This window comes from Protopterus annectens, chromosome 3.part1, assembly GCF_019279795.1.
Source record: "Protopterus annectens isolate FY-2018-M chromosome 3.part1, PAN1.0, whole genome shotgun sequence".
Taxonomy (NCBI): Eukaryota; Metazoa; Chordata; order Ceratodontiformes; family Protopteridae; genus Protopterus; species Protopterus annectens.
This window is the reverse complement of record NC_056732.1, coordinates 619,158,346-619,302,524: the sequence shown is the minus strand read 5'-3', so window position 1 is coordinate 619,302,524 and position 144,179 is coordinate 619,158,346.

Below are 144,179 nucleotides of genomic sequence, written 5' to 3'. Positions count from 1 at the left end.
TTTAAACTTTCAGTCTTCTAATATAAACTCAAGTAGCACCATTTAAACACTTGCAAATTAGCCCATAATAAGGTTGTTCCTCATTTCGGCTAATTTATCTCTGAATCACAAAATACTGCATTATGGAAGGAGAGTCTTTCTACTGTGGGCATTACAGCCTCTGCTAGGGATCTTAATGAATCTCTGGGAATATTTTCCAAGATTGTTGAGTAAGCTTCCCTTCACAAATAGAAATCAGTCATTAACTTCCTTCAATATAATTTTGATATGTATATCAGAAATGCAACATATCAGAATGGGATTATAGTGGTGATCCAACTTCTTGAAGACCTATAGCTGATAATCGTGACACCAGAACATATAGTCTCATGAATCTACCCTCTGCCTCATGCAGCCAATGCAATGTAGTTATTAGACTTTGTTTTCACAGCAACAAATAGTAAAGCCTTCAAATGCATAGATACAGTGTGGTATTATAATGCCTAACTTAGGATCTGCTTCACCACAAAGGTTAGGTTTTCTGACATGTCTTCAAGCTTAAGGAATAAAAAAATAAGGAAACAGATATTTTTGGATAAACATTTAAGGTGGAGTTGCCTTTTGGAGCTATAAGTACAAGCTAACAAAATGTTTTATTTCCGTATTCCAGAATGATAAACCAAAAATCAAATTGAAAATGTCAAATCATTTTGGAGATAAGCCCTTTGGAAACAAGGGATGGAAGTAGCCAAAAGCAGATAATCATAAGGACATATTTGTTTGAAAATGGTCATTAGTAAAAAGATTATTTCTATAATTATATTTAGAAGACATTTTTGCTGATTTTATTTATATATGGAAATGTCTGTCTGATTCATTACCTTATCTACTGTTGTCTCGGTTTCACCTACTAATTCCCAAGGTTTAACTTAGGTTCATAGGTTCATAGGTTCATACTAGGCTATCTGCCCTAGGGCATTTATAAGCCTAGCCAGAGTGTGTTTGGCTTTCACCACCCATTTTAAATTAATTTTGATATGCCTTTTTTTGAGGTTAGTATACTGTGCCTCTGTCTAACAGTGACACAGAAGTGATAGCCGGGGTAAACCTACGATCTCCCATCCACTCATCAAGATTCCTCTTGAAGAGAGTCAATGTGGTACTCTGCCTAACCTGGACTGGGATTTTATTCCAGAGTGATCTGGATTATGAATCTGTCCCTCCAGCATGTCCTATTTATTTCAGTGCTGAGGTTCAAGTCTCGGGATTTGGATTTTCTGAGGTGCAGCATGTCCATTAATTCCGGGTTGGACATGGCTTTATACGTCAGGCACAGATCACCTCTGAGCAGGCGGTATGCCACTGAGTAGAGCTGGAGTTTCTTTAACCGGGCAGCATATGGCATCTGTTTGAGCCCTTTGATCCTCTTGGTGAGGTACTTTTGGGGTCTTTCCAGTTGCTGCAGGTGTCTGGTAAGGTACATCCCAAAAGGGGCATTGTACTCAATTATGGACCTGATGAGGGATGAGTAAAGAGTCCCTGATCTAGATGTGAATCCCTTCATGATTAGGTGGGCTATATAAAATGTTTTTCTAACGACCAAATGATAGATTGCTATCAACTTGGGTCCCCAGGTCCCTAATGACTTCTTCTGTACTTAATGGATTACCACCTATGTGGTAATTTGTGGGCACTTTGTTTTTGCCAAAGGGGATGACTATACACTTTTAGCTTGAGGCCATGGCTCTGGCACCAGTTGTCTGTTTCTATGAGGCCCTTTTGGAGGATGCTTGTGTCGGCTGGAGAGTTGATTATGGCACCCAGTTTGCAGTCATCGGTCAGCCACAGTCCTTGGCCTGTACCGAGAAATATATACCGAACAAGAGAGGTCCCAGGACTGAGCCTTGTGGGACGCCACTTGTAACTGGTTTGGAGTCTGACATGGCTCCAGCAATTCTAACCATGTGGGTTCTGTCCTTGAGCCAGTTTGCAACCCATCTAATGACATAGGGCTTATATTTAAGCTGGTGAGCTTATCTATAATGCCCGAGTGCTTTGCGAGGTCCAGGTAGGCTGTGTGGACCACCTTCCCCAATGGCCTTGGTGACTGTTTCAAAGAAATCGACCAGGTTTAAGAGGCAGGATCTGCCCTTAACAAAGCCAAACTGGGTAGGATCCAGTGTCTGTAGGTCCCCAATATCTTTATTTATGAGGTCCATGATGATCCTTTCCATAGCTTTGCAGACCAAGCTAGTCAGACTTATGGGGCGATAGTTTCCAGGATCCATTGAGGCACCACCTTTTGGGTACATATCCTGTAGTAAGGCTAAGACTGAACAGTAGTTTTATGTTTGGGTTTAGCTCTTCTTGGAGTTCGGACACCATCTGGTCCCATTGATGCTGTTCTTACCTGAGCATCTGAGATGTAGAAGTTTGAGCTGAACCTGTCAGCTAGGATGTTGGCAATGTCTGTATTTTTTGTCATTTTGGACTAATTCTGAGCATATCTGGGAATTCCCACCCAGGTTCCTAACATAACTAAAGAAAGCCTTGTGATTATCCTTAGTGTCCTGTGCAATTTTTTGACCTTAGACGATTTTATGAGTGCCAGTTTTGCTAATACTGATCAGAGATGCCTTCCCTTTTGGGATTTTGCTCTATCATGTAGTAGCTTCCTCCTTCTATTGTATAGTTTGTTTATGTCCACCAGACAGGACGCCTGCTTTGGAGGATTGGGTCTTGGTTTTATTTGGGATTGCATGATCCATGCATTCCTGAAGGTGTTCATAGAATTTATAAAGGATTCTGCGGTCTGGGCCATATTTTCCACAGGCGGGCTTTTGAAGGATTTCGCCTCAGTTTTTTGAGGCTGTGAAATTTGCTTTAGAGAAGTTTTTCACTGTGGTTTTCTGGGCTGGGGTGGGGTCGGGATGTGAATATCCAGTGAGATTAGTTTATGGTCTGATCTTACCAGTGAGGGATACACTTCTGGTCTGGAGCATAGTGTCCCCATGTTGGTGATGATCAGGTCCAGTATGTTTTCCCCTCTTGTGGGAGTGGTAACAAGTTGTTCCATAGCATTTGAGTTTATAAATTCTAGGAACCTTTGGGCTAGGGTGTTGGAGCTAGAGTAATGCTCCCAGTCTATGTTTGGGTAGTTGAATATAATGGTGTTTGGAGAGACCTTCATATTTTCCAGTATTCTCAGGAAGGCCAAGTGGGGTTCCTGTGTTTGGGAGGGTGGTCTGTAGCAGGCTATAAACTGGAAGGCAGTTTTACCCACAGTTAGTTGCACATGGATAGTCTCTGATGCTTCCACCAACCTGGAGGTGTGGGTATCTTAATATTGATACTCCCCTCCTTTTGTGGTTCGGTCCAAGTTTTGGGCCGAAAAGCATGGTATGAGGTATAACCTGGTAGTGCTGGGGTGCTCGGGAGCCTTGAACCAGGTTTCTGTTACTGCACAGATATCGATGTTCTCCATGCTAAGGAGAGTTGCATCTTGAGGTTTAGACTTCTGGCATTGAGTAGCATTACTCTTAGTTTCTTATCCCTTGTGATACCTATGGAGGTGGGTTTGTCTTTGAACCTTGCCTAAAAGGCACTATGGGCTAGCAAGAGCCTTTGCCAATATCCAAAGCCCAGGGGTGACAGGTGCAAGATGTCCCTAGCGAAGCATCATGGCTTGTCGAGCATGTCATCCCAGGCTGACAGGCATTGGATCCTGTTTGAATGACACCAACACTTAAGCCAATTGTTGAAATTGATCATCTTGTCTTCATATTGTGGCATCATTCTTGGTGAGGGTAAGATGCTACTCAAGGTCAGGGTCATACCGGCCTGGGCTACATGCTCAGAGAGCTCCTCTATGTCTCTTTTCATGTAGTCCAGGGAGGCACGTCTCAGGTCATTCACACCAGCATGGACAATGACTGAGTCATATTTGTACTTGCCTTGGAGTGACCTGAGTGCTTGTGTTATGTGGCGGATCCTAGCGCCCGACAGGCAGCTCACTGTGACCTTCTCCTTGTTCAGCCTGAGTGTGCCTGACGATAGAGTCACCTATTACAAGTGTATCAGGTGTGTTGTTTAGCCTTAAGGGCTGTGACTGTTCGGCACACTGGCTTTGTGAGCTAGGTGTTGCACGTGTTTTGTTTTGGGGTAGTGGTTGCTTGGGTGTCTGCTTTGGAGGTCTCTGCTGCTTAGGCAGATTTTTATTTAGAGCCTCATAGTATGTTTTTGTGTGTTTATGTGTTTGGTTTGTTGTCGTGGTAGGTCTATGTGAGACTGGAATTGTAGTGAGTGTGGTTTCCTTCTCCTCCTGACTGGTTATGCCAGTACTGAGTTGAGAGAGCTTAGCCTCCAGTTTGGCTATATGGTTGCATCTCTCACATGTGTTGGAATTTGTTGGGAGGAGGAAAGGGTTGTCTGTGTACATGAGGCAGTTGTAACATTGCCTCAAGATTCCCAGATTCACCAGCTGGACCGGAGAGGAGATTGACAACTGACCTTTGGACATGCTAGAATAGTATTGGGAATTCCTTTATAATTGAAAAAAGGGCCAATGGGGAACAAGGTACTCAAGGGGAGTTTGTGAGGGTGTAGTGCTTTTAATTTTTAGAGCTGACTTATATAATTGCTTTAGTGAGCAAGTGCCAGGTAACTTAAATGCAATGTGTTACAGGTAACTTAAATGCAAAATGACAAACAGTAACTTTCTTTCAAGTGAAACAAGGAAATAAGTACAGTAAGCAATGCAGATATCACTAGGGATCCACAGAAGTGCTAAATGCAGTCAGCATTTTAGGTGGAATTAGCATTTCAGGAAATAAACAAACAACAAGCACACAAATAAAGCTAGATTCAGCAGGCCTGGATCTAGTCTATGCTACAGCAAACAAGGTGTACCAATTTCAGTAAGAAACAGTTAGAATATGCAGGCACTATAAGCCTCTAACCAGAAATTCCCTGCTCAGAAGGGCAGAGTCCAGCCTCTCCTCCCACAAGAGTGCAGACCGCAATCCTTCTTAACGTAAAATAACTGGCCTGAAGCCCAAGTGCTTAAACCAGAACTAATACACTTTTAGAATAACAGACACTGAGCTCTCAATCAGCAGTTCCCAACTTAGAAGGATGTAAGCTACCTGTCCTGCCACCACAGTGCAGGCCACAAACCTTCCTAATGTAAAACAACTGGTCTGAAGCCCAAGTGCTTAATCCAAAAGACTTAGAAATGATAGCTACACTTTAATCAAGTTACTACCAGCAGTAATAAATACAGCTGAATACTTTAAAGAATGCCTGGATTAGTGCTCAAGTTATACAAACAAAGCTAGATTCAGCAGGCCTGGATCTAGTCTATGCTACAGCAAATGAGGTGTACCAATTTCAGTAAGAAGCAGTTCAAATATGCAGGCACTATAAGCTTTAACCAGAAATTCCCAGCTCAGAAGGACAGAGTCCAGCCTCTCCTCCCACAAGAGTGCAGAACACGAACCCTCTTAATGTAAAATAACTGGCCTCAAGCCCAAGTGCTTAAACCAGAATTAATACACTTTTAGAATAACAGACACTGAGCCCTCAATCAGCAGTTCCCAACTTAGAAGGATGTAAGTTACCTGTTCTGCCACTACAGTGCAGACCACAAACCTTCCTAATGTAAAACTGGTCTGAAGCCCAGGTGCTTAAACTAAAAGGCTTACAATGAGTTACACCAAGCAGTAATAAATACAACTGAGTACTTTTAAGATGACGCAAAAGCAAAATAAAGTAGGAAAAAACACAAATACAGTAAAAGCAGATAATTTTTTTTTTTTTTTTTCATCAAGTTAAACTGCTTGGCATTCAATCCACTGAACAAACTGTTTTAGCATGAGCAGGCTCCCTGTATCCCATGTGGGGGCAATCACCCCACACCCTCAAAACTATGTATCCCAACTCCACAGCTGCACAAACATGACAAAACGAGAAATCTATCAAAATTAAGAGCTATAGAAACTGTATGTACACACACACACACACACACACACACACACACACACACACACACACACACACACATGCACACACACACAAACGCACACAGGCACACACACACACACACACACACACACACACACACACACACACACACACACACACACACACACACACTGTACTGGCAGTAATTTCCAAACAGTAATTACTGAAATCAGCATCAGAGTAATGGGGCTCAGATAATGAATCCTAAGGCAGATAAGGCTTGTGGAAGTATAGAGAAACCATTTTTTTTATGACCTCATTTTATTATAATACTCACTGAATGTATTATTTTGTACTGAGCATGTTCTTAATCATGGAGTTTATTATCTCAGGGCCTCTTTGTCAATAGGATTCTGCTTCCTAGTATCAGTTCTTTGTGAAAGGAAATGTGTTAAAATATAACAAGGGAATGCAAAATTAAGATAATTCAGATAAAATAGCATTTCATGATATGTTTTAGTTTTAAGCATTACAACACATTGACATTCTACCATCCTGTATTAGATAGCTGTATGATAAGAATTAAATGATGTTAATACTACAACATGCAACCACTATACATGTCATCTCTCATTAAGTGATGCTTTCAAATATCTTTGGGTTATGTCAGCTATTGTCTCTCACATTTTTAGAGAAATAAGCATGGTGTATTTCATAATGTATCACAGCTGTGAGGCATACGGGTGGGTAATATCTTTTCAGTATCAATCCATATTGCAAACACAGAGTGTTGACAAGTGTAGATGATATTCATTTGTTTGTGACTTTTTTGGTTTTGGCAACCACGTAGTCTCACTTAGATATATAAGCAGTCCTAGTTTCAGATGTTGCCTGGGGCCCCTAACAGAGCATGCAAAACAAATAAAAGAAATAATAGGAGGTACTACAAAGTATAAAGGTGTTGGTACCAGGTGAGCCACAGGTGTGCATCTGCTAATAGTTCTTTTTGTCTCTATGTAACACACATAACAATTAAAAAAAGCAAACTGTCAGAAGTTAAAAATTCATGTATCAAGCAAATAATTACAATACATTTTAGTGTTTCGTGTAACTTAAATGAAATGAAGCTGGGTAAGAGGAAGAAATGTAACAAATGTAATTTTGTATATAGTACCACAACAGTAGAGGAATAGAAAACACAGAAGGCAGGATTCCTTTTTTTATGTCTTTTTAATAATTATTGTTTGCCATATTTCTGATATACATTGCTTGTATATTTCAGTTTTTCAACTTTTAGTATTTTCCTGTAAGAGTTAATGCATTAGACATAAGGATTCTTGTTTGCTTTGTCTTTAGGGTGATATTTCCATGTGCATAATAAAACTGTATTTAAGAAGCTGTGTTTTCCTTTTGAAAATGTTGAATGTTGATGTTTCTGATTCATTTTTAGAAATATCGCTGTAACCCAGTGCAGTATATTAAGTAATAATGGAAGCTAGACTCATTCTGTCATAGATCTTAAGACTGTTATTTTGTTTCCTACATGTTGTGTTCTAGCAGTGTAGGCATACACATACATATGCATGTGCATAGCAGTGTAGGCATACACATACATATGCATGTGCACACACACACACACACACACACACACACACACACACACACACACACACACACACACACACACACAGATATACACATACACACTCACACAGATACACACATACATATTTTAGTACATACTTCTATTGCACAGATAACAGAAATTATGTTTTTGTATTTCTTCCAGTATCAGTAGAAGGTGAAAAAATAACATTTTGCAAGGAAAATCCTAAGCAATTACTATGTTGCTATGAGTGTCATTTGTATGTATACAGCATTTACATGTATTGTTTTTACACACACACACATTTGTATTATTTCATATTAGTTACTGTTCATACTTCATGCAACACATTTTTTGAGTTTATGAGGTTTTTGGTAATTTTTTCCATATATTAGATCATAAGTCATTTTTGGAGTTGTAAAAATCACTGCTTCAGACCTTTGCTAGTTTCATTGGAAACACTGGATTTCTATTAATCTGTTGTTCCTAATAATAAAGAATCTTGTACAGATATATTCTGGTCCAGTAATGTGGTGAGTATATATACTTTCTATAAATAAAGAAAAAAATTCCATTAATCCTCATTCTAAGCAATTCAGGGAATTATGCAGATTTTCCATATGCCTCAATAAACTTTTCAGTTTTACCAAGCCAAATCAGAAATAATAGCAGACCCAGACACATGATTTGCTTACCACAGCTCATCAGGACTAGGCAATTCTGACTCAAGTCCTGAAATGGTGTACATGAAGCAAATGTTTCCTACATACATCGTGGTGAATGCTTCAGAGCAATTCTTTCTTTATGAGATAAAAAATTCAAACTCCTCCAAAGTAACACTACATTTGTATTTTACCGGCAGTACTAAACCCAATCAACGTTTTGCTTCCCTAAGGAACATATCCTCTGAAAAAGCACTTACATGTTAGTGGCCTCCTCGTTTTCTGCTCCAACAATTTCATATTGCTCAGTTTCTTGCCTCTCTTCCATTAATGCATAAAATAAGAGCCTCTTTTTTTGCTTCCTAAATCTCTACAACCACTTTTTCATCTATCTATTCCCCTTTCCAAAGACACTACAAATGACCTGAGTTCATTCTGCTGGTACTCTCTACCATGACCTAGCTTCCTTTACTATTTATTTTTCATTCACTTGTTTTGCTGTTTGTCTCTACTGCTTTTTACTGACTGGCAGTTTCAAAAGAATATCCTTGCTTTTTCTACTCGCCTTCTTCTACAGACACGTGTATAATTCGGTGCTGGGATCTTGTAGTAAACAACTAGTTTTGCACTACAGCTTCAGATACAAAAACATTCTTGCTTTCTTGTCTCTATTTTCATAATGTTTTCATCCTATCCACAATGAGTTTTATCAGACTTGCCCCATTATGACTGAGCTTGCAGTGTTATCAATTCATGATATCTCTACATGCAAACATATATGTAATATAAACCTGACTGTGATTTCTAGTGGCACATAAATACAAGCAAAATTGAAACAGAAACTAAGTACAAAGCACTGAATAAACCAAAACAGTAGTCTTACAAGTGCTAAACATAAGCAGAAATATATGAATGTTTTTATTTTTTGTTTACTTTTTGCTGACCAAGTTATTCTCACTAGGCATTTATCTATTTTTAGAGAAGATACAAGGTGGTATTTAACATATGAGGGTGAAATTCCTTTGTTCTTTTTTATGAGTGTCACAGGGTCTTTAATATCCACCTGAGCTTCCATCAGCTCAGGCAGCTGGGACCTCAGTTCAATGTCTCACCCAAAGAACAGTGACTCAGGAGTTCACCCCCTCCCCATGCTGCACTGCAAAGTCAGTACTAGAATATGAATTCATGTACCTGGTTTGGCAGTCAAACCCACAGACTTCTGAACTTCTATGCATTAAGGCTAAATGTGTTGCTTGTTCAGCCACTGATACTGCAGCGTTCTGGTTGAAAATATCAAATTCCAGAAAATATCATGACTTCATGTCATATTTTTTCCAACACACAGAGTCAAAAGTCTGGAACTTTATGATTTGTGCCTGGAAAACGGAATCCTTGCTCGTTTGTGTAAGCAGCAAACAGAGCCAAAGAATCTCCTGTCAGAGAAGGAACAAAATTCCTTTTAGTCAGTTTTCCCTAAGTACTAAGATGTTTCCTTTTTTTTCTCCTATTCTTCAGAATGACTTATTTTTTCTTTTTGATTTTTTTTTTATTCATACTTTACAGTTTTGAAAGCCGTCATCAGTTTTACTGCCAGAAACCCCAAGGAAAGACTGTTTCATTCGTTTACTGAAGCTTCTGCAAATACACGCCTTTCAAACTGCTCCTTGTTAAGTACCATTCAATCTCAGATCATGACCCTTATACTGCAGCAACTTTTTTTTGTTAATGCTGGTTCTTGTACATTCTTTCAGCTATGTTGAAATGTGCATTGTGAATGCATCCTTGGTATTAGCATTGCTATAAAATAACCTGAATTCCAGTCATCTATGAATGCACACATTTTGATACAAACTAGGTCCTCTTTTTTTTCATTCTTTGAACTACTTTTGCACTGCATCTTTTCAAAGAAATAGGCTTCACGACCTTATAGGACTCTAAAATGATTTTATAGTAGTATCGCCTTTATTTTATTCTGCCATCGATAGCTGTTCCTATGTATCTCGGTGGCTCTCATTACTGCTTTTAATCAGTTTTATAGAAACACCATTGCAATCACCCTTGGATTTATTTTACTGTACACATCCTTGACAGAGGAATGAAACAATAAGCCTTTCGAGTCTTCTCTTTGAGAGCATTTACTAGTTTACTTCTTCTCTATCTCTACCTTGCCACGCCATCTTGAAGGTCTCTGTGGATTTCCACCTCTTTGAACCTGCAGTATAACTCTCAGGATTGATTTGCTGCTGCCACTGCCCTCTCACTCTACTCCTCCTGGTTTGATTCAGGTGATATCAGCACCCTCAGACCATTTTGCAGTGTCATATGGATCATATATGGATCATATGAAGTTACTAGGCTACTAGCCATGAGGCCTTTCCAAGCCTAGCCAAAGTTTTGGGATCATATTTGCCATCCATTCCCTATTACAACAGTATCAGCTTACCAATGTTTTAATGTAACATAGGCAATTTATTCTTCAAGAGCAGCAGGCACTGAATTTTTAGACGGAATAGTCAAATATAAAGTTTTCTAGCAACAACGTCATTAGTTATAGACCTCTTTAATGTGGAATTATTCAGATGACGTTGACTTCTGCAGAGATAATGCATATTGACTGATATTGGTGGAGTTTTTTTATTTAGGCTGCTGACATTGAGCAGTAACACCTTGAGGATCAGTTTAGCTGATTTTGCTATGATAGTAGTGTTGTCAATTTGGCACTGCCTTAAAAATACACTGATTGTGGATAAAGTTTTAGCCAGTAATCAAAAGCCTAGAGGGGAAAGGTGCAGACCATCCATGTCCTCCCAAGCTGACAAATATTGAATCCACTTAAGGGTTAATAACAGAAAGTCAGCCAGTTGTTGAAGCAATAATTTTTGGCTCATATTGTGGCGTCATCATCAGTGATGGTAATATGCTCTCAATGCTAGCCTCACACTAGCCTGAAAGCTCCAAAATGTCTCTCTTCATATAGTCCAGGGATGTATATCTCAGGTAAATAGACAATGATGGAATCATACTGGTACCTGTAGTGTAATGTCTTAAGTGTGTATGTGATCTGGCTTGCTGAGACATAGCTTTGACAGCAGGTGTTGTAGGTGATCTTTGTTATTTGGAAAAATTGCTTATAAGTGCTACAGCATATGTTAGTCTAAATGTGTGCTGTGTGAGTTGTGTGTTGTGTGTGTGGTTTTGAAAAACTGATGTGGGCTTGTATGCAAGAGTTTAGTCTCCATTGTCATTGGTAAGTAAGCCTATCACATACAGTGTCTGCTTCTTTTTAAGTGGTTGTTGAGTCAATTGCTATATTGTGTCAAGGTGCCCATATTTGCCAGACTGGCTACAGAGAAGTTATGAAATTGTATAACCGTACTGTCCAGTCCTTTGGTGAGCTGCAGGGGTTGGTGTATTGGGGTTACTGCTTTGTTGGTGCACAGTGATAAAGATGCTTTATTGGTGTAAATTATGCAAAACAGTACTAAATTGTTGTAACTGTAATGTTTACACAACACTGAATCCAACTTAATCTGTGCGTACTGCCACTCAACACCCAGCTTAGCTGCACAACGCTTGTCAGCATACAAGTTATTTGCTGTATTTTGCTGCTTTACAGGGTACAGTTTTATGGACCACTCTACAGGGAAAATTCACTTTCTAGGTGTTTGCTGCTATACATGGTATTGCTAACTCATGCAAACACGCAAATTTTAAAAAGCAGCATATAAAAAGAAAACTAACTAATTAGTTATCTGGCCAGTAAATACTACACTACAAGTCCTTTTGTGGATTTCTCAACTCATATAGACCAGGCAAACACCTCTTGCCACACGAACAATAAAACAAGTCCTCCTAATGTAAAAACAAAGTAAAAGAGACTCACAAATACTATGCTGTACAGCAATTAAACAACTAGCTGGAAATCCTGTGCTGAAGATGATTTCAAGACAGTCTTACAACAGTAACAGTAAGAGAAAGAGGAATTTATTTTTTTTTTTACAAAAAAATATGGTGAAATGCATGCATAAACATAGGAAACAATAGCAGTTACTCAGAATAACTTAAGCAATTGCGATTTAGCAATCAGCAGTACTTAACTAATGCCTGGATGGCACTGGAGGCAAGTAAAACACTTCTGGAACACAAGCTATGACTCCAAGCTTTGTCGACCTCTAGGTAAATGAGCCAGTGACAATATGCCTTAAAAGAGGTTTGCTCAAGAGCAATATTGGTTTGCAGGGTGGGCACTCAGTATCATATATCTGTGGAAAACCATGGGTGGGAAGAGTACATAAATAGCTTATATAACTGACAATAGCAGCGAAAGATGAGAGGGAATGACTTTGGAAATTAGATTACCATAAGGGCTGGAGGCCAGACACAGTCTTATAAAACTACCACACCAAAATTCTGGGAGGGTTGGGAAACATTTTCAAGCAAGCTAGCTATAGAGTCATCCAATCAAGTAAAGACAATACTGGAGTTCTTTTAGAAACTTTAGCGTAATATGTTAGTGAGGGGATGAGACTCCCTTCAGCTGATCCTTTACACACAAGTTATTGTAACCCAAGTTCAGCAGCTAGCATCTGTCTGTACTCAGCCCTGACTGACATATTTCTGCACTCAATCAGCCTTTCCACACTCTTTTTCTTCAGACTCTTCCTCCAGCCTTCATTTCTGCAACTAGGTTTCTGCCATCAGTGACGAGGTTTGTCTTGTTCTCCATTCTGTCTGATGTGCCTGAAGTAAACACACTGAAGTGTACTGAGCCAAGATCTGGCCTCAGCAGTTCTCCGGCAATCACACTCCTTATTCCTGATGTCATCCATCTCACCACAACACTCTTTGTTCTACCCTTTAGATGCCCCATACTGCATTTACTCAGTCTTCACCTGCTCCCAAAAATTCATTTTCCTCTCAACAACTTGTACAGGAATAAGTCAAAAGCCATGACAAAGTCTAGGTAAACCAAGTTTACCAGTACTCTCCTGACAGTTTTACCTGTAACTCAAACATAAAATTTTGCATCTGGCTTGAGAGACAGCTCCTTCTGACTATAAACTTATGTCATTTGCCCTCCTCAAATTTGCGCCCTCCAAAAAAGCAATGATCATTCCCTTAAGGATTCTTACCCTGACTTTCCCTGCCACTGCTGTTAAGCTAATAGAGCTGTATTTTCACAGATTCTCCTCATTTTCCTTTAGGCAAAGTTGTCCTGGTTGCTGTATTCCAGTACTGTGACTCTTACTCATTAGCCAGTGATCTACGGACTATCCTACTGGGGAAAAACCAGCACACTGACCTGATGCCTGAGGCAGTCCCTTTGGTCCTTATGCACTACATTTATAGGTTCATAGGTTGGTACTGGGCTATCTGCCTGAAGGCATATATTAGCCCAGCCACATTGTGCAGTATTCACCACCCCTTTAGTAGTTCCCTAGACCCTTGTACTAGCAGCTAGTACCCTTGGCCCCTATCTAGTAGTGCTGTTGGTGTGATCCCCGGTGTGAACTTTCTGTTACCCATCCACTCATCAAGGTTCCTCTTGAAGAGTGATAGTGAGGGGCTCTGTCTTATGTAGATCGGGACCCTGTTCCATAGTAAGGGAAGTCTCTGAAGGAATCTATCCCTCCAGCATGTTCTATTCATTGTTGTGTTGAGGTTTATATCCCTAGAGCATGTAGCTCGAGTAGATTTGGTTTTGTTAAGATGGAGCATGTTCAACAATTCTGGGTTGGACATGGCTCTGTACGTAACACGAGAGACTAGGTTAGATACGTACGTAGTATTATTACTGGTAAGTAATTGCTTATCCGTCTTCATTCATCTTGTAATTCTCAACGTACTACTATATAAACCGTACAGAATTTCACTTCCATGCATTATATTTTAGCTGTGATACTCCTGACCATTCTAAATGTCAGACTAATCAGTTTTCATTTATCATTCATTGTTTTCTTCAGCTTACAGCTCAACTTAATAACATTTGCATATGATTCATATCTTTCCTTACTAGCCTTCTATGATACCACTAATGAAGAGATTAAGAAATACTTTTTCCAATGACATATTTTTCCTACCTCCCTTTACTGATGTCTCTTCTGGGTCCTAATCCTAGGCTATGAATATATATAAAGGCATATGAATTAAAAGTAAACTTCATTATACAGAATGGCAGTGAAATACGTGATAAAATTAAGGAAGACTGCATTTATTTTTTACCCAAGACCCAGCTTGCTGTTTACAAAGTCAAATAAAATATTACTTAACCATTAATATGACTAGTTCTGTAATTAGTAATCAATAATATTATTACTGCTCTACCGAATGCATCTTAAAAGCAGATGTTTTATTTGCACTTTTTTATGTAACAGAATTGCAAAGGATTGTTGCATCCACTCTGGCTCTCTTTTGGATGGGTATACTATTATTATTGTTGTTTTTGTTGATATTTAATTCCTGTCACATTTCACCCAGTTCTCACAACAATTTCATGAGGCATATTATTTACTTAATGAAGTATTTTTTTCTGAAGTCCAGGATCCAAAGTTTTATCTGTTATATGTTTGTTTTGTTTTGTTAATTATTTTATTTCTTTGAGTACATTCTCACACTTGCACAGATATATGTATATGTGTATGCGTGTGCACGTGTGTGTGTGTGTGTGTGTGTGTGTGTGTGTGTGTGTGTGTGTGTGTGTGTGTGTGTGTGTGTGTGTGTGTGTGTGTGTGTGTGTGTGTGTGTGTGTATTATTATCAGAGCTGGCTTGACAACTGTAGAACTGGATCAGTACTCTTGGTCAGCACATTTAAATAAATAAATAAATAACTAAATAAATAAATGTGATTAATCTGAAATACAGGGTACATGACATTAAATTTGGAGAATTATGCAAGTCATTAATCATTAACAAAACTGTGTGTGACATAAATAATAACTATGTAAGAAGAAGGTCAAAATCAAAGCAAACATTTGCAAAAGCCATTGATGCCTGCTGTGTGCTAATGAACTACGGAGTATGTAGTAAAAATCGTTCACTGACAGCATAGAAGTGGATAAAACTGACACAAAACTGACAATAATAATGAATGACAATGGCTAAAGCACATAATGTCATGTAAACAGCACATATTATCATAAACAAGAAGCAACAACATGACACCAACAGGCTTTGATTATTTTAAGGTCTCAACCACAGCATGTTCTTTTTGCGCCTATGCTCATTCATTTTGAGGACAGGGCCTAAAACATAGGCACGGCGATTCAGAAATGTCACATCTGTTATCGTGGACAAAGCAACAGAGTTTACAATGCACGAATGATGAGCCCTAAGGCACATTAGCAATGCATGCAGCCAGGTCAGTGTGCCCAATGACCTGCTCACTGTGGCTGCAGTAGGGACCCATGGAAGGATCATGTTACACCAACCCATTTCCTTGGTAAAGTATGAGCAGCAGTTGTTAACACTGACAGTGCACGAGAGGCTAGGTTAGTCATTATGAAACTGCATGCACAGATGGTAATACTAAGTTGTTCATCTATTGTTGTAACTCAAGGTAAAAGGTATGTAGAGAAATGTCTTCTGGAAGAAAATAAGGTTTGAATACCCAAAAGTGGAGAGTAGAGGTAGTAGTAGGGTAATAGAAACAGCAGAAACAGACAGACGTCAGTGGAGAAGAGAGTATGAGACGTGCACACCAATGTGAAATACTTTAACATAGAACATAAGAAACTCAGAATAAGTAGAATCCAGAAAAGCAACAATTTACTGACTTATGCTAGTCCTGACATCATCAGAATTGTTTTTTGTGTACCTGTCATATAATGCAGATGTCATGAAAAAAATATTCAACACTGAGGAGATTTGAACTATCAACTATGTCCAGTTATATTATACCAGCACTTCCTTAACAAAGTCAGACATAGCAGTTATACCAAAGGTGTCAGGGAAACAAGGTGAGTTATAAAATCAGTGTCAACTCAAAGTTGTCAAGGAAACACATGTCAGGTGAATGTTACATATTTGCAGAAAAGAAGCAGAAAAGTCAATAAATCCATGCAAATATGAGGGGATGTGAATCCTCCAAATCACTGCATGAACAAACTGAGCCATGGCCGTAGTCAGACTAATGACACAATCCTTATTCTATCTATCTGCACACTGCCATGGAATGGCACTCATCTCATTTCAGTGAACAACTGCAGCCGAGGTCAGTTTATGTAGGACATAACATCAACTGGACTTTATTGTTGCTGTACAATGAGCAGTGCCATATTTTGTCAGTTCTGCATGGGCACCAGGTGTGATCTCCACAACCTGTTGTGCACAGTAGGGCCATAAAAAGATAATGATTTGAAGTCTTTGGGAGCATGTCTGTGATGTGTTTATCAATGTTTGACCATATAAAAGGTTGAAATGGGAGTGTAGGAGAGAGATGAAAAAGGAAAGAAAGTAAGGGGTAGAACACAAGGTGATGAGATAAGGAATGAGCAGAATGGAGGTTAGGTAGGAAGCGAATACTTATTCTGTGTGACAGGTACCCATTTTTGTATGAAGAGAAGGGAAAGTTAGAGAAGAAAGGGATGGTAAGAGAGCTAAATTAGATAGCAGGGAAAGACAGACTTGACTGACAGGGTGTGAGGTAATACAGTGGTGAAAGAGATGTCAGAAAAAACAGAGGGAAGACAATGGTGAGGACAGGACTGTAAAACCAACAGGGGTAGTTATGGGCATAAAAGGGGGATACCAGGTAGAAGGATAGGATTGGGTGTTTGTAGCTGAAGGATCAGCAAGCTGTGATCTACTTGAAAATTACTTGTTACTATGGGTACTGTCACCACTGGGTCCTGGGTTAGAAGATGAACCAGTGCTGGACAGGGACATGACTCAATGAGTTACAAGATAATGACCTCCATGTGGCTGAGCAAGTATCCAAGCTCCTGTTAAATATATCAACCGCAAGCTCTGCCAGCTGCCATTGGGCATCAAAGCTGTCACCTCCATGCACACTGCTACCACTGACTACAACTGTACCAGCCTTTGGTGCAGCGCTACTTGACACAGGTGATAGCATACATGCTTGACGTTTATTTAGCTTATAGATACAGATATCTAACTGTCAGGCACAAATACAGCATACTATATGGCCTAGTAGGATAGTAGTTGTGTAAGGATTTGTAATGCACATGCAGGAACAAGGCAGTTAATGCCACTGTTTCCCATACCAACAGACCTATGTCTAAAAACAGGGTACACAGAAAAAAATGCTGCTTATGGTGGCTCATCCACATCCACCTGCAAGCCAAAATTCACAAATGCTAGGCATGACGTGGTACTACATATTCTGTTCTCCATGTTCAATGGCTCTTTGTTGCCCGTGCAGCTAACCAGTCCTTCTGTGACAGTACCTGGACTGAAACTGCCAGCAATGGCAATGCAGTGAATGTTCAAGACCATGGCTATAAAACAGTCTGCCACAGGGCCACAGATAGGCATGGCATGGGAATGTAAGGCAACAGAGGTGGTCAACCAAACCACTTCTTATGGAGATGGAGAAGTTCCTGTCTTCTGTTAAAGGCAATATCACCTTCACAGAGTCCCAAAGTGTGGTACTGGATGTTATGGCTGAACTGGATAAGTCCCAGATAGTTTCAGCTGTAGATGCCCAAGGTATGTAGTCCTATTTCATTGTATCTGTTGCGTAGGTTGCTATGGTGCTGGATCATACTTACACTGGGTATTTTGGACTTTGCTTTGTTCACAGGTAATTCTTTATGCAGCACAACCACTGTACAACTGCCCTCATATGCTAATGAATGATCTGTAGCTACTGATAATGATGGTGGAGCTGAGCTGGCACAGTCAAGGTGATGCAGAGTGTGTGATGGACACAGGGAATGTAATTTCCACATCCCTACAGAGACCACAGATGTAGTCTCTATGTCTGTGGATACACAAGACACACTAATATCTGCGAGAGGACAGATCAATGGGGGCAATATAGATTGGGGAAAAGTGCAGGCCCCCAGTAGACAGATAGCTGAATCTGCCCCTAGCACTCATGGGCAAGAAGGTACACATAGGGGAGTTAGTAATGGTGCTCACCAGAGTTATGGTTATTGTCCTCCCCCCAAAGCTAGTGTGTCAGAACCTGCAACTCAGTGTATGTGCAGGGCCATCATGAGGTGACAGGCTAGTACCTCCACAGTCATGGCATAGATAGTGAGGGTGATGATCCAGGGGTGTGCATGCTGACCTACCAGAGTGCATCTCCCATATGTGCAATTCCTTGGATAGACTGAATCATTCACTATACCATGCAGTGTCTTCTCTAGGTCATCTGGCAGAGGTAAGGGACTGTCTCTGAATTCAGTCATTTGCTATATCCATAGATGTTGGCCAACATATCCACGGACATGTGAAATCCTAGTCCCATAATGTTAGCATTTCCACAGCAACATCTGTTGTGTAGCTATCTACTCCAGGGACAGGATGTCCCCGAGGTTATGACCATTGTCTTGCTGGCACATCTTCTAGCAGACATTGGGCGATGTCATGTAGCACATGAACATTCAACCAGGATCATGGTACAGCCAATGCAACTCCTGGCAGAGCCAGCTTTTGGGAAGCTAAACTCTCTGTTATGCATGATCTGGACCTGTCCAGTAGGCCGAGCTGGTGATTATTTACCTACTACCAAAGGACAGTATACAAGATGTAGGAGACCTGTCAAAACACATTGATTCAGTGCCTGAACATAATGTTAATAGTTGATGTAAAGTTCAGCAAATTGATTTCATTGTGCTATATATTTCCCATGATTGAATAGCATGGTGTAAAACTAACTATATTTCATATGTATAACAGTGTATGTTTATATAGTTACAGTCTTTCTTTTTTTATAACAAAAGGGGCTGCAGTATATACTTAAGTATAATTTTAAGGATTAATGATAAGTGAGAATGTGAGTCATGTGACTAAAATGTTACCTTTACTGGTGAGTAGAACACTGAGCTAGCAGCATGTCTGCCTCCTGACTTTTCAATGATAAGGCCTTACTGTGATAATTCTGGCCAGAGTTGTTGAAGAGCAATGCAATGCAGTAATGGACAAATCAAAGGAAGCATAAACACACAATTCATTGTATAAAACTTCAGTCACCAATGTAAGTGTGATATCTGCAAGACTGTTGTAAAAAATATTTATTTATTTATTTATTTATTTATTTATTTACATTTGTTGACCGGGAGTGTCCAACTGGACGTAGGCCCATTTTCAGCGGAGGCCCGGGGAGAAAAGCTCCACAGTTAAAATAAACAGACAGTAGTTACATTGGATTACATAGCGATTAACAATTTAACATAGCAATTACTTATAACATATTTACAGATGAAGAACATAGTACATCAGTAGACAACTTCAATCTTTATCTGTGAAGTACATAACAGACATTAACAAATGTTACAATAAGAAGTTCCTGCTGTATAATAAGTACTAGGCTTATGAGCATCTGAGCTTGCTATAATCAAGGTAGTTAGTGGAGTGGAAAGAAAGGTAGTGGTTGGATGGGGTGGGTGTTATTAGAGTGGGAGTTGCAAGGGCATAGCCAGCATGTTTTAGGTACGCTTTTAGTAAAGTTTTGAAGTGGTTGCACTGTTGGTACAAATAGTCACAAATCAGACACAGCACATGGGTAGACTTTACCATGTATAGGTAATCCAGTTTGAATATGGCTGGTAATATTAGTCAGAGCAGATGTTGCATATCTAACTGCACAATGCTATTCCCACACTGTGGTTTTAGAATACAATGACCATTGTATCACCAGTAACCACAACATACACTCCAAGTGATGTGCAACCAACTGGGAGAAGCCAGTACAAGTAGTATGTTTCGATGTGCAGCAGAGCAAACTGTAGATGCCTGTGCCTGATGAAGTATTATTTATTATATCCTGTTTTTATGAATGAACTACTGTGATGTAACCTTAGGTGAGACACAGGACATCCAAAATATAGCAATAGAGTGAAAAGCATCTAATTAACCCTGATGATAATCATTATCTGATGCTTATGAATGCATGCATCAGAAAGTATATGTGTCATAAATAAATATGCCTGTAGTGTTGCAAAAATAGAATAATCAACAAGCAATAATCAAAAAGAGAAGACAGGACTCACCACACCTGCATAGAAAAAAAAAACATTGGTATGCTTCATAATGTTGGCAGCTTTCTTCAAGAGAGTTCTCGTTTTTATTTTATTTGCTCACTGTTTTCATGGGTGACCAGTGACCATTGCTTGGTTATCTGACTTACTCAGTCACACAGTGAGTAAAATAAAGCTGAGGGAATCAAACACTGGACTACAGGAACCAGACCATTAATAACACATAGCCTTAATCATCTGTGTTAAGTGCCATATGATTCATCTGCACACAAAGCTCTTCTACAAGGAAAGCTGGAGCACAGTATATTGCCTATCTGTAAAATAAGTATATAATTTGTATGAAATAAATGCTAAGCATAAAAATACAGGGCAAAATTAAAAAAATAAATCAGCTTAAACTAGCAATTCTGTTCCATTCAATAGCTCACTGCATGCCAAACATAAGAATTAGTTATGTGTGGTTTCCACTGGTTTCTCCTCTTGTGCTAGAGTCACATGACCTCCAGATCTAGCCAGAAGTATAGCTGGCAGGAGCAGAAAGTGTTCCCTTGTTCCACAATCATGTGAAGATAAGTCATATGGTTTGCCAAGCAAGATGATCCTTCTTTTCAGGACAAGTTGGGCAGCATATATAACTGTAGGATAAGATAACTTGTCAGTTATTGTATCTCAGTACATGTGCACATGTAAGCACATGTACACAAACAGGTAGCTTGACATAGTTGGATTAATCTCCAAAGGATGAGTAAGCACAACCATCCTATATCACACTAAATAAATAGCACCACCAATGCTGCACAAAATCCTATGGCTGCATCTGTGTAGCACACAAAATGCAAATGCTCCTCTCTTTTAATGATCACCTTTGACAGATGCTACAAGTACAGTACACAGGGGCATGCTGAGTGCAACATAACAGAACTATTATGCATCTCAGTTTTGAGTGAAAAGGCATGTGTCCTGATAAGTAGAAGTAACAGCAATGTGTTGATCACAAGTAAGTACACAATGCTCAGATAAGTTATCTATCTTGTCATTCGTGTACATTTTGTTAGTGTGAGTGACATGTACTGGTATGACAGTATTGCACTTGGATGACAATCACGATTGTGAAACAGCAGATTGACAGCCATGTATTTGTGAGTGTTCACCTTGGGATGCTTTATGCAAAAATTAGTTATATGTGGTCATGCATTGACCATGTGCACTGTAAATATAAACAGACATGAAAAATATGACACTGCACTATACAACAGCACTCATAAATTATGTGCAAAGGGTTCCACTCTATTACCATTTCTCAGTTTAAGTGTTGGAGTGCAGAGATAACTTTACAAAATGATGTGTTCAGTCAACATCACACCAAATTACACATATATTGAGTACAGCAGTCCATAAACTCATACAGAAGTTATACAATCCAGTCACATTTTTTTAAATCTCATCCTGAAGTGCATTGCCAACAAGCTCATTCGTATGATGGATGGTAAAGTATTAGCACATGCATGTTTTAAATTAGAGCAGGAATTAGCAGTAGTCTATGGTGCTCCATGTGATGCCCCACCACTGGATCCATAATCAAGGAGCCTCAGTCCTCAACACTGGCACAGTTTCCCTTAAGAGCACACAGAGACCACAGTCAGTCCGAGGCTGTTTTTTCCTCCCTTTCTTCAGATCCCCAATAAGATTCCCCACAGGCACAGCTATAGAGTTGAGATCTCAGCTCAGTGGCCAAGCCAAGACCTCTTGCACCCTCTGTGTCCAACTACTGCTGCATGTCCTTGCCCAAGTAGCTGACACACACACATTATGAGGTTTGATTTGCACACACACACACACACACACACACACACACACACACACACACACACACACACACACACACACACACACACACACACACACACACATACACACATGGGAAAGGCTGGTACAGGTTTACTAGCTATGCCCCCTTTTGCCCAGACTATAAGGTAGTTATCACTGCCACAAGCCCAGCCACTCCTTATCAGCTGCTTTAAGGGCTTAACAAAGGGTGTCCAATCTTACTGTGTAATGTTACTATCAATACAAATAGTTTGACCAAGAGCAAGGCTATTAGAAGTGGCCCATAGTCTCACCATATAAATATGCAAGTACTCTTAGAAGTTAAATATCTTTAGACAGATCAGCCACAATGAAAATTTTAAATATATTTAATAATAAACAATAAAAGAACAAGACAATATTCAGTATCTATTTACAGTGACATCACAGTTCAAAATCACAGGAAATACTTAAAATAACATTGCAGGACAGTCTCAAATAATTAATGAAAAATATCTAAACTAAGTGTTGATATATTCCTGACTATATCTAAGAGAATTATATTGTTCTCTAGACTTACTTACTCAGAGCAAGGTAAATGTGTGGTGAATGGGTCCTCTAGCTGATGTTATCAGGACAAAGATAGACTACAGAATGCTATCTCTCACAAAGAGACTTCTTGAATTAATATTTCAAATATTACTGCTGGGATAGCTTGCAGAATAATATAATTTCTTATCGTCTGACTCCTAGTTCCCAGGCCACAAAACAACCATTGATGACAGCTGGTAGCATTTAGCATCTACCTGTGAAAATACACAGACAAGGGCTTTTCCTCAGATCTTTGGCAAATGGTGGAAATCATAAAACAATAAAACACTTCACAGATACAAACATTGTGTCTGCTACTCCACTGAAACTGAAAGATAACATCTTTTTATGGCCTGGCCATAATGTAATTTAATTTCAGTTATTTTTCTGAAGTTAACCTCCTGTATTCCAGTTTCCACTGTCAAAATATACATTTAAACTGTTACAACAGCGCATGCATATTTCTGTTCTTTCCAGTAGGGTACACTGTGGATACATTTTTAAGCTCAGTACTTTATAAAATATTTTTTCAACACACATCTGTACAAACCTAGTTTAATATATACATGACATACAGTTCTAATGCATTTGTAACACAAGCATCTTACACAAAGCATGTTGACATTCACAAATGACACGTAACCATTTATAAAATTCCAGACAGCTGTGCTGGCAGTATCTCCCTTTGTCACACTTCTATGTAAATCATGATGATATTCACAAATGACATATAATTATTTACAAAATTCCAGCTAGCTGGACTGGCAGTATCTCCTTTCATCACACTCCATGCTAACCTTTGCACAAATAAGGAGTACAGGCATATAAATAGGTTTTATTCTGATCAATTGCAGAACATAGATATGTAATCTTAGTTTGTAATGTGTCATGATTTATACATCTCATGACATGTGCATTATATTAATCATTATATGGATGATGCAGGTGTATAGTTACACAGACCTCATATCTGGTGATTGCCCATGTATTTGATGCATGTTGCAATTGTTCTTATGCAATTGTATGTGTTTGTACATCATGGTTGAGTAATAACATCAATGCATCTATCACAGACATGTACATGTCATAATTAATATTCTGCAGAACATGGATGGCAATGAAACAACATTGATCCTATTACCTTATGTGTGTCTACCAGTAATATTGTCCAAATGTGTCTACTGGTCTATGCTTGTTAAAACACAAAGGCTGGGTTGTACCTAGTCTCCTGCAGTAATTTTTTGGTAGACATCAGCAGGCTGTGAATGGGTATATAACACATGAGGAATCAAGCATGTAAGTGCTGGTGGAAAACCTGACTCTGAAAAAAACTATGAAGCAAGGAATTTTGTGGTCAGTATACTTCAAAACAGTATTTACAATTGGAACATACTGTATTGTGTACATTCAACTTTTTAGCCTGTTCAACATAAGATAATAACTGTCTCCCCATGGTGCTATCAGCCTGTCTTTCCATGTACATTCAACTCTGCAGTCTGTTCAACATGTGATAATAATGGTCTCCTCATTATGCCATCAGCCTGTCTTTACATAGAGTAGCAAGACTAAGCACAGCAGTGCAAAGGGCATGAGACTAATGCAGCTGAAGGCAAAAACTCTCTTTGCCATAAGCTGTGTTTTGCCATTTCCCATACATTATAGGTGCTGCTTGGTGGCAGGCATCATGCAAATGCTGAGGAGAAACACTAATGAAACAGAAAGGCTGGGAAGAAGGAGACATTTGGAGACAGGGATAGAGACATACTAAGAGATTTGTATATGGAACATTTCTTCACATCTTTGTGATATGTTACTCTAAAGGTTGTCATCAAGATTCTTCTGTCAGGCTCTGTATACACAATAGCAAAAGATAATAGGTGAGAAAAGCCAAATGTTAGGGACAATTTATAAATACTGCCCTTATAAACTTACAGTTGTGCTCTAACCTATATAAAATAAAGTGTGAACAGCCAATGTAAGGCATTACTTAATGACTTCAATACTCAATAATTTGCCAGAATTTTACATATGTTGTGATGAACACACCACAAATTAAGATGCAGAAAGGTGCACTTTCTTTAAATATTAATACACTTTAGAGTTTCTGCTCTGTACAATGACGTGTTTCCAATATGGATCAAGAAGAGGTAAGATAATGGAAACATGATAAAGACATAAAGAGGATGGTGTTGGATTCATAACATATGTAGCACACAGCCACACTCACAGTATTAATATGGAAGAACATGACGTAACTGTATGACATACTCCTTGATTCGAACTCATTACAGTCTTCTAAAGAAATGTACAGACTGGAGGATTATGCTCAGCTCACCACAAAGGAACTCATACTTTCTTATGTTAAAATCAGACATTTTAAGGGACATTGGCAACAGGTTTTAAAAACAGAAAATATAGGCATCAACCTTCATCACAATTATATCAGTTATAACAATCCTTAAAATATACATGACATCCAGCAGCCATATAGATATGTAAGAGTAAGAGCATTATACTTTTATACAATTAGTCTGTTTTGCTATAGTGCAGCAGGGTTATGCACATTTGTGTGAAACTAATGCAGTCTAAAGCAAACACTCACAAGATTATGTCATAAGAGTTGAACTGCCATTTACCATAAACTTGGTGCTAGGCATTGAAAAAATGCTGAGGACTCAGACTAACAACATGGAAGGAGGTAAAAGAAAGAGGGGGAGATGGAGATGGTCAGAAGACATTTCTGCTTATGGGACTTCTGGATTACAACCCTTGACAGTATGCAAAATGCAGTCTATAGCTCTGAGCATTATTTCAACACAGCTCATAGGAAGTCCTGCTTTTTTCTTCTTCTATCGGCTTTTCCCGGTTAGGGTTCGCCACAGTGGATCATCTGTCCACTCATGATTGGTAGTGGAGTTTTACAGTGTCAAGTTGCCAGCCCGACGCCCAACCTTCCATAGAAGGCATACACAAGCACACATACACCTAGGGCCAATTTAGAGTGTCCAATCTACCTACTGCATGTCTTAGGGATGTGGGAGGAAACAGGAGCACCCGGAGGAAACCCACGCGACCACAGGGAGGACATGCAGACTCCACACAGAAGGCACCACAGCCAAGAATCGAACCAGAGAATCTCTTGCTGTGAGGCAACAATGCTAACCGCTGCACCACCGTGGCCGCCCATAGGAAGTCCTGCTTTGAAAAGTTAAAATCACACAATTGAAGAGACAGTGACAACAGCTTGAAACAATGGATAATGAAGGCATTGAGGTTCATCACAGTAAAGACAACTGTAAAATCCCATGAGGTTAGCATTACATCCAGCAGCTTAGTAAGCATCCAAGAGTAAAAAGTGATGAGACTGAAGGGGGAAAGAGCAAGAGAGAGATGACTACAGAGAGAGAGACAGACAAAGAGTTTTGTTTATGGGAAATTTCTGAACATCTTTCTGGTGTGTTATTACTAGCTTTTGTTTCATAACTAATTTGTCATGCCCTGTACAATAAAGTGTTTACAATAGAGAACAAGCAGGAGTTGGAGAGTAGAAATATGATTAAGACATCAGCCAGATAATGGTGGGTAAATTAGTCGATAAAATGCTTTAGTGCTCCACTGTGAAAATTGTTTTCTCTTTTTTTATTTTCCATTTCTTGACTGGGTCATTAAATATTGTCATTTGTGAGAAATAAGGATGTCTATACTTACACACATACTAGTAAATAAAATAACATTAAATACTAGCTTGACATATGTCTGGAATCAAACCCCTGACATTATGCTAAAACATCAGTCTACAGATATGTGAATTATCAAAATACACCAGAAAGGTATGACATCCAGCAGCATAATAGGTGTTACAGTACCTGAAAATAGTGTCTTTACTCTGTATTCCTGTAGTGCTGCAGGTTTAAGCACATTTGCTTGAAGAAAATCAGACTTGTGCCATTTGCCACAGGACATGAAATGCCATTCACCACCACTCAGCATTGCTGCATGATGCCAAGCACCGTGTAAATGCTGAGGACAAACAGTGGAGGTTTTTTTTATGGGCCATTTCTGGCCATGTGTGTGTTGTGTGTGATTCACTTTTTTGACCAGATTAAATGTGTGAAACCGGGTTAATAGGATAGTGGTGAAAATGGGAGCCAAGCAGAGGGGAGGATACAAGGAAAAGAATACAGGAATGTGCAGGAACATGGTAGAAGAGCACCATCGCTATCCGCTTCTTTACAACATGCAGAATTGGACTCCAAATTTCATGAATAAGTACTCCCCCCCCCCTGGGCTGGGTGACAACAACAGAATAATTCTGTATACCCAATTGGTCTAATCAAGTGTGTTAATTAGACAAATAGGTGAAGTGGGGAGCTATGTATGGGGTTTAATATTTTGGAGCGACAAGAGGCAGGTTAGTTTAAGTAGCACGCATAGACACACATGACATACAAGATAGACAGGGATGATGATAATGAACACAAAAGGTTGGGGGACACTATGACTGGGTATAAGAAGGGGACATCAGAGGTGCATCCACATCCAGCTTTAGCACAGTGAAAATGTTGTCCTCACCCTCAGAAATGTCATCACTGTCTTCTGTGTCAATTTCCTGGGTTGATGCTGGAGATGGCATTGATTTTGCAATCTGACATGGAGCCTTTTCAACTCTACCAATTTGGACACCAAGCCCCCCATTATGTCCTCCACCAGCCCTGTCAACTCCTAACGGGTGACAAAATCCCCTCCTGGAGAGTAGCACTGTACTAGCAGACTGGGCAGAGCTACCTGACACTGGTGGACCAGGTAGGGCATGAGCCGTAGAGTCAATACTGACAGGTTGCAACCCAGATATGCTGGATGTCTGTGCTGCCTGTCATGGTGCCACAGCAGCCACCTGTGGAGGTATGGAGGGTGAACTGCACAGGTCAGTCTAGCATCCTGTGCTGATGGTCATTTTGGTTTCAGCAGCAATGTTTCTACCCCCCCCCAAAAAAAAAAAAAACACGCAAAATAAAAAAGTAAAAAAATAAATAAATAAATAATCATAGAGAGAGAGAGAGAGAGAGCATTAATATGTCATAAACTAAATAAATCTCAGTGGTGTTATATAAGAAATGGAAACCTTTATTTGATTATTTCATACTGGATCTATGCTTTCCAAGTTCATAATTCCATTTACCAATATTAATTATTAATGTCATTCAGTGTTGCAATTAAGATTTTAGAAATACTGTCTTATTATAAAAGCTACTTCATGCTTCTGGGAATTGAACATGCACAGAGCTAAAGGGTGTTCGTACTGCCTAATGCAATCACCAAGAGCTAGCGGAACAGGCATATATGCTTAATATAAAGTTTAGGTATGCCTACTCAAGCTGATATAGACTGATGGCCTGAGAAATATTATCTGGCCTGTATTACTACCTGTTGTATCCTTACCCTGTGCCTCTTTGAGATGAGCCAGTCTCTCCTGATGCACCTCATGGTTCATTGCTATATCTTCTGCAACTGTACAAAAGAGAAAATAAAAAATATGAAAGCATAATGAATAACTGAATTGGCTGGCTAATCCATGCCATGTCATTGACTGGTGAAAGGTCACTATACTTACACAAGTGAGGAGTGTTTGCTGTCTTAAATTCCTCCTCTGATTGGTTCAGGAGGTCCTGCTTGTGCCTCTTCATGTCACTGTAATGGTGATGACATTATTCCCCACTGCATGGAATTCCAGTTGCACTGGAGACAGCCATGGCCAAGTTATTCCAAGCCTCAGCCTTATACTAAATTCCAGTATAATCCCCCTGCAGCAGCCTACAGCTGTAGTGCTTGATAAGGAGTGCCACAAAAATCCTGGACTCATCAACACCTCACCTTTGTGCTCTAAATGGAGGACCATCCTCACCTTCACCAGCCATGTGTACAGAAGTACAGCTAGAACTATGTGTCTGAATTGGCACCCAATTCAGATCTCACAAGCACCAACTAGTGCACAAAGATGCACACCTTACGAGCTGCATTTGCAGAACTGAAAGCACAAATATAGCTTGGAAGAGTCATTGGCAATGAGTACATCCAAAATAATAAAGGTGTGAAATATGTCAGTGAAATTTGGCCATGTGTGATACTGACCCTATTTAGGCATATTCCAGTGTTAAATACTGAAATGTTTTAGGGTATTTGTTACATTCATTGGTGGATGGAGGTAAAATAGTATGAATTTTGACATTTTGGGCTGTTGGAGCTTACACTGTAGTAAACTTGAGTAGTACAACCTTGGAGTTGAGTACATTGAGTAAAAGAAGGATAAAATATTAACCTTTGCTGATTAACTGTCAGTGTCAAAGGATACCTTCATGTTTTAATTGTTAACCTGAGATATACTAATTTAAAAATAAATGGAGATGTATTTAAGAGATGCCTGTACATGTGTGACTTTAAGTAGTCATTATACTACATTTCTACATAAAAGGCTGTAACTGTGGTTGGAAATACATTTCAGATGCATGGATTTGCATAGCCTGCATAACACATGCTGTAATATGTTAAATAAATACTGTCCTAAACACATAGTTATGATATGTGATGACTCATAATTAAAGTAAAATTATTATGTTCATCATACCTATACAAGGACATTTCAAATTAGATATTATCATTGCCATGTTTAACATCATTTGCAAACATTACATTTGACTTATATAGCAATCATTAATGATATATTTGCTGCAAAAATTCATATTTATGATATTTGCTTGTGTTTAGTGTTACATTCCTAATCAAAAGATTGTGACAAATGTCATTCTGACTTTTCATTAAAAGAATCTGTAAACCGGATTCGAACTCTGCATTACCAGTTTTTCTCTGGGTGCATTGGGTCAATTGTATAACTGCTGCTCAATGTGTCTTAAACCTGAATGTAATGTTATGTATATATACCTTTGAAAATAATGTTATGTTTTGTAAAGTGTTTTATAAGTTAGTACTATATGTGCTAAATGCTGGTATTGCTTATGACTGTAATCTGCTTGAAACTAGCATTTACTAAATGTTCAATGTGTATTATTATCATGGAGCTTTTCTTCCTGGGCCACCGCTGAAAATGGACATATACCCAGTTGGACTATCCCGGTCAACAAATGTAAAATAAAATCAAAATAAATAAATAAAATAAAATACACCTTGTGCAAGAGAGATATGTAGCTGATAGGTGCATTTTCTTCAATCAGTACTCCCCAGAGTGTCAATGGCTGTACAACTGTGCAGGCTAATTTGAGCTACAGAAGGCAGCCCAAAATATATTTCTCATTTCTTGCCGTCCTTTGTCAACCACCATTGTGCATTGCCAAGTGGTGCTCAAATGCCAATGAAAATAATTGAAAGGAAAATTAAACAATCAAAAAGTATATCTAGCAATGAAAAGAGCACATACTGCATTAAAGTGACACGCTCATCCTTTTCACTTCTGCCTGCACATCAGAACTTGAATTTCTAGCATGCATTATCAAGCCTTTGCATAATAGAAAGTAATAAAAAAGGGACACACAGCAGCTGACAGTAGCTCTTTTTCAACACAGACGATCCAATTAATACTGACCTCAGTTTAAAGGAAATTTGTGACTGTCAGGTTTACTACTTGGAAGATATGTCTGTAATCAGTTATATATAACACAGTTTTCTACAAGTCATGTTACTGCTTTTGTGTTATCACAATTTAGAAAATGTCATATTTCACATCATGTACATCACATGCTGCTATTAATACTGAGAATAGTTGAGTTTCCAGTAAGAGCACATTTATGTACAAAATGTGAACCACTCATTAAAATTATATGTAAACTGGATTCAGACTCTGCATTACCTGTTATCCTTCTCTACACTCACTGCACTTGCTTTTTGGACTGTAGAGGTTGATAGCCGACAGGTGCATTTTCTTCACTCAGCTCTATCCACATTGCTGACAGGAGCAGTACACTAGCACCACACTCTTTTGTCCTACTGAAGGCAGGCCAAATCAAATTTTTCATTTTTTTGCCTCAGGAAGTGAACCATCTTTCATTGCTAGTGACCACTTGACACTCGCCATTGCACAATGCCAAGAAGCACACAAAGGATGAAGCCTAAAAACATTTTTGGGAGTATCTCTTTGTGATGTTCTCTCAACTTTTGTTGTTTTACAAAATAAAAATATGCGCATTACTAATGGCACACAGCACCAGATCTAGATATGAACCTTGATACCATGGCATAAACATGACACATTTGAGAATATTTGCCACAAACACCAGAAGTATTTATGAAAAAGAAAATATAGCTTACATATTCTCAAGAGGTGAGATTGTATCATTTTACATTAAAGGTCCTACATAAGACTTTTGTTGCAGTTGTCCTTTGTAAATTACAAGGAGATGTATAGATGAATGGTATATTTGCAACAGTTAAGCTCATAATTCTGTCGCAACACCAAAAAATGTTTTCAGTACTACGTTTTTTTTTTTTTACCTTTCTTTTGTGAGCATCATTCTTTTTTTATGGTAGTCTGACATAAATGAAATGTGATCTGGATATGTTTTATGTGTTTTTATTATATAAGTGTTATGTACTGCATATAAATTATAGACAACTTTTTACTCTGAGGCACAGTTGCCTCATAAGCATTTAGTAATACAAATGATATAAAGAGGTTCTCTCCTAAGTCAGTTAATGTATATCATGCTCATATAAGTACTAGACTCACTGCTCTTGTGGATCATTTTAAATATAGCTAATTTCTATTAGGGAGAATCAAACCATGTACCTCTTGTTTAGAAGATAAACACCTTAAGCATTATCCCAATCCCCATCCTCATGTAAGCTCCTAACTTTTTGTTAAGTCTGTTCTCCCTAGTACACTGTCAGCAAGTGTACATCAAAATAGCAGGAAAGAGAAATATTTACTTATTCCTGCCATAATACTAATCATTCACACTTGCAAGCCCTTAGCAAGGAACACTTCTCAGTACTCATTCTTGCACTGTTAGGGCATATGCATGGAATTGTGTAAGTGCTCACAGATCTGAATCTGCATTATATAATTGAATTCATAGGGTCATAGGTGGGTAATAGGCTATCGGCCCTAGGGCCTATACAAGCCTAGCCATAACAATTCCCTGGCTATTTCTTCCCACACTATTTACTTCCTGGACCCCTGTCTAGCAGGGCGACTGACATGATCCCTGGGGTGAATTTCCTTTCTCCCATCCAATCGTCAAGGTTCCTTTTGAAGAGGGCCAAAGAGGCTCTCTGCTTGACATGTATGGGCAGTCTATTCCAGAGCCAGGGGAGTCTCTGGGTCAGGAACCTATTCCTCCAGCATGTTTTGTTTATTGTGATGACAAGTTTTAGATCCCTGGAGCGTGTGGCTCTGAGGGATTGGGATTTCTTTAAGTGTAGCATGTCCAACAGCTCTGGGTTTGACATGGCCTTGTATGTTAAGCAGAGATCACCTCTGAGTATACGATATGCGACAGAGTATAGCTGGAGTTTTTTAAGGAGGTCAGCATAGGGCATCTGCTTTAGGCCTGTGATTCTTTTAGTGAGGTATTTCTGCGGCCTTTCCAGTTGTTGTAGGTGTCTTGAGAGGTACATACCTAATGGGGCATTGTATTCTATAATGGGTCTCATGAGGGATGAGTACAGTGGGACAATGACCTCCTTTTTTCTGGAAGAAAAGCCCTTAGTGATGAGGTGTGCCACATAGAAGGATTTCCTGACTGTTGCGGCGATGTGGTTATCGAAGGTGAGACCACTGTCTGCCTGTATCCCTAAGTCTCTTATCACACTTTCGGTGTTTAGTGTACTGCCACCTATGTGGTAATTCACGGGTACATGTTTTTTCCCAAAGGGGATAACTATACATTTCTTGGCATTGAGCTTGAGCCCATGGCTCTGGCACCAAGCATCTGTTTCTGTAAAGCCCTTTTGTAGAGTATCCACATCATTTCAAGATTCAATAATGGCTCCCAGTTTTCTGTCATCTGCAAACTTTGTTAGCCAGAATCCCTTAGTATTGGCCTGTACTTCAGAGAAGTAGATGCCAAACAAGAGTGGTCCCAGGACTGAATCCTGAGGTTCTCTACTTGTCACTTGTCTGGAGCTGGATTTGGAGTCAGCTACTTTTACAGTGTGGGTTCTGTTAGTAAGCCAGTTGGCAACCCATTGAGTGACGTAGGAATTAATGCCCAGCTTAGTAGGTTTATCTATGATTCCAGAGTGGGGGATGGTGTCAAAGGCCTTGGTGAGGTCCAGATAGGCTGTGTGGACTGCCTTACCCTCTTCCATGGCTCTGGAGACTGATTCAAAGAAGTCAATCAGGTTCAGGAGACAAGATTGGCCCTTCACAAACCCAAACTGGGTGGGGTCCAGTGTTTGAAGGTTGCCAATGTCTTTGTTTATAAGTTCCATGATAATACGTTCCATGGCCTTGCAGATCAGGCTCGTCAGACTGATGGGGTGGTAGTTCCTGGGATCCAAGGTGGATCCCCCCCTTGTGGAGTGGGATAACTGTAGCTGTGCGCCACTCAGTGGGCATGAAGCCTGATGTGAGGCTATGATTAAACATGACACTTAGGCGAGGTGCCAGTTCATTTTGTAGTTCATGTAGTACACAGCCGGGGATGTCATCTGGTCCCATGGATGCTGTGTTCTTAGCTTTGTAGAGTGCGTTTTTTATCTGTGTGGACGTTCTTACCAGAATTTGTCAATCTTCCGGTATTGAGATGGGCCATTTAGGGGGTGAGAGGGTGGTGAATTTGGCACTGAATCGATCTGCCAGGATATTGGCAATATCCTTGGGATCAGTATATTTAATGCCATTCTGTTGTACCTCAGAGCAGATCTGAGCATTGACATTTAGATTCTTAACATAGCTATAGAATGCCTTGTGGTTGTCTTTGGAATCTTTGACAATTTTATTTTTGTAACTAGCTTTGGAGGATTTTATGAGGGATCTCAGCTTCTTAGTGAGGCTTGAAAGGGAGTTTTTTGCATCCTGGGATTTTCTTCTTTTCTGCAACAGTTTCTTCCTTTTGTTGTAAAGTTTGTTTATGGCAGGGGACCACCAGATTGGCTTCATTTTTTGGAGGAGTGCATCTTGGCTCTATTTGGGATGGCACGATTCATGCATGAGTGGATGTTCTCGTACAGTGCCTTAGTGTAGGACTCAGCAGTTGAACTTTCAGTTCCCGTCTGCATGGGTGCCATGAAGTTTGTCACTTCTGACTTGAGTAGCATGAAGTTGTCTTTGGAGAAGTTTTTTATGGAGGTTTCCTTACTGGGGGGTGGGGGTGGGATGTGGATGTTAAGAGTGATTAGCTTATGGTCTGACCTGACCAACGAGGGGGTGACCATAAGTGTGGAACATCGATTTCCCATGTTGGTAATGACCAATTCTAGGATATTGGAGCCCCTGGTGGGACAATGGATTAGTTGATCCAGGGCATTTATGAATTCCAAGAACCATTGGGCAAGATCCAGGGCATTTATGAATTCCAAGAACCATTGGGCAAAGGTGTTGGTACACAAGTAGTTTTCCCAGTTAATGGCAGGGTAGTTGAAGCCACCCAGTATTAGGGTGTTTGGTTGTATCTTAATATTTTCCAGTATGTTTAGAAAGGTGTAGTGAGAACCTTGGGGCATGGTGGGGGATCTGTAGCAAGCTACACTTTGGATTGCAGTCTTACCTAGTGTTAGTTGCACCTGGAGAATTTCAGATGCATTGTGTTGGGCAACTAGCCTGGTGGTGTGAATATCCTTGATGAATATGGACACTCCTCCACCTTTAGTGTTTTGATCCTGGTTTGGTGGCCGAAACGTGTGGTAAGAGTTGTAGCCTGGTATTGCAGGGGTGCTCTCTGGAGCCTTGATCCAGGTCTCAGTTACTGCACAGATATCGATGTTCTCCATTTTTAGGCGTTCCTGGAGAGAGTGCATTTTGAGGTTTAGACTTCTAGCATTGAGTAGCATTACCTTCAGATTTTGCATGCTTGTACCTGTTACGGTGGTGGTTTTGTCCTTTGACCTTTGCCTAAAAAAGGCACTATAGGGGTGGCAAGAGACTTAGCCAGTAACCTGAATCCCAGGAGCGACAGGTGCAGACCATCTCTGGCAAAGCATTGTGGTCTGTCGATCATGTCGTCCCAGGCAGTCAGATACTGGATCCCCTTTGAATGACACCAAAAACTTAGCCAATTGTTGAAGTCTATCATTTTGTCCTTATATTGTGGTATCATTCTGGGCGAAGGCAGGATGCTACTCAGGGCAAGGGTCATACCTGCCTGGGCCACATGATCAGAGATCTCTTTCATGTCTCTTTTCATGTAGTCCAGGGAGGTATGTCTCAAGTCATTCACTCCAACATGGACAATGACGGAGTCATATTTGTACTTGTTGTGGAGTGACTTGAGTGCATGTGTTATGTGGTGGATCCTGGCACCCGACAGGCAGTTGACTGTAATTTTCTCCTTGTTCAGCCTGGTGAGTGGGACATCAGTGTGCCTGACTATAGAGTCAACTATGACTAAAGTGTTAGGTTCATATTGTGTCATAAAGTGTACATGTTAGGTACATATTGTACATAAAGTGTTAGTACATATTGTGTCCATAAGGCTCTTGTATCGTAGAAGGGGAGACTGGAGCCATATACTGTTTAATACTACTATCTTACTTGCAATACTTTTGTCTACTTTAAGAACTGATTTGCTGTGAAGGTATGTTGTTTTTTTACAAAGGAATTTATTTTTACATTACTGATGGATTAAATTTCACAGTAGCATTGATTGCAATCTGCATTGTTTGTCTGTTGCTGTTGGCATAGCCATGCATATCAGTTATTTCTTTTAATTAAAGTTTGTTGGAAGTAAATGTTACCTGCCATTATAGAATCTGAGCACTTGTCCCCAATGTGTGTTATATCACTATTAGCAATGTCAGGTGATTACAACTGTAGTCCAACAAAAGTATTAAGCCTGAGATATACATCTCTGCCTGCCATCAATACAAGTGGAGATTCTAATAACTTTATTCATTTTTAATTAAGTATATTTTTTGTTAATGCTGCTTAGTGGTATGGAGTTAGACAATTGTTGTTATCCTTGCAGTTTTATCATTGCTTTTCGTTTACTTTGTTTGTGGGAAGGAGGGTTAGATTTCTATATTACCTGTTTGTACTTATACCCTGGGACTCATTAAAAATTGTGCACTTTCTACTAAGCCTCCATGATTTATGCATGTTAGCAAGATTAGCAGCAGTGTTTGTTGAATATGCATGCTGCCAAGCATGTCTACACATTTATTAACACCCTTACGTGGCCAGCAGAAGTGTTAGTGGCCATGAAAAGGTCCATGGAAACTCGAATACACACAGCAAACAAAATTTGTTGCCTGTAGGCAAATCTAGTGAGCAAACACACACATACAGCTAATACAAAGCAAAGGCAATTTTACTGAAACAATTAACATGCAGGGGAGGTTAAAAGTGGAAACTGTACTCATATAATGGAACTAGTGTAGAAATAATAAGCAGGGGAGGCTAAACATGGAAAATATGTTCAGATGATTATAATATGATTACTTCACAAACAGCTTTTAACCTAAATAATTTTAAATTGATTTAATAAAATTAATCCTGTTCACTTTATTGACCAATGTACATAAATAAAAAATGGACATGCTGATAAAGGATGTGAGAGGGACTCACAGCAACAGTATAAAAAAGGGGAGTAAATGTGATATAAATGCTAATGAAATACTGAGTTGAGATAACAGCAAGGACAGTAGATACATTAGGTGATATCTGTATATATATATATATATATATATATATATATATATATAGGTTCATAGGTTCATAGGTTCATAGGTTTATACTAGGCTATCTGCCCTAAGGCATTTATAAGCCTAGCCCAAATTTATATGAAAAATACTGTGCCCATTAGTTTGTTGTGCCTCTGTCCAGCAGTGACCCAGAGATGATTCCGGGGTAAACCCTCGATCTCCCATCCACAGGTCTAGATTTCTCTTGAACAGAGTCAGCGAGGTGCTCTGCCTCACATGGACCGGGATTTTATTCCACAGCATAGGGAGTGTCTGAGTGATAAATCTATCCCTCCAGCACGTCCTATTTATATCCGTGCTAAGGTTTAAGTCGCTTGCTCTAGTGGTTTTGGTGGATTTGGATTTTTGAGGTGGAGCATGTCCAGTAATTCGGGTTGGACATGGCCTTGTATGTCAGGCACATGTCACCTCTGAGCAGACTGAATAGAGCTGGAGTTTCTTCAATCTGGCAGCATATGACAGATTTTTATCCTTTTGGTGAGGAACTTTTGGGGCCTCTCCAATTGCTGCAGATGTCGGGTGAGATACATCCTGAATGGGGCATTGTACTCGATCATTGGTCTGATAAGTGAAGAGTACAGGGGAACAATAACCTCACTTGATCTGGATGTGAATCCCTTCATGATCAGGTGGGCAATGTAGAAGGTCTTTCTAACCACTTTAGCAATGTGAGTGTCAAAGGCCACTGTCAACCTGGGTCCCCAGGTCCCTGATAACCTCTTCTGTGCTTAGTGGATTGCCACCTATATGGTAGCTTGGGGTTACCTTGTTTTTCCCGAAGGGTATGACTATACATGTTTATGCTGTTACTGCAATATATATATATATTGCAGTTATTGCATAACAGATGTGTATACAGGAACTTATTTGTGGAAACTGACAGTATAGCTGTATTTTCCATGTCATCATGTATAAACATGAATAAACAAACCCTACAGATGTTGTGTCATGTACATCAGAAAAGGACTTCTTTGCCATTTGCTGTCACTTGCAACAACAGAAAGGGGATCTTTTATCCTTTAACACAGGGCTGTCCACCCTTATGTAATCCAAGGGCCACATTAAAAAAAAAAGATTTATCTGAGGGCCACATCCATAATAATAAATACAGTACATATATTGAAATTACTTGGAGAGTTCCATGGCATTAGTTAGGTTTAGCAAGCACTTCAAAAATTTCATAAGAAAAACAGTCATGGTGCTTATATATAAAAGTTTTTTATTGAAACAGTAGACAAGATGCAGTAATTTTTAAAGAACAAATGTCTTTCCATTAATGGCTAGTTTTCTAGCTGTAGTAAAATATTAAACTTGCTGGCATTTAACCCTCATAACTCAGTCATTAGCAGTGTCAGTGTTTTCTTCTGCATGCTCACTCTTCTTGGCAGCCTCTGGCTCAGTGCTTAAGAAATTCTTCACAGGTCTGAACCACTGGAACTTGTTAGATTCAAATGCGCAATTAGTCCTTTTTAGAAATTAAATGTCTGTCCTGGAGTGCTTATCACAGCTCTTTTTAAAGTTATGACCAAATCCTGTCTGCATTTGTGACCAGCGTACCTTTCAACCTCTTCACTTTAATGAGAGCTCTGTGGTAGCTTGGCTTCGTTTACTAAAGCAGCTATATCAATGTCGATGCTTGTAGTTGTCAATCACAGTAAATTTGCAAGCCAATTATCTGTCAATAAGCATCTGTACTTTGATTTAATGAATTTCACCATTGAAAACATGTTTTCACAAAGTTATGTGCTCCATAGCATTGAGCACATCTTGAGTCCAAACTTCCTCAATTTCAGGTATCTCTCTATTGGTAGTAATTTAAAAAAAATCTTCTCCTTTTTCACTTCTGTTACTATAAAAAGGGTCTGATTGCAAATTGCTCAATTACAGCTGAAGGTCAGATCTTACATTTTCAATGGTGACAGTCAAGGGTTGAGTAAAAATTGAAATATCTTCTTCAGTTTCCTTAAAATCACCAAATCGATTCTCAAAATCCTCAATGATTATTTCAATATACTTCACATGAGCTGAAAATTATATTTCCTCAGAATTCTTCATTTCTTCAAAATGTTCTTTACAATTTGGAAAAAAAGTAAAAATATTATTAGCCAATGTCGATTTAAAAAGCTTCAATTTACTTTTAATGTCATTCAAATGACCATATAAGTTGACAATATTCTGTTGTTTGCCCTGCAGTTTTAAGTTCAGCTCATTCAAATCGTTTGTCATATCTGTTATAAATGCAAGATCTGATAAAAATATGGGATCTTGCATTAGATTTTCAAGTTCTATTGTATCAGACTTCACATTGTTTTTAAGAAATATGGGTATTTCTTTCCAAATGACAAAAAAGCATTCCAGACATTATCCAGGACTCAACCAGTGAATATCAGAATGAAGGAGCAAATCAATAATTCAGCATTCATTTCACTCAAGAACTCTCAAAACATATGATAACTCAGAGATCTATTACCTCCTCGTATAGTATTAGTTATTTTTTATAGCTACTTTCATGGCATTGACTTGACGTAGAAATTTTCCACAGAGTGCTTCTTGGTGAATTATGCAATGAATTATAGGGCAGTTAATATTATTTTATTTCAATAGCCCACAAAAGCCACTTCCAGTCCCCATCACAGTTTTGGCCCATCTGTTATGATACAGGAACATTTATCAAATCCTCCATAGTTCATAACAGACTTTTGAACCGCTTCAAAAATATCAGTACCTTTAGTAGTCCCATGTAAAGATATAAGACTGAGGATTTCTTCATTAATAGTAAAGTCCACTTGAATAGTTCAAACAACAATTAAAAGTTGACTTACGTCTGCTTGATCAGTACTTTCATCCAGACACAATGAAAAGTACTCACATTTTGCTATTAAATCACACAGCTTTTTTGAAACATATTGATATATGTGTTGTATGTGTGTTGCGATGGTCTGTTGAAATAATGCCACTGTTTTGAACTTCTCAGCTCATTTTGGCTCATTAAATTGTTTTGCCATTTCAATTGCACATTTCTTCACTATCACATTGTCACTAAAAGGCTTTTTTTGCTTTCACTAACTCCAATGCTACTTTGCACGAAGCGGCAAGGCTAGAACTTTGTTCAGTGATAGGTTTTCCAAAAAAACTGGTTTGGTACATCGATTTCTTCTTATATTCTGCAATAATGGTGCATCCTGATTCTCCACTATACATATCAAATGTTTTAGTGTGTAATGTGTTATAGTGTCATTTCACATTGTACTGTTCAGGCACTGACAAAACTTGCATGCAAACAATATATTGAATTTTATTCCTTTTGTTTGTAATCAAATAGTCTGATTCCCATCAGCTTTGTTACACTCTCTTTTCATCTTCAATTTTTCTTTTCCTGGTAGGCATTTTTGTTTGAGGATAAGTAGTAATAAAATACGGGTCTATATCAAAATCTCGAACGTTTACTTACCCAAACACCTAAACGCCGACACATATTCTGCGAACCGCAACTACAGCAAACGCCCTAAACCTCGAAATTCAAAAACTCAGCATGTCATAGTTGTCCCATCCCACCACCCACTACATACTACCTACACAAACAAACTAAATAAACCACATACATACACTAACCAAAACCCTACTTCTAACCCTAAACTAAACCCTACTTCTAACCCTAAATTTTTCATATACCACCAAGTATGCACTTAACTTAACTCGCACTCTAACCCTAAGGTCTGTAACTATCACACACTTACCTTAAAAAGCTATACCCAAACAAACTAAATAATCCACACACATACACTTAATAAAACCCGACTTCTAACCCTACACTAAATCTAACATACATTACCATCTATGCACTTACCTTAACCAGCACCCTAACCCTAAGGTCTGTAACTATCACACACTTACCCTATGGAGCTATACCACAGAAGAGCCAACCATGATGAATTGACATTTCGATTTAGCACTTCAGGACGATTGATGTTTTCGCGGTTCGATGAAGACGTGTCAGTGTTTAGCTGTTCACGTAAGTAAACATTCGACTTTTTAATATAGACCCATAAAACACAACCTTAATATGCTGAAGCTGAAGCAGCTGAACAAAACAACAACACTAATTGCGTGCTCAGAAATGTGACCATAAGATTCACCCTGGACCATGCACTTCGGAACAAAATAGTGAACAAAACTTAACACAAACTTTTCATGCACTGCACATCTCTCTTCAGTCTAATACAGTGAGTATGCAAAATAATGCTGTCTTAAATTCAACAATTTTCAGATACTAAAGATGACAATAACACAAGTAATAAGGCAAACTCTAAGTACACCTATAAATGCTTCAGCTTTATTTTTATTTATTTACCATGAAAGTCCAATTTGGAACGAAGCCAATTTTCAGCGAAGGCCTGGGGAAAAACACTCCAGACGTATATCTTTGTAACATGGGAGAAAATAGGAGTACCCATAGGAAACCCACACAAACTCAAGGAGGACATGCAGACTCCACACAGAAGGCACGCCAGCTGGGGATCGAACCAGAAAACCTCTTGCTGTGAGGTGACAATGCTACCGCTGCACCACTGCACTGTCAAGTATGCAAAATAATGTTGTCTTAAATTCAACAATTTTCAGATACTAAAGGTGACAATAACACAAGTAATAAGGCAAACTCTAAGTACACCTACAAATGGTTCATCTTTAAAAAACATAATTGAATATCCCCCCCAGAGCTAGGTCAGATAAGTTGCTGTTAGTGGAATAAAGCACATTCCCCCAAACACAACTGTCATGATCCAACTATTCATACTACAATTTCATCAGAAACCTTACCTTACTCTAGGAATCTAGGTCTCTATGAAGCAGGGAGTGTAAGGTCCAACAAATTAATTGCTATCCCGCTTGTCCTGTACTGTTTTACAGGCCCTGTCCCTCCCAGCCCTCCCTCTCAGTCTTGGTAGTTCCACAAATAGTGCATGACATCACTCTGCCCCAACAAAAGCTTCCATCCAGAAAAATGTAGTTGTAAGAATGCCTGTATGTTTACTTAAGTTGACAGTTTACTGCTGTATTTAAAATTAGGTAAAATTAAAAAAAAAAAAAGGTGAAGAGAGAGTGGGTGTGAGTGATCGGAGAGAGAGTTTTAGTGAATGCATGTATGAAAGCTGAAGAGTGTGTGTGTGTGTGTGTGTGTGTGTGTGTGTGTGTGTGTGTGTGTGTGTGTGTGTGTGTGTGTGTGTGTGTGTGTGTGTGTGTGTGTGTGTGTGTGTGTGTGTGTGTGTGTGTGTGTGTGTGAGCACAATTGCAGAGAGAGAGAGTGAGTGGATGTATGTATGAAAGCCAAAGAGTTTGTGTGTGAGCGATCGGAGAGAGAGAGAGTGAGTGAATGCAGGTATGAAAGTTGAAGAGTGTGTGTATGTGAGCAATCAGAGAGAGAGTGAGTGAATGCATGAATGAAAGCTGAAGATACTGTGTGTGTGTGTGTGTGTGTGTGTGTGTGTGTGTGTGTGTGTGTGTGTGTGTGTGTGTGTGTGTGTGTGTGTGTGTGTTTGCACGCGTGATTGGATAGAGAGAATGAGTGAATGCAGATATGAAAGCTGAATAGTGTGTGTGTGTGTGTGTGTGTGTGTGTGTGTGTGTGTGTGTGTGTGTGTGTGTGTGTGTGTGTGTGTATGTGTGTGTGTGTATGTACATGTGTGCGTGTGTGTGCGTGTGTGAGCAATAGGAGAGAGACAGTGAGTGAATGCAGGTATGAAAGCTGAAGAACATAAAGTAGCAAGCTTTTCAACAAACTCCTGGCTCGACCGTATATGTTTCATGGGGGAAATTTTAAGGAATAGTTAAACAGATTAGCATGCAGGATGATTATAAACTTTCGAACATTACAGCCTAGGGGTATGAATATGGATAGTAACTTGACATTATAATGTAAAGTTTTAGGACAAAAATGTTATTTATATAAATGAAAATATTAGTGTGAAATATGTGGTGTTAAAATAGTTTGTGTAAAAAACTGTTAAAATATTCTAATCTGTGCCCTTAAAAATACTGTGGAAATTGTGATTTTTGTTTGATTGGCATTAACTGGGTGTGTATAAAAGAGGGGTGGAGTGTGATGTTTAATATTTCTTGAAGGCAAAAAGTCGAGGTAACAGAAAGAAATTAAACAATTTGAGAATTTTTCACCCTGGTGTTGTGTTTGTTGAAAAGCTTGCTACTTTATGCTGTTTTATTAGATACAGTGGAGTTGTGAAGGGGAAATTTATTTTTATTATTTATTATTTATTTATTTATCATTTGTTGACCGGGAAAGTCTGACTAGGTTCCACAGAGCCTGTTTTCAGCAGCGGCCTGGGAAGAAATGCTCCAGATGCATGTCTTTGGAATGTTTGTGTTTTTGTTGTGTCTATGGAGCAAGCTGTGACAACCAGCATTCCATCCAGCAGCAATAGGGAAGAGACAGGAGGTGTTTTATTTTTGGATTTCCTCCGTGAAAAGGACCTGAAGTTGTCTAAAGATGATCTATGGGGTTCGAGTACTAAGGATGATTGGATGGATAAGTTTGTTCAGCTGGAACACTTGCTGTCTAAAGAGGTGACCGTTTTCTATGATATAAAGTTGTTAGAGAAGTATATCTCTCTGAATATAACTCCCAGGGCCTTGTGTATTAATCATCTGCCTGCCGGAGAGTTCACGGAGGAGGAGGGTGATTTGCTACTTGAATGAAGAGAGGCTTCTTTCAAATGTACGTTGATGTGGTTGCAGATTTTGGTTAAACGCAACTTGATAGTGTTAGATAGGGCAAATCACGGAGCTTCAGGACTTCCTGCTAGGTGCTCTCCTTGAATTGCGATTTGGAGGTCAAAAAATGAACTCAGGAAGTGGACAAAAATGTCCTTTTTCGCAAAAAGAAAAAATTAGAACAGGACATTGTGGACTTTCAAAATAATATGATTTATTCAGTGAAGTCAAGCAAGAGTTCAGGGAGGCAAATGAAATGAGGAGGGACTTCTCGGACAAGTGGGCCACAAGATTCCTCTTACTCGTCAACGGAAATGAGTTTTAGCAGTAAAAAGAGTGTTTTTTTTGAAGAACTGTCTGCTGGTGAGTCAAGTGGGGAAAAACACTTGGAGTCAGAGTCACAATCCCCCAGACAATGCCAAAAGAGAAGTTTCACTAGGAAAGGAAGGCGAAATGGGGGTATGACAACAACGATGGCGGAGGCAGCAGCAGCAGCAGAACAAAATAACCAAGGCAAGGAAGACTCTACCTTTAGAGACTGTAAAGATTTTGACAAATGTAGAGACTTTTTCACATGATGATGTTGAATTCAGTACAAACTATGTTTTTTTGGGACTATGGACAGTAATAATATGGAAAGACATGTTTGTGTGAAGGTAAATGTTGTACCTGATAACCATTTAGAAAATGATGTACCTGAAAACCGTTTATAAACAGTTGATATGAGAAATGTAAGTAAAACAAATGTTTCCAATACTGTTTCTTTTAAATGCGATTTTGGATATTGTGAATGGGAAGTGTATTTTTTTGTGGGATTATGGTTAGTAGTAAAGAGGAAAGACACATTTGTGTGGGGGAAATGCTGTATTTGAAAGCTGTTTTAAAAATTATATATCTAAGAATAGTTTAAAAAAAGCAGATATGAGAAATATAATTAAAACGGATGTTTCTACTGCTGTTTCCCCTAATGCTATTACAGAAACTGTGAATGGGAATCCTCTTTAAGCAATTATAAATGATAGAGCATGTGAAAATTTAAAGGTAGTGAATTTATCGGACATTGAGTTGACTATGGAATTTGAACAAGTGTTATAACGAGGTCCGAAATTTGTTCCCACAAGAATACCAAGTTTGGCAGATATCACCACTGATGTAAAACACTTTTGTAGAAAACTGTATTTGAAAGCTTTTTTCGATATGAAAAATAATGAGTATAAAGACAATGTGGGAATGGAAGGGTTAACTGAAATTGATGATGATGAACTGCTAAATGTTAGCATTTATGAAACAGAAATGTTTGGTAACATGGATGGTTGGTTGGAAAATTATGTTGTAAACGATGATGGTTATGAAAATCAAACTGGGTTGAGTAATGAGTTTAACACTGGCTATGGGCATTTACAAGTACCTCAATCTGTCTCCAATAAAAACAAATTTACACCACCAAAACTCCCAATGTGTATTAGGATGTATGAGGATGTTGTTTGTAGCCACATTGAATGCGAATCTGATGATTTTTTGAGGGAAGAAAAAAAGTATAATTTATCTAAAAAAGAATGGAATGAGTTACAGAAGGTTTCATCAAGCAGACAAAGGGGGTAACTGGGTGATAATGAATAGGCGTGAATATGAAAAGATGGTGATGGATTTAATAGGTAAAACTAATGAGTACACCAAATTAAATAAGAACCCGGGACCCAGTTTTAATGAAGAACTATTGGAAGTGTTAGAAAGAGGTGAAAGACTGGGCTTTTTTGACAGCAAAAATGTACAAAAGTTATTTAGGAAAGAGCCCAAAGATCCAAAGTTTTATGCGTTGCCAAAAAATCATAAAAATTTAACTTACCCCCAGGTAGGCCTATTGTTTCAATGATTGGCTCATACTTAGAGAATGTAGGGACATTTTTGGACTTTCATTTGAAGAAGTATTTCAAAAGGGTACCAGCTGATATTCAAAATACAGAGTAGCTGTGTGAAAAATTAAAGAAAATCAAGTGGCAAGATGAGTATTTCTTGGCCACAGTTGATCTGAGTTCTTTATATACAAGTATTGAGACCAAGAGAGGCCTAGAAACCATGGGGAAACAATGGGGGAGGGACCACATTCATCATTCCTTTTACTTTTGTTAGAGTTTTGCTTGACACATAATTATTTCAAGTGGGAAAGGAAATTCTTTCTTCGGAAAAAGGGTACAGCTATGGGGTGGCTTTTGCCCCCTCATATGCTATAGTTTATGTGGGGGAGTTTGAAAGACAGCTTGTGTATCAAAATCATTTTTTTGTTAACAACGTGGTGTTTTTTGATAGGTTTATAGATGATTTGATTTTTGTGTGTAGGGGGGAACAGCAGGATTTTGAAAAGTTTATGATAGAGTTAAATAGTACAAGACATGGTCTGAGATTTACATATGAGGTAAATTCCCAAAAGATTACATTTCTTTATGTAGAGCTGTATGTGGATATGGGAAATGATATACAATTTAGACCCTACAGAAAACTGACTGCAGTAAATAACTTCCTGTATGCTGAAAGTATGCATCCTCCTCACCTGATTAAGGCCTTGCCTTTAGGTGAGTTAAAACGGATATTTTGGAATACATCAATTTCTATGATATGATGATTTGTTTGCGAAACATTAGAGAAAAATATCATTATGGGTTTGTATGCATAGTAATTTATTATAGCATTAATATAAAGACTGTGACTATACTATTTTCAATGCAAAGAAGACATTTTACTGATAACATTTCTGTTTGCACCATTGTAATGGCTTTTATTGTTCTTAAAATATTTATATTATTTATATTATACTTTTTATGTCGATTTCCCAGAAAATGCTTTGGAATGCAAGGGTGTGAGTGTAGGCTGTTTGTGGTGTGACATTCCATATCACATAGGTGTTAATGAGTTATGCAACTTGCATGCTGTGAATCTTAGAAAGTTAGTGACTGTACATGCATATTGCATATGTAAGCAGCAAAATAAAGGCTCTAACACGTAACACAGATGTGTCATATTGACCAGGACATAAACAAAATAATGATCCTATATACATATTACCATTTCAATAACTATGGCAAATGTGACATACATATATGCAAAATGCATCATGCTAAGGTGGCAAATGTGAACATGTACATAAGCCAAGGTATAAGCCAAGGATAGCCAGTCCACTAACAAAAGAGTGTTTCTGAATGTCTTAATGTATATCAATTTACATAGGCTGTTGTTTTGCATATAACAAATGGATAGGTAGGCCATGCTGTAATCAATTATATGTTGTGTGGCTTACCTGGTGTAAGTACCACACCTGACATTCTGACTTGATTAAGTGTATTAAAGTACAAATGTGAATAAAGTATATTGCAATGTATATCTAGCCCTTAAGTAAGTCTTGTTAAAAGCAGCAGTAATAACTTTATGACATTACAATACCATATAACACACCTACGTGAAGCATCAACGGGTAATAGTAATTCATCTATAGCAAACATAAATGCACATACAGCAAATGTACACTGGCCTGTTACAAATATTGTTATCCACCTCCCATAGGTCACTATCTCCATTGCACAAATGATGGTAAAGCCAACATCTCAGAGGCTAATTCAATCATGTCTCGACAAAGAATGACAAATGACAACACATATCTCATGCCATTCATTACTTAAAGGTCTCTTTGCTAGATGGGACCCATCTACTACATCATTACACTGAGCATGTTCACAAGGAATTACAGCAAACACTACAATAACAGCAAGTAAACAATGCAATCACACAAGAAAGTCTCATTACACAGACCCAGTCACACTTTCTGATGCTGCTGCAGCATAGCATACATTAAGAGATGCAATATAAGCCCTCATGTTTCATAAAGCTCTACAGCTGGAACAAAAGAACTGCAGTAAAACATAAATGTTTGGATGAAGACCTGCAATAAACAGCATTATTATTTTGAAAATAAATAATGGCTGAGAGCAATCACTGACATACTCAACATTTACACCTTGCCACACTCAAACACATGCCAGGACAGATATCAGAGTGATGCATTTCAACAACTGAAGTCACGGAAATAAGTATAACCATTGTGTCATGAAGAACACACATTAAGGGCTTACATCACAATCCTATTGTAATGGATGCAGCTCCTCTAACATGGATTGTGGGACCTAAAAAATGTGGAGCTTTTACTGTGCTATATCTACATTCCTTGTCCAAGTCATTACTGTCTGTTGCAAGTGTCTGACAGAAAGATGTTAACAGATTCAAACCCCCTGCCAATCATGCTACACACTCTACAAAGCTGTGTTGTAACAGTGTCTGCCACAGGAGATAGTAATGAGGGTTGTCCCAAATAACACAAATCAAGATGTGAAATAAGAAGTAAGAGGCTAATTTATCCAATACAAATTTGGCTGAGTGATGAAAAGGAACTAGCTGTGTTGTTGTGCACACAGCTGTGAAAAGCCCAGTATCAATGTTGGTTGGCCAAGCACCTAATTTCTGTCCACATCATTTTGTACACATACAGTCCCAAATTCAAAGCACAGTTGAGAAGTTTAGATATGCTGTACAAGGCTGTATTAACTACATGTGCCACCGGAGCACTCTCATTACTGGAATCACAGAAAACCTATTTGACTGCCACAAAATCCCCAATGTGCCAAAAAATGTTTGTCCAACATGGAAATAGGTGGAAATAACTTGATGTAATTTTGTATATGTCCCATCAGTGTATTGGCATAATGATGTCCTTTGCTGGAATTGAACAGCTACTTATAGAAGTCCACATGCTAACAAAAATGTGCATTAATCACTTGGTCCACAGGTGAAGTTTTAACATAACTGTGACACACAGCCTGTGAGAAGTCATGACACCATATTATTGTGTTGCAAAAGAGTTGTTTGAGATAAAAGTGATGGGTAACACTTCTTCCACTGTAATTGTATACATGAACTGTGATGAAATTCATTCATGCATAGTACTATACTGACACATATTGATACCGTTCGGTCAATGCAGGGTTTGAACACCTACCTATGTGACCACATAAGCTGCCTGATATTCTGTAGACTGAAAAAGCCACAAGAGAAGTCTTACTACAATTGTGTGACAGTGTGTATTTGAAGGCATTACATCATTTTGTTGTTTGTAATTTGGTTAAAAGAGTGGTGCAGTCTGTCTCCTTGTCACAAAATATTGTATCATGCTATGTATACCCAAACACAAGTGTTGTATAATGCATTCATCATTGTGACGTAGAAGGAGAATCATGCACAATGCATAGATTACCACATATTCAAACTCATGTCTTACTGAGGCAATAAGCTACAAAACATTGAATCATTTCCTCATGCCAGAGGAGAAGGCTTACTCATAGGTTTTGATAAGGCACATTTCAACAAAGGAGTAGTCTGTTGTAAAATACACAGAAAGTATTGAAAAAGAAATCTCCAGCTATACATGTACATACATAACTCTTGACTGTCCAGATTTTTTGCTGAATGTCCAGATTTTTGCCTCATATTTTTGTCTGATTTTTGTCTGTTCCACATAAAATCTGAGGTTTTCTGCCAAATCACTGGTTTTTGAATTCACTAAATAATGACATACATTTAAGTTTCAGACTTCATATCCTTAAAAAAATACATGCTAACACAATTCCTGTTGTTCTAACAACTTTCTAAGTTTATAAGAGCAGTATTTAAACTCTGTCATTGGTTTTAGGCCTTTGTCCCCCCATTATTTTTGGCGTTGTCCAGATTTCTTACACTAAGAGATTGTGAGGTATGTGTATGCATCAGATATTTGGTTGTCAACGTTGTTACCTACATGTACATTCACACTCATAGTGATACTTTAAGAAGTAATGCCTGGTTTTGAACTATCTGTCTAACATCACAAGCTGGAGAATATTGCATTAATCAGAAGTGCAACATGAGATATTTTACAACTGGGACATTGTACATTTTAATGGATGATATCACCATGGTTTTAATAGAGTAATCTGTCTGCTAAAAGGGAATAAAAGTGTTGGAACAGCCTATTAACACTGTACAGCAAAATATCATAGCTGTGGTTGAAACCCATTGTATTCATCACCAGTGAGAAACACACACTTACAGTAGTCACTGCTGGATTTGAACAACCTACCTATTCAGTTACACAATCTGAAAAACACAATATGAACAGGAAGCACCACAGGGGAAGTCAGATGTCAATAATGAGAAAGTGCACATTTGAAAGGGTGACATCATTGTGTGGCATGGAATGTATTTTGGGTAAAAATGCAACAGATTGATTCAGGAGTAGTCTCCCAGTGTAAACATGTCTTGTAAGTAGAGGCCTACACAATGGATGCTCTGATAAAACAAGTTTGACATGATAGTACAGATGCATGTACACGCTCATAGCATTTATGCAATGCTGGATTTAAACCGCCTACCTATCTAGTTACACAATCTAAAGAACACAGTGTCAAATGAAAGCATCACAGAAGAAGCCTGACTTCTAAGGAGAGAAAGTACACTTTTGACAGGGTGATCACATCAATGTGTTGCAGAGAAGATGTTTGTGGTAAACGTGGCATTAGGTGAGGGGGTAGTCCTCTCCCATTGTAAGTGTTATACCTAAGTGGAAGTAGATACAGCACTTCTGTCAATGAAGTTCTATGTAAACTGACAACTGAGACCCACACACCCAAGTAAGTTCGGCATTGTCAGATTCAATCCTCCTACCTACCAAGTTAGACAATCTAAAGATCAGAGTATGAATTGAAAGTGCCACAGGAGAAGTCTGACTTCTAAGGGGAGACAGAGTACACTTTTGACAGGATGACCTCATCAGTGTGCTGCAAGCAAGTATTTGTGGTAAAAGTGGGATAAACTGATGAGAGTGTTGTCTCCAAAGTTAAATTTTTCTCCCATGTGGAAGTGGACCCAACACATCTGTTGTTAAAGCTTTACTTACTAGAACCACACACACACACACACACACACACACACACACACACACACACACACACACACACACACACACACACACACACACACACACACACACACACACACACACACACACACACACACACACATACACACAGACAGTCACCATTGTTGGATTCAAACAACCTACCTAACTAGATACACAATCTAGAGAACACACAATGAATTACAAACCCCACAGGAGAGGTCCGACTTTAAAGGTGTGAAAAGGCACATTTTTAAGTATTAGACAAGCTGACATAACACCAATGTGCTTGCCCCATGTAATTATGTACTGCTCTGCTTGCACCTCTGTATTGCTATTCATGTACATTGTGTTACTGTGCATGACATATACCTGTTTCACAGTGTGGGGCTTTGATGACAATCATACTTATAAAATAGTGGACTAACAAGTAAGCATTCATGACAGCTCATCCCAGTATGATTGTATGTAAATAGTAATATTTTTTGTGCCACTGTCAGTTGTATTGACTCATGCTTGGACAATGCGCATTGACAATACTAACAGAAATTTACAAAATATGACAGTAGTGCTTAATAAAACTAATGGATTATGTGTGAAAAGATTAAACACCATTGTAACAAAGTTGCAAGTGTAAGTGTTGGAGTGGAGACATACATTAACAGACTGAATTAATTGAGTCAACATCACTCTAAAATCCAGATACCTTAGTTACAACATTTATTTACCACATACAGAAGTTGCACAGTCCACTCACATAATTCTGTGTTGTCATTTGTTTTTAATTCTCTCCCTGAAATGTACCACTAGCAAGCTCATTTGCATGACTGATGACAAAGTATTAGAGCATACATAATCATATCTTGTGGTGTTGAATTTAGAAATTGAATTATCAGTAATTTATGGTGCTCCATGCCAACATTCATGCAAATAAGCAATATATGCATGCAATCATGCCTGAATCTGATGGAATACAGAACAGATAAGTGTTATTGTCATGTTTCATGGGTCATAATTTACACATTTGTCAAGACAGTTGCAGCTCTTCACTCCTTATATGCATAATACAGGTGTATAGTGATGCAGTCCTCAAATATGATGACTGCCTGTGCATTTGTGGCACATTGTAATTGTTTTTGCATAATTGTATGTGTTTATATGATGTGACTGAATTCTACAGTCAATGCATCTATAATAGGCAGGTATGTGTCATAATTATTTTACCTCCAAACATGGCTGCAAATACAACTTCATCAATCTCATCATCTTGTGTGTATGTCAGCAATATGGTCTACATGTGACTATTGTGGTATGGTTTTAAACACTACAAAAGCACTGAATTTAATTCAGGTGTTGCAGTTATTTTGGGGAAGATATGAGGATGTTATGAATGATTATAGTGGAAACAGTACTGAAGTAAGGAGGTTTATTTGATGAGGCAGAAGGGATGGGAAGAGGGAGAGATTTGATGTCAGGGATACAGATGCAGATATAGAAAGAGATTAGTTTATGGTTAATTTCTGCACATCTTTGTGGTGTGTCATCCTACGCTTTCTGACCTATATAAATTTACAAAATCAGATGTATGGCTTTTCATAATGTCTCCAATTGTTAATGATTCTCAAGAAATTCTCAAGGGTAGGGATGACAACAACAAACATTAAGATGCAGGAATGTGAATATCCTCTGAAATTCTATACATTTGAGATGTAGTGCTATTACATAAAGTGTTTCTAATATGGATGGAGACGCGGTAGGAGAGTGGACACATGAGGATATAAGGAGGATACTGTTGTTTGACAACATATGCAGCACACACTTAAACACATAATATTAATATGTGATATACATGCTATTTATATATGAAAACGTGAAATAAATGTATGACATACTTCTGGATTTGCACCCTGCCAGTATAACATAAAAGTGCACAGACAGGGGGACTATCTCAGCTCAGCACATAGGAACTCATACATTCTTAGGTTTAACTGGCCCATTTGAAGGAACACTGAGAACAGAATGAAGCAAGGGAAAATGTAGACATCAGTCTTCATCACAATAAGGACAGTTGTAACACCTCATAATGTGTATGACATCTACCAGCCTAATACATATGTTACATTAGTTACACACTAGTACTGCCAGCCTGTATTTGTATAGTACAGCATGGCTAAACATATATGTGTAATGTGAACCATGCTGCTGTGACTGAAATTAAAATCTTCAATGTTTGCTATAAAATGTGAAATAACACTTACTATCTCTTACCACTGGTGTGTGATGCCAAGCTCTACACAAAAGCTGAGGACACTAAATGGGGAAGATAGATTGATAGACAAGGATATAGGAAGATAGTTGTTTATGGTACATTTCTTCACATCTTTGTGTTGAGTCGCCCCACCCGGTTACAATATCCTCAGATTAGACTGTAAAAACAAAAAGGGAGGGGGGGGGTAGCAGTCCTTTATAAAACAGAGCTACAAGTTGCCACTGCAAACCTTAGTCCACCTGTATACAGTAATGCAGAAATCCTCATTACCAAACTTCAGGTCAACACATGTAAATCCATAAACACTGCTTGTATCTACCTTCCCCCTGGAAATAACATTAATACCCTTGAAAATATTCTCAACTGTCTGTCTATTAATCTTCCACAAGAAACTTTAGTCCTTGGAGACTTTAATATCAACTGGAAGTCTTGTAGTACTCTACATCCTACCACCCATATTAACCTATATGGCTGCTCACAAGCCATCACCTCCCCGACCAGGATCAATAAAACAAATAACAAAGAAAGCACCTTAGACTGGATTCTTACTAATTCTCCTCTTCAAACATACAAAGTAGGAACCCTCCCTGATGATCTAAGTGACCACTCACTAACATATATCATCAGACACAAAACCAACATAACTTACCCAAATACCTTTAGGACAATAAGGACCAAAAAACATTTTAACCCATAACTATTCCAATTACAACTTAAACACTGCAACTGGTTACTGCTAAAATCTCTCCCACTAGATGAAGCAGTGGAATACTTTAATTCCACATTCTGAGCCATCCTTGACCACCATGCCCCATCACGCTCCATTAGAAATAAGGCTAAACCTGCCCCATGGCTCACAATAGCTACTAGGCAAAAAATCCTCCTTAGAAACAAATCTTGGGCTAAATGGCGCACTACTAAGAATTCTACAGACCACCAATACTTTAAACAACTTAGAAATACAACAAAAAAGCTATCCTCTTAGATAAAAAAAACTTTTACTTCCAGCTACAACAAACTCACCAAAAGAATCCACAAAAGTTTTGGTCTAGCATTAACAAACTACTACACCCAGGCTAGTCTATTACACCTAACCCCCAAGGGTCCAACCGTGAGAATCCAACACAAATTGCCAACGCCTTCAATTCTTTTTTTACATATGCCATCCAAACTCTGGCTAGTCAATTATCTCCAAGTACCTCTAATCTACCAACCTCACCTACTTGCCCACTTCCATCATTTCAGTTGCAATCTGTTTCTACTTCCTTTATCTGCTCTCTTCTCCAAAAACTAAAACCTTTCACCCCCTCTGCTGACCAACTACCAGCAGAATACCTGCAAAAAGGAGCCAAAGCCATAGCCTTCCCCATTTCCATACTGATAAACAGAACCATAAGAGAAGGAACTATCCCATCTATCTGGAAAATCTCGCACATCATCCCCCTACATAAAGGTGGGAACTCCAATGACTTTTCAAACTATCGTCCTATAGCTTTACTCTCCCCAATGGCAAAAATAATGGAAAAATGTGTCCATAAGCAACTACTTAACCATCTTATCCAAAATAACTTACTCGCCAACTGTCAACATGGATTTAGACCATACCACAGTATCATCACTGCACTGCTATCCTTTACAGACTGCATAAACAAAAACCGTAACAACAAAATTCTCTCCTCTTCAGTCTCTATATATTTATCTAAAGCTTTTGACATGCTTAATCACCAGCTCCTTATAGATATACTTAAATCCCTTTCTCTTGAACCCTTAGCCTTAAATTGGTTCAAATCTTACTTAGACAACAGACAACAGGCTGTACTATGGGACAACAATCTATCTATACACCTCCCCATTTCCCTTGGTGTTCCCTAGGGTTCCATATTAGGCCCACTGCTATTTTCCATTTTTATTAATGACCTCCACTTAGCAATTCCTCATGCAATCTGTATTCAATTGGCAGACGACTCCACTATAATTTGTTCAGCTAATTCTCCTTCTGAGCTACAGTCCCTTACCCAAAAAGCATTTAATACAGTAGAACAATGTTTTTTAAACCGCTGCCCCCTACTGAACCCTGAAAAAGCTTAATTTCTACTTTTTACTCCAACCCGTAAGTCAACCCCTGCTTACTTCACACTCATATCTAAGAACGGCACTCTCAGAGCTCCTGACCCAACCACCAAACTTTTAGGAATAACTATAGATGGCAACCTTAACTCTGATACTCACATTAACAGTACAATAAAAACAGTCAACAGGAAATTGGGATCCCTGTATAGAATCAAACCCTTTCTTACTCCATTAGCCAGGACCGCTATAGCCAGAACTCATTTAATCTCCACTGTACTCTATGCTTCACCTATATACACTAATCTTCAAAAAAACAGCCTCAACAAACTGGCAATTTCCTATAATAATATTGCTAGATTTACCACCGGCTCTCCTTTTAGAACTCATCATTGTAGCAACCTAAAACAATTAGGATGGCTAGAGTTCCAAAATCAGCTTCTATTTCACCAGCTTGCTATTACCCATAAGAGCCTGCATCACCCCAACAATACACCTATACTCACTAATCTCATTACCCCCTACAACAATCTTAAGAATATACGCTCCTCTAATAAACTACTTATTAGTACTAGCAGATCAAACAACTTAGCAGGAGATTCTTTGTTCTCTAATTCTGTAAGAAAACACTGGAACCTACTTCCCACTGAACTTCTATCTCTCTCCTCAATAACACTTTTTAAACAGAAACTAAAACTATTTCTTAGTACTCACTGGTTATGTCCTTGTACTAACCCTGACTCATTTTCTTGCTTTATATCTATGTATACTTTTCACCTAATATTAAACTGCACTAAATACTGACTTCTCCTTACCGATTCATATAAATCATGTTTTCCAATTTAATTCTATGTATATATGGATAAACTAAACAACTTTTTGTATATTACCGTTACTATTTGTATTATGCTCACCATTAGTTTTGTACTTTTTTAAGAACAGCTGCATCAAGCTTGTACTGCTACAACAGTATTGGACTTTTTTAATAACAGTTGTGTCAAGCTTGAACTGTCACAACTTTTATACTATATTGTGTATTTGTGTTGGAGCTTTTCTCCCAGGACCTCTACTGAAAATGGACATGTATCCAGTTAGACTAGCTCAGTCAACAAATGTAAAATAAAATAAATAAAATAAAAATTGATTTACTCTCTGGTTTGTCATCATAATTATTTGAAAAAAGTATGTGCTTATTGGTTTTTCAAGTGTTCTTCCACATTTACTTGATCATAATTATTTGGTTATATTCTGTACAAGACAGTGTGCCCAACAGAGAGTATAGTTGAAGTAGAGAGCTATGTATGTTTTTTTGTGGGACAGGCGCCCATTTTTGACTGCTATTTATGTATTTATTTTTGGAAAGAAAGAGGACTGTTGGGGAATGTGGTTGGTAAGAAGAGGGTCAGGTAGGTAGGGTAGGTTAGGTAGCAGAAACACACATACAGGACATACAAAACAGAGAGAGATGGTGATGGACACAAAAGGTTGGGGGACACCATGATTGGAGATAGGTAGGGGACAACTGAGGTGCATCCATGTCCAGTTTGAAAACAGTAGGAATATTGTTGTTACACTCAAAACTGTCATCATTATCTCCTGTGTCAATTTCCTGGGTAAGTGCTGGATGTGGCATCGGTTTGGCAATAAAACACAGGACCCCTGCAACATTGCTGATTTGGGCACCAAGGCCCCTCTACATAATGCCCTCCACCAGCCCTGTCAGCTCCTACCAGGTGACAAAATCACCACCTCCACTACTACTGCTCCCAAGGGTACCACTGCACCAGCTGCCATGGCAGAGCTACCTGGCAGAGGTGAAGCAGGTAGGACAGGAGGTGTGGAGGCAACACTGACAGGTTGTGACCTAGATGTTCTGGGTGTTTGTGCTTCCTGTGGTGGTGCCACTGTAGCTACCTGTGGATGCATGCAAGATTGAACCACAGTGGTTAGTCTTTCTTCCTGTGCTGATGGTCATTTTTGTTTCATCAGTAATGTATCCTCCCCCTCCAAAAAAAGGAATAAAGAGAGAGAGAGAGGGTTGGGAGAGACAAAACAGAGTTATTAAAATCAATGGCATGTCACATTATTTTATTATTTTAAAGTAAACAAATATGACACATAATTATGCTCACCTTTGACACAACAATATATGATGTGAAGATATTACTGTGTCATAAAATCAATCAATCACAGTGATATGATAAAAGACATGGAAACATTTATTTCACTATGCCATGTCAGGTATATTATTTCCATGTTAATAACTGCAGTTACCAGCACTAAATTGTTAATGTCATTCAGTACTGCAGTTAATATTTTAAAAATACAATTCTGCAATAGTAGCTAATTTTTGCTTGTGAGAAATGAACCCACACAAAACTAAACTGGTTTACTCATTGCCTAATGCAATCAACCAGAGCTATTGTGGAAGGCATGAATGCTTGATTAAAACATTTAGGTATGCCTGCACAAGTTAATATGAACTTATGGCCTGAAAAGTGTTATCTGGGTTGCATTCATACCCGATGCATACTTACCCTGTGCCTCTCTGGGGTGAACAAGTCTTGCCTGATGCACCTCACAGTTCTGTACTAACTCTTCTTCAGCTATACCACTGACTGGTGATGTTTTACTATACTTACGCAACTGAGAGGTATTTGCAGTCTTAACTTTCTCCTCTCACTGGCTCATGTGGTCCTTCTTGCACCTCTTTATGTCACTGTAATGGTGATGACATTGTTCCCCAGTGCATGAAATGTCAGTTGCATTTCAGATAGCTTTGCAAATCTATTCCAAGCCTCAGCCTTATAGTGAGAAACAGTATAACTCCCCTGTAGCAGCCTATGACTATGGCACTTGATGTGGAGTGCCATAAAAATCCTGGACACCTCAAAATCCCACCTTTGTGCTCTAAATGAAAGAACCATTCTCAATTTCACCAGCCTTGCCTACAGAAGGCAAGCTAGAACTGTATGCCTGAAATGGTGCCCAATTCAGACTTCATGTGTAATAGCCTGTGCAGAAAATGTACACAGTCCTGCCATCTGCATTTGTGCAACAGAAAGCACAAACATGGCTTAGCATTCACATTGGCGATGATTACATCCATAAGCAATGAAGGTGTGAAATACAGCAGTGAGATTTGGCCACGTGTGATGATTAATCTATTTACACATGTTCCAATATTAAACACTGAAATGCTTTATAGTGTTTGTTATAATCATTGCTGGTTGAATGGAAAAGGGTATGAATTGCGACATTATTGGGTTGTTAGGAATTTACACAATAGTAAAATTGATAATTACTCCCTTGAACTCAAACCTGTGAGAAAAAGAAGAATGAAATGTTATCCATTGCTTATTAACTGTGAGTGCCACAGGAGAACATCCTTCTTGAAGTGTTAATTTGAAATATACTAATTTACAAATGAATGTTGATGTACTTAAGAGATGTCTGTATGTGTGCCATTTTAAGTAGTCATGGTCTTTTGAATCTGTGTACATTTCTATGTAAAATGCAGAATCTGTGGTTATATATACATTTCAGATGCATGGAGTTGCATGACCTGAGTAATACATGTTGCAGTATGCTACATACATGCCTCACAAAACAAACTGTCCTGAACCCATAGTTATGATGTGTGATGAGTCATAGCAATTATAATAAAATAATAAAACTGCTGTACACATCATACCTATGCAAGTGCATTTTAAATTAACTATCATTGTCACGTTCTCTCTCTCTGTCTAACAGGTATTAATTATACATTTGTTGCAAAGATCATATGTTTATTTAGTAGTGCATTCTTAATCAGACATTTTTGTTACATGTCATTCTAATCCCCTCATTAAAATTATCTGTGAATTTGATTCAAACCATGCATCCCCTGTTCTCTTTCTCTAAACTAAGGTGACTTATACCTTGTGACACATGCACGGTTCCCCTTTAGAAAGTCAAATGGCTGAAATCTTGAAATGCATATGGCCAAAGCCATATGCCCGAAATTCAGAAGCTCAACCTTCTGAAAGGGAACTACAAAAAAAAAAACAATGAAACACAAAACAATGTTTCTGCAGGGGGGCAAGTCCCCCTGCACCTCCCCATACCCCTGCTACTTATTTATTCTAGCTCTGAGATTGCACTACAGCGCAGAAAAGGAAATCTCCCAGTCTGCGCTGTATGCCGATCCCCATTCAGAAGGTCGAGCTTCTGAAATTTCGAGCATATTGTCTCGGCCATATGAATTTCAAGATTTCAGCCGATCAACCTTCTAAAGGGGAACCATACACACACACACACACACACACACACACACACACACACATATATATATATATATATATATATATATATATATATATATTTAGATATATAAAATTGTAATTCCAAAAACAGCAATCTGTCATTGAACATAGCTCTTATACCATTACCCTGACACAGTCATCCTTTGCACATTGGCCTGCCACATCAGGACTTGCATTTCTGTTACACATCATCAAGGATTCAGGTAATGTCCATTATTCAGAAAGGGGACACACAGAAAATTACATCATCTCATTTCTGACACACCACATAGAAGCCATAATGACATACTTTGAAAGTGAAATGCATGAAATGTATTACTGTCATGTTTAATAATTACGCTCTAGGGATAAGTAATGTATAATGTATCCTGTATTCATTGTGTTAGTACATTTCATAAACTGTCATATTTGATATCATGCATAGCAAATGTTGTTATTCACAAGAACTGTTTATTTTCCCACAACAAAACATTGGTAACAGCAATTCACAACTACTATAGGTTACATCTTTAGCATTTATTAAATAGATTTAGGATGTTCAGTTCATATCCCAAAATGTGTGCCAATACTTCATCTGACATCATAAGCAAAATTAACAATACTATAGATCTGAACGCACTAGTGCCTCTACTTTTGCTCATACTTAGTTTATTTACAGAGTGTGCCACAGGGATAGTTGGCTGACAGGTGCATTTCTTCTCCCAGTACTATATACAGTGCTGGCAGCTGCTCAATGGTGCCATGCTTATTTGCACTATAGAAGGAAGCCCAAATAAAAATTTTCATTTTTGTCTTCAGCAGTGAACCTTGTTTCACACTCCTTCCTCACTCAGTATAATTGGGTACCCTTGCAAGAGCCTTAAGTGGAAAAGGGAAAACGTAAATAAATACACAAATACGTTATTTTTTAAAGTAACACAATTAAATGATATTTCTAGCAGGAAACAAAGTACCTATAGCATTAACATGAAACATTCATCCTTTTTACATCTGGTATCCACACCTCAACTAGCATTTGTATTACAGATCATCAGGATTTCATGCAATGGAAGTTCATCAGTAAGGGAGCACAAAGAAAATGACAAGAACTCATTCTTGACATAGTATATACAATTAATAGTGACATAAATGTTTAAAATAAAATGTATTACTATCAGGATGACTAATTGTGACATATGAATAATTAATCTAGCATGTACGACACATATGTCCATGCTATTACACTTTACAAACTGTCATATGTTACATCATCTATAGCACACATTACTACTAATAATGAGAAAATCTGAGGTTTTATAAGCAGTACATTTGTAACAACAATTCATATGAACTACAGATAAGAGTTTTAGAACTTATCAAACTGAATTTAGCCTATTCATTCCATATACATTGGGTGTCAATATTTATTATGAACCAAGTTAGAAAAAATACCTGAAAACTGGATTACAACCCTGCTTTATGCATCTTCATTCTCTAAGCTCAATTCACTTACACCCTGTACCACACAAAAATGTAGATGTTAGGTGGAATTTCTTCACTTAGTACTGTCCAGAATGCTCGTGGATATGCACCGGTACCAGTTTCAATTGCATTAATGATGGCATTCCAAATTAAATTTGTGAGTTTTTAACTTTGGAAGTGAACTGTGGTTCACTGCTTTTGCCCTCTAGCAGTCAACAGTGATCAATGCCAAGGTGCCTGAAAAGGATGAAGAGAATGAAAAAAAAGGCACCATTTGGAAACAAGTATTTAAAGGTACTTTTCTGATGTTTTTTCAACTTTATTTTCTAGTAACATGAACATATATTCCTTAAACATCACTGCATTCACATAAACAGCACCCTCTCTGGATTTGAACCATCAAACCACGGTATTAACAATACAAAGGTGTGATTACTTTCACTATTTGACACATATACAGACATATATTATGATGAATAAAAAGTAGATTGCATATACTCAAGATGTGACATTGTACCAGTTGACATTAAAGGTGCGATATAACCAAGTTCTGAAAGTTGCCCTTTGTAATTTGCCAGGAGACATGATGATGAATTCTAATTGGCAATGGTTAAACTAATATTTCTACTCACAACAATAAAAAATATTTGCAACACTGCTATTGTTTTATTCTCTTTTATTTGTGAGCATCAATCTCTTATCTGTGCTTTTCCAACATGAATGCAATCTCATTCCATTGCTTCTCATATCTATTTCAATAAGTAGTGTACTTCATTAGAATTGCAGACAAATGTTTACTTAGAGTCACCAGAGTGGGGTCATAAACATTTCATAAAATTCTTTATGAATGTTTATCTCCTAAGTCAGTTAATTTAGTCCCTGATTCTTTTAAGTCTATTCTCCCTGACACATCCTTGGTAAGTGTACATCAAAGAGGAAGGGATGTGAAACACTGATTATCCATAAAGTTAGACTAATCATTCACACTTGCAAGCCTTTAGCAAATACTTGTAAATACTTGTCCTTGCAATGCTAGGGCATGTACATGCAGTCATGTAGGTTCTCACACCATGTTTATCTGCCCTGCACTTAGTGCAGAGTGTGGTATTCATAAATACTTAGTAATTTAGACCCTGTTTGTATATTCACAATGCTCAATCAGCTGATTTAGTCCTATAAAATGCTAATGTTGGTTGTGAAGATGTGAGGTATTACCAGCTATGCCAGGAGAAGAAGGGCAGTGTATGTGTAACATATGCCAGCACAGCTAGCTGGAATTTTGTAAAGAATTATATGTCATTTGTATATCATACTGATTTGTACAGATGCTTGTGGTGAAAAATGTATTTGTAAAGTTACTTGTGGTAAAAAGGTATTAATAGTGGACCCTGTTGGACAAACAAGCAATATACATGTATTATTGTAACTGTTTAAATGTATGTGTTTTAACAGAGGATGCTGGAAGAAATGAGGTTAATCTCAATCCACCTGACTATGGAAAAAATAGTAAGAAATTAAATTACTGGGCCTAGGCCATAAAGATGTTTTCTCACAGTTTTGAATGAAGCCAGAGACTCAATGTCTGCAAGGAGCATGGTTTGCTAGTCTCTGTAGGAGGAGTAGAAGTTTGTAATTGGTTTATGAATTCCAGAAGCTCCACCAAATATGAGCAAAGCTCTTGTGTGCGTATTATTGACATGTAGGTGCTAAATCCTGGCAGTTTCTAGCAATGGGGGGTTGCATGAGAATCATAGGTCAGATGACCAGATGTATGTGATGTCATTCTGTACAGAAATAATGTTTTAATATTAGCTGAGGCTGACATCTCAGGGCAGTCTATTCCTTGGAAGCTGACATAGAAGGATCACTCACCCACTTTATCTTGCCTTGCTCTAGTGAATAACCAGGGAATAATAATTCTTTAGATCAGTCAGGAAAATATAGTGAGATATGGGAGGGTGGCCTAATGGTTAAGGTGTTTGCCTTACAAACACAAGGTGCAGGGTTTGAGTCTCACAAGGGATAATTGGCTAGGCTTAAAATGGCCTGCAAGGGCAGTTAGCCTAGTACTAACTATGAACCTAAGTATTGTTTTTCTGTAACTCTGTGAACCTGTCCACCTGTGTTCTTTTTATTATTTCCTGTGATTGAAACTCTGGTGTTAATTGTAAATAGTTATTTAGTATTTACATGTTCTTTTATTATTTATTATTAAATATATTTAAACTTTTCAATGTGGCTGGTTCTTTAGAAAATATTTTAACCTTTGAGAGCACTTATATCTATTGGTGACACTGTGGCCACTCCTAAAAGCCTGGCTGTTTGGCCTTAGAGTGGCTGGCTTTGTTGTGTCTGGTGGCAGGGTAACTACCTTACAGTCTGGTCAAAAGGGGACATAGCTAGTAAATTTGTGCCAGCCTTCCCCAGGTGTGTGTGTGTGTGTGTGTGTGTGTGTGTGTGTGTGTGTGTGTGTGTGTGTGTGTGTGTGTGTGTGTGTGTGTGTGTGTCAGTGGGAGAGTCTTATTGGGGACCTGGAGGGAGACAGATAGAGAAACCCAGACCCTGGACTGACAGCATTCCCTATGTGTTCTTAATAGAAATTGTGCTTGATGCAGACAGGTCTGCCTCTGGAAATACTGAGTGTATACATTTGTATTCCAGGCGAACATCCCTCTTCAGTGTCAGTGGTGAGGATTCAAGCTCCTTCATTGCTGGTCCAGAGTGGAGATGTCACATTAGTAAAGAACTTGTCTATAGTAGAGGAGACTGTTCAGATTCAGAGAGCTTGAAAGTGCTATTTGACTTTCAAAACTTTTTTCTACTTTAACAACTGAATTGCTGTAAAGGTATTTTGCCTTTTTTATAAAGATATTTTACCTTACCTGTTGGGTTACATTTCCTAATATCAGTTTACTTACTGCCTGCATTGTTTGTCCATTGTTGTTGGCATAGCCATGTATATCATTCATTTCTTGCTTGAAAGTAAATGTTATCTGTCATTATATAAAACCTTTTCTCAGGAATATGAACAGTTGTTACAGAAAAGTGCCCATCACTTTTCAGCAATGTCAGAGTTTTTACATTTGTAGCCCAACAAATGTGTTAAGTCTGTAATATATATCTGCCTGTGCTTAACACAAATGGATCTCCAATTAAATTTTTATCCATTTTTAGTTCAAAATTTTATATTTTGGTCAATGCTGCTATGTACTGCAGAGTTATGCAACTGCTGTCATCCTTACAGATTTTTAGCACTGGATCTCATTTGATTTTTTTTTTTTGGGGGGGGGGCTGTATTATTTGTGTGTACTCATATGGAGCTTTCATTTTTAAATTCTTTTGTGCATGATGGCTGAATACATTCATAAATATTTATTTAATTAACAATCACTTGTTGCTTAATTTCCTTTTTTCATTATTGTATGCTTCATCTCATAAAGGGCTATGGGATCCAAGATATCTGGACTCTGTAAACTGCCATACACTAATGCAGAGAATGGATTTATCATACAAGCACTACAGCAAAACAGGTCATTCATCTTGGACAGAGACAGAGGCAGAGATGACAAGTCCTGTCATGACTGTATCTGGGAGCAGGTGGTCAGCAATGTTATGTGGTCGGAGGACATGGTTGTACTTATCAGAAAATCAGATATCAGGATACTGATATGGTAATGAATGCCAAACATAGGGTGACTGCAATTGCTGGGAAAGCATGACTACTGGGTGTGGTCCTGCTACCGAATCAAGACTGACTAAGACAAAGGCATTCCTGTCCACTATCAGAGATCCAGATAGCTCAGCAGGAGGGTCTCTAAGAATTGTTGATATTGGTGCTGATGTGGAGGACAACCCAAGGGTAATTTATGTATATATATATATATATATATATATATATATATATATATATATATATATATATATACAGAGAGAGAGAGAGTGAGCAAGAAATGTGGGGAGAAGAGATACAGAGACAGAGTGAGAGAGAGAAGGACGGGGGAATGAAACTGGACAGTAGACTTTTGTATGAGATGTTTCTTATTCTGCAGATGTAAAGGTAATTGTTTTCTGTTCCTTGTGTCATTTGCATTGTGATGCCTATCATTTGCGTTTCATCTCCCCTTCTTATCTGTAGGCACATCTGGTTCTGATTTTGCATGACCACCTGTACATGATAAGCATATCGTTTTTTATTGTTATTACTGTACATAACGTAGCTTTATGTATACATGAAAGTCCCTTTTGCATTGCATTGGCATCTATTATTGTTTCAAATATGTTTTACATAAGTTCCATCAGTTTTTATTCTGTTTCTCTCTTTCTTGTGTTGATTACTTGTTAGCATAGCTGATCCTGCCAGTGGCATGATGAAACTGTTACTGCCTGATGTCAGAGTATTGGTAGCCTCTGATGAGAACGGTGATAATGAACAGGCACAGTCTGGGGGTGCACAGGGTCAGGCTAATAATGAGGTTGTGAATCCCACATCCCCTGCCCATGTTTCAGACAAAATCAGTATGCCTACAGATACACATGCCAAAGAGACCTCAAACACAGTACATTTTGAGGGTAACACAGTTGATCAGGGTAGTGTGGTTACTCCAGTTGTAGCGCTGGTTGAGTCTGCCTATAGCCATTGTGAGGTCAAAGTGCTACACAGTGGGTTTCATAGAGGTGCTCGAAGGAGGCTTACTGTTCACCATCCTCCTGATGGTGTGTCAGAAGGTGCCACACAATGTATATATAGGGCCATCAAGGAGGCAGAGGCACATTTCCCCAGGGTCTCGGAAAAGATAGTGTGAATACTAAATATTGTGTAGTCTGACATACAGGACTCCCTGAACCATGTGGATAAAACTTTGAACAGGATGAATGACACACTGGAACAGACAGTGTCTGTAATGGACCATCTTCTGGAAAAAGTCAGCAGTGACATGGCTAGAAAGCCATTACATAATCAGGTGTTAACCGATGTGGCCATGCCAGATCCCACTCCCATAGTGGCAACTTCCACTGATACATCAGTGATCGAGGTATCCACACACAGACATGGTAGGACAGTTAGTCAAGGTTCTAGATATCTGCTCATCCAGAAGGCATTATTCACATTCAAGTAGAGCCCCAACTTCTAGCCATGGCCATGGAACTAGCAGTGCAACTCCTCGCAGCGGTAGTGCTTGTGGTCAGGGGCAACAACCCTGAACTGTCTACTCTGCCATGCAGGGTTAACACTTGTCCAAGATGCAAAGATGCAGTGCTAGCACAGGTGCAATGACAGTGGTCATACAGACCACACACATTAAAGATCAACTTGCCTATACCACCACACACATACACACACACTCAAACACACACACACACACACACACACACATGCACACACACACACACACACACACACACACACACACATTTTATATAAACAATTACTACTGAATGATAGCAATCTGTTGCTGCTAGCCCTGAAAATTTTACACTTACTGAAAAACTGGTTTCTTCCTAACACACACTCATTTCTTTGGTGTCAGGCTTGCCCTCCTGTAACCCATCCCACCCTGTGCAAGTGATGATGACAGTGCCTTGCCCTTTGTAAATTTCTTTGTGGCATTGGGTTGCCTACAGTATGTCTGATGCACAAAGAGGATACTTAGTCAGATACTTGTTTTCATCAACTGTATTACAAAAAATGTTTAATTGATTTTATTTTTCCTGTTCATTTGTAATTGATTGGTATGCACTTTTTGACTTTCATAGTATTTGTTGTATTATTCTTAGTGATGCAGTCATAATAGATAGTTAATAATTGTTTACTGCTATACTTGTGTAAATGATACTAACACTGACCTGCTCACTGTTGGTTTATGTACATTGGTCAACTGAAATGTGTGATGCACAGTGTTGGGCAGACATTGCTATACAGCTGAGCCAAGTTTCATCTTAATGATATTAATATTTGCACATGGGAAGTCCTTTCCTTTGCATTACTTAACAGGTATGAGATGTGTCATTGGGAGTTGACTCTGATGCTGACAGAACACAAGCATTAAATGGTTAAGTAAAAGTTGAGGACTTTGGCAGACATCTGTTTCAATATTTTGATGTGCTTAGGATCTTAGTTTTTTAGTTAGCTAGTAATTGTTGTGCTATCCTTTACCTCTTAGCCACAGCCATGGTATATTGTGCACATCTGTGTCTTCCAGCACCATCTGCAGCTGATGGCTCTTCCTCAGACTCATCACTTGTATCTATTGGAACTGCCAGACCTGCCTGTATCCCTGGGAACTGTGGTCCTGAGTCTTGTTGTCCTTAGTGTACAACATGGCACAAACTGAATATTTTGGCCGAGCAGGGAACCTCCTGATGTGTTGAGACACCAGAATCTTAATTTCAGCAAGCTGAATACACGTTGTATAATAATCCTAGTTTGAGCATGGGCATAGTTGTATCCTTGCTCACTGGGGTTCTATGGGTTTCTTATGGGTGTCATGAGCCAAGTTTCCAGTGCATAACCTGCATCCCTCACTAGATGGGATACTCTGTTGGAAACTCCTAGGTTCTGGCTGGTGTGATTCTCAAACAATCTGGAAATATATCACTGATTGATAAGTATATTTCTTGGCATTTTAACCTTTCAGAGTTCTGCATTGTCTTAATTTTGCCTGACTGAATTATTGTTTGCCTGACTGAATTATTTTATATATTTTCTGGCATTGCTTTATATTTCTCATCTGTCCTGAAACTGCTGACCCCCTATTTCTGAGGTGGAGTTTATAAAACTGGTCTAACTGCTTTTGATTTATCTGATTGCTTCAAGGCTTGCTGATTTAAAAATAGTTTCTGTTTGTAAATTATTGCATACACTATTGGAAACTCTTGGGTTCTGGCTGGTGTGATTCTCAAACAATCTGGAAGTATATCGCTGATTGATAAGTATATTTCTTGGCATTTTAACAGTTCAGAGTTCTGCATTGTCTTAATTTTGCCTGACTGAATTATTGTTTGCCTGACTGAATTATTTTATATATTTTCTGGCATTGTTTTATGTTTCTCATCTGTCCTAAAACTGTTCCCCCCTCCCTCCCACCATATTCTTGTAGAGTTGTTATAGTTGGTGGCTTTGCAGTTGCCCACCCCTACTGTAAATTTGATCTGGGACACTCCTCCCAGTCTGGTGTTCACTCTACTTAATACAGAGAGAACATATGAGAAGGCCAACCCACTTAGGTTCTTAACCTTGAATTTTTCTTCTGCTCCTCCTTCACTTTATTTTGCTTTTGCCTCTTCTTAAAAGTACTCAATTGTATTTATTCTGCTGCATTTATTACTGCTTGGTAGTAGCCTGATTAAATTGTAACTGTTATTCTAAGCCTTTCGGTTTAAGTACTTGGGCTTCAGACCAGTTGTTTTACATTAAGAAGGTTTGTGGTCTGCACTATTGTGGCAGGACAGGTAGTTTGCATCCTGCTAAATTGGGAATTGCTGATTGAAGGCTCAGTGTCTGTTATTCTAAAAGTGTATTAGTTCTGGTTTAAGCACTTGGGCTTCAGGCCAGTTATTTTACATTAAGAAGGTTTGTGGTCTGCACTCTTGTGGGAGGAGAGGTTAGATTCTACCCTTCTGAGCTGGGAATTTCTGGTTAAAGGATTATTGTGCCTGCTTATCTGAACTGTTTTTGAAATTGGTGCACCATGTTTGCTGTAGCATAGATTAGATTCAGGCATGCTGAATCTAGCATTGTTTGTATAACTTGAGCACTAATCCAGACCATCTTTTTTTTGAAAAGGTTACCCTGCACCCTAGTGGAAGGAGTGTGAAGTTAGAACTTGTCTGATTGAAGACTGCTGGAACAGGTCTCAGTTTTAGCTTTTTATTGGTTAATTTGTTTAAATCAGTTTGCTCATTTGCTACTGTTATATTAAAAAAAATACACTTTATGCATCACCACTTAGCTAGGGTTAAACTATTCCTGGTGCCATAAAGTCTGCTCTTCAAATTTTCCCTTAGAACTAGCCAGTTTTTTAGTTTTAGCACTCAAATCTGTTTCTTTGAGCTCAGCACTTGTTAAGAACTCATTGTAAGCACTAAATAAATTACAAATTACTACAGCATTCAACTTTCCTCACTTGTCTAGAGGAAAACAGTTTTTAGTACTTAATAAATAAGCACCTATCCAGGCATGTCTAAGGGTCAGTTCCCGGTGTTTTCTTCTGTCTACCTGATGAATCTGGGCATCTTGGGGCAATTCAGCAATTGCCTCAATTACATAGACAACCATCTCCTCCTACCACCCAACACTACAACCTGTGAGAGATGCACTTATATAGCCAAACTGAAAGCAAAGTTCTCTTCACCCAAGACTGGACTAGACAGTCAAGAGGAGAAGGTAAACACTTGCATCACATCACACTCATCACATAGTCCCTCAAAACCTACACACCAAAACACACACATAGCAACACAAAACACACACCTACATTCGCAGAGGCTCTCAATAAAAATCTGCTCAAGCAACAGATACCTCCAAAGCAGAAACACATGCAACCTCCACCCCCCAACACAACCCAAATGACACATAGCCCACAAACTCAGTATGCCACTCAACCACAGCCCATAAGGCATAACAACGTACCCAACACTCTAGTTATAGGTGACTCTATAGTCAGGCACACTGATGTTCCACTCACCAGGCTAAACAAGGAGAAAGTTACTGTCAGCTGCCTGTCAGGTGCCAGGATCCACCACATAATGCACGCACTCAGGTCTCTCCACAACAAGTACAAATATGACCCTGTCATTGTCCATGTTGGTGTGAATGACCTCAGCCGTACCTCCCTGGACTACATGAAAAGAGACATGGAGGAGTTCTCCGATCTTGTAGCCCAGGCAGGTATGACCCTAGCCCTGAGTAGCATCCTGCCATCACCCAGAATGACACCACAGTACAAGGACAAAATGATTGACCTCAACAATTGGCTAAGCTTCTGGTGCCATTCTAAGGGGATCCAGTATCTGTCTGCCTGGGAAGACATGATCGACAGACCACAATGCTTTGCCAGAGATGGCCTGCACCTGTCGCCCTTGCCATCCCTATAGTGACTTTTTAGGCAAGGTTCATATGACAAATTCACCACCGTAACAGGTACAAGCAAGCAAAACCTGAGGGTAATGCTACACAGTGCTAGATGTCTAAGCCTCAAAATGCATTCACTCTAGGCACTCCTGAAAATGAAGAACATCGACATCTGTGCAGTGACAGAGACCTGGTTCAAGGCTCCAGAGAGCACCCCTACATTACCAGGCTATAATTCATACCACACTTTTCGGCCACCTATCCACACCTCCAGGCTAGTTGCTCAGTATAATGCATCCGAGATTATCCAAGTGCAGCTAACTCTGGGCAAGACCACAATCCAAATTGTAACTTGTGACAGATCTCCCACTATGCCCCAGGATTCCCACTCCTCATTTCTTGATACACTGGAAAATATTAGGGTATAACTCAACACCCTAATAATGGGTGATTTCAACTATCCCACCATTAACTGGGAAAACTACTCATGTACCAACTCTTTTGCTCAACATTTTCTGGAATTCATAAATTCCAATGCCTTGGATCAACTTATCCACACCCCCACCAGGGGCAGCAATATCCTAGACCTGGTCATTACCAACATGGGCGACCGGTGTTCCACACCAGAGGTTAATTCCGCTTTGGTCAGATCCGACCACAAGCTAATCACCCTAGACATCCACATCCCACCCCCACCCCCCATTAGGGAAACCACCATAAAAAATTTCTCCAAAGCCAACTTCACGCTTCTTAAGACAGAAGTGTCAAACTTCACGACACCCATGCAGACGGACAATAGAGGTACGACTGCTGAATCCTACACAAATGCACTTTATAAGCACTTATACAAGTGCATGGATCGTGCTCTCCCTAACAGAACCAAGATGCTATCCTCCAAAAAGAGGAAGCCAATCCGGTGGTCCCATGCCATAAACAAATTCTACAACAGAAGAAAGAAACTGTTGCAAAAAAGAGTAAAATCCCATGACTGGAAGAACTCCCTAGTCAGCCTCAGTAAGAAGCTGAGATCCCTCATAAAATCCTCCAAAGCTAGTTATTTAAACAAATTTGCTACTGATTCTAAAGACAACCACAAAGCATTCTATAGCTATGTCAAGAATCTCAATGGCAACACTCAGATCTGCTCTGAGTTACAGCACAATAGCACTAAATATACAGAACCAACTGATATTGCCAACATCCTGTCAGATAGGTTCAGTGCTAACTTTACTCCCCCTCTCACCCCCTAAAGGGCCCATCTCTATACCAGAAGAATGCAAAGTTCCTGTAATCATGGCTGCACAGGTAAAAACTACACTCTCCAGTGCCAAGAGCACAGCATCCATGGGACCTGACAACTTCCCAGGCTGCGTTCTACATGAATTACAGAATGAACTGGCACCCCACCTAAGCACCATGTTTAATCATAGCCTCACCTCAGGCTTTGTGCCCACTGAATGGCACACAGTGATGGTTATCCCACTCCACAAAGGGGAAGCCACCACGGACCCCGGGAACTACCACCCCATTAGCCTAACGAGCCTGGTCTGCAAGGCCATGGAACATATCATCATGGAACTTATAAACAAAGACAGTGGTAATCTCCAAACTCTGGACCCCACCCAGTTCAGGTTTGTAAAAGGCAGATCATGTCTCCTAAACCTGATTGGCTTCTTTGAAGCAGTCACCAAAGCTGTAGATGAGGGTAAGGTGGTTCACACAACCTATCTAGATCTCGCCAAGCCTTTGACACCATCCCCCACTTTGGAATTATAGATAAACTAACAAAACTAGGTATAAATCCCTATGTTACAGGATGGGTTGCCAACTTGCTCACTGAGAGAACCCACAGTGTGAAAGTAGCAGACTCCAAATCCGACTTCAGACCAGTGACAAGTGGAGTACCACAGGGTTCAGTCCTAGGTCCTCTCCTGGTATCTACTTTTCTGAAGTACAGGCTAACTCAGAAGATCTTTGGCTAATGAAGTTCACAGCTGACTGCAAACTAGGATCCATAATTGAAACTCTTAATGATGTGGATATCCTACAAAAGGGCCTCACTGAGACAGATGCCTGGTGTCAAAGCCATGGCCTCTAGCTCAATGCCAAAAAAGTGCACTGTTATCCCCTTTGGTAAAAAATCTGTACCCATGAGCTACCACATAAGTGGTAGTCTACTTAACACTAAAAGTGTGATAAGAGACCTTGGGACACAGGTGGACAGTACTCTCTCCTTTGACAATCACATTGGCACAGTAGTCAGGAAATCCTTCTACGTGGCACACCTCATCACAAAAGGTTTCTTATTCAGGAAAAAAAGGTCATTGTTCCCCTCTACTCTTCACTCGTTAGACTACAATGCCCCTTTTGTTATGTACCTCACAAAACATCTACAACAACTGGAAAGGCCGCAGAAATACCTCACAAAGAGGATTACCCGCCTCAAACAGATGCCCTAAGCAGACCGTCTCAAAAAACTCCAGCTTTACTCCATCACATATCGCCTACTCAGAGGTGATCTCTGCCTAACATACAAAGCTATGTCAAACCCAGAGCTGTTGGACATGCTCCACTTAAAGAAATCCCAATCCCTCTGAGCTACATGCTCTAGGGACCTAAACCTTGTCACCACAATAAACAGAACATGCTGGAGGGATAGATTCCTGTCCCAGAGACTTCCCATACTCTGGAACAAACTACCCATCTATATCAAACAAAGCTCCTCATTAGCACTCTTCAAGAAAAATCTTGATGATTGGATGGGAAATAGGAAATTCACCCCGAGGATCACCTCTGTGGCTCTGCTCGACAGGGGCACAGGAAAATTATTTTCTTGGGTGGTGAAAGCCAGGGTAACTTTTTGGCTAGGCTTGTATAGGCCCTAGGGCTGATAGTCTAGTACCTACCTATGAACCTACGAACATATGATCTTGTGGAAAGTCAACCCTAGTAAACCTTTCTGTATAGCTCACAGGTATGCCATATGTGTGAGTCATGGAAACTGCCAGGGTTACCTGTATGCACATTGTAGATTATTCATTGGACATTACAGACAACCTGATATTTGATAGAGACGTATCCTTTCCTTTATAAGTACCTTCTTCCCTGTTTACCAGGTGGGGCTTTTATTTCTATGTATGTGCAATTTATGCCCCAGAACCTCAGGGAAGCGTGCTACACCATAGAATTATTGCATGGTCATTGCTAGCTCCTTTAGAGAACATGGGAAACACATATGATTTCTTGCATGTTGTAGCACTGCATTTAGAAACTGATGATAGATTCCAGAAAATGAGGCTTGTGACACTCCTAATATATTCCCTGTGGGTCTCTGAAAAGTGCCTACAACTAGTATACATAGTGCTATGCTTACCTTAGTTTCCACTCAGATGGGTTCGCCATGAGTTCCCTGGGGCCTCAGGTGAGGACGGGAGAGGTTGGATATTGCCACTTGTGTGTCCCTGTCCATCCTGTATTACTCAACAATTTCTGTATCATGCAGTCCATGATAAGTCAAATGGGGTCTGAACACTCTCCTCCTTATTGGCTGAGGTCTGGGAGGAGCAACAACCACTAACATTTTATCTTTAACATTTTTTTAGTCTTTGTCACTGTATTACAAAGAGTTTTGGATTTCAGGCCAAAAGGGAGCACTGAGCATACACGTGCACTTTAAACATTCCTGAATAGCCCCTCCATGTTAGACTGCTTAATTAGCATGTTATTTGGCTATGTATGCCTTCATAAGCATATTGTGCTGTTTACCTTTGTTTTGAGGGTGGGTGTGAAGTGCAGGGCTGCTGAATAAATGCCAAATAGCACACTATGTGTCTACATCGAGCACACAATAGCAGCACTAAAAGCAGGTGTTCATGAATATGGCCCTGTGTTTAATGCGTAATGTTCAAAGCTAACAAAATTCTAGTTTTTCAGTAAACACACACACACACACACATATGCACTTTCACCCTTTAAAATTATAGCAGGATCCTTCATGAATCATAATAAGAGTCCACAATTATAACACCTAAATGCCATGCATAAACACTACCACCAAGCTAACACTACACAAAAATCTTGCAAATCAGTTTACTTCCCAAAACAATGTTTTAAAGCACACATGTACCTTTGGTGCACTAATGTGAAAAAAATAATAACTGTATGTAATAAATGACATAAACAGAAATTTTGTTTCATAACTCATTACTCATATTTTAGACTGATGACTGTAAAGCATGCCATTTGAAAAAACTCTGCAAAAATCCTTGCCTTTTGCCTTTCTACATTTTGTAAGCAGCACACATAGTGCTAATAATAATAATAATAATAAAAAATACATAGTTACTTAAAAACTTGCTCCAACACTTGTACTACCACCATACATTCCCCTTTCTCCTTTTCTTTCACTTTCAGTCTGTCTGCCAATGGAAGCAGTTCCTTACTGCTTACACAGCAGCCTGATAGAGTTATGTTTCAAGTGTGTTTTTTGATTTCTGGTGAAGCCAGAAGGAACAATGCAATGCTGGGCCGTTTTAATAAACAGCATTACAAGTGGAGTAAAATGAGTGTTTTTGTTTGTTTTTTTTTCTTTACTCGGACATTCTTTAAACTCCACAGATGCACAACAGTGTGCACTGAGTTTCATGCTCAACTAAGAAAAGTGAAATAGTGAAAAGAATTATTTTTGCTATTTTACTTTTAAGAATTAATTCTTTGGGATTTTTCTTCTTTTCAATGGGAAGGGGGCTGCAGCTCACTGACTAGGGCCAGAAGCCATCCCTGTTTGATCTCCTACCAAAATGTCAAAGGGTTATCAAGAAGTCAGGTTTGCTTTTGCCTTAAGAAAGCAACCTTAGTTTTACTGGCTAGCCTTTTACATTTTTTCTCAAGGTGCAATAATCTTGCATTTAAAAGTAACTATGCACCCCAAGCATTTTCTGGATTATTTTTTTAACTCATTGGTAACCCCATGGGATAAGTTGACCTCTCATTCCTCTAACTTTACAGAAAAATTTATCTTGCAAGGAAAAAAGATATACAAGAGGTTTTTAAGAGCAGTATTGCAATCAAACTGAGAAAAATAGCTGCAAATCAATGATTGTAAAGGTGGCATTGGCCCTATGGGTTTTGCTTATTTTTGATAGAGAAGTTAGTGTTATGTAACAGTAACCAAATACTGATAAAATAACTGTTAGTTATAAGAATCTGTTAGCTTTGTTTGCTATAGTTAAGTCCAGTAATGTATATCACTATTAGGAGGTAAAGACCAGTGGGGCAGGAGAGCATTTGTGAGAGGGAAAATTTAGTGAACAGACTGTTTAAGTAGTCAGAGTATTTCATGGCACATTGTGACTTCAGGTCATCTATGTTAACTTGACAATGGCTGCTTGAAAAGGAACTATACAGCCTATAAGGTTATAAGGTTAGATGAACTAATGTTGAGAGGGCAGTAAACAGAAGTTAAAATGTTTAATGTCCTTTGGTTGTGCATTTACAACCAGCGCTCAGGAGTCATAGTCGGAAAGGCAAGAGAGGTGGCAGCTGTTAAAGGAACTGCTACAGTTTTTGAAATATAACTTCTAAACAGGAAACTGTCAAACCTATCAAAATGACTTCTTCATGTGTCACCAAGGTTCATGTCCTTATGAATCACTTATTTTCTCATGTTAGAGCAAAACAAGTAATTGCCCAGAACTGCCATATGCTGTGTTGGGGAGTTTCTCTTCTCCCAAGTGTTGGACGATCATGTTGGAGTTGGCATCTATAAGTTTGGGAGATTATTTTGATTTGCACTATTGCAATGTATAATGCAATGAATAGTGTTCAAGACATTATAATCAGGGGAATGAAATACAAGGGATTGCATTACAATCTCTCATAGCAGATACCATCAAAATATATATACATTGAAACCATGTCTGTTATATTTTTTTAAAGGAGGGGTGCTTTGCCTCCCCTATATCCCCTTATTTTTCTACACTACCTTCATGGTTGAACAACTACAGGGATATGCAAAACTTTCAATGAGTGAAAAATTACTCCTAGAACTGTCATCTCACAGTAGATGGAGGTACATAAGACCATTACAGGATCTGTGGTTTTGGGGAGCTGGGATCAGGGTGATAGCATTCTGGGAGATACCATTCACCCAATGGTACATCTGCTGCTATCCAGCAGCTATATTCTTCACAAAAAATATGTGCAAAACATCACCTTCTGCACTCTTATTTGGCCTTTAACATTGAAAGGATTGAAACTGTTAATCTATGGCCTCAGAAATGAAATATCTCAATTCATCTAAGATTTGATGACTCTCCCCAAAATTAAGTTTACGTCCGCTACATCAAATTTCTGGAAAGTTACATTTATTTTAAATCATATTAGCATAGCAATAATGTTAGCTTGTTTTTGTTTATTAAAGGATGAACTGGAAGGAGACAGTCTGACTGTAAAACATGCCAAAAAACAAACAAAAATATGCTGAATGTTCTTGATAGCAAATTGTCCAGGTTTTGATGTAGCTAAAGCACTGTTCACCTTGTCTGGCCAAGGTTTGGCTAGCTCAGCCCGGTTGGTGGTAATATACCAGCACTACATTGTGGGTTGTGTGGAACTACTAGTATTAAATAAGAAGTCTTATCTCTCTGCTAAATATACTAATCCTTTGATTAATGGAAGGTGTGTAATTTCAGCACAGGAACAGGGATATATTACAGCATAACATAAGGTTAAGTAAATTCCTGGTGTACTCATGGTAGTAATGGGAAAATGAACAGAACAAGGTCCAAGAACAGCTGTCAGAAGTATTGTTTTTAAGGTAGGTGTAATGCAGGGATCAGTCAATTGGTGAGTCATCCTTTCCCAGCTGTTACTACAGGCAATCAGCCACCAAAAAGTTGAGCTAAAGACAAGTACAAGCAGATAGTCTACTCTTCTATAACATAAGTCTATGCAGATGTTCTGCTTCTTGAATAGCAGAAGTCTACATAGATGTTCTACTTCTTATGTAGCAGAAGTCTGTGTAGATGTTTTATTTCTTGTATAGCAGAAGTCTACACAGGTGTTCTCCTTCTTGTATAGAGAAGTCTAAGCAAATGTTCTATTTCTTGTAGAGATGTCTATGTAGATATCGGGTCTATATTAGAACACCAAACATTCAAAATGTCAAGTGTAGTAATATCGAACCCTAGCAATCGAAAAAAAAAACATTGAACATTCGGAACAGCGAAATTTTTCCTAGGGAAAAAATTTGCTTTGCTATTCCAAAACACATACACACAACACAAGCACACCAAACAAACAGCAATCCACACACATACACCTAAACTTGTACACCTAACCCCACACTAAACTATACATACACCACTGACTATCCACTTACCTTAACCCAAACCCTAACCCTAAGGTCCGTCACTATTGCACAGTCACCTCAACCACACCCTAACCCTAACTTACCTAACCCGCCCTAACCCACACATCCACACAATCGCACACTTATCTGACCCCCGCCCTAACCCTAACTCACCTAACTCGCCCTAACCCACACATCCACACAATCGCACACTTACCTGAACCTGACCCGTAACTTTCCACCAGAGTGCTGAAAATACTGAAACAACAGAAACGGACAACCAAACTCTTTCCCTAGGAAAGAATTTGGTTTCCTGTTACTTCAATATTTTCGATATTAAAACACCCGACATTTCAAATGTTCGGTGTTTTAATATAGATCCTAAATATCCCACTTCTTTTATAGCAGAAGTCTACGCAGATATTCTATTTCTTGTATAGCAGAAGTATACACCATATATCAAACTGAGAAGCCATTTTCCTACACTAAGTTGCACATGTGGGAAACTGGATTATTGTTGATGCTGGGGGAAAAGGGGGTTATTAAATACCCCGTAGAAAAGAATAGTTGAAAGCCTATTCAGAGCACTGCCAGGAGGCTCTGATTTCCAGCATGGTCACTACTACCTCAGCATAGCAACTATGAGTAGTCACCCTTTCCTCTGTCTTTAACAAGTATTTCTATAAGAAACAGCTGTCATGAAAAAACGCTACACTAGTGTACCACTTAGAGTACCTTGAGTTCACCAGAGATGACCAGAGGGGCAGCATCTGAGAATGCACAAACCTATGTAATTTTATTACAGCAACAGACTGGGCTGTGAAAAATTATGGTTAACTGAGAAACATTTGAAAATAAGTTTGAATAAAACTAAATACATGGACTTTGTTACTCCCGTATCTGAAATATATGCTAGATAGTCTGAAGGCACAAGATTACAATATGTAAAGAAATTTGTTTATCAAAAGTTGTGATTCATTTGTTATCATGAGTATGAATTCAGCAAAAATGTAGATACTTAGGAAGACTAAATAAAACTAGGCATTTAATACCACTAACCTCTAGGAAATATTAGGTACAGTTTTGTTGTTGTCTAGGCTATTGTATAAATTATTTATACTGTATGGAATTGTACTGTTTTGTCTGAGTATCAAGAGTTGTATAATGCAATGCTTTGGTTATCTTAAATGGTGATTGCTTTACACATCATTGTAATTTGTAAAGAAAGGCTAACATTCTTTCTTTGTCCAGAATGATATCTTGTAAATATGTAGCATTTCTTCCAAAATTAATTCATCATGATTTTCCCAACTCAGGCAGCACAGTGGTACAGTGAATAACATTGTCACTTCAGAACAAGAAGTTCTCAAGTTTGATTCTCAGTCGGGATGTCCTCTATGTGAAGTTTACATGATTCTCGTGCATGTGCATTGATTTTCTTTAAGTGTTCTACTTTCCTCCCACCTCCCAAAGATATGCCACCTCCCAAAGATATGCATTAGGTGAATGGGTGCTCCTCAAATTGCTTATAGGTATGTGTGCAGTTTATGAATGCAACTGTGCATTCAGTAATATACTGGCACCCGGTTATGAAGAGTTCAATGCCTTATGGCCAGTGGCTCCCAGGATAGGCTCTGGTGTCCCCATGATGCTATAAAGGAGAAACTTGGGTTATCATAAAATAGCCAAAGGAGTGATATTCCTAATTCTGTATTTCTAGTGCTACTTATTGCGTCACCAGAACTTCACTGATGAATTTGTGGCACTCATAACACTCTTTAGAAAATCCATTACACAAAGAAATGTTCTTTTTACAATTTGTGTGTAGCTGTTTTTTTTTTTTTTTTTTTTTTTTTTTTTTTACTTTTTTGTAAGAAGTTTATTATGCATGTAATCATGCATTTACTCATGAATCTTTAATGTCTTATAGGTAAAATGTTTTTACATAGCTTCTAAACAATTCTAAAAATGTGTTTCATGTAAAATTATTTTGTAGTGTTTGAAAATGTTTTGTTATTGTGATTTGTCAACATTGAACAGGTGATATTGCCTATGTTATAAAGAATAAATAAATGAAATTACAAAAAAAAATATAAAAAAAGAATGCCATGGCTTATAAAACCCTCAACGTTTCTACTTATGGAATAATGTTTGATCAGCAGTAACAATACAACTAATCACTAATCAACTGAGCGGTAAGAAGCCATAGCACTTCAAATTTATCAGATTTTGCTGAGGAAAGAAAAAAAACTGTTTTCTCTAAAAGGACTGGACTAAAACCATACTGGACATCCTTAATATAAGAAAAGCCATAAATAGAAACCTATTTTATGCAACATCACTTGAGTCCGCAGTTTCATATGAAAAAATATCAAAAGCAATGAAATGACTTTCCATACACCCTAATGAAATTCTGCTTTTAAATTTCCACATACTGCAGTGCATAAAAATCCAATTCAAATTTCAGCAGTATGGTAGTTCAAATCCCAGGATACCAAACTATACGTTTTCAACAGCCAAGTGGTTACACAAGTTACTTTGAACTTGAACAGAATGTAAACGGATGTCGATATAGACAATACATGCATGTTTCCATGCATTTTCTGCAGTTTCAGTTATGTCAAATGACAAAACAAAAAAAGTGCTTACATTTTAAACCTTCTGTATTCCTACTTATTACAAACTCAGTCCCCTTCCCCAGCAGCTAAAATGCTTACCGAGTCACCCTTATATAAAGTCTCTGCCATTTTATTACTTCCTCATGCATTCCTTTCTTCTAAATATTTCCAAAGTATTTTAATAAATTTCACCATCAAATGGCTGTTTCTGATCTAATAATAATAATTATGCTTCCATTGATCTTTCTCTTGCCCATCTCAAAGTCTGTTCTAATCCCTTTTCTAACCCTATGTCTCCAAATCCTTAACCAACCTCTCAATGATAACCTAAGTTATATTTATTCACTGAAGTGGATTCTTGTACTTCATCTCCTTTTATCAGCATCTTGTTGTTAAATTACATATACAAACAAAGTAAACATGCCCATACATGTCAAGCAGAGTGCCTCTTTGGCCCTCTTCAAAAGGAACCTTGACGACTGGATGGGAAAAAGGAAATTCACCCCAGGGATCACGTCAGTCGCCCTGCTAGACAGTGGTCCAGGGAAGTAAATAGTGTGGGAAGAAATAGCCAGGGAATTGTTATGGCTAGGCTTGTATAGGCCCTAGGGCTGATAGCCTAGTACCAACCTATGAACTTATGAAGAAAATTTTAGATTCAGTTTTAGTTTCATGCATCTCACTCAACCCCATGTTTCCTCCCTTGAATCAGTAAGCTGCCCTTTCCCCAAAATCATTATGGACCACATATTAGAAGCCCTATACATACCCAAGAGAATTCCTCCACGGGCCCACACAATATACCAGGCTGTCTCCTATTCATTACAAAGTACAGCACTGTCAAACCTCTCTTAAGCCTTTTCAGCCTTAGTCTCTCAACAGGGTATGTACCTAACCTCTGAATGATGGGCATCATGGTGTCACTCCACAAGAGTGACTCCATTGCAGACTCTGGCATCTGTCATCCTATTAGCCTCACCAGTGTGATCAGTAAAATCATAAATGTATCATAAACAATGAAACTGGTGACAACTGGGAAAGGGTCATAGTACATGAAAGCTTATATTTTACTGTGTTGTTCTAATAAAATTCTTACTGTGGTTATAGATTGCTTTTCGGACATTATTTTAAACTTTTGTTTGATTAACTAAATAATTGCCCAACTGCTTTTTCATTGTATACACACAACTCAATATATTAAAGAGACTGAATAACTAAAACACTCAGATGATCTGATGCTGATAATCTATGACAATTAATTGTGCCATTTTCTTACTAGGCTACAGCGAGACTTGACGTACCATTTGTAGCTCAACTTGATGGTGTACTGGGGTCTCTTTTACTGGCTTGCAGCAGATGGGGTGTCCTGTAGCTACTACAATTATAATTTATCTGTCTATTTAGCTGACTTGCATTTGTCTGAATATCACAATAACTGTCTAAATCGTAAAGAATTGCAGCTTTTTTTGCATCTGCCAGCATATATTTTATTAGGCTCTCATACCATTTTGATTGTTTAGTATTGGGACATTAGTTATAGGTTTATGGTTACTATTCTCTGATCACCTGGAGATTATCACGTCCATCTCAAGTATTGAATTGCTGGATGAAGAATATGTAATATTTTGGGGGGGGGTGCTTGTGACAAATAACTGTGGCTGTTTGCAGCAGAAGTATTTTGGGATTTAACAGTGTGTATTACTCTACCTGCCAGAAATCTGGAGTCTCTATTCTCTGTCTGCTGATGCCAGCATCTTGCAGTGAGCACTGTCATGGTTGTTGCAGACACTTGGAAAATCTTGGTTTTTCATATTCATTTGCCCTTATACTAGATAGATTTTATACTGTTGAGGATTCAATATATGTCAGGCAGTGCAGCGGTTTAAGACTATTAGCTGCTAATGAGCTACTTCATGTGGGCCAGGATTTTATTCACTTAGTTTTTATCTGCCTACATATGAATTTGTGCAAGTCACTTAACCAGACAGTGCTTTTGAGAAATCTTGCTAGGCTCCTAATCTGCAAGCCTACTAGCTACCTATGAACCTAACTAGTATTAGTAAGGTACTGTCATGATTTGGTCTACCTTATTCAGGGCCGGTGTTTGTGTTTTGGGGGCCTCCAGCAAAAGTCAAGCTGGGGGCTCCGTGGTCAATTCTTGTCTACATATCACCCTATCACCCCTCCTTGCTCATGCTCCAGAGCTTTAGGAGTAGTACACACAGACTGAGCTGTAGCTACAATGCTCTTCCATTATGAGAGGCCTGTGTACCACACTATGTTGGCCCATCTCACAGAGGGACATTTACAGTGACTGCACTTAGTTGCAACAATGATACATTACAACAACTCTTTGTATAGGGCCGAACTTATGTGAAATGGTGCCCTAGGCACTGTTTACTATTTCCCCACATGCAGAAATCCTTTAGTGCTCTCCAAACCATGCGCATTACTTTTTTCTTCCTTTTCTCACATTTTGCCTTGCTCATTTTTTAAAGGAGAAATGACTTTAAATACATTTCAAAGCATATAGAAAGTATTTTTTTTCATTGTTGTTTTACGAAACCTTTTCATCCATTGATGACTAGAACAGAAATTATGACTAAGGAAAGAAATTCAGTGTTCAGCTTCAGTTTTTCTTGTATCCTTTCAACACAACTTTTTTGACCAAGACACCACGGTAATCGTTTATGAAATAAGTCAGTTAATCCAGGACCCCTAGATAGTGTGCATAAATGTTGAAACATAAATCACTGACCTCAAATGGTTGAGGACTAAAAACAAAAACACACAGATATGGAGGGCATGCAGACTCCACACAGAAAAAAATAGCCAAGAAACAACCAGAGCAAAGCACTTTGAAACTGCCAAATCACCAGAGCTAGCCACCTATCATGTGTGAGGTATATGCTTGTGATGGTAAGTGAAAGAAACTATGGCCAGCTTGTTACTCTTAAATACAGTGATCCCCACCACACACACACACACACACACACACACACACACACACACACACACACACACACACACACACACACACACACACACACACACACACAAACATACACACAAGAGTAATGGCAATACTGATAACGTTTGTGCTAGAAAGTGAAACAAATTATAGCTAGCTTGTTACTCTTACACTGCAACACACACACACACACACACACACACACACACACACACACACACACACACACACACACACACACACACACACACACACACACACACACACACACACACACACACAGAAGCATAAGCCATAGCAATGCTAGTTTTGCAGTGATTTCAGCAAATAGCAATACTATGTGGAACACTGGTACTTCCACACCAGATCAGAGAAAGCTGTTTAGCACTTGTCAAAAAGCAGCAGGGGTAAGTCACTTTTATTTAGCTTATTGAGGAGTAATGCATAACTGTCACTATCCATGATTTAACAGAATGTTCCAGATTTTGCCTCATAAATATGCTCTGATCCTCATATGATGTGTGATTTGTTGGTAAGTCGTTCAGAATAAAAGACAGTCAATAAATCTAGGCATCAGAGTTTCATACTTATTGTCAAAACAAATATATGTTTATGTCAAATATGTTAATCTATTATTTTTTTAAATAAATTACAGTAATATTTAAAAAGTGTTCCTGACTTTAGGCCTTTATTCTGCTATTATTTTTGTCTTTGTGCAAAATTCAAGAGCAAAGGGTTCGAAAGTTATAGTATCTGATGTCCTGCTAGTGTTGACAAAACTCTAGAAAGAGAAAAGCGCCCTGATTTTCAGAAGCATCAGCTCTTCTTAAAACCAAGATAAGAACTGAGATCTGTCACTCTGGGCTGCTGATATCCAGAGCTTACCTTGCTCATGTTTACTCACTGATTACTGGCTTTATCCTGCCAGGGTGATATCACAACCTTTTTTCAGATGAAGCTAGTAATTGGAAAATGAATGATTTATTTTTTTCTCCTCATTTCTCCCCTCCTAGCAGGCAACTTTTGTGAGGCCCCACACTGTAATGCATGATTAGGTGGCCCCCTGCAGCCACAGGTATTGCAGGTTCCTAAAGCTGGAAAATTTCCACCTGCCTTCTTTGTGGAGTCTGCAAGTCCTCCTTGTGCTCGTGTGGGTTTTCTCTGTGTGCTCTGGTTTCCTTCCGCATTCCAAACAAATGCAGTAAGTGGATTGGACACTCTAAACTGGCCATAGTTGTGAGTGTGGTATAGAAGAACAACTGCAGCAGGGCTAACCACTCAGTAGTATAAACCTTGGCTCTAGATTATTGCCACTGTTGAAATGATGCCCTTAACTCATATTCAAAAATGGGAAAAAAGGTTGTGGATGGATGGATGGATGGATGGATGGATGGATGGATGGATGGATGGATGAAATTCCCACCAGCAGGATTTAAGTATGTTAAGGGCACTATGTCAGTGGAAAAATATTTAATGAAATTGTGAAGTCTGTTACTTTACAAAACACTCTTACTATAACCAAAGATATTTTTAAATTTTAAAGGAGATATAAATAAGAGTTATCATTATCCATCTGGTTTACTAAGTACACAAAATTGCTGTATTAGCTTTTCTTGGTTTGACAAACATGTTACAAAATATCAAAATAAGAACTTGCTATGGCTGAGGGCCCCCCAAGACCAGTGGGCCCTCAGTGACTACACAGTTCACTGGTGTGTAAAGCTGGCTATGACCTTATTCATCTAAAGGGGATGAACAGAAATGTTTGACATGGACACCTACTCTACAAATCCACCATAACCCAAGCTTGGAATAAACTCCCTGTATACATAAGATCTATTCCCCACCATCAACACTTCAAAAAGGAACTTAAGCTTCACCTACTTAACACTAAGACTTGCCCCTGTCAGGCCCCTACCTAATCTACTACTTTACTTTATGTTTTGCACTTCTACTACATTGACTTCCTTCTACAACACCTATATTTTTTTTCCCTTCAACCATAGTCCTACTCAGAGAATACACCCTTAGGCTTTATATCTCCACCACTTGTACATATAAAACTGTTTTCACTATCTTGGAAAATCCAATTGCTGAATACATTGTCAATGTAAAAAAAAAATGTATTATTTGTTTTAGCGTGTTAATGTACTATACTTCTGTATTTCTGGAACTGATGTATTATAAATCTCTATATTGGTGCTTGTAACTTATCTACTGCAAATTGTCTGTACTGGAGCTTTTCTCCTAGGGTCTCCAATGAAAATGGGTTTCTAGGCCAGTTGGACTAACTAGGTCAACAAATTTCAAATAAATAAATAAATATAATTATAACATTTTTTAATTCACTGAGAACTATGTCCTATATTACAACAGTTTACAATAATTACAATTACAGTTACAAAATATTACAACAATTTAGCTCATTTTTTTCAATCTGAAATTTTATGAATGCATATTAGCGCAATGTTATTCTGAGCAGGAGTTTGTGCTCTGTTCTGAAAGCATGTGCTGCACTAAATGTGCATACTGCATTCATCTACAATATTCTGCTACTTTGAAGATAGCGAGAGATTTACTGTTCATAGGTTCATAGGTAGGTACTAGGCTATCAACCCAAGGGCCTAAGTAAGCCTAGCCAACAAGATTCCCTGGCTTACGCCACCCAAGAAAGTTAATTTCCTGTGCCCCTGTCGAGCAGAGCCACAGAAGTGATCCCTGGGGTGTATTTCCTATTTCCCATCCACTCATCAAGATTTTTCTTGAAGAGTGCTAATGAGGAACTTTGCTTTACATAGATGGGTAGCTTGTTCCAGAGTATAGGAAGTCTCTGGGACAGGAATCTATCCCTCCAGCATGTCCTGTTTATTGTGGTGACAAGGTTTAGGTCCCTAGAGCATGTAGCTCGGAGGGATTGGGATTTCTTTAGATATAGCATGTCCAATAGCTCTGGGTTTAACATAGCTTTATATGTTAGGCAGAGATCTCCTCGGAGTAGGCGATACGCTACAGAGTAAAGCTGGAGTTTTTTGAGATGGTCAGTATAGGGCATCTGTTTGAGGTCAGTAATCCTCTTTGTAAGGTACTTCTGTGGCTTTCCAACTGCTGCAGATGTCTTGTGAGGTACATTCAAAAAGGGGCGTTGTACTCTACAATGGGTCTAATGAGTGCCAAGTAGAGGGGAACAATGACCTTTTTTTTCCTGGATGAGAACCCTTTTGTGATGAGGTGTACCACATAGAAGGATTTCCTGGCTACTGTGGCGATGTGATTATCAAAGTAGATACTACTGTCTACCTGGGTCCCAAGATCTCTTATCACACATTCGGCATTAAGTAGACTGCCATTTATGTGGTAGTTCATGGGTACAGAGTTTTTACCAAAGGGGATGACAATGCACTTTTTGGCATTGAGCTTGAGGCTATGCCTCTGACACCTGGCATCTGTCTCAGAGAGGCCCTTCTGTAGGATGTCCACATCATTTGGGGACTCGACTATGGCTCCTAGTTTGCAATCATCTGCGAACTTCATTAGCCAGAGGCCTTCTGTGTTAACCCGTTGCCTTTAGATTGTTTTGTTTTGTGGTTTTGTTATACATGTAGAATGTAGGAGTAGTGTGCATTTTATCTTTACAGAATCATCAATTTGGAAGTGTGTACTATAGTTAATTTCCACAAAAATATCTAAAGCTACAAAAAAAAGAAGTTATGTCCTTACCATAACGTTCCATGTGGAGTGTTCATCTCGCCTTGGTTATTACACATGGGTTCGGAGCCGATCCTCGGCTCCGTGCCGGCCGACTGCAAGCTCTGCATCGAGAAGAAGCTCGAGGACATCCAATACCCACAATCCCCCTCTGCCTTTACCTCAGATCTAGTTTGCAAGCAAACCAGACATACAGCACGCACACCTGCCAACTATATACATAAAAGTACATATATACAAACATACCAAGAGTATGATAGTAACAGCAATACTGCAACAGCAGAAGGAGAATACTCAGACCAGGCACCAAATTGAACGTTCTTCCTAGGGGTGGGAAGGGTGGGAGTGTAATAACGAGGAGGGGATGAACACTCCACATGGAACGCTATGGTAAGGACGTAACTTCTTTATGTGAGAGTGTTCAATCTCGCCTTTGTTCTTACACATGGGTAGCCCCTAGCTCCATGATCCTGAGGAACTCAAGGGAGAACGTTCTTGAGCACAGTGGAACCAAAGGTTGCCCTATCCCTAGAAACCCTGTCCACTTTGTAATGAGAAATAAATGTATGTGGTTTAGCCCAAGTAGCAGCCGACAAATGATGTCTAAAGGTAAACGAGGCTGCATGAGCCAAAGATGTAGAAATTGATCTGGTAGAATGTCCTCTGGGTTTTGCTGATAATGTTTGATCAGAATTTCATAAACAAAAATGATACAATCAGTTAGCCACTTGAAAGAGTTAGTTGCAACTGCAAGACCCTTTCTGCTGTCAGCAAAAGCTATAAATAGCTGATCAGATTTCCTGTGATCTTTTGTTCTATCCAAATAAAATCTGAGTTGTCTATGGACTAGAGAATCATCAATTTGGAAGTGTGTACTATAGTTAATTTCCACAAAAATATCTAAAGCTACAAAAACATGCATTGTAACTAGCTACACTCAGCACTTCACACACTGCTAGTAAATAATTGCCCCTTGTATGTGAAGGCAAACGCCTGCACTGCCACTTGATCTCAACTGAAGTATACATCAACCCCAAGATAGGCCTTCTCCTGTTCATTCTCCAAGTCCTGCAAAACACAAAATTAAATGACATCTGTTGGCAGTTGAAAGCCCATTCCAAAATATTGAAATACTGACTACAAAGAACATGCAACCTTTCTTCAACAGCATTTACAAACAAGAAATACCCAAAGACCTCTTGTAATGTTCCTAGTTTAGAGGTATAATCTAATTCAAAGACTTCTGGAGAGCTACATGTATCAATAATAAGAACCTTGCTATGCTTTACATTTGTTTCTTTGCAAACTCTGGGTAATGTTTGAGCTAAGTATGAACCTCATTTGGAGTTTGTTTAATAATCAGCTATTTTTAAACTGAATTGAAAATGACAATTTTTCAAGGTAAGATTAAAACTAGAAAAATATGGGTTACTTTTTACCCAGTTGTGAAATTTGTCTGCCAAAATCTACAAAATATAGGTTGATGTTTATCCTATTTTGAGATTGTTAGTCTTTTAAATAATATTAGTTTTTTAATGCTGTTTTTGACTAGTACTAGTATTAATCTTAATAAATATTTTGTTTTTGTTATGGACTTGATGTGCTGTTGTCCAACGTTTTGTGCATCCATGATTGAACATCGCAGGAACAGCAGGTATTGCCTTGCTTCACAAACCTCAAAAAATCAACATCACTGTACCAAAAACAACAATGTCCATAGAACATTCTCCCCTCACAATAGTGAGAGAAGAAACAATTGTTCCTACTTCTTGACTGCAGCGTTCTTCTGTTCAAATAAAATGTCAAACTGTACCTGCACTTCAAAAAACAGATGCAAACTTTTATCAGTCCAGGCTTAATCCCTCAAACTTAACAGAATAAAACACACCACAGACTTTAAAGAGACATAACATAAAAATAAAATCTAAGACAGAGATACTCACCAAAACAGTACATTGATATTTGTAACACACAAACGAAAATCCAGAAAACAGGATGAAGAAGTAAACTGGAACAATTCGATCACAGCCTCAAAAACCAGCAACCACGTCAGGCCTTGGATAATCCAATTTATTCACCGACTAAGCGCTTTCACCAAATTAATGGCTTCCTCAGAGTCAGTAAATACAAATCAAAAACACACAACTTATATACCTTTCATTGTTAAACAAATTACATCACCTAATCATCAATCAATCCAATTACCCTGAATTAAATACAATAAAAACTTAATGGAACAAATATAACATTCTCTCACAATTTCTCCATAAATCTAACATTTTTGTGTCCCAACTTTTTTAAATAACATTTGTTAAACCTAAAATAAATGTAAAAAACGTACATTTATATATATGTATATTTACCTTATACTACATTATTGTTTAAAACAAGTAATCTACAGCAATTAAAATTTTTTATCAATATATGCATCAAATGCAATACAAATTGGTGAATAAAGATTTTCATCTTTTATCATTCTATTTTCTTGTTCATTGTTTCTCGTTTCACTTCGAAACCTATGCACAATGTTTTTATATAATACTAGCCCTAGATTTCAAAACAGGCTTTAAGGAAATATGATCATTAATGCCAGGGTACCTATAGTGGCATTAAGTTTCCTTGCCAACTGCCACTTCGTCTCCAATAGGGCAACTTTGTTACTAATGTCCCCTCCATGCTCAAACATAACCCTGTCTATAATGAAAAATAAAAACTTCTTAAAATCCTTACAGCGAATTCCACTGTGTGAGATATAAAGTGCATTTATGCTTAGATCCTTATTCTTAATTGCTCTCACGTGCTCCACAATTCTTTCACGCAGTCTCACGAGGTTGTCATGCCAATATAAAAAGCATCACAGGTTGAGCATGAGGCCACATAAACCAACTTCTTGGTATTACAATTACATTTACCAGGACATGATGTAATGTGTTGCCCCCCACCCCTTGATACACACATGATATGGACCTTCCGCTTATGTACCTACAATATCTACAATAGCCACATTTGGACATCCCAGGCCATCCTTGCTCTTGGTCTCACACTCCATGATGCTTTTTCAAGATTATACAGCCTTTACTGTAAACTATCTTGGGGCTAGCTCCCAGTATCCCCTTGGTGGTATCACTTAAGCAATACTCCCCAACATTCTGTGCCAAAGCTTACCTTTATTAATGTCATCACTTCTTTTCATATTACAAATTTCAAAAGGAAACAAAACAAGCTCCAATTACTTTGAAGTCTTTTCAACTTCCTCTTGGCCTTTATATAATTCATTTTGAAATTCCCTAACAAAATAGGGTGAATACTGCAAACTTCTTTGTCTAAGTACATCCCTCTTTTAACTTTAATAACAAATCTGAAGCGGGTAGCCCCTGTCCATCAACATCCCTATCAACTTGACATCATCTCCCTGCTTAGCAATAGCTCACTCTTCACTCCACCAATCTTGCAGTAAACGCACCATCTGCCCTTTTGGCTGTTGTTCCTTCCTCTGGTGGTAAGGGTGATTGTAACTTTTGAAATGCAAAGTGAGTTGGAATAGCTTTCTTTTCTGTAAAATAGAACTGGATAATCCTACCCCTTTCTTGGTAATAAGGCTATATCTAGAAAATTGATGCTATCCTTGTTCCCAATGAAAGGTGTGAAATTTCGAAAAAACTAGTGAATTATTTGAAACAGATATTCAAGGAACTCTCTCCCTAGCCTGGAGCTCATCACCTTTCCAAATAATAAGCAGGTCATCCTGAAACCTATTATACAAAAATGATGTTTGTCATAAAAGAACTAGTTGGGAAAAACATAAGTTCTTTCCCCATCGCCAAAGAACCATGTTAAGCAGAAAATGGGAGCACACCACAAGCCCCCATTGCTACTCCTGAACATTGCTGAAATAATTCACCCTCAAAACCAATAAAGGGTGTTCCAATAGAACCAATTCCATTAAATCAGATCAAATTGATCCCTATCGCTTTATCCATCACTTTACTACTCATCAACAGTCCCTCTCGAACATGTCCAAACCTTCCTTGTGTGTGGGATGGAGGAAAATAAGTTCACCACATCAATTGACACAAAAACTATATGGGTTACACTACTATCTTCTTTGACTTCCCCTCAACCTCTCCAGATACAATGCCATGAGTCCCCAAAACATGAGGGACCTCATCGAATACCATCTTATACATAGAATCCACAAAGGAGGCTAGGGGCTCAAGTTTTTGAACCCCTTGCTGCTACAATAGGCCTAAACTTGAGATTGACTATACTTTGTGGACCTTGGAATACCAAAATTTTTGGTAAGACAGGGTTCTTAACCATCAAATAATCATATTCTGTTTCAAGAGATGGTGCAGCCAGAAACAAGGCGTCCCACAAAAATGCATCAAATCCTTTTGTAGCAGGCCACATTGATTTCATTCCTCGAGACCCCGAGTATGTTTCCAAAGTCATCCAAAAATAGTTAACATAGCTGCTATGTTAGTCTAGCTTATTGGCCCATTAACACCATCCCAATTTCTTATCGGGTTTCATACACCTCAATATAATTAGAGATTCTTCAATCTCTTTTAGAGCATCTCTTTCTTGTGATGAGTAACGTCAATCCAGATAGTAACTGTCACTACATATTTTCCTAAGTTCAAATTCCTAATAGATTTACTTTTCTAAAGGCAACTACCTCGCCCTGTAAAGGTGGTGGAATAAAAGTACTTTTCCTTGTGAGGTGTCCTATGACCCAGTTGTTTCAAAGCATTCTTAAAATTGCTAGGGTCAAGCTTTGGCTGAAAAAGTTTCATTTTCTAGAAATTTAGTCTCCCTATAAAAAGCCTTCAAATTTATCAACAATGGTGTAGCTACATCAAATCTGAAACAGGGTACAAAAATTAAGTGTACCCTTTAGTGAATAACTGAAAATAAACATCTATTTAATTTCTTTTTTATTGAAATTTCTTTTCCTTTTATCAATATTTCGTGAGTTAGTGGAAGTTGTTGGAATGACCATTGTGCAAATAGAAGCCATTGTAGCACTCTCATGTGCAGTCTTCCCAATGGTATTGCTATGAGAGAAGCTGCCATGAGACCCAGAACTTTCAGAACAATTTTGCTGGGGATTTCTGGACGACAGCAGAAGGGAAATGTTGGATTGAAGTGCAACTATTCTTTCTGTTGGAAGTTTTAGAACTAACTGACGAGTATCTAACTCCGCTCCTATGAATAAGATATGCTGTGATGGCTGTAGCAAGGATTTCTAAATTTACTGAAATGCCAAGATGTGTGCAGAGTTGTAGGGAGTAATCCCTGGCATGTATCAGTTGGCCTGGTGGTGGCAGACAGGAGCCAGTCGTCCAGATACGGAAACACCTGGAATCCTAGGCGCCTCAGATGAGACGCTACCACTGCCATGCATTTGGTGAAGACCCTGGGGGCTGTGGTCAGACCAAAGGGCAGGGCTCGAAACTGATAGTGACTGGCTCCCAGCCGAAAGCGCAAGTGATCTCTGGACGCCCTGGCCATTTTGATGTGGTAGTATGCGTCCTTCAGATCTATTGAGCACATCCAGTCGTCCTTCTGTAAGAATGGAAGGATCGATTGAAGCGTGACCATTCGGAACTTTTCCTTCTTGACAAAGGTGTTGAGATGACTTAGGTCCAGAATTGGCCTCCAGTCCCCGTTTTCTTTGGAACTAAAAGAACCTTGAGTAAGTTCGAATCCTATTTGGTCCGCTGGGACTGGTTGGATGACTCTTTTTCTTAGCAGCTTTGAAATTTCTGTGGCTGCTGGGTCACGCAGATGGGGTGGTACATCTGGGAGTTTCTTCTTTGGAATGGGGCTGGATAGAAATGGGATTTTGTAACCTCTGGTAACAACGCTTTTACCCAATTGTCTGAAGAAAGGTTTTGCCAGGCCTGAGGGTATAAAGCTAGCGACCCGACTGCCTCCAGAGCAGGACAGTCGGGCCTCCTCTCAGGAGTGCTGAAAGGTTTGCCAGGGAGGTTATCCCTGTCACCTTGGTTTTGCGGACCCCTCTGCCGCCAGGCGGCGTCTTCCACCTCTGCCCCCCTCTGCCTCTAGAGGGGGCATCACCCTGTGTGTCTGGAAAAGATCTTTGGGGTTTTGAAACCACATTTTCCCACCACGTTGCCCTTTGGGGTGCGGTCTGGAAGGGGTGGAAAACGGACTCCGACAGCAGACAGAGTCTTTCCCTCCTGTTCACACCGGGTAAGGGTCTCCTTTACTTTAGGGCCAAAGTGTGGCTCCATCAAATGGGGCGTTAGTAAAGGAAGACTTGAAGGCTTCCGAAAGCGAACATAAGCGCATCCAGGATTGCCTACGAAGAGCAATCGCTGAAGCCGCTGCCCTACTCGATCCTTCGGCTGCATAGGATATCAGCCTCATGGACGAGTTCACAATGGACGTAAGGGTGTTGAGATGCGCTGTAACTTTCTCTGAGACAGCGGCATCTGTAGCACCCTGGAGGGTATCTCCCAACTCTTTGACTAGATCCTCTGTAAACGTGTAAAATGGGTCAAATAGTTCAGGGAACGCATAGAAAGCCGCTGAACTGAAAATGCGCTTCCATTATCTGTCCATGGTCCTAGAATCTTTGTTAGGCGGATGGACAGATGAGGAAGACTCCGACATCTCCTTTCGTGGCGCTGCCACCACCATGGCGTCTACGGAACTCCTTTGGTAAGGTAAGCTTTGTCCTGTGGTGCCGTGATGTACTTATTTGGCTTCCTAGGGACAGGTTCCACTGTGTCAGGAGTCTCCCGCCCTTCGAGCAATCAATTCCATTAACTCATCAAAGGCGGAGTGACCCAGGAGGAGGAAGGGCGGGCACCAAATGCCTTCAGCAAAACTGACTCATCCTCAGAAGGGAGGGCTTGCCAGTCACCTCTCTGTTTAAGGATCTCCAAGATGTCAGCATAAGAGACATCCTCTGAAGGTGACTTAGGGGACCCTTCTGACTCATCTAAGTCAGTATCAGATGTCAAGGATTCTTGTGGAGAATCCAAGTGTCTCCTCTTACACAGTCTTTTCCTAGGAACTTCTTCGTGGGAACATCCGAAGAAGCCTCCGAGGAAGAGGGGGCACCCTCCAGGGGTGGCTGAGACACTGGTGCCCGACGCTTGGACGTGGCCGTGGGTGCAGAGGAGGATAACGGTCCTTTGCGGGAGGAGAAGCTGTACCTGCTGATGTGGTTGTCTGAGTAGACAACACCTTCCTCATGAGGTCGAAGGCCCCTGGGTCCCAGTCGAGGTATCTCCCGGTTCAAGAAATGGGAAGAATCCCGAAACAGGAGCCGAAGGCACCGACCCGAGGACGGAACCGAATCGATCCGTGCGAGGCCCGAGAGGAGAGTCGGAATCGAAACATCGGTCCGACTCGGTCCCGGAACCCAGGACAGATCTTCGGGCCCGAGACTCCGGTACCGGATCGGATGGAGTCGAGGTAAACAGTGCCGACCGAGAAAAAGATGGTTCTGGCACCGAGGGCTCCACAATCATCAGGTCAGCCTCTTCCGGCTCCAAAGACTGAACAGGTCTCGAAGGAGGAACAGATGGAGATAGTGGCAGGCCTTCAAGTCTCGACATCAACTGAGAGGAGACCGAAATAAGCTTGGACAGGGCCGTATGCTCCATAAGTTTCTGCACCACACGGTCCACGTCGGTGTCGGAAAGGGCTCAAGAACGAGTCGAAGGATCGAAGACGGAGCCGAACTCAATAGAGTCGGTGGAGGGAGCTCCACACCGGGTTCCAAGACCGAGGCTCGAAACTGCCAACAGTTGAATACTCGGCCTCAAGTCTGTGGAACCGGTGATCCAACTAAACTCAAGAGCTCGGAGCCGATGTCTTTGGCTCCGACGCCTTCGACCCCGAAGACTTGGATGCCTGGTCTGAAGCATCCAAGGCCTCCTGGAAAGAGGGTTTCAGCAATCCTCTATCCATCAGTTTCCTGCGCCTATCTGTCATGACCTCCCACTAAAGAGTGACAAATAGAGCAGTCCTCTTGTAAGTGGAGAGGGCCAAGACAGTAGACACAGGAACTGTGGTTGTCTGTGACCGACATTTTTTGGCCACACTGACAACGCTTGAAGCCAGATTTTAATTTTTCTGACATGACAACAAGAAAAAATGACAGTCCAGTAATTAAAAGTCACTTCCAATGAGAAAAACACAGTCAAATCCGGTATATGTGTCAAATCCTGTAATAAGCACTACACAATATTTAGTCCAAGTTATTTAAGTAGGGGAGGTAGGCCCGAAATAAAACTCTGTACCCTTTAGTTAAACTAAGTAACTAATCTAAGGAACCGAGATATCAAAGTCCACTCACACACCTACTCTAACTATTCATAGACTATATTGAAGAAAAAAATTTTTTGAAAAATTTAAACAGAAAGATCAATTCTTATCTGTAAAAGCCTCGAGCTAGTCCCCAGCGATGCGTATGCAGCAGCGGCAAACTAGATCTGAGGTAAAGGCAGAGGGGGATTGTGGGTATTGGATGTCCTCGAGCTTCTTCTCGATGCAGAGCTTGCAGTCGGCCGGCACGGAGCCGAGGATCGGCTCCGAACCCATGTGTAAGAACAAAGGCGAGATTGAACACTCTCACATCATGCATTGTAACTAGCTACACTCAGCACTTCATACACTGCTAGTAAATAATTGCCCCTTGTATGTGAAGGCAAACGCCTGCACCATGATCTGTATATACATCAGCCCCAAGATAGGCCTTCTCCCTGTTCTCCAAGTCCTGCAAAACACAAATTAAAATGCAGCCTCTGTGGCACAGTCCATTCCAAAATATTGAAATACTGACTACAAGAACATGCAACCTTTCTTCAACAGCATTTACAAACAAGAAATACCCAAAGACCTCTTGTAATGTTCCTAGTTTAGAGGTATAATCTAATTCAAAGACTTCTGGAGAGCTACATGTATCAATAATAAGAACCTTGCTAAGCTTTACATTTGTTTCTTTGCAAACTCTGGGTAATGTTTGAGCTAAGTGAACCTGGCTTGAGTTTGTTTAATAATCAGCTATTTTTTAAACTGAATTGATAATGACAATTTTTTTCAAGGTAAGATTAAAACTAGAAAATATGGGTTACTTTTTACCCAGTTGTGAAATTTGTCTGCCAAAATCTACAAAATATAGGTTGATGTTTATCCTATTTTGAGATTGTTAGTCTTTTAAATAATATTATTTTTTTAATTCTGTTTTTGACTAGTACTAGTATTAATCTTAATAAATATTTTGTTCTTGTTATGGACTTGATGTGCTGTTGTCCAACATTTTGTGCATCCATGATTGAACATTGCAGGAACAGCAGGTATTTCCTTGCTTCACAAACCTCAAAAAATCAACATCACTGTACCAAAAACAACAATGTCCATAGAACATTCTCCCCTCACAATAGCGAGAGAAGAAACAATTGTTCCTACTTCTTGACTGCAGCGTTCTTCTGTTCAAATAAAATATCAAACTGTACCTGCACTTCAAAAAACAGATGCAAACTTTTATCAGCCCAGGCTTAATCCCTCAAACTTAACAGAATAAAACACACCACAGACTTTAAAGAGACATAACATAAAAATAAAATCTAAGACAGAGATACTCACCATAACAGTACATTGATATTTGTGCTGCAATATTCAGTATAAAAAAACAATACATCAGAACAAACGTCTTACGCCCCCTTTTGTCACTACTGTAACTGATTTGTTACCTGTAATTAATGTGTTATGATTTTAGACACCATTTATGATTTTTTACCATCTATTGTATTTATGAAGTCATTTGTAATACAGCTATGTGTTGGGTTTACCTTCCAGAGTTGTTTACGATACTTCAGTTTTCAGCTATGTATTGTTATATTATGGCTGACTGCTAATAAACTTTTTGTATGTCTCTACATAAAGACATTGTTTATACTATTTAAGTTTAGCATAATAGGTTATGTATGGTATGGACTTTTTATCACCATCCACCCTTTTGCTGACCACAACATTTCATCTTCAGTGGTAAAACTCTGTGAGTAAAATGGTATACTTGAGGGTAACTGGACAGAGAGTGGTAGATATCTCATGGATTTCAGTGAAACCCCTTGGAAAGTGAAGTACTGCTGTTTGTACACCAATTATAGTTTTTCCCTGCCCCTACTGTAAAATCTAAAGTTTTTGAAATTATAACCTACCTGGGGCCATTGATCTCTTGCTCAGATTCATGGGGCTAAGAGAACTGCGACTTGCTACTGGTTCTGAAGTCACAGAGCTCTACTACTGACTTTATTTGATTGGATCCCTCTGTTGCTAGTCTGCTATAACCAGCACAGAGCTGCAATCAACCAGGGTATTTTATTCATGACTCTGAGAAGGGTGAAATCCATGAACTGTGAGAAACAAATTTTTTTCATCAAAAATTGAAGAAAAAAAACTGTGCTGAGCATGCTGCTGGACTTCCTCTGTAATGGTTTATCTGTGCAAGAATGCTTTGCCTTACAATACACCTGCAACATCTATACAACCTTAGAAATACAGTATCATAAACAAACCAAGCTTCAAGCAGTTATAGTCAGCCATGCCCCCTGCATCAATCCTGACAGAACCATGGACTAGCACTTCCCCACAATATCCATAGCCAGCCTGATTGAAATGGGTAACTTCAGACAGTGTAAGAATTGCGTCATGCTGTCTGATGGTCATCTATTTCTTAAACAGCTAATGCAGTGTGAGAGATGTACATATATAATGTCCTTAGAGACAAAAATCCCATACACAGTAAACTCAGATACCAAAACTGTCAGCAGTACACCACACAGCACACCTCACCAAGACCATCATAATAGAAATAATCCATCATATACTGGGGTTCTAAAGATCAACTTGCCCAAACCTCAAAGATGTCCAAAATGCAACACAGGCACAAAGCACACTCAGCACCACTCACCTAGTACAAGGAGTCACAAAGTCAGGGATGCTGAGCCGATAAGACAGGCATCTACCCTGCCAAACATTCTAGTTATAGGTGACTCCATTGTAAGACATACAGATGTACCTCTTATCAGGCAGAGCAAGGAAATTGTGATGGTTAGTTGCTTGTCTGGTGCCAGGATCAGTCAGATCACATCCTCACTCAGGTCCTTGAACAACAAGTACTGGTATGACTGTATCATAGTACAAGTGGGTATCAATGACTTAAAATGTACCTAACAAGGACTATATAAACCGAGACATGATGGATTCTTAAACTGTTTGTTCCAGGCAGGTATGAGCCAGACTAGTAGTGAGCAGCATTCTACCTTCTCCAACGATGATGCCACAATATGAGCAAAAGGTAATTGACTTCAATAACTGGCTAAGTTTTTGGTGTCATTCGAGGGAGGGTCCAACATTTGTCAGCCTGGCAGAACATGATCAACAGACCATACTCTGTGCCAGGAATGGCCTGCATCTGTCTCTTCTAGGGTTTAGATAATTGGCAAAGACAATGTCCACCCCGTAATGCCGTTTATAGACAATGCCTACCTAATAAACCTAACAATATAATGTAGCAGGCAAAAGAAAATATGAAGGTATTACTTATCAATGTTAGGAGCCTAAACAAGAAACTCCACTTCACGCAAGAACTCTTCACTTTGAAGGATGCAGATGTCTATGTGATGAATGAGATGGGTTCAGGTTCCTAGGCTGCAAGACATTTTCCTGTCGTACATTGGTTGGTGGCACATGACTGAAGTGGCATTCAACTGCTGAGACATAAGGCTGTTGCAAATTCTCTGTGGGCAAACAGAAATGTCTCACCACCTAAAAACCTGAACCTGGCTGAAATATGCCTTAAAATGGCAAAAAGCACTCTGGCTGTGGAGGGATATAACACCTTCCACACATTCAGATCAAATACTCCACAATAGAGAAAAAAGATGGAACTGTCACACTCTTCATCCAGAACAGACTCACATCAAGTTTGGTAAAGCATAATGCTGCACTAGAGCTTCTTTATGTCCAAATACCTATCAGAAAGGTCCAGCACCATATATATTAGCTAACTATAAAACTCCCTCTATAGCTCATGAAAACTGAAATGCTTATATACAAGAATAGGAATCACTCAGCATTAAACCCAATAACATCTTCCTAGGTGATCTAAACCATCCAACTATAGACTGGATAAATCTACAGAACTATTAGTGTGCAAGCACAGAGATTTCTGGATTTTGTCAATATACATGCCCTGGAACAATTAGTCAGAGTACCCACTAGGAAAAACAACATCTTGGATCTTGTCCTTATTAGCCCAATCACTCGTATATCTTCATCACTTGTTAGGTCTGACCATAAAGCCATCTCCTTTGAAATAATTTTGAAATCAGAGACCCTGTGTACCATAACTGCAATCCTTGGAACAGCAAGTATGAAACTGTGAATAATACAAGTCTAAGATTACAGTACCTCACACTATTTTCTTTTTATCCTGAGGTACTGAGATCTCTGACTTAATATATACAAGTACCAAGGTTTGGAGGGGGTGCAACCTCCATCTCAGGGGAGTGTGGGGACCCCTACAAAATGTGTGAATGGAATTACAGTTAATTTCAAGATTCATAGCATTTGAGTTGCAATCATAACTTATCTAATGAAGCTACATGACTCGCAATTACAGTTCTTGCTAAGCTTTTCTGGACTATACATGAGCTTTGCAGTCCAATCTGTACTGCAAACCTAAAACTCATTTCTACTGCAGAATGTGAGGGATTAGCAGGTTTAGTTGGTGGTATGACTGACAGTATTAGGCATGATGTTCTCCTACATGTTTCCATAGTGACTAGTGATGGATCTATCATGATTTCTTCTAATTGCTGCTGCTCAGACTTTAATTGTACATCTTTAAAAAGGTTATAAAACATAGGTACAACACTAGACAAGTGATCACAGGGACTGTAAGAGGCCTAACTATATACACTTTAAAGTAGGCACACTTAGAAGTTCTTGCAACTTTATGAGCCCTTTATAGTGCCTACCACCTCCCCAATCAAGCAGGACCACACATGATAACCTGGTGTAAATTTATGTCTACTGATCCAGTCATCAAGATTAGCCTTAAAGGTGGTCACAGTGGTACTTTGCTTGACCTGTAGTGGTAACTTATTCCATAGGCTTGGAACACATCAAGTTAGGAATCTATCACTCCAGCATTTCTTGTTTATTTTTGGTGTAATTCTAAGTCTCTAGTACAGGTGTTTAGAGAGCTGCTGGTTTTATGAAGAAATAAAATGTTAAACAGGATTGAGTCTTTTGTGAATTGAAAAGGTACAAGTCACATCATTGCATCTGATAGGCTACTGAATATAAGAGCAGTGGTGATAATCTATTAGGGTTGAAGACTGTAAGGCCTTTGTTTTTATTTATTTATTTAAAATTTTTGGAGCCTTTATAGCTGAATGATATTTTTGGATTTGTACATACCAAATGGGACACTGTATTCAATGATGGGTCTGATAAGGGAAGAGTACAGCAGTAAAATTATTTCTTTGGATGTTGATGTTCCCCTGGAAATTAACTGGACTGAGTACAATGGAAATATGATAATTGAAAGCGAGAGCATTGCCCAGATAAGTACCTAGGGTCCTTATGACCATATCTGTTTGAAGAGGAGTACCACTTACAGCATATGAGTGGAAACTGCTTTTTGCCATGTTCTACTGCACTGCATTTTTTCATTTAGCTTGAGATAATTTTCAGTACACCAGGTGTGTGCATATTCTGGGTCTATATTATAACATCGAAATATACAAAGATCAAATGTTATAATATCGAACCCAAAACACTGAAATCCGCAAACATCGAACAGTCAGAATAGCGATTTTTTTTTTCCCAGGGGAAAAAATCGCTATTCCGAGAAACATACACACAACACAAACACACACAAAAACAGCAATCCACACACATACACTTAAAATCCTACACCTAAACCTAAACTAAACTTTACATACACTACTAGTTATCCACTTACCTTAACCCGACCCTAACTCTAACGTCCGTCACTATCGCACACACACCTCATCCGCGCCCTAACCCTAACTCACCTAACCCGCCCTTAACCCTAACCTACACACAACCACACACTTACCTGACCCGCGCCCTAACCCTAACTCACCTAACCTGCCCCCTAACCCTAACCTACACACAATCGCACACTTACCTAACCCGCACCCTAACACTAACGTCCACACAACCGCACACTTACCTGACCCGCTCCCTAACCCTAACTCACCTAACCCGCCCCCTAACCCTAACCTACACACAATCGCACACTTACCTGAACCCGACCCGTAACGCTCCAACATATTGAATGCTGAAAACAGCAAAGCCACAGCAATGGCCCACCAAATTCTTTTCCTAGGAAAGAATTTGGTGTCCTGCACCTTCGCTGTTTTCAGCATTCAACATTACGGGTTCGATGCCATACCATTATCAATCAGAATCATTCAGAGTCATGCTTCATTCAAAACTTCTTTCAGAGAATACCTCTCTACTAAATGGATCTGTACTTGTACTGAGCCTCCCCCTTCCATAACCTGACAGTCATTTCTTCTTTTATATATTCTCATTTCTTATGGCACTAACAGAATCTTTTACAAAATGTACCTGCTTTACTTTTATTATCTCTACTATTATTTTAAGATTGCATTTATTGTACTCTCTACAAAATTTCATTCTCTGTTTTAATTAGTTGCTAATATCTACCTATGAATATTTTTTCTGTAAATTGTATAACTTTTTTCATATTGTTAGATGTGTTATGTGTTTGGAGCTTTTCCCCCCAGGCCTCCACTGAAAATGGGCACTCAATGGCCCAGTGGACTATTCCGGTAAACAAATACCAATAAATAAATAAATATTGGCTTGGATGTCTGCAAAATAAGTGGCAAACATGAGAAGGTCAGGCACTGATCTCAGTGGGACTCCACTAGTGACAATTTTATATTCAGAGATGTTACCATCAACTTTCACAGCCTTAGATCTATAGTATAGCCAGTTTGCAATCCAATGTACAACATGGGGGGGTTGTATTAAGTTTGTCTGACTTTTTCAATAATACCAGCATGGGGGATAGTGCTAAAAGTCATGGCCGGATAATGATAAATACTGTGCATAGAGTGGCCACTGTCCACAGCCTCTGTCATCTTCTCAAAGTTTTCTCGGTTCAGGAAACAGGACCTGCCCTTCACAAAGCTGAGTGCTGTGAAGATCAAGTAAGTTACCTATCTCTGCATAAATGAGTTCTGCTATGATAAATTCCATGAACTTGCATATAAGGCTGTTAAGGCTGATGGGTTTATACTTACCTGTGTCTGTAATGGGGCCTCCTTTGTGTACAGGAGTCACAGAGGCTCTTCACCAAGCATTAGGGAGAAATCCTGTGGATAGGTTGAGGTTAAGCAGTTGAAGTAGAGGCTGGACAGTGCATATCTGGCACTGAAGAGAATGCAGCTTGGTTTGTTATCTGGTCCCACAGTAACATTACGTTTAGCCTTTGACAGGGTTAATAAGACCTGCTCCAAAATGATTACAGAGGAAAGAATTTTTTTAGAGGCAGTTGGTGCAACAATATAAGTAGGTAGGGTAAAGTTAGTACTATGTTTGTCTGCTAATACATTGGCTTTATCCTTGGGATTCGAATCTATGATATTATTATGGATGAGATCAGTGCATTGCTAAACATTATTCCTTAGTTTTCTGACAAAACTTAAGAAAGATGTGTAGTTTCCTTTGGCATTTGTAGCAACCTTATGCATTACATTTTCTAATAGTGCTCTTAAGTTCTCTGCTGGCATGTTTCAGTGTGGTCTTGAGGAAGAGCAATAGGGATTTCTTACAACTTTTCATTATTTTTCTCTTTTCTTCTTTTCTTATAGTGTTTATTAATCCTGGAGTTCTACCAGGGAGATGCATTCCTTAAGTTACCATTACATTTAGAGAAGACGGATACAAACTTTCCTGTGCCACTGTGTAGATGTTGGTAAAAACTGGAGGTAAATGTACAGTCTAGATTCCCCCCTGCAAAAAAGAAGTTTAAAGGAGAAGAGCAATGCTCAAGATTCACTTGTCTCCTGCAGTTTTGGTCTTTTTTTCAGCTTGTTGCGACTCGGCATTTTGAGTGCAGACATTTCAGTAGGGAACCCAATGCAATCTGCGTTTACTTTTCTTAAACATTCTTTTGCTTTTTCTTTGGAAATTACCTTGCCCATCATTACAATTCTTCCTCTCCATTACCACTGACCCCCTTATTATACAATTCTACCTCCCACACATTTGCATTTAAAAATTTCACCTTTTCATCATCAACCAAATGAATTTGTTATTTTCCACCATGCCACCTATTTAGTTCAGAGGAATCCACACCTGTAATTTTAATGTCATTCATCCAAATTATTAAGAGAAACATTACACACATTCTCCTTAACATTCTCCCCAACATAATATCCACCATTTTCTAAACTGATTGTCCAAGTGATGGTCTCAATAAAGCAAATTGAACAGGACAGGGTACACTAAAGTTTCCTACCCTAACAACAGACCCATCTTACCCCTACAGGGTCCAAAGCATTCTCAGATAAGCTGAGCGATATGATCTCTTCAGTATGTCCTGGGTCTGTGTCAGAACCCCCACCTAATGGAATGTACCAGATGGACCTCACATGTAGTCGTATCATTAGGTGTCCAAACACCTGAATGGATTTCTCTCAAATGTAAGAGCAGTCACTCCATTCTAAGGTCCTCTTGCATTGCTTAGGTCCTCACTGCATCATGGAGACTGAGCTCAGCAAACTGTGAAAGAACCATATGTCTGCCACAAGTATCTGGAACACTCATATCCCCAAACTGAATAATCTGTAAACATCAGCAGCAAACTGACATCTTGTTCAGCAGAATTACAAGCAGAAGGTGGACAAGATGCATCATTTGGTGGACTCCTACAGACTCATTATCTGACTTAATGCTGAGAATGCAGACATAATTCTCATTACGCAGGTACAAGGATGGAGTGACAAAAAGCATTTGGCCTGGAGCCCTGTGCTTTTGTATTAGTTCATAAAAGGCCTTCTGTGGTACACAATCATCTACCTCATATGGGTCCACAAAACACATGTATATCATAATGGAAATCTTCCGTGATCATGCCAATATCTGTTCAAAGACAAAGAGATGGTCTAATGTTTCACTGCCAGGATGGAATCTATACTGATCTGCCTGAATCAGAGGCTCATCTATTGGATGGTGTCTCCTTTCCAACACAGTGGAGCATGATTTCCCTGAGATGATGGCTGTTTTGCCCAGCTATAACAAAAACATACCTCATGCCCCCACTTTTTGAAACTGGACACTACCATCCCAGTTTATGTATCTAAAGGTACCGCATCATTGAGAATTATTAACTACAATGCTTCAGCAAATTCTAGCATCTTCAGTAATCCTGGTTGGATCTCAATCATTCCCACAGTCATACTAATTCAGAATTGCTTAACTGTGGTAGTGACCTCATCTTCACAGAAAGACCCAATCGCACCACTTGCTTATGCATTTCTTCTTAAAGAAAGGTACACCAAACAGGTTCAGGAGTACATTAAAGCCTTCAGTCCACCTTCCAACAATATCCCCAGTCAAGGTCAGTGTTTTCATACTGCTGCTGAGAACATCCCAGACAGTATCACCTCTCACACACCAAAGTCACCAAATGCTTTGTCAAACCTATTTAAGGCCACTCAAAAGTCAGTTTTCATAGTGTTATCAAATTCCTGCCACAAATTGACCTTCACTTTACTGACTGCTGAAACTGCTACCTTCCTGGCTTGTCAATACCTATTGATCAAATCCAGGCACACCTGCCCCGAATTGCATTCCACAGAAGTGCCTTTTTCTTTAGCTTGAGACCTTCCTCCTTGCTAGTGCCATCTGGCAGGTGTTTGAGATACCACCAACACAAACACTGCCTATTTTTCAGCCACAGCTCTTTGCCACCACTTCATATACCAGTCCCATATCTCAGACGAATACCAGAATATTCTTTCAGGTGCCCAACATAAAAGAAAATATTTTGTGCTTGCCCAAGAGAGCAGCATTTGGTGATACATTACTTTTTTCCTTTTCACTTCATATTTTTAGTACCTTTTCCGCAATGCAGGTTCATCAAATATTGGTTCTAATCAGTGGCGGCTGGTGACTTCAAATTAAAGGGGGGCTGCAGGAGACAGCTGAATGGGTGGGGCCAATGGGAAGGGATGTGACCAACTAGAAAGGGGTGGTGCTATGCTCAAAACCACAACAACTGGAACTTTAATTAAATACGCTGCCCTGGGTACCAAACCATCATTATGAGAGTCCACTCAAGACAAAATGAAGTGTAGAAGAAAAAAATATTTTAATGCATTGGCTACATGACAGCTTACTTAATATCTAGATGGAAACAAAAAGGTTGTGAGGCATGAAAAAATAAATTGCTTTTTAAATGCATTGCTGGAATGCCAGTCAAAATCGAGTAAAAAAAAAACAAGCAGCACTCAACTCATACCACTTCTCCTTGCACTGCAGTTCTAATTATAATTTATATTCAGCTTTATAAAATTACCAAGTAACATGCTGAAAGTAGCAATCTCTGTGATACCCCCACTTTTAAAAATGTTTCTTATCCAAAAAAGACCTGCTGCCTGACAACACCTATCTACTTGTTTCATGGAGAACACATGATCAAAGTAAAAAATGAACAGCAAACAAGAAACAAGCTCAAGATAAATTGCTTTAAGGATTACTGTACAAGTTATGGACCACATATGATAGCTTGGCATTCTGTTTAGTTTATGGGTAAAACCTGCAAAGATAACTGCAAGTCTCCAACAAATGTAATGAGCTTCTGAAAATACTGTAATCCTGTCCTTTATTACAAATACTGTCATATGCATTTCAATACCTAAGACTTATACGTTATCTAGTTATGTAAATATTCTCTGCATGAGAACAACAAAAAGGCTTTCAATGCTGGCAATTCTTTAACAGTATGCTTATTAAAGCTTACTTGCATCTTACAATCTCAGATAAGCTTACCTGATGGTCATTAAAGCATTGCTGCTAAAATTCAGAGCAACAGGCACTAAACAACATGCATTTCCTGAATAATAAGCATAAAATCAACAGTCTAAAAATATGACAGAAAACCAGAACATTCTGCAAAATCAAGGACAGATGAAAAGCCACAACTGTACTTGTGTCTACCTTGGATGGGGGATACTCTGTCTGCACACTTACACTGCATAATTGCTCCTTGCCTTGTTGAAGACATCCAAAGTCACTACATGAGGGAGTGGGGTATAACAAGTATGTCACGATTTGAAATGTCTGTGGCTGACAATGATGGCCCTGACACATTTGTCATATTCTCAACCTCAGAGCAAGACAACTGGACAAAGCCAAAAATAAGGACATTTTTAAAATATTGCTCTTACAGACTTAGAAAGTTAATAAAATAGTAGGTCTTGCATTAGTGTGAATTTTCTGAAGGGTATGGAATCTGAAACTGAAATGTCTATCATTATTTTCTAACTTCAATTTTTAATGATTTGTCAATAATTTGTCAGAAAACCACAATTTTATGAATACTGGACCAAAAATATGATGTGGTATCAGATTTCCAGAAATAAATTCTAGAACAGATGATGGAACTAATCAGCATGTACTCTTTTAAACATTTATTAGTCTAATGTAGGCAAGGATCCACTCCACTCCACAGATAATACTATTGTGTTTATCACCACAGAACAGATAACGTATCATACATTTATATACAAAAATAAAAAGGCTATTCAAAATTCATATATTAGGATGGGCACAAATAAAAGAACTGATCAAGATTGTTATTTTATAAAATAAACACTGTGCACAAAATCAAATACAGATTCATGACACAATATCCAAAAAATAATATTTATATATTTAGTTATATTTGGTAGGTCATTAACAACTCATAGCCTTAATCTCTTGCATGAACTATCAGAACATTACAAGGGCGAACCAGGAACATTTTACATTTAGCATGGCCAATTTAAAAGACAACAATGGTGATTCTTTATAGATTGTATAGAATCTCTGAGCTTGACCTGTCCCTGAATCAGAAAGGGCACCTGTCAGTGGTTGGCTGCTCATGCCAGGTCTTACTACTACTACTACTACTACTGGTGGTGACCCTTTCTGAATCCCGAGGAGAGTCTATGTAGCCACGTTTCTCACAACCGCGTACACAGACAAGTGTTCAGCTGTGAACAAAGGCTGCGTGAGCAGCTGAACCTTAAGTAAAACACAACCTCCATGTTCAGTCCTTTGATTTAGGTTATGCTGATACAGACCTACTTTGAATTAAAATCAGTATATTTAAAAATGTAACTTCAATATAAAAAAATAAGAGATCATTTTCTTACAGAAAATAGAAAAAGGGAAGCTCAGGATGAATACATTTCATTGAAAACACTAGTGTTTTTACTAATAAGATTAATAGAAAACTGGATTTTGAGCAAATGTTTTCAGCAGTTTGCTGTAACCTTTCTTGCACTTCATTTCTGCGCAATTTGTTTCAAGTACACACGGTTTACATAAGTGAGTTAGGCATTTTATTAATAGCATGCCAAAATATGTAGGTGTATAACAGATTAGTAGCCTGTCAAAATCTCAGAAATATTACCCTTGTTACTTTTTCATAAATTGCAAACTGCTAGATGTTTTACTGCTTCTCAGCATTACATTCCTGCTTTAGTTGTTTAAGTAAAATGTCCATTAACCATTTACAACTATTTTATTAAAACTGTATGATAAGGAATACTGCATGATTTGGAGAAATGTTAGATATTCAGAAGTGGAACAGTCTCAGCAATGCACACATAGACACACAAAGAGACATACACACAAATGCATATGTGCACACACAGACACACACACACGTAATTCTGTATCCCACATCTTCTATACCTAGATGGTGGTCTGACTGCAATTTTCCTGAGCACAGTATTCCGTTAACATCAGTTTGGCACATAACTAGCATGACACCTGTCCACTGCTGAACAAGATAACACCCATGCTATGTAATCACACAAGCAGTATTCAGTCCAACTAATACTGATAATGCAATACAGAATCCAGCAAGAATCACTTTCTGAAAAACACAAAAACACAATCCCACATATAATCAACACTAGAAAACCAAAAACATGTTAAGCAGGGACATCAACACAAAATAAACCCCAAAAAAAACAGCAAACCTTCAAGAAACCACACAAAATGACCACCATAAAGTATATTAACAAGTGCAAGTGCCACAGGCAGACAAACAAACCACTGGAACTGACACAATGCCTTCTAATCACAATTAGTGTCACTACTGCAAGCCATGGCCAGTACTATTCAACCTGCATATCCATCCTTAACAGATAAAATAATATATATCTAAGGTTCACTTGACTTGACAAACACTAAGTGTGAGAATTTTGCTTCTGCACCCCAAATTATACAGATATCATCCAAGGCTGCAATAACGCCATAAAAGGGGAAAGACAACACAGCATTCCATTCTGTAAAGTTATAAAGCTTAATCAAGCTCTAATCTGGCCATCTGCATGACTGAGTTTAAAATGGCTTATATATGCATACTACTTTCATTAATTATTAATAAAGCACCTGCATTGTGAGCCTTTGAGACAACTTCTTAAAACAAATACTTTTAGTAACAGTTGCTGCACTGGCTGGTAAAACTGCCTGGTAACAAGTTCTAAAGAGGACAGAAGTAAAGTTATTTTTGTCCGATCCGACGGTCCCCGAACTCCACGACCGTCTAAACGCACTGTCTGCTACTAACTGTTTCATGCTCTCTTTTTCCTAGCATGCAAAGCCTGGGAAGAGAGCCGAGAACCAATCAGCAGCATCGAGCCCATCCGTGTCACTTACGTGACTGTGGACGTGGCAGTCCGATCCCCTTCTACATTAGCGGTTACAAAACCACAAAGACTTCTGGCCATGACACTTCTCGACTTCTCTCCTTAATCAAGACTGCTTTTACAGCAGTCTGGATCTACAGAAACTAAATATTTTTTTTAAAAACCCGGAACCCACTGAGCATGCATGGTTTGAGTTCTGGGACTCAGAGCTAAGCAGCAGCCAGCCAGTACAACAGTCTTAGTACGTACTACAAAAGTAAATATTTTATTTTTTAAAATGTTCTTTTTTCTTCTTCTTTACACAGCAGGAGGGCTGCAGTCCGATAGCACTAGCCGCCCCTGGTTCTAATTATTCAAAGTAACATATACCTTTTCCAGCCAAAAGGAAATAATTGTTTACATTTGCTGCCCCAGTTTAAAAGTGCAATATCAGGACTTTATATTATTTGTCCATCTGATGGTTTCAGACTGCAGACATTTTCACATAGCTTTCATCTCATATTTCATCCAAAATACATTCAGACAACTCTGTTTACTGCAAAACTTTACTCAGTTTTCTACATGCAACAAATAATGGGCAGCTCTGTTAGATGAAATGCCATAAACTCAGTAAACAATTCCCCCACAAAATGACTAGTAAGTGTGCTTTAAACTACTTTTATTCACTATTCTTTACACATTTCATAAATGTAACTTAGAAAAAATGTACTTCCCCTGACTTTTGTCATACATTTGCAGCGTCATACTTACTGTTTTTTGACAACACACCAGGGTCTCATGAGCAGTCCCTACTACAGATTCCAGTGACCAGTCATATCATCTGTACTTCTCTTGTTCCTGAGCAATACTACTCTGCACAGCTCCACAAGTTCTAATAGCTTCCTCTGTACATTGCACATTACCAAAACTGTCCTCTGGTAATGACTGCCCCGTGCCAACAAACTGCACTTTTTCATAGTCTTTAGAGGTTGCATCTTAAAATTCCAACTGCATCTCCCAGTCATTGTTGTGTGTTGTCACTGCCAGCAAGCTCAGGATCCATCTGCCACCCAGAAAGAAGCAAAGATGAGATTAAAAAGAAATAACCTAAATAAATGTCAGAGATAGCATGTTTCTTTGATGTATCTTCCTCCCCTTTCCTCCTGACCACTGTCTAACCTGCTCTTATTTTTCCATGTTTATTTTACCTGTTCTTGTTTGACATCTTCATTTCTGTGAGATAGATTAAAACTTGACATTGACATATGTATACCCAAGACTCCTCTGACATCCACATATCAGATTATCATAGAAAAAAACTCACTCATTTACACATCTACCCAAAATTCATTCATTCGTTCATTCATTTATTCATTCATTCATTCATTCTCTTATAACCTGCTTAATCCAAATGAGGGTTGCAGGAAAACCATTGCTTTTCCCACCACTCACCAGACACAAGTCAGTAAAACAAATATTGAAAAGAGTGCTAATCCATTGTGGGATCTAGGCACACGTTTGTTAACACCTCATTTGCATAACTATGGGTAATTTGGGGGATCACCAATTCACCTTTGGCACATCTTTAGTAAGTATATGAAAACTGGAGCACCTGGTAAAAATCCATACAAATTCAGGTGAAACTTCCATACTCTATTTGGAAGGTACGCCTACTGAAAGGCAAAATGGAAAATTAAGTGCTGTGAGGCAGCAGTGCTTTTGGATTCCTCTCATTCCTGTTATATGTAAGAAAAACATTTTTATCCCATGATTAGTTTGAGATAAAATCATAATTCAAAAATTTAAATTTCATCACATGTACTTTTTGTCTTTCAGCAGTGCTTGATGTGTTAAACTTTACTAAACTGCTCTTTCATTGTTTACCTACTTTCCTCAGTTGATCATTAGGTATATCCCCCCTTTTTAAGTAAAAAATCCAAGATGTGCTGAAGAAAAATCTGTCTTATTTTCACACATGCCATGTTGTTCTCATTATTAAGGATATGCTTGCATTTCTTTCCAGTCATTGCATATCTAAATATTTTCCCTTCTTAATAGGGTCTTGATTAACCGACATAAAGTTCTCTATTTCTAATACATATTCTGAAATCCTCATCCTACTTCATTCACTGGGAGACAAGCTCTAATCTTCTTAACTGGGTTTATTATGCTTGCCCATAAATTCCTTATTACCTTAAGTAGTAAGTATTGGTTATGTTTACTGACAATTATATAAACTCTACTTGACAATTAGGCATAAGCAAAATCAACATTTTAGCTACCTTTACCTTTTCCACCTAGACAATCTTACATTTTTCCATAAATCAGCCACTTCTCCATGTCAATTAATTTAGTTTTACTCTTACGTTTTCCTTTTCAACCCAGATAGCTAAAATGAAAAGTTTACTCTTCTTCTGCTGCATTTTCATGTTCCTTAAGAGCTTTTTAAACCAATCAAAACAGTTTCACAATTGCATTTTTCTATAACTAACCCCAACAACTCTGCCTATTACTTAAAAATATTAACCTTCATCTGTAGTATATTTTTTTCTTTAATTCTAGAACCATACCTTATGCATATTTCATAATCTTAATTACCTGACTTCCCAATATTAACCCTCTTATTTGTTTGTAATTAAATATCTTCTAAATTGCATGCCTGTACTACTGAAATCACAACTGAGTATATGGTCATTCCTGGGGGGGAGGGTTCAATAAAGCCTGCACGGTCATTTTTGACTATGTGTGAGTCGCTGCACAATGTGCACATGGACGCAAATAGTTTTAGATTCAGTAAACTCCCCATAGCGGTGCACACTCACGCGCAAACACAGAAACAATAAGTAGCTGAATTGTATGCTAATGAAGCAAATGGACATGGTGGAGTAATTCAACAAGCTGTAAAGCAAACGTGTACATTTCATGCTTGTGTTGCCCATGTATTCAAATGTTTTCCGAATATATCCATGGAAAGGAGTCTACACAGATACAAGATCAAGTAAAAGTCCGTAGATTTGTACAGAACTGACGGTAACATGTAACCCCACACACATAATAAATTCAAAATTCCACTCAGTGATCCACAGGAAGCCAAAAATAATGTAACCGGTATACGAATAAAACTCCATTCCACAGAAAAACAGAAAAACTGCAAGCACTTTTGTCCCTAACAATACCAAGACTTCTTCAAAACCATCATCCCAACTTGTTGCACAGTTCAAATAGATTACTCAACAATATTTGTATAATTAATTATATTAGTACAAAATTTAAACTAGTAAAACCTCCTCAACATATACATACATATTACAATGAATAAAAAAAATCTCTCTCTAACCTATAAAAGTAATGTTTTTTCTTTCAAAACAGGAATCAAAGAAAGATATTCATTAAGACCAGGGGGGTTTGTGGCATTCAACCTAAGCTGCCAACCATAATTCACTCTTCTCGATATTGTTTTCCCAATACCCACCCCTATGGTCTCTTTTAACTACCTCCACTATTCCAAAAAGAAACTTATTGTAACTAGGGCAATTTGAAGTGTGCTTAAAAAAAGCATTATTGTTATTCTTGTTGTTAATAGTATAAATATGCTCACAGAACTGTTTACATAGGGGTGTCTCCATTTTCCCTAAATAAAATGCATTACAACCCTGGCAGACAGCCACATACACTATATCCTTACTCGCACAATTACCCCATGCTAAATTCACTTGCTGCAGTGGTTCTCCTACTATAATACTCTTTTCAGTCATACTATAATGACAATAATTACATGCTCCAAATCATATTGTATTCTTACCTATGCCCTTGAGAACATTATTAGGGTGTTCCAATAAAAATTGAATATTGTATCCCGTTCTATAAACAAAAAAGGGCTTTTCCCCCACCACCTTGTTCACCTCACTATTGCTATCAAATATAATCCAACTTTTACTAATAATGTTTCTGACTTCTCAAATGGTCCATAAAAAATAACCATAAAACTAGAAACATTGTCTCCCCATTTATTCAAGGTCTGGTTCCTAATTTCAAATGAACTACCTAATATTGAGATGTACTTAGTACCCCAACCTCCAAAAATCTCCATCTCAGTGTTCCAGACCCACTTCTCTGGGTAACCTCTTGCTTGAAACAGCTGTATAAGATTCTCTAGCTCTCTTTTAAAATCTAACAGGTCTGAACATATCCTTGCAGCTCGTATTGTTTGCCCCTCACTATATTGCTTTTAATGTAAAGGGGATGACTACTACTAAAATCCAAATAACTATTGGAATATGTGGGCTTCCTATAAATCTTAAATGTAAAACAACCCTTATTCATATCCTTAATCAATGTTACATCCAAATAATCAATTTCATCATAAGAAAAAATGTGTGTAAACTTAAAAAAAATACAAACGTTGATATAATCCACAAATTCTTCCACAACATTTTTCCACATTTCCACATAATAAATATATTGTCAGGGTAACATAAATATAAGGACCAGTAGTTCTGATAACCAGAACTGAAAACATATATTTTTCCCATGACACTATCACCAAATTTGCATATATAGGGGCACAACTAGAACCCATTGCAACACCTTTTATTTGTCTAAAAAATTCATTATCAAAAGTAATATAGTTATTCAAAAGAATATTTTCCATCACTTCTATAATAAAATTAATTAAAATTCCATTCAAGCAGGTAAATTCTGAAAGAGCTTCATGAAAAAGTTCCAATCCCTCTCTATGGAGTATGGAGCTAAATAGATCTATAACATCAACAGTAGAAAAGCCACTAGTATACATAAAAAAAAATTGTTTAATTTTAGACAAAAAAAAAAATCCCATGAGTCAAATAATACATGTCCTATGCGATGAAGTGTGTCTTTCAAAAGTCTATCCAGAAATACCCCTAAAGAATAGGTGGAACTATTATGTGCTGCAACTATTAGCCAGTACGGGGGATGGGTAATACTTTTGTGCACCTTCGGGATGCCAAAAACTGTTGGAATAAAAGGATGATAATTCTTCAAAAATCAGAAAGTTCCTCAGTAACAATACCTTGTAATAAGGCATCCTCCAAAAACAGTTGATGCTTCTGATGTGCAATATTAATCTCATTTCTAGACACAACCTTATATTCATCCATATCATGTAACAAACTAACCATATCACTAACATAATCATTCTTATCAACAATAACAATTTCTCCCCCTTTATCCAGCTTCATAATTCTGATGTTGTTATCAGCCCTTAAGCTTTTCAAACATGCAGCTTCCTCCTTCATCATATTATAAAAACTATCATTATTAAAATAGTAAGCTTGATATATTTCCTGCATACATATTTTCTCAAAGCTTGCTAATGTTTGGTCAAGTGGGGGGGGGGGTTTAAAATGCTCTTACGCCTAAATTTAGTCCTAGATCCAGCCAAATCTATTTGCTGGTCCTTAAAAAATAACTGAAAATTCAATTTCCTAGTGTATAGTTTTAATTCTATAAGAACATTGGAAACATCAATGTTCCTAACAGGAACAAACTTAAAATCTTTCTTAAACAAAAATATGTATTTGTAATTTCTAACTGCATAGTTAAAAATATTAAACCCTCCTAAACTGAGCATTTTACCCCCAAAAGGTGAAATAATTTGATCAGTTTCAACACCATCGTTTAAAACTTGTTCTGGCTGTTTATTCTCCAGAATTGCTTCTGTCCCCTGTTGTTTTGTCCCCTCAGGGTCTGTGGATGTATCAAAAAATTCTGTTGCCTATTTTTTGTTAAATATCCTTTCGGATCTACGTAAAGGTGGGTGTTCCTGCTCAAACACCTCAACTCCTTCCCCATTATAATGTGAAGGATAGTTATTAATACCACGAGTATTCTGACCATAATCACCCATGGAAGTCTCACCTCCCATACCTGTAGCATTAATATTGCCCTTATTTTTATGTAAGTTGTAATAACCCTTAGGAAGGGGGTAGGCTACATTCTACCAATAATCCTGTTCATCTCTCTTAGGTTTCTTTTGTTTACAATCTAAATTAACTTTCACCTGCTGTTCTATTTTATCAAAAATACTATCATATTTACTTTAAAAATTGTTGAAATGTGCATTATTCAAAATATCATTATTTAATAAATTGATTTCCCCCAACAATCCCTCTATCTTGTTGTTATTTAGTCTAACAATAAATAGCAACAGTTCAATGCCATGTCTATCGAACATAGCCAAAAGTTTGTCTAATTCACTCTGTCCCACCATAATCCCATTTGGGAATTTATACATCCTGAGGCCTTTAGGAATTCTGTGGACCCTAATATACTCAATAAGGTAAGCGTTGTCAAACTGCAAATTATGTACCTTACTGAGTTTGTTCTCAAACTCTTGTAATTTAGTCTGTAAGTCCACAGTTCTAATGGGTCACTCTTCCATGGTGAAAACAAGTTCTCTATTCAGCCAATGTTAAAACTGAGAAGCATGTCTACCTCCTTCTAATCTCCGATCCATCTGCTGCCCACAAGGAATATAATCCGTACTCGAAGCGTTCAAATGTAAAGAAGGAGCTACTCGGCTTCCACCATTGTTCACCAACCTGGAAGCCAGAGGAATATGATGCTGTGATTCTGTTGCAAGGATTGCTGGGAATTGTAGTTTATCCAGCGAACTCTGAATCTGTCTGCACTGTGCTGAAAGCAGTTTAATCAATTGGGTCAAATTACCTTCATCTCCATTGGGTAAATGATCACTTCCAAATGAAGCCATATTAATGTCTTTGGGCAGAGAACTGACACCAGTAGATGCCTCCATCTTTCTGATGTAGCAAATAAGATAGTGGTGAAAAAAACAGTACTTTCTACCACTGCACTTCTTCCAGGATCACTTTTTCTTCTTTCGGCTTTTCCTGGTTAGGGGTCGCCACAGTGGATCACCTGTCTGCTCATGATTGGCAGTGGAGTTTTACAGTGTTAAGTTGCTAGCCCAGCACCCAACCTTCCACAGAAGACACACACCTAGGGCCAATTTAGAGTGTCCAATCCACTTACAGCATGTCTTTGGGATGTGGGAGTAAACCGTAGCACCCAAAGGAAACCCACGTGACCACAGGGAGGACATGCAGACTCCGCACAGAAGGCATCCCAGCTGAGGATCAAACCGGAGATCCTCTTGCTGTGAGGCAGGAACACTAACCGCTGCACTACCGAGGCTGCCCTTTCTTCCAGAATCACTACCAGGCTGAAATAACAAACTAGAAACACAACCACAGTGTGTAAGTGAAATCATTTCTTGGGGATTTCTGGGGGGGGGGGATTCAATAAAGCCTGCACGGTCATTTTTGACTATGTGGAGTCACAGCATGACATGCACATGGATGCAAATAATTTTAGATTCAGTAAACTCCTCATAGTGTTGCACACTCACGTGCAAACAGAGAAACAATAAGTAGCTGAATTGTATGCTAATGAAGTAAATCAACATGGTGGAGTGATTCAACAAGCTGTACAGCAACCGTGTAGACACCATGCTCATGCCGCCCATGCATTTAAATGTTTTCCAAATATAGTCATGGAAAGGCATCTACACAGATACAAGACAAAGTAAAAGTCTGTAGATATGTACAGAACTGATGGTAACATGTAACCCTACACACATTCTCACATTATCAGACATGGTGGATGAGAGGCAATTAAATTAACAATAGCAACAATTCCTTTTTAAGTGCCGCGACATAAATGCAGCTTTGCTTCTCCACTCCAAATGAAGAATGTACTCATAACTAATACAGACAGCTAAAAGTGTAAACCCCATGAAACATACTATTCATAATGTTATGTAGCATATGCAGTATGTATCTAACAGAATACAGTCAAATTGTGTCAAAACCTGAATTCTTCTGCGCAGATATATACCGAAGTAATACCCTTCCTTGAGTGTACAACATTGAGCTAGCTATCCTTCATTTCCACTGCCTACATGGTTACCAACCATGTATATTCAGGACTGTTAGCATGGTGAAGATGCAAATGAGGTCAAAACTGATTAGAATTGCTGAATCACAAAAAGATTGTAAACATTGTAAGGATGTTCACTTCATGTAGGCACTTCCACAGTGTTCGTGTTCAATGCATGGCAACAGTGAATGATGACATCAGAGGAGTGTGTCAGTTTATACTTACAGAGGTGTACATGTAGGTCTGTGAAGTGTAAAAGTGCACAATTCACAAGTTGTGTTTCATCCTCTTTATTGTTTGTTAAAATGTATAATCTCTATCCACTTTAAGTTAAAATTAATTTTTTTAATTTTTGTCATTGTGCGATGCGGCACTTAGTTCAACCATGGAAAACAGAGGAATGAATGGCAGGTTTCTCAGTGCATGTCACATAACTATTCCTGTAGCAGCATGTGTATGTCTAAGGCTAGAGTGGAGAAGGATCTGGGTTCTAGTAAAGGGTTTGCAACCTTTCCCTCACTTTTTTAGCAGCATGTTTGCATGATATCAGAGGAGCACAAAATACTCATAACAAGATCACCTGTGTTTACCTTATTTCGGTGTCAGTGCATGCAGTGGCACATAGGTGTACATCATGCACTAATGAGCACCAACGGAGTTGATACTGTCAAGTAAAGCATCAGATGTTTTTCAAATGTGTTAATTACAGCATAAGTAGGTGATTTTCAGTATGGTGGAGCTATTCAACAAGCTATAAAGCATCCATGTAGCCTATATTCTCTTTTTTTCCCTGAATACTTCAATACCATAGGAGTAGAGACAAGTACATTTTAGACCTGAAATAAAATTGTGTCAACTGCTGCATTTGCAAGGTAAGTCCTGAACCTAGAATGTACTCTTTAATAATATTATGGCATATCCTTATATTTCTTAACTTGGTGCAGTAATGAACTAAATAGTGGTGGATTTGTACAGAAATTTCCTTAACATGTCACAGCAGACATTTATTTTACTTACACGTGTCCATTACTTACTTTTCTTTTCTTTTCTTATTCTTCCCATTTTTAATTGCACTTTTTGCATGATGCACCGCATAGCATAAACAGAGGACGGGGGAATGGCTGTGTTTATCTAGTTTGCACAAAGCATGACAGACCACCTAGAAAGCAGACAGCCAAAAATAGTAACCGGAAACATTCACTTAATGCCCTCGGCTATCATGAAAACCTGGCCTGGAGTACAGATCGTACTTGGTTCTAGTACAGAATGTGCAACCTGTGTTTTACTGCTATGACATTGCAGTTTACAGCAATGAAGTGCAACATAGACAACTGTTTCCTCAACATTCTTATGGCAACAGGCATAATTGTAGGACTTCCATACACATGGTCCTGAGTTCATATACCATATAGTATTACATAGAGTAATCTATGTATTACAGCATATTCCATCTGGTATTACTTTTACTGATAGAGTAATCTATCTATTATTACCCAAAAACAAAGAACACAATGTCAGCACGGAGAAATAAAAGTTCAGCTTTATTCCACAGATAGAAATGATACTCTAAGCCAAAAGTAAGCGCTTTCGTCTCCTACAATGGGGACTTCTTCAGACTAATGGCTGTAATCATAAAAACACACAATTTAAATACTAAAATAGTAGTCAATTAAAAAAAATTGACAATTAAGAGCTTCACCGGCTATTTAAAACAACAGTCCACATTAAAATGCTAACCCATACTTATATACAGCTTTCCTAATGTTTCAGTCCCTTCCTTTTTAAATACATTTTAAATTCTTCTGTATTATTGAGTCCTGGGTTTATATACCATATAGTATTACATAGAGTAATCTATGTATTACAGCATATTCCATCTGGTATTATTATTACTGATAGAGTAATCTATCTATTATTACATTTATGATCAAATGTATGACTGTGGGTATACTTTGTACTATGGTCATGTAAATGTATTCCTGCTATCTTGACCAGCACGGCTTTAACTTTGGCAAAAAACACATATACAACTACTGATACATGCAATTGCTTGTCACTGTTACCTTTTGCTTGGCAGACATTAGTAATGCAGCTCACGTTTACGCACTACTTACCTACATGCAAACAGGTGTAACTCACATGCATGTACACTCTGTTAACTTTGTCACAAATCCGCTGGTCACTGCTCTATGGAACAGTATATATGATGCTTTCTTATTGGTGTTTATTGTTCATTTCCCTTGTATGACATAAAAGTACATGTGGAAATGTTGCAAATTGAGGACACAGTCTAAGTATACATCATATGTTCACAATACATACATGTGTTGTCCCCCAAAATAGTACAACCCTTGGGCCTCAGTATTTTTTACACATATACATCAACCACACTACAAAGTGTAATATATAATGTTGTGTGCTCCCTCATGGACAGGGTCAATTGGTGGTGCTGACAACCTTGCTCTGGTAAACACAAACATCCAACTATGCTCAATAAGGGTACTTGTGTTTTACACAGCTAGGCTTCTACACATCCTAGTGCCATTAGGCTACTGGCTTCATACAGATCTATGTGCCTATGCAGACATCCCAACTTATCCCCCACATGGCCTGCTGATATCATCTACTATAAGATCGTCTGCAGTCACGTAAAAGTCAGACTGGTGCCATGGTGTTTGTGTAAAGTACTGAGTTATGTAGTCTGTGTACTTAGATAGGGGTTCTGTTCTCACCGCAGTCAACAGTGTACAAGCGTGTATCCTGCATTTACTACCCCAATCCCATAAAATGACAGTATTTTGATACTTGCACCTGCCTACACATCCATTTCAGGCAGGTCTCCCAACTTTTTCTTAACAACATGCATTGCTGATGTCATCCACTATAAGTTGACCTGCAGTCATGTAAAATTCAGACTTATGCCAAGGTGCTTCTGTTGAGTACTGTGTTCTGTAGTCTGTGCACTTAGATAGAGGTTCTGTTCTCACGACAGTCAACTTGGTGTGTGTGTGTGTGTGTGTGTGTGTGTGTGTGTGTGTGTGTGTGTGTGTGTGTGTGTGTGTGTGTGTGTGTGTGTGTGAGCTGTTACTTGACATTACAGATAGCATTTTACACCAGCACATGTGACACTGTTATTACCATATGCTCAACACACAATGCTGATGTCATCAGCTATATCAGATTATTGCATATGAAGTCATCCCACCAGAGCATGATCAGACACTGGCCTGGAGCCCAGGCAGACTTCACATTAGGTTCATTCATAGGAGGTTAATAGGCTATTACCAGTAGGGTCTTTATAAGCCTAGCCATGTTATACCCTTGTTCCCTTATAGACCAAGTTGGATGGTCTCTGTTTGCAGCTCAAGTCTATGATCAGCAATGACTGCCCTTATCCAAGAAGGACATAGGTGATACCCCCATGGTAAATTTATGGTCTCCCATCCATTTATCTAAGTTATGCTTAGATGAGTGGCAATCTCTGGGAGACATATCTTTCTCTCCGGCATGTTTTGTTAATGCCACAGGCTAGGTTAAGATCCCTAGAGTGAGTGAATATTCTCCCATGTGACTTGTGGATGTGCAGCATTTCCATTAGGGCAGGGTCTGAGACTGCTCTATAGGCCAGGCACAAGTTGCCTCTCAGCAGCCTATAAAATACAGAGCACAGTGACAGGGCCTTTAGTCTGTCCATGTAGGTCATGTGTTGAAGGCCCTGAATTACCTTGGTGAGAAACCTCTGAGGACCCTACAGCTGCTGCAGGTGTCTGGTGAGGGACATACAGAAGGGATCATTATATTCTATTAGTGGTTTGATAACGGATGAGTACAGGGGAGTTATAACATCCTTAGCATTGGATATTATGTCCTTACTTATGAGATGTGCAGCATAAAAAGTGTTCCTTACCACTGTGAACTCATGGTGTTTGAAGTTAAGGTTGCTATCAACCTGTATTTACAAATGTCTCACCACAGGGTTTGAGCTAAGGGGATACTGCTGCTACTGTAATTTGCAGGGACTTTCCCGTTGCCAAAAGGGATGATAATGCATTTTTTGCATTTAGTTTACGTCTGTGGCTTTGGCACCAATCATTTGTCAGTGTAAGCCCTTTTTGTAGTATGTCACATCGTTGGGGGACTCAATGATTGCACGCTGTTTGCAGTCATCGGCAAACTTGGTAAGCCACAGGTCATCTATTTTTGCCTGGACTTCTGAGAAATAGATTCCTAATAGAAGGGGGCCCAGCACAGATCCTTGTGGTACACCACTGGTAAATGGTCTGCTTATAGAGGTGGTATCCCCAACTTTGACTGTATGGGTTCTGTTAGTGAGTCAGTTGGCTACCTATCTAGTGACATATGGGTAAATTTCCAGCTGAGTGAGTTTCTCAATGATGCCTGAGTGGGGGATTGTGTCAAAAGCCTTGTCTAAGTTAAGATAGGCTGCATGTACTGTTTTGCCTTCATCCAGGGCTTTGGTGACATTCTCAAAGACATCCCCCAGGTTTAATAAGCATGATCTACCCTTAAAGTCAAATTGGGTCAGGCTAAGAGTTTGAAGGTCACCTATGTCTTTGTTGATAAGGTCCATGATGATTGTCCCCATGGCCTTGCACATACAGCAGGTTAGGCTTATGAGTCTATACTTCCCAGGCTCAGCTGATGGACTTTGCAAGATATGTAATTTACTTGTTCAAGCTGTGAAGGGTGCCCTTCCTCTGCTGAGTCAGTCCTTTCCTTTTCTTAGACATTAGTTTCTTCCTCTTGTTGTATAACCCATTTATGCTTGATACCCACCAGGGTTGCTTGTTTTTTGTGAGGACCTAGTTTTGCTCCATTCAGGTATAGCAGAATCTATACATTTGTATGGGTATTTATACTGGGCATTTGTGTACACCTCTGTATAGCAGATATTTTTAACAGTGATAGCAGGGGGTGTGATGATGTGAGGTATTGCCAGTTATGCACAGATGACGAATGAATGAGATAGAAAAACTCACTTTATTTAAAACAAGAAACAAAGCTTTTGGGTATAACCCTTCTTCAGTGTTTGTTAATATGTTTTAAACTAAAAACATTTTCATTATATAACCAGGACAGACAAAATCCACATGACACAGCCCACCTATAAGACAATACTTAAAGAAGAAACAATTTACAATTAAAGCTACATCACTATATTTAAAACCATATAAAACACAAGTACATTATTGGTGTTTAAAAAAGTGCATATATCATACAATAATTTTTATTTTTTATATAAATGTATTTATATAAAATGAACAATACATACATCATAAAAGAAGAAAACATATATAACATTTAGACAGAAACAGTATTATTATTAGGCTTATTGTCTGAGGCATTGTTGTGTGTATTATTATTTGTAGTGGATTATGTTGGATCTGCAGTCTGTGCAGTAGGTTTGTGCTCAGGAGGTCTCTTATTTTTAGGTAGACATCTAACGAGTACCTCCTTGCATGTGGGTTTATGTGTTGTGAGCTTGTTATGTGTAAGAGGTGAAGTATGTGTGCTGACAACCTGTTTGATATCTGGTTTGTTATGTGAGAGAACTGATTCCAAATGTTGTATAGATACAGCTCTCACATGATGTATTTGTTTGTTTTAGAAGTAACTGATTTTCAATATACATGAGGCAATTGCTACATTGTCTCAGAATGTCCATCAGGCTAGCTGAAGAAATGGTTGGAAACTGTCCATCCATTATGGCAGATAAATACTGTAGTAACTAGTAGGGAGTGGGCTAGATGGAACAGGTTTTTCTGTAAGACTAACAAAAACTGGCTATTCTATGGAAGGCTTGGGTCAGAAGGCTGCATCAGTGCTTCACAATGCACAACTGAGTTGCTCGCAGGGCAGCAGTGCAATCTCTGAGCAGCTCTGGTGAACTGAGTGCAAACCTGCTCAAACACGACACTTAAATAGAAGAGAAGTGAAACAATTTTAAGAAAGTAACCAAACAGAAAGTGCATGACTGAACCTTATTCCAGCAATCCCCAACTCAGATGACTCCCTGGCTGCACACTTCTGCCACAAGGGTGCAGGGGACCTTCATAATGTAAGATGGTGGGTTTTAGTGCTTAAATGATGCCAAACAGTCTAGATTCAGCAAGCCTGAATATTCATATGCTATAAAATGCAGAAGTACTAGAAATTCAAAGTGCAGAAAATTGCAGTCACAACAGCAAAAAACAAAAAACTGTTGAAATAAAGCAACAATTCAGTATAATACTCCCAAAAGAGTGTAGACCACAAACTTTCCTAGTGTGAACTAACTGCTCTATAACCCAAGTGCTTAAAGCAGAACAAAGACACTTAGAATAAAAGGCACAATAAGCCTTCACCAGCAATTCCCAGCTTAGAAAGTTATAGGTTATCCTCTCCTGCCACAAGAGTTTAGACCACAAATCTTCCTAATGTAAAATAATGGTTTGGAACCCAAGTGCTTAAACCAGAACAAAGACACTTAGAACAATAGGCACAATAAGCCTTCAACCAGAAATTCTCAGCTCAGAAGGGGAGAGGCTACACTCTCCACCCACAAGAGTGTAGACTACAAACTTTTTTAATGTAAAACAATTGGCCTGAAGCCCAAGTGCTTAAACCAAAACTAAGAGGCTTAAAATAAAAGTTACAATTTAGTCTGATACCAGACAGATTACAGTGACGTGTCTTTTAATCTACCCATGTACAGCATGTCATGGTTAGTAGTCCCTGTGTTACCTTAATGAGAAAGCCATGTGGTTTATCCAGCTGCTGCATGTGTCTGGTGAGGTTCATGCAAAAGAGAGCATTATACTGTATTACTGTTCTGATGAGTTTGACTACAGTTCTGTCATACAATCCTGAGATCTGAATGTCATGGCATGTCTTATGATGTGCACCATAGTTATGTACTGGAAAATCATTAAAGAGAAAAGATAGAAAGTAATGACACACATTGCAGTTCCTGACTTCACAGCCCTTTCAAGAGAATACACTAGAAAGTACTGACATGATGATGCTATCCACTGTATAACTTGGCAAGGCAAATATAAGTAACAGGTACAATGACCAGTTCAACAACACAAATGCAGATGTACTAGGTACTATGGTAGCTATACACCCTGTGCATCAGACACAAAGCTTTTGTATCCCTGAATCCAAAAGAGAGAGAAAATGGGGATATGGCACAGTTATCACTTGCACAGGGTGTTGTGTGGGGGGACAAGAGGCCTTGGCTGACACAAAAGGTAGGTGAGTGTGTGTGAGTAAGAAAGGGATGCAGGTAAGCTGAAACATATAACTATTGTGTGTGTGTCTGTAGGTGTCCTCCATGTGAAAGAGGTGTGTGACAGTCTGCATGGACACAGTCAAGCTCAGTGCTATCTTTACATCTTGGTATACGAGACAGGTGTGAACTGTGCATGGTACAGTTGGCAGTTCATTGTTGTCACCCCTGATCATGAGAACTGGCTCTTCCAGGAGTTGTACTGGCACCTCCACACTCAAGGTCAGATGCAGTGCTAATACCTAAATGTGAGTGATGTCTGCTGGACATGCTCCCTTCATGGCACTGCCCAGGACCACAGCCCCATGGCCTGCCATGTCTGGGTGTGGACAGCACACTCACCAACAGACCAGTGGAAGTACTGCCACTACAGGAGCATGATCTGGTATGCCCACATTGGTTATCAGTAGATGTTATGGCTGACCTATACCCACGAAGATGCTGTTCCCCTTCCAGCAGATGTTCCATCACAGACAATGCTTATTCTATGACAGACACCCCTTGGACCATCACAGATACCCCTCAGTCCAACATGTCATTCATCCAATCCAGTGAATCACCAACATGGTGACAGCAGTCATGCATGTCAACATGTGCCACATCTACAACTTTGAACATTTTCTGGAGTGCCTTTCTGAACATGTGTGTGCCTTCATTATGGCCCTAAACATATGTTGAATGGCACAGGAAGAGACAACTGCACCAGGTGGAGGAGGGACAGCAGGCCCCCTCTGAGCACCCCTATCAACCCTCCTGTGTGGCACCTCACCCACACTGTGGCTACAGCCAGAGTCAACAGGCACTGAAGCCAGAGTAATCACACTTCCTAATCAATGACCTAGCCCTCCACCTGTCCCAGATGTGTGGGCTCAGTGGTCTGGGTAGGCATAGGCCTACTGGCTGTGTCCAGGGACAATGAAGGGGGTGGCTGGATGTCAACCTCAATGTCAGATTCAACCTCTGCACCCCCCAACTGTGCCTCAGTTTTGCCACTATCATCATCAATGTCTGATGAGACATTGACATCAGGTGGCACAGGGCCCACACTCCCACTGTCAAGATCACCTGTGATAAAAAGGAAGAAACTCAGACATACATTACTACCTGTACTACCATTGTGCAATATATGCTAAGCAAATAACAATGCTGCCACTATTACAGACAGTACAGCACTACACACAATGAGCCTAAAATGACACATGATATTTCCTTAAATTGATCTGCAGTACTGACATAAACTTATTTGGCTTACCATCTGCAGGAGTCATATGTTGCTGGATTCCTGATGGCCCTGAAATAAGTTAAGCAAGAGGTAAGGGCAACATCATCACACTTAGCAGTAAGACAGGGGTAATATATGTATTCCTCTATACGTGCATTAACTCTACATTCAACAAGAATGTAGCTGACAACTCCAAACTGAGGTTATCACTATAGCAATCTTCAGTACCCCTAAAAAAAAAAGACGTGACACAGAAGTAACTTTTATCTCAATCATTTTACTATACAACAGTATTCAACTAGTCATATAACAACTCCTACCTGGAAACTCCTCCTGGGACTCAGAAAAGGTGGCGCCCACATCAAGGGTGTGCTTTGGTCCACTCAACTGTGAACTATCATGTTAGAGAATCTTCACCAGGAACTCTTCATTGGGGGTAAGAGGTGTTCCTGTAGCAGGCTCTCCCCATTTTGCCTTTGGTCTTGAGCAACAGCAGCTGCTCAACTCTGTGCACAGGTAATCATGTCAGTGGCCCTGTGGTGCACCTTTTCATATGTCTGACTGTGGCCGCCCACAGAATTGATGCTGGCAACAATCTGCTGCCATACTTGTAGCCATTGTTGCATATTGGGCCAACCCATTCCCAGCAGAAATACCCCATGTTGATGGAGTATATCAACAATGATATTGTTTTCCACTTCACTGAATGGGGGTCTCCCCCTCACTGACATCGTTTGCCCTAAAAGACAACAAAATTATAATACACATAAGTATCACATAACTACAAAGTAACTGCTTCCAGATAAAACAGTAAAGGTAGGCAGTCAGTAGTACCCACTGGAAAAACATAAAACAGTCTAAAGATATGAAATACTAACAACAGGCAAGATGCAAAACAAGGAGAGGAGCAAGAGCTACATATCCTTGTATGTGCCATAGCAGTAACTCAGATGTGCTCCCCCTCAAAAGAACAGTCCATTCTAGCTTGTGACATAACAGTAACTTTTCTATGCTCTCCCCACTCACAAAAGAATAACCACATGAACAATTTTGCTTATAAAACATCTTTGAAATGCTAAAAGTGCTTTCAAAGAACCTGTCCCTGAAACCTTTGTACATATGGATCACACAGGCTTCTGCTTTCATGCATAGTCAATCATGTGCACCTCTGAAATGGCTTGACAAACATGGCCATGCCATTAGCACACTTCCAAATAATGCATACAGATAAAAGTGCAAAAGCCTTTGCTTCACATTATTCATTAATATATTCCAGCATACACATTATGTAGGTAACAAAATGGGAGCATACCTCCTGGAGTTCAATACTCCTCTGCAAAGGTATCTATGGAACAAATTTGCTTTTGTGAAGTCTTGCAAACATGTAGCAAGTGTCCTCACCATCAGTTTGGTAAGCTAAACATTTGCATTTTATAATGGAGTAGACTATTAATGGATTGCATCTGTCTTAGCCTGTGTTTCAGCGATGCTAATTACAGCATAAGCAGCTGAAGTGCATGCTAATTAACCGATCTGGTGGAGCTATTCAACAAGTTATAAAGCAATCATGGAGACTCCATGCTGTATTTTTTCTTGTGGATTTCAAAAGTGGTGAAGTACAGACACAGAAAGTCTCCACATACAGAATGTAAGGTGCTGCTGCTACTTAACTCCACTTGTATGCGTTGCTGGCTGCAGGCAATGCTGCTGTTGCTGCCAATAGGCCTAGGCTGAGACAGTGAAGAGTTTTCAGGCCACATTTAACTTATCACAACAACATGGACATTGTAGAGTGGTACAGGGTGGACATGGACACAATGCAGGAACTCTGTGACCTCTGCCAGCCTCAACTCAGAGCCAGAGGCTTTACCTCCCCATGTATTGGCTGTGTACCGCTTGCATCACAATCAGCCCTGAACTAACACCGTGAAACTACTGCATTTACAAGGTAAGTCCTGAACATGTACTGTACTGTATAATAATATTATGACATGTCCTTGTATTTCATCACTTGGTAGAGTAAGCAAGTAAATGGTGGGAGATTTGTACAGAAATTAATGTAATATGTGACAGCAGAAAGTTACTTGACTTGTATGTGTCCATTAGGAAGTAGTAGGACTCGGGTATCAAACATTTAGACAGTCATACCTCTCCAAAGTACTGATGATCATTGCATGCCCTCAGTGTAGCACCATTTATTTTTTTATTTTATTTTACATTTTTTGATCGGGCTAGTCTAACTGGATATATGTCCATTTTCAGTAGAGGCCCAGGGAGAAAAGCTCCACATAAAATATACATCACATTAATAATTCAGTTTAAAGACATAAAAGTTCAATTAGCAATACTAGTCATAAAAAATAATAATATGTGCTTCAAAGTAGAAAAGCATATGTGATATAAGACAGTAAACATTTTTTTTTTTGTTTTTGTATTCCCCAATGGTCAGTCACTGTGGGAAGGAAGTATTTAGAAGGATGAAGAGATTCTAGAACAAAGTTATAAGTAAGGAGCAGCAGGAGAGACTAGTTTAAGAGAGCAGAGATAGGAGAAATTTGGTTAAGAGGTAGATACAGAGAGTTATAGGGGAGAAGACAGTTATGTTTATCTAGGGAAGAATAAGAACCATACATTTGTAATCTGAAATCATAACAGGTAGAAGTTAGGAAGTTATGAGACACATTGCAGTTTCCGACTTCGCAACCCTTACAAGATCAAATAGGCAGGATGCAAAATGAGTAGAGTAACAAGAGCAACATATCCTTGTTTGTGCCACAACAGTAGCTCAACCTGGGCCCAACCCCCTTGAAAGAACAGTGTACCCTTGCATGTGCCATAACAGGAACTCATCTTTACTACCCCCAAAAATGCACATAGTATAGTGTAGTATAGTGTGCATCTGTTATAAGCTGGGTAGTAAACAGTTTACTGTTAACAGTAAAAAAGGTATGTGTTAGGAGTCGGTAATCTTAAAAGAAAAGGTAACAGAATAGAGTCAAATAATTGTATAAATGCCTTGTGTGTCACATATGAAGTGGCTAATTTTCTCCCTTGTTTTTCTCTCACCCAACCTTTATCTTCTCTAATTTTTTTTTAATTTTTTTATGTTTTGTTTTTTCCCACAGCACAGCAGGGTATGCCTGCCCCCACTAAACCAGCTATGGCACCAAGGCCCAGCATGTCTGGGACACATCCTGGTAGCATTCCCTCTGCTGCCCCTGCACTACCTGGCCCTTCAGATAGTTCTGCCCTGCAGGATAAGCCAGTGGTTCCCTCTTGGAGCAGTAGCAAAGGTAGTGAATTTATCACCAGCAATGACCTGCAAGGGTTGGTGTATAGGATTGTGCCTCATACAGCTGGTGCATGCCTATGCCAGATGGAGACACTGCTCTCCATCATTGTACTGAATAACACAAGGAGATGCAGTGAGATCACAGTGATGACAGTCCAGTGGGTGATGACTCCATTTTCAGTGTCACCCAGCTTGACATCCAGAGGATTGCAGTGTCCCCACCCTCACCCCAACCATGGTGTTCACCCACCTCTTGCGTCCTTCACCATCCCTATGTCATGTATGTTCTGTCTGTGATTGCTTCCTCACCTACCCAACCTATCTGACCTAGACATACCTACTTCCCTTCTCCAACATTCCTTTCTCTCACTCTCTCTCTTTCAAAAAAAAGGGCCCCATCCCAAAAAAAAAAGTCATCCCATGCATAGCTCTCCATTTTGCACGTGTTGTCTCGACACACATGATTATGTCCAATTGGCTGTACAGCATAATTGTGTTGTGGTCACCCTTCTCCCTGGGGTTGACACTGCAAATCCAGTTAATATTCTACATATCTGAACATTTTTACTGTAGAAGAAATGGATAGGTATGGTTCTGTCCTACATCCCTCCTGCACATTCCTGCTCTCTTTCACTTTGTTCTTCCCCCCCTACTCGCTCCCCATTTCACCACTTTCCTATCTTTCCTATGTGTATCACACATTAATGCATGGCTATGGCAAAAAGCAGTTATAAGTATTATTTACAGCTATATTGGAAACCAGTGCCATCTAGCCATATTTTAGAGACTCCATACCAACTATCACACTTCAGAATTTGGATCTACATGTAAAAGTATTTGAAACTGATGCATACACCTGGATTCGAACCCAGTACCATCTGACCCCAAACATGAATGGATCAATGCATTAACAGATGGTACTACAGATAAGCAAAAGGCAGACTTAACTGCTGTTCATAGGTTCATAGGTATGTACTTGGCTAATGGTCCTGAAGCCTTTACAAGCCTAGCCCAAAATAATTGCTCAGACACCATGCCACCCGATGTAAGTTCACAGTGTCCCTATCCAGTAGGGCAACTGGAGTGATCCCTAGGGTGAACATTCTGTTACCTATCCACTTGTCAAGATTTCTCTTGAAGATGGCCAGCAAGGTGCTCTGCTTGACATGAATGGGAAGCTTATTCCAGAGTGTGGGCAGTCTTTGGGAGATGAACCTGTCCCTCGAGCATGTTCTGTTAATTGTGATAATGAGGTTGCGATCTCTGGAGCATGTAGCATGGGAGGACTGGGATTTCTTTAGGTGTAGTATTTCAAGTAGAGCTGGGTCAGACATAGCTTTGTAAGTCAAGCAGAGAACACCTCTAAGTAGACGATAAGAGACTGAGAACAGCTGAAGTTTATTGTAGACCAGTAGGCCAACAAAATTTCAGACAGCTGAGAAATAACACTAAAAAATCTATACTCTCTGACAAAAGAAACTACTACCTACAATTTCAGCAAACTTACCATAATAAACCTCAAAAGTTCTGGACAAGTATTAACCAACTATTACACCCAGGTCAGTCTATCACTCCAAACCCACAAGGCACAGACCAGGAAAATCCCAAGCATACTGCCAGTGCCTTTAATACCTTTTTCACTGAAGCCATTCGAACACTTGCCAGTCAGTTATCACCTCAAGGTTTTCCTATATCTAACTCAAACTCTACACAACACCCTCAATTTCTCTTCCAACCAGTCCCAACAACATATATTCTTACCCTTATCCAAAAGCTGAAACCATTCTCTCTTTCAGCAGACCAACTACCCGCTGAATATCTACAAAAAGCAGCCAAATCCATTGCCTATCCCATTTCCATCCTGATCAATAGAACTATCAGTGAAGGACACATACCTAGTACCTGGAAAGTTTTTCATATTATCCCCCTACATAAAGGTGGAAGCTCTACTAAATTTTCCAACTACCGTCCTATAGCCCTACTTTCTCCTTTGGCAAAGATCATGGAAAAATGTATCCACATGCAAATGCTAGACCACCTAATCCAAACTAATTTACTATCCAGCTATCAATATGATTTCAGATCTTGCCACAGCACTACTACTGCCCTCCTCTCCTTTACTGACTGTATAAACAAAAACCGCAACCACAATATGCTTTCCTCTGCATTGTTTATTGATCTGTCCAAGGCATTTGATATGGTAAATCACCAGATACTTTTAAATATCCTTACATCCCTGTCACTAGATGAATTTGCTATAAAATGGTTCATGTCCTACTTAGAAAACAGACAACAGGCTGTTCTTTGGCACAATATTCTATCTACCCACCTGCCTGTTAACCTTGGTGTCCCTCAGGGGTCCATATTAGGACTTCTACTTTTTTCTATATTTATCAGTAACCTTCACCTAGCAATCCCCCAAGCTACATGCATCCAATACGCAGATGACTCCACTCTTATATGCTCATCCACAACCACATGTGAACTTCACTCTCTTACCCAAACAGTGTTTAACACAGTTGAACAATGGTTTACACAGCGCTGTCTCCTCCTGAACCCCCAAAAAAACTAAACTCCTTTTTACTCCTACATGTTGGTCCTCCCCAATAGATTTCACTGTAACATCCAGTAACGATACTCTTGTATCCCCAGAACCTACAACCAAACTACTAGGCATCACCAAAGACGACAACCTCAACTTCGACACCCATATCAATAATACTCTAAAAACTGTTAACAGAAAACTAGACTCTCTCTACAGGATCAAACCCTTCTTTTCTACTCCAGCTAGAATAATTATTGCTCACATTCATCTAATTTTTGCTCTCCTCTATGCCTCACCCATATATACAAATCTATCTAAAAACACCCTCAATAAAATGGAACATTCCTACAATAACATAGCCAGATTTGCTACAGAAAACACTTTCAGAACCCACCACTTTTAGAATCTAAAGACACTAGGATGGCTTGAACTGCAAAATCAGCTTAAATTCCACCAACTGACCATTGCCCATAAGACCCTTTACCAACTTACCAATACTCCTGTACTATCAACCCTCATCATCCCCTATACCAATCTGAAGACCCTACGATCATCACATAAACTTCTTGCAGATATTTCAAAATCAAACAACAGAGCTGGGGACTCTCTCTTCTCTAATACTGTTGGAAAATCCAGGGACCTACTTCCTAGTGAACTTTCCTCACTTCCCTCTATTATCACTTTTCAAAAGGAAACTAAAACTCTTCCTCAGAACACACTGGTTGTGCCCCTGTACTAAGCCTGACTAAGCAACTAGATCTTCTATCTTGCTTCTGCCTACCCTCTTCTTCTCATTTATCAAGTCCTATTTTCCTTAAATATAACATACCCTTGTCCTACTATATACTCTGTCTTGCATCTTCTGGAAACTTAGGATTGTGACAACTATTTTTACTAAATAATTATAGTATAACCTGTTTTCTTTTTTATATTGATTATTAACCTGCAGTTTTTGTATTGTACCTGCATTTCTCTGTATTATGTTTGGAATGTCTACCTTCTTTGATAATCTCTGTACTATTCCTGCAACGTACATTGTACATATGAATAGTTGCTTATGAACTTGTGTTTATATGAGATGTTTTGATTTTGTTCTCACGGAGCTTATCTCCCCAGGCCTCTACTGAAAATGGACATATATCCAGTTAGACTAGCCCGGTCAACAAATGTAAAATAAAATAAAATAAATAAAATTGAGTCTGTCCATGTAGGACATGTGTTTAAGACCTAGGATCCTTTTTGTGAAGTACTTTTGTGGCCTCTCTAGCTGTTGTAGGTGTCTGCTCAGGTACATGCCAAATGGGGCGTTATATTCAATGATTGAACTAATGAGGGATGAGTAGAGAGGAATGATGAATTCTTTCTTCCTTGATGCGAAACCTTTGGTTATAAGATGTGCCATGTAGAAGGACTTTCTGACCACAGTGGCAATGTGGTGGTCGAAGGTGAGGTGGCTGTCGACCTGAGTGCCCAGATCTCTCATGGTCCCTTCAGTGTTCAGTGGGCTCCCATCAACATGGTAATTCATGGGAACTGAGTTTTTTTCCAAAGGGGATGATAAAGCATTTTTTGGTGTTAAGCTTCAGGCCATGGTTCCGACACCAGTCATTGGTCTCAGAGAGGCTGTTTTGTAGGAGGTCTGCATCACTTGGGGAGTTAATAATGACTCCTAGCTTACAGTCATCAGTGAACTTGGTCAGCCAGAGTCCTTCTGTATTGGCCTGGACTTCTGAGAAGTATATGCCAAACAGGAGAGGGCCCAGGACCGAGACCTGTGGTGCTCCACTCATGACTGGTCAACAGTCTGACTTGGAATTTGCAACTTTCACTCTGTGAGTCCTGTCTGTGAGACAATTTGCAACCCACCTAGTGATGTAAGGATTGATGCCTAGTTTGTTGAGTTTATCAATGATACCTGAGTGGTGAATGGTATCAAAGGCCCTGGACAGGTCAAAGTAGGCTGTATGCACTGCCTTAGCCTCTTCCACAGCCTTGGTGACTGCCTCAAAGAAGTCAACCAGGTTCAGCAGGCAGTATCTCACAGGAAAGTGGTGAAATGGTGAGCAAGAAGAGGAAAAAACAAAGTGAAAGGAGGGCAGGAATATGGAGGAGGGATGAGGGAAAGAAGCATAGCTATCCATTTCACATGATCATATATGCAAAATATGAGCTGAATTTGGACTGTCACCTCCAGAGAGAGTGGTGACCACAGCACAATCATGTTATATAGCCAGCTGGACTAAATCAAGTGTGTCATGAAGACATGTGTGTGAAATGGAGAGCTATGTATGGGACAATTTTTTTTTTTTTTTTTGAGTGAGAGAGAGAGAGAGGAATGTTAGGGAAGGGGTGTAGGAATGTCTGGGTGAGGTAAGTTGGGTAAGTGAGGAAGTAATTGCAGATAGACAAGACAAACAAGGCAAGAGACAGGGACAGTGAAGGACAAAAGAAGTAGGCGAACATCATGTTTGGGGAGAGGGTGGGGAAACCAAGGAAACATGCATGTCAAGCTGGGTGACAGTGAGAATCAAGTCCTCATCCAATGGACTGTCATCACTATCACCTCACTGCACTGCTGGATGCAGTGCCTGATGTTTGCATCTCCTATTGGTATTCTGAACCAGGATGGAGAGCAAGCTCTCCATCCAGCATAGATGTGCACCCACAGTGCTGCACACAATCCTATGTACCATCACTGGCAGGTCTTCTTGTGTAATAAAGTCACCACCTCTGCTACTGCTCCCAGAGGGAGCCACAGGCCTATCCTCAGGGACAGAACTACCTGTGGGGCTGGGTAGTGCAGGAGCAGCAGAGAGTGTACTGTCCAGTTGTGCACCAGATGTGCTGGGCAGCAGTGCTGTAGCCAGTGGAGTGGAGGTAGGATAATCCCATGGGACAAGTTTACCCCGGTGTGCTGTGGGGAAAAAACAAAAACAGAAACAAAAAAGAGATGATAAGGGTTGGGGTAAGAGAAAAAAAAAGGGAGAACATTGATACAATTATTTCACTCTATTCTGTTACCTTTACTTTTAGCACTACAAACTCCTAACAAATTTCTTCAGTACTTTTAAGACTACCCAGTTCACAACAGAGGAACACTATAGTTCAGATGGCATCCAGCAATCCTTGATGTGTGCATATATTGCACATATGCGTGTTCCACTTATACTGATTACAGTTTACATGAGACCATTTGTGCCACTGGTGTAGAGGTCTGAAGTTGAATTGCAATAATGAAAACTTAACAGTATTGTATATTTGGGAAGTGAGTTTTTTGAACCCACAACCACTGACTACTCTCTAATACTTCACTGTTATTTTGTCATACAAACTACTGTATTCATACCTTTTACAGTTTACAGATGCATGCTCACTGTTATTTGAAAATATGGAACTATTGCTTTATGCTACAAACTAAGGCATGCATACTTTCTTTTACACTTGAGATATGCATGCTCAATTTGATACAACTGTATTAAACACCAACTAAGTTGTCCTTAACTTTTAATGCTACTAAAGTACTATTATTAAATTACTATTTAGAGTAGTACTGTTCTGATGTATACATACCACATGCTTCTTGAATCCTTAACAAATTTGTAGCAAGGGACCTCATTTGAAGCTTGCTCTGTGGCAGCTGTGGAAAAAAACAGAACAGAACAGAATACCATTATGAATACAAGTCTTGACAATATTCAGCTTTTAACTCTTACAACACTCACTGAAATTGATACATACATATTTAGTAAGGGATGTCTCCTGGATTAAATTCCTCAATGCAATGGTCCGGGGTATCCCACTTCCTCCTCCAGAGGTCATCAAAATGATGTCTGCATTGTTCACCACTGTGGGAAATACCTGTAGCACAGGTTAAAGACCTAGCAATACTAGTCAAGGCTTCAGACTTGTAGTCTGACCCTGAATAGTTCTGCTGCAGCAACTGGGGCCCATGCTCCTTAACTAGGAGTTCAATAAAGACTTGGGACTCCTGAAAATCCCTCTTCTGTGCTCGGAAGTGCACTCTCTCACCAGCAACACCAGATGTGTCTACCATATCTCATGCTCAATGTACAATTAGCATTTCCTGCCAATTGCATTTTGTATTCTGATGTTTTCCCCCATCTCACACTTACTGAGAGTGTGCACATTTTGGTTTTGTCACATTTGAAAACATTGCACATCGCTAACCATCGCACAAACATGGTAGGTAGGGTGCATACTGGTGGTCACCGTGTTTACATGATCTTAAGTGATGCAAAACAGTGGTAAGCACTGCAATTTCAAGATTATTTGGTATATAGGCACTTGTGTAAATGTGCTGGTCGAATGGATCATGTCTATGGTTCTCCTACACTTACAGCTATTGTCACAAGAAGGTTGAGAAAACAGTTGTGTATGTTGCACTTCTCTGCTATAATCTGCAATCTCACAATAGTAAAACAAAATTTGCACACCCTCTTCTAGAATCTCAGAACATCTGCACTCCACACCTACACTTAACACCTGCTGCCACAGGATTAGTGATATGATGTGCCCTATCTTAGTATTCATTGTAAAGTTCTCGCTGTTAATCGCAGCGCAATGCCACTTACCATGTTTGCGAGATGACCAATTATTAATTGAATGCATCTGGTTTATGTTTGTGGCTGTCTGGGTCCTGTCTGCAACCTGGGTAGTCTACTCCATTTTGTGCACTCCTGTGCTTCACACAAACCAGATGAGCACAGCCAAACACATTTGTGTTAAGCGGCGCAAACACTGGCCTCAAAAAAAAAAATGGAGACATAGTTGAAATGAAGAAAAACAATACATGGCAGTGCCCCAAACAAATTTTAATGAAGAAAATACAAGTAAAGCAAAAGCAATTGCCATGCTGTCCTACAATCTGCTTTCATGGCCAGCAACCTTACACGGAAATGCTATCTGCATCATACCTCTTAACTGTCCAGAATTTTCCAGAATGTCGAGATGTTTGCATCATATTTTTGAGTTGTTCCTTGTAAAATGTGTGGATTTCTGGGAAATCACTGAAGATTGAAGTCAATACATGATATACATTTCAGTTTCATACTTCATATCCTTCAGAAAATGCATACTAACACAAATCCTATTGTTGTACCTACTTTCTACATTTATAGGAACAATATGGTAAATCTGTCCCTATTTTTGGGCCTTTGTCCCCCCATTATTTCAGTCTTTATCCTGAATTCATGCACTAAAAGGTTGGCAGGTATGACCCACATTCATATTACAGGTTTCGCAGCCAGCAACACTGGTGTGAGCCGCAAAACCTTACTTATGCCTGCTGCACATCATTAATATGCACGGCACAATGCATGGCGTGATGAGCAATATCACATACATGAAAATACTCTGTGTAGGCTCTGCGTGGAACCTACACAGAGGTTACTGAACCCAGGGGCTGGTTTAGTTTTAGTTACATCTATTGCTCTTCCTGTGCACCCATTAATTTACAGGGTCATTGTGTTTCTTAATAAAAGATTTTTCAGAAATCATACCACTAGTTTAGGCATCTTATATTTTCTTAGTGTAGCAACTACATACCACCTTTTAACTCTATCAATGTTTTTCTAAATCTGTTGCTTATATTCAGTCACCCACCTTACCTTTTTTCCTATTATTTCCTGAACTAAATTGACATATTTATTATGTTTCTTCCCTGTACCCCACAATAACCTATAATGCAAAGCTTCAGGGACCATATTTTTCCTACTTCTGTAGCCTACTCTATCATGTTAGCTAGAATCTTGTCACTACAATTAATGAGCGCTGTTGGTCTCAGTTTTATTTTATCCCCTCCCTTCTTTTAAAGTGAAAATGTAATGAGACTACCCACCCATTCACCATCAGTATTGAAACTAATATCTTGTCTTTCCCTTCTTTCTGTAATTTATAAAGCTTTAACTATATTCTCCAATGGCCTGTTATCTTAATTTCTGATAATGCTTATATTACATTTCTAACCTCATCATTTTAGTAAATTCCTCTGGGCCTCTAATATTATTGATTTGAATGTGACTGTTTTCTCACAACGTCTGTTTTCTTCTATATTTCCTTCTTCACTGCAATCCCTCAAAAGAATCCCTTCCATAAAACTTACCTCATTTGCACCCTTCACTTATTTACCCTGTTTCATTTAACTTGTATTATGTGTCTATTTTAGCTTGTTGTTTAAAGGGTTTACTTCACACTCTTTCCCTGACATTTTTAGAAAGGACTTATTTGATCTATTGACATTTGACATGATTTCTTAGTCTTTTTTTCCTCTTCCTACTGTTAGTTCTAGTTTATATTTCTTGTATTTTCCTACCTATAGATTTTCTCTTTCTCCCTGTCTTCTTGTATAATCAATATATGTATTTCCTTCTTTTGACTAATCTACTATGTCAGTGACTACTAGCATGAATTCTCCCCAGCCCTGGTATTTACTAATCTACTAATCCTTCTTTTTCCAGTCATCATACTGTACCACTTTCATCTTTGTCCACTTATCCTGTCTTCTACCCTTAGCCACATGTGCATTAGTGTGTATCTAAAATGCCCATCTTTATTTTCCTTTCCATCTTATACATCTCCTGTTTCCAGTACCAGTACAGTGAATGAATGTGTAGATGTTTGTTGCCTCTGGGCATTAATGTAGATGTTTGTTGCCTCTGAGCATTAAACAAACATAAATATATTACCATGGACAGTACGTTTTAGTTATTATATGTAGCTGCTGTAGCTAAATGCAGTATGGTTACTTGGGATAGTTCTGAGCTCTGTGCTATTGTTGGAAATAAGCTGAAATATACTACTATGGGCAAAAATGCCAACAAGAATAGTGGTCAAACTTCTCTGGCAAAAAACATATCTTATGGCTTTTTTATTCCTTTAGCCCAGGTAATTTCTCCAGCAGTCCTTCTTTCTGTCTAGCATTGAGCAGACCCTCTGACCATCAGCTTGCAACTGGGACCTCTGTTCCTTCTCTGGCACTTCAACCAGAAATCAGTGTCAAGGATAAATTGGCAGTTGGAACACTCTGTAGCCATCAAGGAGTATGACTGTATCCTGATATTGTGTCATCATTGGTGACTGCTGGGGTCATCCTCATCCTAATCTTTCTTCTATCTCAGCTGATACACTGCACTCCTAAAGTGCAAGAGCTAAAACCAGCAGACAGAAGTGTCTCACTATATCTAGCTAAAGTAAACAAATATCTTGTAAGCTAATTCCTCTTATCCACCACCCCTTAGCCTTCCTGACTGTCCATTCAAAATGTAGCATTCTGCTGACTTTGGCCACTCACTGTCATTTCATCTTGGCTGGCTTTTCCAGCACCTAGGCTCATTGGTCAAACCTGGATCAGCTAGGATGCACCTAGCACTTTAAACAATGATTTTGTATAGTTGTCATTATTCCGTATTTAATTAGTTAGCCATCTGAATGATAGACTGTAGACAAAGGGTGTAGCAAAAATATATATGTGTTACATTATATAGAAACCTATATTTATCTACACTCTTCACATGTCATGAAAGGGCTACCCATATCCTTGGACATCATCAAAGTTACAGAAATCCACCTAAACTTAGCATATTTACACAACTAATTAAATCTAAGATAAAACCTCACTCACTCACTAAATGCACAATAAACACATACAGAAGTGAAATAAAATACCCTAACTACATGAAACAAACTTTCAGACCAAAAACTCGATCTGAATTCAAAGTAAAATAAAATAAAAAATATAGTAAAACATGGACCACATTTCACATTTACTTCAGTGTAAAAGGTAACTTCACACACCGCATACAAAAAATAAACACATAACCTTTGTCCCACAGCAACACATCATACCTAAATCAATCCTCATAAATTAAATAGATTACTTTTAAAATGAAAAAAAAAATGTAACATTTAAAATAAAGCACTGATCACAAGTAACAATAGAAATAGTACATTATTAGCAAAACATACTAGATTGCAGCTACCTCAACTAACTCATATGTAACTAATTTCCACATAAATATAAAACTAACAGTTCATAATACAGACTTCATGGCATTACTCAAACTATATAAAAAAATTGCTAACATTAAAAAAGAAAAAAGATCCTCAGTACTATGGTAGACAACCACATAAAAGACATTCTGCTTCTATAACCTAATGGAAATTACCTAAAGTCCTGTTCAACAGACAACTTTAGCACCTGCCGAGCCACTAGGTGTCTATATAATGGAATGAAGTTATTTAAAATTAGTAACTCCAAAATTAATTCTGCATGTTTTTATGCACCTGTGTTTTTTTTACGTATATGTGGATTAAAGTTGGCATAACTACACCAGATTGTGGATAGCTTTTTATTCTGGGAGTTTCCATTGTCACAAACATGTTTAAGTGGTGAGATGAAACTTGCTTTTTGGACAACCAGTGTTAACAATGCTTTGGAACTAAGCTGAATTTGCTGGTGTTTCGGGTACAGAGACTGGCAATTAGAGTGAAGTGTGTATTGAGACCGCAAAGTATTGTTACAGCTGTACACTTCCTTTGTTCCAACCTTAGTGATTATGGCGAGATCTTATATGGCTTTTGTGCTACCATTGAATTGAGTCTGGTGGCACCTTGCCGTATTACTCAGAGATATACGTACTGTGCCAGGTAATTATTGGGAAGCAGTCATTAGAATGCAAAGTACAAAGCGACTGTTTATTTGGTTCCTATTTAAAATTAGTTTTTTGTCATACTGATAGCAACTTAAACACTTGCCTCAATGGGCAGGAATAACCATATGGATAAACAGAATATTTGAGGGTCTCGTTGCACTAATAAATAAAATATACTGTAGGATTAGGGAACTCAGTCTGAGGCACTCATATACACACACAAATGCGTGTGTGTGTGTGTGTGTGTGTGTGTGTGTGTGTGTGTGTGTGTGTGTGTGTGTGTGTGTGTGTATATATATATATATATATATATATATATATATATATATATATATATCAACATACCCATGTATATGTGTATCAGACCCCATCTGTTCTGTACATAGGCAAATCGGAGTTCACATTTAGCATTCATTTCTCAGTCCACACTCTTGCAGGACCCATGTTAACACTCTCTTCTAGGTTTACACTGGTAACGAGATTCGGTGTTCAAGATTTTTAGGCATTGTTGTCTTCAGCATTTGGTCTTTCAGTATTCTGGTCTCAAGATTAAGATTTTCAAGATTATTGGCTTCAAGTCTGTGATAGTAAACCATATATAAACATATACATATATATCATTTATATATATATATATATATATATATATATATATATATATATATGTGTGTGTGTGTGTGTGTGTGTGTATGTCTGTCTACTATGTCTGGACAAACAAAGACACACACAAAGTTTATGCATTGTAAGATTATTGACATATATGTTGTCTGTACACATACATAAATACAACACACACACACACACACACACACACACACACACACACACACACACACACACACACACATAAACACACACACACACGCACACACACACACACACACGCACGCACGCACACACACACACGCACAAGAATATGTCTGTTGAAAAGTTTCTTCAATACCTTTAACCATGATCATTCTGTTACTCCATTATAACAAAATCAGGGGGAAGTATTTTAAAATATGATACAGAAAATACATTGTTTGCTTTTGTGAAAGTTCATTACCTGTTTATTTTGAAAGCATACACGTGAAACATATATCTGATCTAAGCAATAGTAGTCGTAACTTTATGTGTAAACCTATAATTGCTCCTATGGGCACTTTAGACTGTACCGGATACTATAAAAAGCTACTAACTTATACCGAGGAGACAGAATAGACTGAACATTGAGAGCTAGCTAATGTGGCAGAACCAATTCAGAAGAACAGTGTTTGTAGAATGAAAAGGAAACTAGAACAAATGTGCTATGCTGGACAGCAACTAAGGAAGTAATAACTTTGTTTGAACAAAGACATAACACTGAGAACTTAAGGGAATATTGAATTGACATTACATTATGAGAGAATTTTAAATATGTTGTGTCAGTGAAGTTATCAGAAAAGTGTTATGCTTTGACTGTAATATATACCTGTGGAATTAAATACCCAATATAGTTAAAATGGCTAAATATAATTTTAAAGACTGCATAGACTTTAAACTCTCCATTGAGGCCTAGGCCTTGCTTGAGTAGATTTTAAATGTATCTTGAACTTATGCATTAAAATCTGTTGCTGAAGTCATGGAGTAACTTTCCTTCTCCTATGATGCATTACATAATGGATTTTACTGCTTATATCCTTGGAATGCTTAGCTATTGTAAATCACCTGATACTAACAGCAGATGTTAGAGAGCTCTGTAAGAGTACATCAAGATCAAAGGGATATTACTTTTAGACAAATACCATTCTCATTGTATTGCCTCTCTCTCTCATCTACCATGTGTATTAGCTGCCCAGGAAACAAGAGAAAGAAAGATGTATTTCTTTTGTGATTCAAATCCTTCATAAACAAAATTGTCAGTCCTGAACATCTTATTCAGATGAATGCTCAACAGAAGAATTTATGTAAGGGTATCACAGCAGATTTTTATCAACAAGTTCAACATTTATAGCTCTCACCTACATGAGTTCAAACATCACTCTGCATGTGCATATGGCTACAATACATTCCAGATCTGGTAATGATACAGAAATGACATACTGTGACTGGTAAAGACAAGCAGTGCTGACTCAAACTGTCTAAGCTGATACTAATAAAACACTGGCGTGACTGTCACCCTCCTTACTGTACCAAGTTTAATAAGGAGGATGTGGTAAACATTAGCTTTTATCTGATGTCTGAGTAATTGCCTTTGGCTTGCATTAAGGACTGATTTGTGCACAGATGCTCGACATTATAGTGGATTCTGAGTTGATAGTGGACTCAGGCACATCTGTATTTCATCATGCACCTGGAAGCACATAGAACATTCTGTTCTACTGTGACATGGGTGAAACTTCGCCAAATCATGCCAGATTGACAGAAGTTTGGAGTAAGACAACTACCGTGAAATTCTCTGATGGTTACAGGGATAAGCTAATCAAGCTCAACGCATATTTAATTCTCTGGATGGCAAGAAACTGTCTTATAAATCCAACAGTGTGAGTTCACTGTCCTCAACCTAGTTTTGCTAGAACTGCATTCAAATTGTAGAGGCAAAAACAATGTGTACTAAGACTGCTCACGTACTCGTTCATCTCAACATTTCTTCTCCAAAATGTATGTCATAGTGTTTGACACCTAGAAGAAATGCATAATACATGAACAAATCTGACACTGTAGTTAGAAACCAGTGCACTAATGATGTGGAATGTGTGAACCACAGCATATTCTAAACTATTACAAAGTTCTTATTTAAGCATTTGTTGGCTATCGTGGAAAATTGTCTTCTTCCCCATCATATGGCTAAAACAAAAGACAATAGTCATAATGTTTGATGTTTGATAAATACAGGCATATTAGCTGAACCAAAGTAGCCTAGAAAGTAGATATTATTCCTATGTGCAGCTGTTTGGGGCATACCTATTACAAGCTCAAGAAATAGAAGATGTCTGCCAATACAAAACTTGTAGAAAATGAATCACTTATAAATAGAACATAATGGACAATTACTTCTTATTTTTGTACAGTCCTAGAACACCATAGGAAAGAGAAAACCTCACATAGTACCATCCATCAACAGTCTTGTAGATAGTAATGATGGAAGAGGAGACATGTTACTTCTACATCTTCTCAAGTCTGCATTTTTCTCACTATAATCCATTTTTAATATTCTCTTGTCATTCTTTTTGTCTTCAGCTTCCCATTAGCACCTCTCATCTTCAGCATCCTGACAACATGGATGTTAGTTTACCCTGTAGGCCAAAGCCTCTAGTTATGATTTCAGAAATTATTTTGCATTTATAACTGTGGTAGTAGCAATGTGTGGACTTGTCTATTTATTTGTTTACTTACTTATGTATTTATTTACTTACATAACTGGGTTTGTAGGTTGACACACTCACCATTTTCAGTCGTGACTTGGGCCACTGTGGCAGTTATATTAATGGCAGAGTACATTAGTAGAAATACACGGAAATAACATAATAGCTATTAATGGATACAGAAGTAAAAGAGAACAACATTTAATTATATTAGCAAACTATCAACAGTACTTATGGCAATAAAAGTGAAATTTGTACAATTATGTGATTGCCACCTGATGCTGCTTAATATTGGGTTTTCAGTCAGTGTCAAAACAGCAGCCCTGATATTAACACCTAATAAATTTAGTTAGCTGCTTTTTAAATTTGGTTCATTTCTGGATTTTTGTAATATTCTGAGATAAAGCAACTGATGCAAGCCTTTTGAAAGTGTTTTTACATATCATTTTGTGAAAGTGTGGCTTTTACTTTAATATGGCACTCTCTGAGTATGAGAGAAATGAATAACTGGTGTGGCGTTCATGTAATTTATGACTTGTACTCTAAGACAACCATATACTGAAGGAATGAGGAACTTTTTTACTTGCAATAAAGTGGGCTATATAAATGTGCTTAGGTCTTTTTCTTGCCCTAACCGTGTTTATGTTCTGATAATGCACTTTATTGGAATTCCAAAAAGTGTAGGTATTGCAGCATTCAGTATTCAGTCACTTGGATGATGACTGTTTCTCCAAAGCTCGTTTGATCATATCTGCCAATCAAACACAGCTTTCAGAGATTGGATATTATAATAAACTTTAATGTTTTACAACTTGGAGTTGATTATATTTAATTAGGGGTGTGTGGGGGTCTTCTGAATGGAGGTGGACAGGGTGAAGACAACATTTGCTTCTGAAAGGTCCATTCATTTGACTAACTGCAATGAAAAGGACTGGGGAGAAACAGTTGTCAGTTGACCGTATTGTATTCCACTGGTTTCACATTTATCCTTACATCTGAGAAATGACTTTGAGATACTCCATACTTCTACCTCCAGCTAAACAAGAATGTAGATGGAGTTGGCATAACGGTTAAGGTCTTTGCCTCACAGATACAAGGTACAGGGTTGAAATTTGATCCCTGGTTGTTGGCTAGGCTTGTTATAGTCTGCAGACTGATAGCCTAGTATTTATCTATGATCCCATGGAGATAGTTTGAACCTGACCTGTACTATACTCTCTTCTGATTCACTCAAATAATAAAAATGTGTACTGCAGGCAGAACATGCCCATCTCAATAAGTTCGTCTTTAAAAAATCATTTATGCATTCTTGGGTTAAATATGTCCAACATGCTAGGGACCAACTCAACTCAGATGGAGCCTAGAGAATATTACTTTAAAAATGTGTAAACTTTCAAAGGAAAACCCTTATCATTAGCAAGACCTGCAGATCTAGGTAATCACTGTAAAACTGATAAAAAAATAGCCCTTAAAAGAGAATCTGTTAATATTACAGTTTATTCAGCAGTATCTCATGCTGTACCTCACCATTTGGTTAGACTATTGAGTAAAATGGTTTGTTCCAGAGTGCTATTTTTTGTATGTTTTACATTGTATATGTTAACATTGGCAGTGCAGTGAACTATAAGCTATCTCTGCCGTGTGTTAGTTCGGAAATTAGGTAAGCACATATCAAATAAGTGGACTGCAACTTGCTAAAGAATTACTTCAATACTGGAAATTCTCTAGAAATATACCTTTCACTGATACATTTCTTCTGTGAATATAATTTATGCTACAA